The following is a 144,179-nucleotide window of genomic DNA, read 5'->3' on the forward strand; positions in this document are numbered from 1 at the left end:
TTATTTTCAGCTCTTGGCTTGTTTTTTAAGTCCATATTTCATTGAGGTAGAAACTAATCAACCTTGAAACATGCATGAAAGATGGTAAAAATTGTAAAATTTGCTTACGTAGAAGCTCATTTTATCTCTCATGGTTGTTATGTATGCATAAACTTGCTATCAAAGAGCATCATGTACATGACCAAAGTTACTTTTTTCCCTTGGGTTTTTTCCCTTTGGCAAATTCGGGTATGCAAGACCCTAGCTTTAGGTTTTTATTGATGTTTTTTGTGTGCTTTTGGATTTCAATAAAAGGCCTTTGGAGCTTGTGTTTACACTTAGCTTCAAAAAGCTTCTTTTGCCAATAAAAGGACCAAGAGACTTCTCGACACAAAGGGGATGCTTGCTCAAGGATGCACAAAGAGCATGAATAAGTGTAATCCTTCCATGATTTTGCTCTTTTATTCATCTTTCCATTCTCTATGCTTGCTTAAGTAATTTTTGCTTCTAAGCTATGGTTCTTTCATGTTCAAAAGCTAAGCATCCTAAAGTTTTAACGCCTGGCTTTGTGAATATTAACTCATCAAAAAAATAGGTTTTATCATAGGTAATTGGCCTTGACTTTAGGTTAATGTAGGTTCATTTCTCATTAGTCCTAGACTCTTAGTGATAGTCTTAATACTCCATTCATTTTTAATATGACCTAGGGCTATGATTAGGCTTTAGTCCTTTAGTCCAATTGCCATTAGCATCTCATCTTGGAAGAAATAAACAAGTGCTAAAAAAAATGAAACAATTAAGCAAAAAAGTGTCAAGAAAACGTAGCAAAAAAATGCTACTAGACACTTGAAAACAAAATTTATATTGTGTCTATGTGAGGCATAGAGCCTTATTGGCACTTGGCAGGCGAGGAGAATCACCTTCACTCGCTTGGTCAAGGCCCTAAACCGATACCTTGGGCTGATAGGGGTTAGCCGTCACCTTGGTAGGCTAGTAGGCTTTTGGAACACCTTCTTGAGGGTTCGAGGAGCCGAGAGTCGTACCTAGACTTGCCTTGGGGTGGTAGCCTTGTGTTGTGATTTAGTTTTTTTCTATGAATGACAAAAACAAAACTTCCATGAGCTTCAAAAAAGCTTTGACAATGTACTAATAGATTAGGAGCTTTTTTATAGCCCATAGACATGATAGACTTGAATGATTTACTAATATTGGTCACATAGTTTTAAGGCTAGAGGTTAAAGAACTTGCATTAGCTTAGGGTCTTAACTGATTGCTTGTGTTTCATGAATAAAATTGAAATTTCGAGTGGTTTAATCTTCATGATAGTTAGGTGTTTTTTTGATTTATGTTGTCTAGTTTTTTACTATGATTCAGCCATCTTTTAGAAGCAAAAAATTCACATTGCATGATTGTTCAATGTGCTTTATGTTTTATTCATTCTTGGTGGCCTTTTGATGTTCATTACTTGTTCTTATGAATTGCAGCCCAACATTTCTTCCATCGACTTACTTTCTGCCATGTCACCGTGTTTTGCTTCACCGGTACACGAGAATGTGCATCAAATTAGGAAGGGGGGAATGTTAGCAACAGCTAACACACGCTACACTGAATATGCATAAAGCGGGAGATATGCTATGGTTGTGCATAATATTTTCAACACACTTTGTATAGGTCTTGGGCTCACTTGGAGTTCCAAAGTTGTATATGCTAGTTAGAGGGCTCAAACTTAAACCCATAGTAGAAGGGATTGTGGTGAAAACTTTTAAAAGGAAGCTTTTATGCAAGGAGGTTTCATTCTTGAGGATCCACTTTTGAGAGCTCTCTCTCTCTCTCTCTCTCTCTCTCTCTCTCTCTCTCTCTCTCTCTCTCGTGTTCACTCTATGGCCTAGCCTTGAGCTTAACGTTTATGCTTAAGTGGCTAGTGCTAACCATTGTAATTAGAGTAAGCTCCTCTTGATTAATCCAATTCCTATTTTATCATTAGTCTTATCTTTGTTAGGAAATAAGACGTAGCTAAATAGATAATTGAGTAGATTACTTAATGGAGAGAGAGAAATTTACATACACGAGATTATAGAGTAGAGAGAGAGAGAGAGTACACACGATATACGTGGTTCACCCAATGTGGGCTACGTCCACGGGAAAGCAGCCACTCAATGGCTTTAGTACTTCAAAACAAGAAGTAGTTTACAAAGGGATTATACCCTTAATGGAGCTCCCGCCTTGCTTCACTCTCACCACCTCACACTCACCTTGTTGCATCAACTTCACACTATGAAATGTGTGTAGAAATGGCCTCCTTTTATAGGCCAAAAGGGCTGCCCTCTCTCATGAGAGGCAGCCATGTGTAGCCGCCCTTGTGTAGATAAGTCCAAATCGGACCCTTCAATCCGCCGACCATGTGTGGCCGCCCTTGAGAAGACAAGTCTGCTTTTGACTACTGTCCATAATATGCCCCTGATTTTTGGCCTTGAAAATTTTGGTTTTCGGCGAGTGATTTTCCTTCACGCACGATGGATTCTCCTCATAATGGGGGCCGTACAAATGTGCGCTTTTACCACAGAAGATTACAAGGTAAATCAGGCTCCATACTTAACAATCTTCTCTACATTTCATTATGTCATGGAGTAGTATTACACTCTCATTATTCTAGATTTGAGAGAGATATGTACTTCTTGCTATTAACCACTCATATTCTTCTACAAGCGTTCGATTTGTGATATTTAGCATCACTAATTAGGTTGATTAAGTTGGGTCTTAATCTTGTTATTAGTGTGTGCGTCCTATTGCTTGTTTGTGTGTAGATAGGTTTTATGAAACTCTAGCACCATTCACCTCGTGTGTGTAGCTATTGATGAAGTGCCATGATTGACATGTGGTAATTAGTGTGTGCCTTATCATTAGTGTGCTTGGGGTTTCTAGTGTATGGTAAGTCGGACTTCGATGGACTTGATGTGTGAAGGAGTTGATAGATTAGTGATTAAAGAATGACTAGAGTTAGTCTTGCCATGGCTAATCTCTACTTGCATTGGAGAGGTGATCTCTTGAATCCGTTATTTCTATTCATCCGTTATTGCATTGTAGCACGACCTAATCGCAACCAACACAAAATTATCAAATCCGTGGATCGGGAACCCGGCTAGGGCATGGAAGCACAAGCATCGGATGAATAGAAATATAGGATTCAAGAGATCACCTTTCCAATGCAAGTAGGGATTAGCCATGGCAAGACTAACTCTAATCATTCTCTAATCACTAATCTATCAACTCCTTCACACATCAAGTCCACCAAAGTCCGACTTATCATAGACTAGAGACCCCAAGCACACTAATGATAAGCACACACTAACTACCACATGTCAATCATGGTACTTCATCAATAGCTACACACACGAGGTGAATGGTGCTAGAGTTTCATAAAACCTATCTACACACAGACAAACAATAGGACGCACACACTATTTACAAGATTAAGATCCAACTTAATCAACCTAATTAGTGATGCTAAATATCACAAATGGAACGCTTGTAGAAGAATAAAAGTGGTTAATAGCAAGAAGTACATACCTCTCTCAAATCTAGAATAATGAGAGTGTAATACTACTCCATGACATAATGAAATGTAGAGAAGATAAGACTAATGAGAAAATAGGAATTAGATTAATCAAGAAGAGCTTACTCTAATTACAATGGTTAACAATAGGCTCTTAAGCATAAACATTAAGCTCAAGGCTAGGCCATAGAGTGAACACTGAAGAGAGAGAGAGAGCTCTCAAAAGTGGATCCTCAAGAGTGGATACTCAAGAATGAAGCCTCCTTCCATAAAGGATTCCTTTTAAAGGCTTTCACCACAATCCCTTCTACTATGGGTTTAAGTTTGAGCCCTCTAACTAGCATATACAACTTTGGAACTCCAAGTGATCCCAAAACTTATACAAAGTGTGTTGGAAATATTATGCACAACCATAGCATATCTCCCACTTGATGCATATTTAGTGTAGCCTATGTTAGCCGCTGCTAACATTCCCCCCTTCCTAATTTGGTGCACGCCCTCGTGTGTCGGTGAAGCAAAACACGGTGACATGGTAGAAAGAAAGTCCATGGAAGAAATGTTGGGCTGCAATCATAAGAACAAGTGATGAGCATCAAAAACATAAAGCACATTGAGAATTATGCATTATGAATTTTTTGCTTCTAAAAGATGGGTGAATCATAGTCAAAAACTAAAACATAAAGTAAAAAAGACACTCAACTATCATGAAGATTAAACCACTTAACATTTTAGTTCTATGCATGAAACACAAGCAATCAATTAAGACCCTCAGCTAATGCAAGGTCATAAACCTACTAGCCTAAAAACTATGTGACCAATCTTAATAAATCATTCAAGCCTATCATGTCTATGGGCTATAAAAAAGCTCCTAATCTATTAGTACATTGTCACATCTTTTTGAAGCTCATAGAAGTTTGTTTTTTGTCATTCATTGAAAACAGTAAAGCACAATACAAGGCTACCACCCCAAGGCAAGTTTAGGTACGACTCTCGGCTCCTTGAACACTCAAGCAAGTGTTCCAAAAGCTTACTAGCCTACCAAGGCGACGGCTAACCCCTATTAGCCCAGGGCATCAATTTAGGGCCTTGACCAAGCGAGCCAAAGTGATTCCCTTCGCCTGCCAAGTGCCAATAATGCGCTAGGTCTTACATAGACACAACATAACATGGAAATTTTCTTTTCATGTGTCTAGTAGCATTTTTGCTACTTTTTCTTGACACTTTTTTGCTTCATTGATTCATTTTTTAGCACTTTTTGTTTCTTCCAACGTGAGATGCTTATGGCAATTGGACTAAAGGACTAAAGCCTAATCATAGCCCTAGATCATGTTAAAAATGAATGGAGTATGAAGACTATCACTAAGAGTCTAGGACTAATGAGAAATGAACCTACATTAACCAAAGGTCAAGGAAAATTACTTATGATTATCACACATAAAACCTAATTTTTTGATGAGTTAATATTCACAAAGCAAAGTGTTGAAACTTTAGGATGCCTAGCTTTTGAACATGAGAGAACCATAGCATAGAAGCAAGAATTACTTAAGCCAAGCATAGAGAATGGAAAGATGAATAAAAGAGCAAAATCATGGAAGGATTACACCTATTCATGCTCTTTGTGCATCCTTGAGCAAGCATCCCCTTTGTGTAGAGAAGTCTCTTGATCCTTTTATTTGCAAAAGAAGCTTTTTGAAGCTAAGTGTAAACACAAGCTCCAAAGGCCTTTTATTGAAATCCAAAAGCACACAAATGCCGCCAAATGTTGGGAGGCATTGTAGCACGACCTAATCGCAACCCACACAAAATTATCAAATCCGTGGAACGGTAACCCGGAAGCACGAGCATCGGATGAATAGAAATAGGGGATTCAAGAGATCACCTCTCCCATGCAAGTAGAGACTAGCCATGGCAAGATTAACTCTAATTATTCTCTAATCACTAATCTATCAACTCCTACACACATCAAGTCCACCGAAGTCCGACTTACCATAGACTAGAAACCCCAAGGACACTAATGATAAGGCACACACTAATTACCACATGTCAATCACGGCACTTCATCAGTAGCTACACACACGAGGTAAATGGTGCTAGAGTTTCATAAAACCTATCTACACACAAGCAAACAATAGGCCACACACACTAATTACAAGATTAAGACCCACCTTAATCAACCTAATTAGTGCTGCTAAATATCACAAATTGAACGCTTGTAGAAGAATAGAAGTGGTTAATAGCAAGAAGTACAAACCTCTCTCAAATCTAGAATAATGAGAGTGTAATACTACTCCATGACATAATGAAATGTAGAGAAGATAAGACTAATGAGAAAATAGGAATTAGATTAATCAAGAAGAGCTTACTCTAATTACAATGGTTAACACTAGGCTCTTAAGCATAAACATTAAGCTCAAGGCTAGGCCATAGAGTGAACATTGAAGAGAGAGAGAGAGCTCTCAAAAGTGGATCCTCAAGAGTGGATACTCAAGAATGAAGCCTCCTTCCATAAAGGCTTCCTTGTAAAGGCTTTCACCACAATCCCTTCTACTATGGGTTTAAGTTTGAGCCCTCTAACTAGCATATACAACTTTGGAACTCCAAGTGAGCCCAAGACTTATACAAAGCGTGTTGGAAATATTATGCTCAACCATAGCATATCTCCCACTTGATGCATATTCGGTGTAGCCTGTGTTAGCCACTGCTAATACTCTCTCTCTCACACACACACACATGCTGTTGTTAAAACGAGGATTAACTCCCTCTGGTATATTGGAGGGGCTTGTCTTCATTGCCTCAGTATAATTAACTGGGGTTTAGTCTCAATATCTTGTATTGACCTAGGAAATCTCTTGTAAAAAAGAGGGGTGTGTATTAAAGAAGTGAAATTCTTAAATAGGAAAATTGTTGGTGGATTCTTAATATATTACCTAGTGAGTTAAGGAAGGGTTTGGGCGAACTGGATTGACTCTACATACGGTGTCCTCTAAGCTTGATGATGTGGTGGCCCCCTGAAGGCATCTTCCATACAACGCATCTCTCTCTCTCTCTCTCTCTCTCTCTCTCTCTCTCTCTCTCTCTCTCTCTCTCTCTACGAGGCGGCGCTGATGCTTTTCCCCCTCTTGAAGACGGACCCATCTTGCTGCTATGAATGGGCTGTTGCGACTGGCTCCATAGCCTATAAAAGGTGAGCTTCCATGCTCATTTAGCATTGGTACTCGTGTACGTATGTGGTATGTGTGTAATAGTGAAAAATTTTTATACCTTAAGATTGTGAGGATTTAGCCCGAAAGGGGGTGTGTGTTGTTGTCTCTATACCAAAAGGCAAAGACAAACAATCTATTGGAGCTAGCTGCTCCGACTCAATCTCAGGTGACTTTGAAATCAAAATGGACTACTGTCCGAGCTGCTTAGTTGTGGTGTGATTCACCTTTTGATATTATAGTAGAACTCATGCATGTTCTTCACTATACTAAGTCGATGTATGATAGTTAAGAAAATTGTTGGCTTCTTCATCTGACCCTTAGGTATCTATAGCTCTGGTTTTTTTTGTCTCTTTCAAGCTCAATGGAAATTTCCAAATTTTGTCTACTAAACGGTCATAGGGATGTATATTCACAGTAAAATACATTGAAAGATCTTTCTCAATGCAGGTTAATGGTTGCCTTGTGTTTCCTTTAAAAAAAGTAATGTCTGATGGTTCTATGACCCTAATTTATGGTAGGTATTGGCTTACCTTTGCGGTATAAGTCAAACGGCCCAGAATTGTTTATTGGGGCAGCTATTGCGGTTACATTTCTCTGATGTAGTGCTTCTAGGGTTTTGGTATTAAGCTTACCTATCTTACTCAGGTACGGTCTATACTTGTTGATCGTTAATTCACTGGCAAGATACTCATGTGGCCGAATACGGTTGTATGGTTGAAATGGTAAGTGGCTGAATATGGTTTTGAGTATGGTTGTGAAGGATATGAAATGTGGCCAAATATGTTGTGCCTGGTACGCTATGGCTGCCCAGCGGCCAAATATGGGTGCTACATTTGGATATGGCTGCTTATATGGCCGAGTGGTTGTGAATATGTTAAGAGGGGTTGTGGCCAAATATGGTTGTGGATATGGTTGCCAAGTATGGTTGCGCATGGTACACTATGGCTGCTTATATGGCCAAATATGGTGTTTATTGCATCTTATGTAATGGGTATTGATAACATCCCCTGGGCATATGGAACAACTAGGGGACTCTGGAATGTCTCATTGTTATGGGTTTATGGTTAAAGGGATTTGAGCATTCATACTTATTATCTTTTATATGGTTTTTTGGACTCCAACTAGGTAGAGAGTAGTACACACTCACGAACATCTCTTTGTGTGTAATGTCTTATGTTTCTCTTACAAACTGGTAGATGACCCTATTTAAGGTAGGTATTGGCTTACCTTTGTGGTTTAAGTCATGCGACTTGGGAATGCTTTGTTGGGCAGCTACTGCAGTTATATTTTTGATGTAGTGCCTCTAGGGTTTTGGTATTTAAGCTTACCTATCTTACTTAAGTACGATATATAATTGTTGATCGTAGTGTGACAGATCATTGGCAAAACTACTCTTGTGGCAGAATACGGTTAAGATGGTTGTGGCTGAATATGGTTATGATTATGGTTGTGAAAGGTATGAAACGTAGCGAATATGCTATGCATGGTACCTTATGGCTGCCCATGTGACCGAATATGGTTGCTACTTCTGGATATGACTGCTCATATGGCCGAGTGGCTGTGAAAATGGTAAGAAGGGCTGTGGCCAAATATGGTTGCGGATATGGTTACCAAGTATGGTGTGCATGGTAACATATGGCTGATTATACAGCCAAATATGGTTGTTTATTGCATCTTATGTGTTGGACATTGGTAACATACACCCTTGGCTTATGAAACAACTAAGGGACTCTGAAATGTCTCACAGTTTTGTACTTTTATGGTTAAAAGGAGTTGAGCATTCATACCTACTATCTTTTATATGTTTTTTTTTACTCCATCTAGATAGGAGTAGTATACGCTTACTAACATCTCTTCGTGTTTACAGGTGACTCCAAAGGATAGATTGAATGCATGTATGAGCAGTATTACCAACCCAGAAAAAATAACGGCAATTAATGCCAAACTTTCTATAGTTAAGAAATATGTATATGTAGCCCACTTTGGGGCTTAAAAACCTCATAAAACTCGTCTCCGGCCATATCTTATGAGAACTTGTAGAGCAAAAAAGTCCCCATTTGGTTTCCCAACCCCTTGTAAATGAAGCCATCTCTGAATATATGTTATAATTTTTTACTATTTATCTTTGAAAGCAATCTAATTGGGTGACATCTATAACACGTGGGATACCCATACATCACTTGGATAATGTGTCAATGCTAACTAAATGTTGTGTTGTTTCCATTGGTGCATGTGAGGGTTACCTTCTCAACTATGGTTTCAGTTCCTTAGCTTGAAGATGGAAATTTTATATATCTTCAGGCTCTTGATTCTCTTTTACTTGTGTATAAAGTCCGTTCTATACTATGAATGGGAATTATGCCACCTTTTCATTCACATCGTTTCTAGTGTCTTTTGTAATTTGAAAGGATTCTTTAGTGTTTATGTTATATTGTTACTGGAACACACACAAACCTAACACCAAGAGTAGTATTGATACTGTTCAAAGGCCTAGTTACTATATTTAATCCCTTAGTTTATGTCCTAGAAAGAATTACCTCGGACCGATCTCTGTGGGATCGGGCTCTCTTCACAAGGACCTTATAGGTTCTCCTGGTTAGTTGAAGACTGAAGAGGCTACCAATTCTTACCATTAGTCATATATGTCTCTAATTAACACAATTTCTTTTGACCATGCAGAGCTTATCACTATCTCAAGGGTTACAGTTTTCTACTGAGCCTCTTTCTAAAGCCTCGCTTCAAGTACTTAGATGCATTCATGACCCTATGGCATCTAAATTAATAGCATGAGTTTCTATTGATCTAGCCAAATCTTTGGTTCAAACCATGTCATTTGATAAGTGTGTCCATACCCTCGCCCAACTTGTTAACAACTCTAAAGAAGGGGTAGCAGGTTTGTCCAAATTCATAGAGAATATTCCTACTCTAACACATGCTCACAAAGGAGAGTTAGACAAATTCTCTTTTGAAGGTGTTGAACTGACCAATTACTTACGCAAACTATGTGGTCTCACCCCAGGGTTTGTTTCAGCTCCTTCCATTCCGGTACAAACAGTATCCAACAATCAATTTTGCAAGGACCCTTGGTTTCTCGAGTTTTTCCCTCCTTACCATCCAAACAAGTTGAAATCGAATCACTTGGTGTGGACCATCACCTTTGGGCCCTTCCCAACAAAGGCTTTTTAGCTCCTATCTCTATCGAAACCTGGGTTTTTCTAGCCAATCTTCCGACATCTTCAATTGAAGAAGCACAACTCAAGGTATTGAGAGGTGTCCAGTCTCTTGATAAAGGTGACCTTATTAAAGCCCCTTTCATTATGAGGTTTCTTGATACAAAGAAATGTGGCTCAAACATTGGTCTGTATGTGCGTACCAAGGGCTTGATGGAGTCTCCAAAAATAACTCTGAGTACTACGTTGAGTCTATTTGGAACATTTACAAGCCTTATGTCAAATGCGCTTGTCGATTTCTTAACCCTAAGGCCTAGTGTAAATCAAGCATTATCTGGTTTGATCATGCTATATGGTATGCCCTCAACAACTTGGATCTCATGTTTCCTGACACTCCTTCATCTCACTACCTCTCCCTTTTCTACTCTTGGCTTGGAGGCCAAGCCAAGGAACTGGTGTTATCTCAGATGGCTTTTATTCAGTTTTGCTCCCTTATGCTCTCTCTTCTCAAAGGACTGGTTGCAGAAAAACCTGGGCTTCTTTTGACTACCTATAGTAACTATCTTGGTGTTAAAACTCTCCTTGGTTTGCTATAACCCAGTACGGATGCTAAGGATTCCCCTACTCTAAAAAGGACCAACTCTCTTATATCCTTTACTTCTTTGTACACATCTTTTTGGACTCCAGCCTCCTCTTCTGCTAAGTCTTATGGAGGGAGAGGGAAAGCGAGAAGCATCATTAGAGGGAGAGGCAGAGGGTATCCTGTTAAACACTTGTTGGATTTGTAAATGCAGGTATTGTGTAATGGGGTTGGCAAAATGCATCTTATATCTCATGAGGAAAGTGGGCACATAATTTTTCTTCATTACGTCTTTGCCAACAAAATTTTAGAATTCTTTTCTATTTGGCGTTCTTGGAGTACATGTATGTATCACGGATCTCTCTATTCTCGAGAATAGCTCTGTAAGATGCCTCCTTTCCAAAGGCCTTAATCACATACCTCCTCAACCACTTAATCCTCATATTGCTTTAAAAGCACTTTCTGAATGTCTGGCCGACTTGGTCAGAAAACTCCAATTAGAGTTATAATTCAACAAGAATTGAAAAAAACGTTGGTGGATGTCTTTGCCAGACTGGTTTCACAACTCCCACATGAGTGGATACATACTGAGTCTACATGGCTCACTGCTGATCTTTCCTTAGCCTTTTGCAAGCTTAAGTCGAAATGGCTCATTGTGGGTTTAGATACAACATCTAACACGGCATTTGTCGTCTACAAGAAGCTTGCAGCCTTTGAAGCGGCTGAAAATCAACTCAAAAGTGGCGAGTTCTGTTACATTGAAGAAAACTTGGATATTATTATCCAGAGAACATGTAAAAGTATGACTAAGTTAGGATTTTAGGAGGAAACTACTAAACTTCCCATCCTGTTTCCAACTTTTAAAAGTCATAAAAGTAAATTTTGATGGATCTCAAATGCTTCCAATTGCCTTTTTTCTGATATTATGAAACATGTCACCGAAGGACTCAATTTGATATGTGACGAGCTCAAAAACATATGTGCTATCAAAAGAAAAGATGTAAAATGCTTCTCAAGAGTGGACATCCAACCTTTTTGGATAATTGCTAACTCGTCTGATGTACTCTTAAACCTTCCATCTACCATTTATTCAGTATATACAGGTGATATTACCCAATGCTACAAAAATATCCCTCTAGTAGGTGAATATGGTTTCATAAATATATTGAATGATCTCGTAGACCTGGATTTCTCTAATAAAGCCAAAGAAGAGTTCTCTGACATTTCCTTTGTTAAGTCAGCTAGGTGGGTTAAGAAAGTGAGCAAGGCTTCTCCTCTTCACATGAATAATATTCAGTTTTAAATAATCATTCAGTGGGTTCTGAACCACTGCTATGTTGTACTTAATGGTAATAACTGCTTCGTCAAACGAGTGGCATTCCTAAGGGATTCTCGTGCTTCCCTGCTATGACTAACCTTTATTTACTATATTTTGAATATAAATGGATTATTAGGCAAACTTCCCTTACAGAGGGGCTCTCTATGCTTATAAAGTGTAATCACAATTTTAGATTTATGGAATTAAGTATCAATAAGCCCAACTTTGCCCAACATGTGTTGGATATCTATCCTGCTTGTCTAGTAATTGAACCCACTTTTTTATAACAAGAAACTGTCAACGGTATTTCCTTCACTAAACGTACCAAGTATCTGTCCATTGAACTAAATATTGACACTTACTCTGTTGGTAACTTTTTTTTACTAGATTTTTTAAGAAACGGGATCACCTTAAGCTTACTATTGTTGAGTTTGTATTGAAAAAGAGCAACAGACCGTTCAAAATTTCTCTACATACCTGTTTAAGTATTCTTCATTATATTATTTACTCTTCCTCTGATGTGTTTTCAGCCCTAGAAGAAATGGGGGTCCTTATTAGGAAGTTTCAAACTAAAGGCTTCAATAGAAGAGTTTTGATTTCCACCATAACAGTTGCTCTAAGTAAAAAAGAATGGCCAGGTGTCAAGTTTGATGTTACATTACTTATTCTTTTACTAAGGAAGTAGGCCCATATCTAATGAGCCTACTAAACTCATTAGTTATGGTGCTTGGGTTAGGGTGGGCACACACACACACACACATGCTACTGTTAAAACGAGGATTAACTCCCTCTGGTATATTGGAGGGGCCTATCGCCATTGCCTCGATATGATTAACTAGGGTTTAGTCTCAATATCTTGTATTGACCTAGGAAAGCTCTTCTAAAAAAGAGGAGTGTGTATTTAAGAAGTAACATTCTTAAATAGGAAAATGTTGGTGGATTCTTAATTTATTACCTCTAACACCTAATGAGTTAAGGAAGGGTTATGGGTGAACTGGCTTGACTCTGCATACAGTGTCCTCTAAGCTTGATGACGCGGTGGCCCCCCTGACGGCATCTGCCATACAGCGCATATCTTATTCTCTGTGTGTGTGTGTGTGTGTGTGTGTGTGTGTGTGTGTGTGTGTGACGGCCCCCTCTTGAAGACAGACCCGCCTTGCTCCTATGAATGGAATGTAGCTACTGGCTCCGAAGCCTATAAAAGGTGAGCTTCCATGCTCACTTAGCATTGGTACTGGTGTACATATGTGGTATGTGTGTGTACGAGTGAAAGGTGTTTGTATTATGAGATTGTGAGGATTTAGCCCGAAAGGGTGTGTGTGTTGTTGTCTCTATAGCAAAAGGCAAAGACAAACAAGCTATTGTGGAGCTAGCTGCTCTGACTCAATCTTCGGTGACTTTGAAATCAATATGGACTACTGTCCGAGCTGCTTGGTTGTGGTGTGATTCACCTTTTGATATTGTAGTAGAACTCATGCATGTTCTTCACTATACTAAGTCGATGTATGATAGTTAAGAAAATTGTTGGCTACTTTATCTGACCCTTAGGTATCTGCAGCTCTGTTTTTTTTTTTTCTCTTTTAAGCTCAATGGAAATTTCCAAATTTTGTCTACTGAGCTATTGTAGGGATGTATATTCACAGTAAAATACATTGAAAGATCTTTCTCAATGCAGGTCGATGGTTGCCTTGTGTTTCCTTAAAAGAAAGTAATGTCTGATGGTTCTATGACCCTAATTTATGGTAGGTATTGACTTACCTTTGCAGTATAATTCAAACGGCCTGGAAATGTTTGTTGGGGCAGCTACTGCGGTTATAGGTGACGATCAACAAGTATAGACCGTACCTGAGTAAGATAGGTAAGCGTAATACCAAAACCCTAGAAGCACCACATTAGAGATGTTAGTAAGCATGTACTACTCCTACCTAGATGTAGTCAAAAAAAACATATAAAAGACAGTAAGTATGAATGCTCAATTCCCTTTAACCATAAAATTACAAAACTGTGAGACATTTCAGAGTCCCCTAGTCGTTCCACAAGCCAAGGGAGTATGTTACCAATGTCCAACACATAAGATGCAATAAACAACCATATTCAGCCATATAAGCAGACATATGGTATCATGCACACCATACTTGGTAACCATATCCACAACCATATTCGGCCACAACCCTTCTTACTGTATTCACAGCCACTCGGCCATATGAGCAGTCATATCCAGAAAGTAGCAACCATATTCGGCCACGTGGGCAGCCATAAGGTACCACGCATATCATATTCACCACATTTCATACCTTTCACAACCATAATCATAACCATATTTGGCCACAACCATCTTAACCGTATACGGCCACAAGAGTAGTTTTGCCAATGATTTGTCACCCTACGATCAACAAGTATATACCGTACATGAGTAAGATAGGTAAGCTTAATACCAAAACCCTAGAGGCACTACATCAAAAATATAACTGCAGTAGCTGCCCAACAAAGCATTCCCAGGTGGCATGACTTAAACCGCAAAGGTAAGTCAATACCTACCTAAAATAGGGTCATCTACCAGTTTGTAAGAGAAGCATCAGACATTACACACAAAGAGTGTTAGTGACTGTGTACTACTCTCTACCTAGATGGAGTCCAAAAAACCATGTAAAAGATAGTAAGTATGAATGCTCAAATCCCTTTAACCATAAACCCATAACAGTGAGACATTCCAGAGTCCCCTAGTTGTTCCATATGCCCAAGGGGTGTTATCAATACCCATTACATAAGATGCAATAAACACCATATTTGGCCATATAAGTAGCCATAAGGTACCATGCGCAACCATACTTGGCAACCATATCCACAACCATCTTCTACCACAGCCCTTCTTAACATATTCACAACCACTCAACCATATGAGCAGCCATATCTAGATGTAGCACCCATATTCGACCACTGGGCAGCCATAACATACCAGGCACAACATATTTGGCCACATTCCATACCCTTCATAACCATACTCATAACCATATTCGGCCACTTACCATTTTAACCATACAACCGTATTTGGCCACATGCTAAAAAACCTCATAAAACTCGTCTTTGGCCATATCTTATGAGAACTTGTAGAGCAAAAAAGGCCCCATTTGGTTTCCCTGCAAACCCCTTGTAAATGAATCCATCTCTGAATATATGTTATAGGTTTTTACTATTTATCTTTGAAAGAAATCTAGTTGGGTGACATCTATAACACGTGGGATACCCATACACCACCTGGATACTGTGCCAATGCTAACTAAATGTTGTGTTGTTTCCATGGGTGCAGGTGAGGGTTACCTTCTCAACTATGGTTTTCAAAGTTCCTTGGCTTGAAGATGGTGGATTTATATATCTTCAGGCTCTTGATTCTCTTTTACTTGTGTATAAAGTCTGTTCTGTACTATGAATGGGAATTATGCCACCTTTTCATTGACATAGTTTCTAGTGTCTTTTGTAATTTGAAAGAATTCTTTGGTGTTTATGTTATATTGTTACTGGAACACATACACTCAATGTATTCATGCACTAGAGACTTCCTGTTTGCAGCGCTTCCTCATTTGCTTTCTACAGCGCTCTCTCTCTCTCTCTCTGTCTCTCTCTCTCTCTCTCTCTCTCTCTCTCTCTCTCTCTCTCTCTCTCTCTCTTCCCTTCCTACCTCCATATGCAATAGGCTCCAAATAGGTGATCTTGTCTGCCTTCGCACTTCTAAACGCCCTGTAACTTTTCCTTCAATAGGGGGGGTGGAGAGGGGAAAGGGAAGAGAGAGAGAGAGAGAGAGAGAGAGAGAGAGAGAGAGAGAGAGAGAGAGAGATGAAAAAAAAGACTATGTATTAAAGAGAAGAAAAATAAACATACCTTGCAAAATTTGAAGGGTGTTATGTTGTACATGGGCTGAAACTCTATCGGCATTTACTCTCCCTTTCTGCCGAAACCTTTCTATCGAAAGGCAGTGCCAACAAAACTTATGCTATAAAGTTGTAGTGTTCTCTGATTCTTCCTCATCTTGTTAAGGTAGTGGTCATGCAAGGCTTGGTTACTAATAACTAGGTCTCATTCTTGGTCACACGCAAAAAAGAGCATTTAATGAATAGCTATGCCTACCCTTTGGCATAGTTGTGAAGTTCAAGGCATAGTTGGGAGGTTGAATGAATAACTAAGCCTTGTGTGACCATGCAATAGACTTAGTTATGCATTTAATTCTCTATATAGGTATAGTTGGCAGTTATCTATATGTGATAACTAAGCCTCGCGTGACCATAGCTTAATTAGGCACATATAGCACATCATTCAAGCTTGCATTTCCAATAGAGTTTTCTTTCTGGAAAATTTACCAAAACGCCACTAAAATTGGGGAAATACCCAAAATACCACTCAAATTTCAAAATACCCTAGGGCTTATATTTTGTCAAAGATTCCCAAACTGCATCTAAATTTTTCCAGGATATCCATCCAAAATTGATACAAGGGTATTTTTGGGAATTTCCCCAAAAATACCATCCAAAATTGATGCAAGGGTTTTTTGGTAATTTTCTTTTTTTGTTATAATGGAGCCACATGTACCAAGTGATGCAAAATCCTTTGCAAGAGAGGATCGAAGTTCGTGCAAAAGAGATAGGTGGTGGTAGAGTGCCAAGTTTTTTGAGAGGAGTTGCAATCCGCATTGCTTCTCCTTTGCCTTGATTATCTGTACTAGACATAATAAAACAAGGAAGATAGATACAAAAAATCCCGGCGGGTCCACCTTTTAAAAATACCTATAGCACGTGCATTCGAGAGCTATTTTTAAAACCCCTCTACACACACACCATCATGATTTAAAAGATCCCTCTTCCTTCATATACCTGTAACTTTTTTTCAATTTTCCATTTTTAGACCCCTCTTGTACATGTAATTATGTAACCGTTTGGTATATTAAAAACCCCTCTGGGTGAACTCACGTGCTACACTTACATATTTTTAGGTGGACCCCCCGAGCAGATAATGCATGCCTAGATAGAGATGGAGGATAAAGGTACTCATAAAAATACGAGTATGTGTGTGTGTGTGTGTGTGTGTGTGTGTGTGTGTGTGTTGGGAGGGGGGGCTGAAATCCTAGTGTAGCAACGAAACACACAAGCAATCTTGGCCTATAGACTATATACAATATAAGGGTCATTTTGAATAGCTACATGCTACCTCGTGGTACCCCAAGGGCAAACATGCTATCTTATTTTTACAAAAAATGCCAAAAGCTTTTGAGTCCCTTTTGAGCCATATTGTAATTATATACATGTAAACACAATTTTGATTCTGCATTGGGACCCATTGAGCTTTTGGCTTATAAAAAGATGAGTTATTTTTTAACCTAGTAACTTTAGGGTTTAATTTTTTTTCTGAAAGTCCTAGGTATAGTAGTTATTTACTTATATTTTAGGGGTCACTATCAGTCAGTTGATCTCTATAAACCATGATTTGAATCAAGATTTCTTTCATGCACACCTCACCACAAATCTGTTGTATCTCCACCTCTTCTATTCGCTTTAAGTGCTTCCTTTGCGTGATTTGTGTTGTGTTTGTTGAGAATAGCTATCTACAAGCTTCAATCACTTGTTTGGGTATCTTTTCAAGCTAAATTTTGATTGAAAGATGCATGTCGCTCACTTTTGATGACTTGGCAAGCGAAGGTTCTCAAATTTTCACACCCTCAACATTGAGTTTAGGTGGGCTTAGTGTTAAAATCAAAACAACCAGTCAAGTTAGTAGGAAGAGTGGTCAAACTACAAATATCTTTTGATGCAGTTTTAAGATAGGTGGAGGCTTGGAGGGGCCTTCAATTATCTCAAATGGAGACTTGCATACAGAAGTATGCACCATGTTTTTGCATGCAAACTCTTCCAAAGGTAGATATTTCTTTCATAGATTTCCTTGGTCCTTCGCACCAACATAAATTTGAGAAGGTCAAATTTGTGATTTCACTTTGCCCATCCATTTGAGGGTGATATGTTGAAGAGAAATCAAAACATGTGCCCATGTTTTTAAATAGCCCCTCCAAAAGAGACTTGTCATCCATGGATCTCTATCAATGACTATTGAACTTGGCATACCATGGTACTTAAAGATTTAGAAAACAAACAAAGTAGACATATGATGGAATTTAATAGTATTTTAATTAGGAATAAAATGAGTATGTTTACTAGATCGATCAATTGCCCATATTTCCATGTATAGACTTTGGCAAGCCAAAGTAAAGTCTATAGAAATACCCTCCCATGGAGCTTCTACAATTGGCAAAGCCTTTGTAACAATCCAAAGGCCTTCTGCCTATCATACTTCACCTTTTGACACACTATGCATTGCTCTACATAGTCTTGAATGTCATGTTGCATAGTGGATCAATAGAAATAAGCTTTTATTGCTTAGGGTGTGACTTAAATGCCATTGTGCTCTATATAAGGCTGTGTGTGTGATTTGTACATAACCTTCTCACACAAATTATTTGTTATGCATATTTGTGAACCATGCAATAAATTTCCCACCTTTAAGAAAAAAAGTTCATGCATTTTGCCGGTCTACAGGTCACACATAATAGTTACATAGTCTCTATCTTTGGATAATTGCTAATCATGCTAGTAAGGCCATGATGATTGTATGCAAGAGAGACAACATTGAACCTAAGCCATCATGACAGTGCATCTGAAACCACATTTTGCTTTCCCAGAATGTGAACTATACAATTTGCTTTTCAAAAATCTCGGTTTGTGTAAGAAAGTACTTGATACTTTGATGGTCCATTTGTATGATGAAAGGTGCCCCTAACAAGTAGTGCTTCCACACATCTAATGCATAAATAACTACAAGCGGTTGCTTTTTCATAGATCCCAAGCACTTGCTCGTGTGGGCATAAATGGCAACATTCATAAGCAAGGGATGTCCTTTTTGGGAAAGGATTGCCCAATGCTATCACCACATTCATCACAATCAGCTTCAAAAGGCTTGATAAAATCTAATGAATCTCTCAAATAGTCCACTGATATTTAACATTTTTCTTAGTTAAATCATGGAGTGGCCTAGCTATTAAGGAGATTTTCTCTATAAGCTGTATATAATAGGAATGCATGTCTATAGAGATTTTTAGCTCATGTACGTTCTTTGGTTGTGACCACTCATATTACTCTAAGTTTGTCATCAGGAGCCATAGGGATTCTTTCTTTTAAGATAATATGGCCCATGTATCGTATCACATTGAAAAAGGATCCAGTTTTCTTTCCATTTACATAGAACTTGTTAGCATGCAATTCACCTTTAAGTGCTCTTTGTGCTCTTTCAAAGTCTTGGAGTCAATGATTATCATCAAAGAATAACCATTGTATGTGTTGGAATTAGGGTTGCAGAGAAACACACACAGCTTGGAGAAGACGAAGGAAGCTCAAGGCACACAATAGAGAGTGTATTCCTTAGTGTGCAATGGAAAGATAGATACCCCTAGAGTGATGGGCGTATATACAATGCACGGGGGAAAAAACCTCCTAAAGAGGGAAAAAATGCCCCGGCGGTCCTAGTGTGTTCACACACATCACTACCACATGTATATGGTAACAAATCCCCCCTGGAGTGATGCGGTGAACGAGAGCTGGCACATGAGTAAAGGGAAGTGCCATGCCCTGAGGACAGGATCAGTCCACAAAGGGGAGTAAGCCCAAAGCTTTGCGGAAAGCTTCAAGCTTCTCACGAGACAATGCCTTTGTGAAAAGATCTGCAAGGTTGTCCTGTGTTGGCACATAAGCCAAGCTGATCTCTCCTGCTGAGAGCCTCTCCCTGACATAGTGGTAATGCACCTCAATGTGCTTTGTGCGAGCATGAAAAACTGGGTTCCTCGCAACTGCCAATGCGCTCTGACTGTCAGTGTAGATAGTGTTGGCAGTGTCCTGTCCAACACCCAAGTCAGCCATAAGGCGTCTGAGCCATACACACTCAACCGTAGCTGTGAAGACTGCCCTGTACTCAGCCTCACAACTCGAAGTGGCCACAGTAGGTTGCTTCTTGCTCAACCATGATATACATGAACTGCCAAGCATGAAGCAAAAACCACTTGTGGACACTCGCGTGTCAAAACAACCAGCCCAATCTGAGTCCGAAAAAGCATGTAAGTCTGGCGGCAATGATCCCCCCTTGGGATAAAACAAGCCAAGATGTAAAGTGCCACTAAGGTAGCGGAAAATCCTCTTGACAGCCTGCCAATGCTTAGACCCTGGGCTATGCATAAATCTGCTGACCTGCGAGACTGCAAACTGAATATCTGGCCTCGTGTTGCATACATAAATGAGGCAGCCAACAGCAGTTTGGTAAAGAGTGACATCAGCAGGATCGCCAGCATCATGTAGACTCAACTTCAAACCTGTTTCCATGGGAGTGGCAATAGGTTTGCAATCCTCAAGTCCAAACTTACATAGCAATGTCTCTATGTAACTTTTCTGACACAAGGCAATACCACCATCACACTGCTTAAACTGTATACCCAAGTAATGATGCAACAGCCCCAAATCTTTCATCTTGAAAGTAGCATTCAAATCAGCCTTAAATTCAGCAATATGTCTCTCATTTGGTCCAGTGATCAGCAAATCATCAACATAAAGAACCACAATGAGAAATACATCATCCTCACGCTTTACATACAATGTGCTTTCTGTTGGACTGTTACGAAAGCCTCGTTTAACCAAATGAGTGTCAGCTTTCTCATACCAAGCACGAGGAGATTGCTTCAACCCATACAAAGCCTTCTTACATTTACACACTTTGTCCTCTTGTCCTTTTATGACAAAACCGCGAGGCTGCGTTACATAAACTTCCTCAAATATGTCACCATTCAAGAAAGCAGTAACAATGTCTGATTGATGTACATCCCAACCAAAATGAGCTGCCAATGCACATAGCAAACGCACAGTAGTCATACGACAAGTGGGAGCAAAAGTCTCTTCATAATCTATGCCTTTTTGTTGTGCATAACCCTTTGCAACAAGTCGAGCCTTATGGCGATCGATCTCACCATCCGGCTTGTGTTTCAACTTGTAAACCCACTTCGTACCAATGGCCTTTTTGCCAGGAGGCAAATCACATAAAGTCCATGTGTCATTCTCTATAAGTGCATCATATTCTGATTTCATGGCAGCAATCCAATTTTCTGAATTCTGTGCTTCATCAAAAGACAGAGGCTCCTCAACATCATGTAAACTAGACACAGCCAAAGCATAACAATCTGATGCATAAGATGCATGGCGAGAGCCTGAACGAGTACGACTAGATAAAGGTGCATCCAATTTACTGTCACGCAAAGTGTGCACCAGCCATTTTGGCATACCTCTAGCCTGCTCATTTTCAGCCCTTTCCTCATCAAGTACATCATGTACATCTGCATCAGTAATAGGCTGTTCTAAAACATTTTCAGAAACCCCCATAGGCTGTACATTTGCCTCATTGGAACTTACAATCGTATTTCCACCACTGAAAAGAGGCAACAAAGTGTCATAAATGTCCTGTGAGCTTACATTACTGTCTCTAGTACATGACAGCAAGGGTTGAACAGAATCTTCCACAAACACTACATCCCGTGAAACCAAAATACGTTTTGTTTGCGGATGATACAACCTGTAACCTTTGCTTTCAGCACTATAACCAACAAAAATACATTTGACAGCCTTATCATCCAATTTTCTGCGCTGCACTTGTGGCACCAAAGCATATGCCAAACAGCCAAAAACACGCATGTGCTCAATAGAAGGTTTTCTATCATGCCATGCTTCATATGGAGTAATAGACTGCAAAGCTTTCGTAGGACACCTGTTAAGTACATAAGTGGCACACATGATGGCCTCAAGCCAAAAAGAATGCGGCAAAGCTTGACTTTTGACCATACATCGTGCCATTTCCGTTAGTGACCTGTTTTTCCTCTCAGCAACACCATTTTGCTGAGGTGTATAAGGCACTGTACATTGGTGTTTTATCCCACGACTAGCCAGAAATGCATTAAATTCATGAGACATATACTCCCCCCCTCGATCGGAACGGAGGGTGCCCATAGTACATTTTGAGACATTTTCAGCCATAGCCAAAAATTGTTTGAAGCACATAAAAACTTCGGACTTCGCTTTAAGCGGAAATACCCACGCATGCCTAGAGTAATCATCAATGAAAGTCACGAAGTACAGGTAATTGCCCAAGGACGGAGTTTGCATGGGCCCACAAACGTCACTATGCACAAGCTGCAACCTGCATGTGGCCCTAACTGAACCATCCTTTGGAAACTTAGAACGCTGCATTTTACCCAGAATACAGCCTTCACAAACATGTTTGATAGGTGCTTCAAGAGGAGGCAAAGAAGCAACCATATCAGATTTCTGCAAACGCAGCAAACTAGCAAAATTCAGATGACCAAAACGTGCATGCCAAAGTTTTGCATCTGAAATAGCCCTTGAATCTGCAACAGCATTTGCAAAATTTTGTCCACACTTGTCATACAAAGTGAGCTTATACAGCCCACGGCACAAAAGCCCAGATGCAACAATTTCATCACCAAAACTGAGATCATGAACTGTACATCTGTCATCCACAAATTTGACTACAAGTCCAAGTGTAGCAAGTGCGGATACAGACAATAGATTCTTCTTGATCCCAGGTACATAAAGTGCATCAACAAGTGTGAAGGAACTGCCATTAGCAGCAGTGAGCACAATCTTTCCAACTCCCTGAACTGGATAAGAGGCGTTGTTGGCACAAGTGACTGAATTCCCATGAGGGACAGACTCGAGAGAGGTAAACAATTCATGATGTGAGGTAATGTGCTTTGTAGCACCACTGTCGAAATACCACACATGTGAATCTGCAGCAACTGACAAGCATGCATCATGGACAGCAGGATTGTAAGTGCACTCTGCGCTAAAAGCCCATTCTGCATCAACATCAGCATCACAATCTCCTTTCACAGAAGACTCAACAATGGCTGCATTTGTAGTGGAACCAGCATTTGCAGTGGAACCACCCTCTTTCTTCTTAGCCTCTTTGGCCTTCAACTTAGGACACGACTTGATCAAGTGATCATTGGCTTTACAATAATGGCAACGCATCTTCTTTTTGCCCTTATCACCAGAATTGCCAGACGAAGTGCTGCCAGCAGAAGCATTAGGAACATAATTTTTGCCACTCGCAGCAGAACCATAAGAAGTGGCTGCATTACTGTTACCACCCTTTCTTTGAGAAGCAATAAAAGCCTGTTCAACTGCACGCTGCCTAGTCCTGTTTTTTCTAGAAAGTGACTCTTGCAACAGCAATGTGCATAATGCATCAAACTTGACAACTTCAGGATTTCCTTGGGTCATCAGTCTCCAAGTACTAGCAAAAGTCTGGTAGGAATCTGGTAAGGCATCAAGAACAGTCTGCACAAGGGAACTGTCAGAAATGACTTCACCTGCAGAAATGAGTTGCTCATTGATATCCTTGACACTAGCAAGGAAAGTGTCCATATCATCTTCCTCATGCATAATCTTCGACTCTAGCTCTTTACGCAGCAAAGCAATTTTAGCCTCATTGCGGCTTGCATAAAGACCTGCTAGAATATCCCAAGCCTGTTTTGCAGATTTTGCTGAACGGATGTGAGGAATAATGGTGCGCTTCACAGACAACGCAATCAATGCATGAGCCTGCGCATCCTTAACATCCCAACGAGCTTGTTCTGCTGTAGGCAAAACAACTCTAACAGCTGCAATCCTTGCAGCAAGACCTGCAACATCCTCAACATCGCCTACATCTTCAGAACCAGGACGTACATCAATGCCCTGCACAATGTTCCAGACACCTTTTGACACAAGAACATGTTGCATCATATAAGCCCACATAGGGTAGTTGTCCCCATCCAACCTGTCCTCAGCAGCAAACATCTTGAACACATCTGTGTTGTTGTTGTCAGCCATGGTAAATGCTGCACCTGATGTGAAAACTGCCCGAAAATAGGAAAAATGGAGCGGGAACAACTTGTGCTATATAGCACAAACCGTAGAAGACTATAAGGCACCTGTTATGCAGAAAACGGCACTGACAGAAAATCTGCACAAAATGACGAAATAACCTGTGCAATACTGCCCGTAGTGGAAACGGAGGCCGAAATGAGCCCAAATCAAAATTCTGAGCAGACCAAGCTCTTTGAGCTCTCCCAAAATATTTGCCGACCTGCGAACGCTCGCCAAAGCTCACTGAAATCGGAGAAAGTGAGCAGGCGTGTGCTGGAGCAGCTGGCGACTAAGCCCGGGAGGACGTGACCTGCTCTGATACCAATTGTTGGAATTAGGGTTGCAGAGAAACACACACAGCTTGGAGAAGACGAAGGAAGCTCAAGGCACACAATAGAGAGTGTATTCCTTAGTGTGCAATGGAAAGATAGATACCCCTAGAGTGATGGGCGTATATACAATGCACGGGGGAAAAAACCTCCTAAAGAGGGAAAAAATGCCCCGGCGGTCCTAGTGTGTTCACACACATCACTACCACATGTATATGGTAACAGTATGCTCTATGCTTTTGAAATATTCTTTCCATCAACCAATTAAAGGTTGCAAGAGCATTGATAAGGCCAAAAGGCATTACCAAAAGTAATCATACAACCCAAAATGTGATCTCGCTATCACTAGACTCGATCCTTATTTGATGGTAGCCATTTTTAAGATCAATTATATTGAAGTAGGATGAACCTTATGTTGTGTGAGGAGAACATGATAAGGAGGTCTATTAGAAGGAGTACTTCAAGGTCATGGTCATCATCCCCTCTTGAGGGAGGTAGGATAGAGTCAATGAAGCAATCACTATATGATTTGAGGAAAGATGTGTGATTTAAGTAAAGATGTGTGATTCATTTCATCATCAAAGCATGAGTTGATATTAGATTCCAAAGTAGTAGGAGAGGAGTCTTTGACAAAAAATTGTATACGAGAAAAGAGAAGACTTTATTGATTCTTGTATCGATACATGTAATACCACTAAAATGATATTTATTTCCCCCTTAGCACTAAGACTCGTAGCTCTGCCTCTATAATAGAAACTTATGAGTCTAATCAGGAAACTTAAATGGATCTTCTATGCAAGCACTACAGAGAATGAGTTCATGACTTGAGAGATGCAAAGCTAAGCAGCTGATAGCGCTAGGAGTTTTGGATGTGAGAGATTACCCCAATCATGATGTTGATTGAAATTAAGGTAAAGGAGTTGAGGAGGAGCTTGAAATTAAGCCTTAGATTAAACTTACTAGGGATAAGCACAAAGTGAAGTACGTAATTAACAACACAAACCCTAAAAAGTCAACATCCACAAACACAAACCCCGACATCAACGAGTTGAAGGTGAAGATAGAAAGTGTCCTTGAATCTGAGTTGGGCAAAGAAGGCCTAGAGTTGCCGAGGAGAGCTAGGGTCAGAGCTAGGGTCAAGCGGACGTCTAGAGGCAGTACAGGATCTGGCGAGAGGTCCATACCATCAATTAGGTCATTGACTTGATATTATAGCAAGCAACTATAATTAAATGATATCTGGTAGGCGGACATCAATCTCTCTCTCTCTCTCTCTCTCTCTCTCTCTCTCTCTCTCTCTCTCTCTCTCTCTCTCTCTCTCTCTCTCTCCCTCTCTCTCTCTCTCTCTCTCTCTCTCTCTCTCTCTCTCTCTCTCTCTCTCTCTCTCTCTCTCTCTCTCTCTCTCAGAGAGAGAGGGGGAGGGGGAAAGAGTCAGCTATGGCGTCGGCAGTCGCAATCCCTAATCCTTGTAGCGCACCATCTGCGAAGGTAGATGAGCTACGGGGCATTCTAGCCAGCAAAGGATTGGTGGTGAAGGACTCCATTCTTGCTCCCCTTGCCATGTCCAAATCCTTGCTAACCCTTTTGCAAGATGCAGAAAGCCAAGTGAAAATGGCATGCAAGTGCAGTGCAAAATGAAGAGTTAGGTTATGAAACTTCAATCACACATGAGAAGCCCAATGAAGTGGAAGCTTCAAAGGTCGAGGAAAAAGCAATGGACAAGATAACCAAATTTTTTGGCTTCTCAAGCATAGACGTCACAACAATTATCAGTCTCATCAGAAGGTGGAAAGGTTTTGGCATTGAGTGGAGGTCTCTTACATAGTAGCTCTGAGGGGGAGAAACAACGGTGAACCGAGCACTTTGGGACAGTTTCAAATGACAAGACAACAACTAGAGAAGTAGATAGGATGCATGAAAGAGGTTTGGGGGTCGTTCTGCATTAGTACGGCTCCAAGTGTGGACGACATCACAAGAAAAAGTTAGCACAACTGGAGCTGGCACCAGTGATAGCACTAGGCCACCAGAAAAGAAACAAAAGACAATTGCATTTTTGAACCAATTAAAGCTGAAACAAACAATTTTAGCCACTAGCTTCAAACCATGAGAAAATGAAGTGATACAAAAAATAGATAGAAAGAGACAAATTGAAACACACACACACTTTTTTTAAAATAATATTAAACACACACACACACACACGGAGATTGTTGTCTTCTAGGTCAATGAAAAAGGCTTTATATGGAGAGAGAAAAGCAAGACATGATGCAGAGAGGGGATAACTAGGAAACTGAGGATGGTATGTGGAACGAGGGTTGGGAATTTTAAACATGTAAACACATATTTGATTAAGGATTGGGGCCCATTGAGCTTTGAGCTCGTAAGAAGATGAGTTCTTTTTGGGCCTAATAACTCAACTTGAGAGGTGCTACATGACTTTTTCTCTCATAATGAGAGATGTCTTTATGTCACCCCCCGCCCGGAAAACAAAACAAAACCTGATGCCATTCTTGCTGTGCTTCTACATTGCTACTATCATTACTGCCTGCCACATTCTACCTTTACCTTCAAGGGCCAGTGCTTCATGCACCCCTTTCTTGATATTCCTTAGACATAGTCTACCCTCCATAGATGAAGAAGCACATCACCCAAGAGAGAGAGAGAAGTAAGAAGGCCCCTATGGAGCATGTGCTTACCCTCCCTCCATAGGAGAAGTAAGTAAGATCAAGACCATCCTTCCACTATATATCCTCGGGTAAAGCTGGTGGGTTTTAACTACAATTAGTAGGTTTATTTTGGTCCTAGTTTTAAGAGATTGGGGACTTGCACATGCACATCTCCACCCAACCATTCTATATATAGACCCTGGGCCTACTAAATACAGTCCCCCTTAACTGCATGTGAATCCTAGCTCTTGGCCCAGCCTTTTGCTTGGCATTACTTTGCCCTTGGAGAAGCGTTTTTGTCCTCAAAAACACAAGTGGTGATATCTTCGTAAGAACACTAATGTTTTCCACAATGGCATCCCTCACAGATCCAATTGTCCATGTGATTGATACATGGTTTAGTAGGAGGTTCAATGAAACCTAAACATCTGATTTTCCACATTGTTGTCACTTTGCAACCATTTGTGCAACTGCCTTATATCCAAAATAGTGTGCAGACTCATCAATTTATAACTCACTTTTGAGTATTCTAAATGAGTTACCAAAACTACGAGGTGTCTAAATGAACGACTAGGTTTCAGACCTCCTGAAGGTACTGAAACATGCAAGAATACCTCTTCTCAACTTTCCATGAAAGTGGCACGCTGACATAACTCATCAGCACAGACTAAGTCCTTGACTTGCTATCAGTTCTCATCAGTAGCAAACCCCACCATAATTGGTGATCGAGGTTGAGAACCTGGCCCAAACATGAAGGCACTAAACCTAGTCGTAACATGCTTTGCATCTTAGTAAGCAACTCCAAACTAGAGAGACAACCTTTCCAATTGGATTGCTTCTTTGCTAATGTATGCTCTTGGCATATCCTTTAGCACGATATTAACACTTGTAAACTGCTTATCCGTTTGGATGACCGGAAGTATTGATATTGAGTTGTTTTCTCCCAACAGTTTACAAACAATTCTCTAGAAATGAGTGATAAACGTGGGTCGAATATTGCTGAGTAATCTATATAACCAATACAAACTATAAACAACCAACTTGGTTAACTTGACATATTGAATTTTGAATTGAATAAACTCTACAAAGTTTAGTCAAGGTACCTACAAGCACACAAACTGAGCCATGATTTGTTATGGTGATTGGTAGACCCACAATTAATCGCATAGAGATACTCTACATATAGAGTGAAATGCTTCATAAGCTATCAATTTCATGAATTTTCATGCCGCTCCAACTCTGCCTTTGCTAAACACTAGGGCTCATAACACCTAGTGTGCATGCATTTAGCAAAAATTGATCCTACTCATAGCATACATGGAATATGTGGGTGAATAGCTCTATGAAAGAAACTAAATACTTCCCAGTGCAATCACTAAAAAGTATTGCTAAACATTTGAACCATAATAGAATGTGAAAATATATCACATCTAGGGACAAGCAATGAAACATTTTCTTTATCAATACATAGCCTTGCGGTATGCGTCAACAACAATACGTTGTTGTTTAATAGTACTTGTAACCTTAACAAGTATTACTAGGTATTTGACAATTTTTGTTGACTGATATTGTTCATGATATGAAGTGCTCAAAATGGTCTAATAAACGGATTTGGCTAGTACTTAGGGACTCTCTTGCAACACATAATTGGAATAACAAGTGCCAGTGTCAGTCCCATAACACCCATCAAGTACGAGATATACTAGTGTGTGGAGGTAATTGTAAACACTTAGCGACATTGGTGAGAGGGATCGTCATAAACCTTGTTCCACATTGGCTAAACTGAACTCCATGAGTTCCTAGACCATGTTGCACATCTTGTGACTATCATGTGCCAAACAAAACCTGATCGTGTAGGTCTATAACTGCAAGATGCAGAATTGTATCTGGTACACTACTATCCTAGAATTGTTTGCTCCTACATGACCTTGTCATATGTTTGAAGAGCAAAATGAATGAAAGCATTCTAGTATATGCATCCCACTTGGAAAACTCAATCAAAGCATATTCATATATGAAACTAAACCAAGTCATATGCTTACCTAGAGGTGGAAAATAGCTTACACTTACTTGGAGGTCCAATGCACTTTTCAAAGCTAAAAGGTAGATTACCCAAAGTGTAGCCTCAAAAAGTATTCTATGACCTATTAAACTTTAAATGCAAGATTAGTGAAAATAAACCATTATTTCATGGTAACTCTGGGTGTTGCCTTGGAAATCTAAAGCCCTTGGTTAGACTCTCCAATTTCAAACCCCTTGGTTAGATTTTGCAAGAAAATTGCTTGAACTATCAGTTAGTTGTGACCAACATAGGCTATTGTGTCACTAATAGTGCTGTAATCAACTTGGGAAGTTGAACTTATCCACTACCCCTTGGCCGATTGAGGACTTGTTTCCTTGAAAGTACAACTACGAAGAGGTCAATTTGCGACGCTCAACATATGGAGTGATTTTGCATTAGTTGGGTCATACCCCAAAAATTACCACTCTTAGAGACATAATCAGATCCTCTCAAGTCGGAATCTTATGCTTTAAATAATCATATGTCCCCATGAAAATAAGAGAAATATTCCCATTACCCAAAAGAAGGTAGTCATACTAGATTTTCTATGGTGTTTATTTCTTCATAGCCATTATTGTCTTCTCGTCACAATTCTCAAACACATGTTTTACAGTTTTTCAAGTTTTTGGGTTACGATTTCTGCCTTTTCGTGGATTTTGGGAGAATTTTGGAAAAAATTGAGAGTCAACAAAAGAATTATGAAACCAAATCTCTTTCCCTTGTTTTTAGAAAATAGAATTTTATGTTTTGATAAAAGAGCATAGACTTGTATCCAAATGTACATTGACATTTTATCATAAACAAGGCAAAAAATATAAATAAATAAATATATATAATTGAACCCAAACGTACTTTAAAATGATTTTAAACTTCTTGTAAGATTGAAAAACTTACAAAACCTTCATTTTCACTTTAGGCAGCGCCACATCGACAATTTAGTTGATTTGTGCATGTTTTACTTGATAGGGCAATTTTTTGCAAAATAGGCGACACTCTTGTAGTCCATTGTAGGCTTATATGGTGCAACTTGGTTTGTTGCAGAGTTTATGGAATAATGTGAAGGGTCTTGATGTACAACGCTTGTGTGGTTGTAGGATCTTTAGAGAATGGTTTAAGTCCTAGCATTTTAGCACATTGGGATAGTAGAGATGTATTGTCTTATGCACCCCTTATGCATTGATTTTTCTGTGTTAATTTTTCCATTATCCTCACTAAAAACATTCAAAATAGGCATGGGACGTTTTACCTTCTTTGTATGCAAGTCACAATGAGGAAAAATTGCTTACCTATGTGAGAGGAGGATGATATGGATGTTTTCCTTGTGAGGCTTTAAGGTCTCTATTTTAGGATCCTCAATCTAGGAAAAACAAAGCTAAATAGGTTGCACTTGATCAATTCTTTTTGGTTTCTCATAACAGGAATTCTTATGATGCCCCCTTTAATACTCGCCCTACGAGATTGTATCTTCCTCAAACAACAATAAGTCCAATGATAAAAAGAAAAAAAAGCTAAATTACGATTGCTTATATGGAAAATGATAATCTCATCATGAACACCCTAACTAAACACTGAAGAGAATCAAAAGAAAGAGGAAAGATGCAACCATTGCAGTGCACATCACAAAATGGGCATTTCGTGCAAATTATTAGTATAGCCCTTCTATTCATGATGCATGTATGGCAAGGCTACAAATTTACAAGTATGGTACTTTGGTAGTGGTTCTACAACGCACATTATGTCTCATCTTGATATGTTCACTTGTCTTGAGGTTGTCCTTGATGAAACACTTTCACGTGTGCCAACAATGCCTCTCATCCAATTAAGGGACTTGATAAATTTGTGTTTACTACTGCAAGTGGATGCTCTTTCATAGTTGCCGATGCACTTTATGTATGTGGGATCAAGAAAAATTTATTGTCTATCTTTGCCCTTGTGAGACTTAGTATTGTTGAACAATTTGTAGACTGCAAATGGCATGGTTATGATCTCCGTTCAAATGACACGATTATAGCATTTGCCACTTTTTTTGTGGGTTGTATAAACTCAACACATTGTTGTCATGTACACAAGAAACAAACAATTGCTCACAACTCACAAGACATGTGAGATATGGTGTTGCCTCGTTTGATCGGTGGTGGACAATCACACATAGAGCTATATGAGATAGGAAATCAATCTATGCAGGTTGCTAAAGATGTCACCAATGAGCCTACTAGTGAGTAGGCTAGACATATGCCAAAATGGCTAGTGTAGATTTTATGTGACATTCATTGGATGCACTTGTTTCTAGTTGTAGTTGTTACGTTCTCAACATACCTTTTATGCATCAAATTATTTTTACTTTTGTTGCTTTAGGTATGTGTGATGAGGAGTCACCTATTTTGTGTAATGAGGCACACAAGTATAAGAATTGGTTGGCTGCTATGCAAAGTAGTACGATGGTATTATGAAGAATGACACTTGGTCTTCATGTGTTTTGCCTCTTGCCAAAGACTATATGGTACTAAGTGAGTTTACAAGGTGAAACATAAGCTAGACTGCAATGTTGATCACTTTGAGGTGGACATGTGGCAAAAGGTAGAGAGAGAGAGAGAGAGAGAGAGAGAGAGAGAGAGAGAGAGAGAGAGAGAGAGAGAGAGAGAGAGCGCTTAAAGCGCATGAAATAAAATTACCAAAATACTCGTGCATCTTGGAATTTACCAAATACCCATGAAATCTAAAATTTCTCAAATTACCCCAGGTATCGGATTTAACAAATTGCTCAAGTTCACATGGTGACAACATCAAATTTAAACACTCTTTTGAAAATGCCTCAAACCAAACTTCCTACCAATTAGTTTCTCCACGTACCCTAAATCTTAGCCGTCAACAAAGTACCCACATTGTATGTGTTATTTAAACTTAAATCTCTAAATGTAACCAAGTCATATCCTTCCTGGGTCTCCCTTTATTTGTATTTCAAATCTTTATTTATACTAAGAAATTTTATTTCTTGAGTGATAGCAAGGTTACAACATTGATTATACTAATAATAAATATGCTTTTTCAGCCATTAGTTTAACTCTCTCGACCTAAGGCGCGTCGTGAAAAAGTTTTAAGAGTTTTTTCACTCCCCGACGCTGCGACTCCAATCGGCTTCAGGACCTGCAGGCGGCTGTGTTACGTTGCGTTGCGAATAATTTCTGCCCAACCATAACTGCGTCCTATTCCTCCTCTGCGTTTCAAGGGGAAAGCTCTGTCAATTGTCGTGCAAGCAGGATCTCGAGTCGTTGTTTTTACAGCGTTGGGGCGGCCAATTTCACTAGCTTGGTCAAAGCAGAGATCTTCAAGTTTTCGACATGGGAGTACCAGCCTTTTACCGATGGTTAGCAGACAAGTACCCCCTCATCGTCGCTGACGTGATTGAAGATGAAGCTATATGCATAGACGGTGTGACCATCCCCATTGATACGAGCAAACCTAACCCTAATGGCCTCGAATTTGACAACCTTTACCTTGACATGAATGGCATCATCCATCCCTGCTTTCACCCAGAAGATAGGGTACTTTGTTTCTTGAGTTCTAGTTTCTGTTGCTTTATGATGCCATGTTTGCGTGGCTCGAGAAAGTAGGCTTTGAACTGTTTGGATTCTGCGACCTAATCATTGGGATCCCCGCTCCATTTGCAGCCGTCGCCTTCTACTTTCAGTGAAGTCTTTCAGAACATGTTTGATTACATTGATCGAATTTTTGCTATGGTCAGACCCAGGAAGCTGCTTTACATGGCTATTGGTACGCTCAAATTCTCCTCTAAAACAAATTATTGCTAAGCAGAAAGGCACATTTTGAAGTGCTAACAAGGCCTTGCGAGAAGTGAAACAAGACAAAAGCTATGTTAGATGTACTGAAGCCTTAGTCACTTAACTTTGTCTGGTTGTAGCTCTCTTTGTTAATTTTAAACATAAACATTCTTAAGTTGCACCTGTTTTTTCTGGTCATATTGCATCTTAGGAGATAGTTGGGGTAGTGTTTCAAAACCCTCTTTTCCTTTTGATGATTGGCAACATGTCATGCATGCAGGATTCCTTTCATTTGGGCTTTTACATGGCCATCTCCCTTGCACAAGAGAGGAATATTTTTGTTTCAAGTAAAGTACAAGCCATACTATTAGATTGTGTTTACATTAGGCGTGATTGCAGGACTTGCCAGAAAATCATGGAAGTTTTATTGATTGTTTCGTTGCATTCATCTAGACAAAAATAAGCAAAGTGCTGGATGACTATTGACTTGCTCCTGCACATTGTTGGCCAGTGGATGAAGATCGTGTGGAATATAATACCTTGTCTCGGGTGCTGCACCTCAAATAATAGTTAGTGTGTGCTCTGAGTTCATGTATCAATCTATATCTTTGACCTAGGAAAATTGAATATCCTTGATCTTTTATAGACTTCTTTCATTTGCTCCCAAACCTTTTACCGAACTATGTCTATGAGCACTCTAATCAATTTCACTCATTCTCTATTATCTTTAACAAACATAAGTGGCCAACTCAAGATGGAAAATAATTTTAGAAGGTTAGGATTTGAAGCAGAGATAGTAAGAAAGTTGTGCAATTTCTAAGTGTTTGTGTGGATCATGCAAAAAAGGGATAGTCTTTGAGATCATCCTTTGCCGAAATTGTGAAGGAGTTCAAGGAATACAAGGATATTCAGGGAGGTGTTAAGATTGAGAAATGTACGTAGATACAGAAACACATGTACCAGGAGGATGATTTTTGCCACGCACACTTGATAATAGACATGACGACTAACTACTCTCAAGCTCTTATTTCTCTAAGTTCATCACTCTAGTGAATGGAGAGACAGAGACACCGACATACCAATGGGGTCTGTTACGGTCCTTGAGGGCCTCTCTGTCTTGCTCTTGGAGCAGAGTTTACTTTTCTTCCTTCAAAAGCATGAAGCAAAAAGGTGATATCTGATGTTTGTGCAATACTCCTTTGAAGACTTCAACTGATAAGCACTTTGAAGGAGAGTTTGGAGAACTGAGACACACAGATTTGCTATCTGGCCTCCAGCTTGAACTCTTATCTTTTGTCTTCTATATTTACAAGTAACACTGACAGAGTGCGAACCACTTGAGGCTGTTTTGGGTCTAAGCCCTTGTTATTTGGTAGATTCACTGGCTGAATTTGCAACAACTCGTTTACTGGATGTACATTAGATTATGGTCCGACTTATAAACGACTATGGCACATTTGCTGTCATATGTCCAATTCCTCAAATGCACTCCAATCTCCTTCTCCTTCACTGCTTCAGGTCACTGCTCCAATAAGTTGCTTCTGAGTGTAACAGGAGGGTGAAAAGAACAGACTAGATGTAATAGACTTTGACACTCCAAGCCGAGAATCTACCACAACACCATGAAAAAATTGAAAGAACTAAACAAAATTGAGAGAGATGACAGGACACGGCATAGTTCCGCGCCCAGAGAGACTCACCCCAAAGAGTAGTGCCCCTTTCGGTATTTCTTTATTATTGATGCTTCACAAGGTACAATGTCCTAGGGTCCTCTTCTTAGCAACGCTCTCAAGATAATCTGTGTGAGACTGAGGCCCTGGCAATGAATTTATAAGCCATGGGCCTTCTAAAAGCAAAGTACATGAAAAGCTTCAAGTCTAAAAGCATTTGGGTCCTAAAGCTAGCGCTAGAAGCTGTGAGTGTGATTTGCGGAAATCCGTACGGTCTGCCACATCAGCAACGTAAATTGCGGGCGTCCATACACTTGCCACATGATCAGCCTTTCCACACAAGTTTTTTAATCCTTTGTGTCCCTTAGTCCCCATCGTACAGGGTCCCATAAGTTCGTTGGAAATGAATTTAAAAATTGGGCCACTCTGTAAGACTTGAAAGTTGGTAAAACTTCTTTTGCATCTTTCACTATATATTTGATCCCTCTCTGTCCAGAGTTCGTTCTGTAGGTCATGCCACGTCATCACTTTGTGACATACCCCCCTCTTGAAAGAATTGTGATCGCTTGTCACAAAGTGATGACGTGGCAGTGATCGGACATACGTGGTGACGTGGTTGACAATACGGATCTCCGCAAAGTGCGTTGACTGGCTGACGTGGCAGCTGTACGGAATCCCGTAATTTACGTTGGCTTGCTGATGTGGCAGTGCATACAGATTTTAGTTTACGCTGACATGCTGACGTGGGATTTGTACGGAATTTTGCTTTTAGCGCTGGTTGCTTTTGTAGGCAGATTTTGAGCCAGTTAATTTTGGGATAGTTTGCTTTTGAGTTTGAAAGCTTTTGGGGCTATGCTTTTAGCATCCCTTGTAACCTTTATAATGAACCCAAGGGTGCTCACTTTGCAAAGCATCTGGATGCAGAGTCTGAGAGCGAGCACCCGCGGGAGTTATACTTTGCTCAAAGATTAATATAAAAAGAAATACCGAAAGAGGCGCCAGTCTTTGGGGCCAATACCTCTGGGCCACGGGCCGTGTCGACTCTCTCTATTAAAGTTCAATGATTATGAAGTTTTTGTTCATGTGTTGATATTGATTTCTCGCTTGGAGTGTCCAAGCCGGTTACAGTGGGATCAGAGCACAGAAAGATTCTTCTTCTACGAAGGTATATCTGGGCTTATCCTGGATTCATCTAGGTATATCTTCTTCTACGGAGGATTCGATCCTTTTTGTAGCACACACAGACTTCTGTGAAAGAATCTCCATGTCTCGACCACGGACTTATTAGCCACTCCCACCCTTCATCCATCGCGCATCGGGCGCGCTCCCGTCTTCATCGCTTTGTCTTACAGGGCATAAAGCCATAAAGAATCCGAGATTACACATGGGTTCTCGTGAAGAATCTGATAGAGATGACACCTCTAAGTGGGAAGGCAAAGAAAAGTCGAAAATCCGGCCCGAGAACTGAAGAAAGAATGAAGATTTGGGCAATTTTTTTTCGACGGACAAGTTTGCCAGAACGAAGTACAAACATCAATTGCAGATTGGCATGTGTGTGAACAAATTGATTAAGTACTCCAGGGACTCGAGATTGGTGAAACACTAAAAGAATTACTCGATTGATAAGATTTACTCGAGATGGCATGTACCCATTGCTTCTCCTCTCGGGTAGGGAGGAAAGCCGAAAGGACAGACGAGTGCAAAAAAGCGGAACGTGTACTGTCAGAAGACGGGCACCACGTGTCAATAGAAAAGAACAGACTGAACAGATTTTTAGCACTTCAATAAAAAGAGAAGTGAGAGAGAGAGACGACACGCGACTGGAGTGACGGAATTCCATCCCAGAGAGTATTGGCCCCAAACCTTGGCGCCCCTTTCGGTATTTCTTTATATTGCATCAACTCAGTACAAGCCGGTACTCCAGACTCTGCACTTCTCTAGGAAGCATGCCAGAGAATGAGCCCATGACCTCATATTTAAAGGCCCTAGGCCCCAAAAGCAGTTGACATTGAAAGCCTTCAAAACTCAAAAGCTTATGGTCCAAAAGCAATGCCAAAAAGCTACCAGCGCGTTTTGCGGAATTCCATACAACTGCCACGTCAACAGTCAGCGCAAAACGCGGAGCGTCCGTACAACTGCCACATCATCAAGTTTTGCGTGTGTGTGTGGGTCGTGCTTTATTTTAATCCTTAATGTCACTTGGGGCCCCATCGGACGGGGTCCCCATAAGTTGAAAGGAGTTCTTCCTTTTTTACTTGTTCTTTTTAGGGTTTAGGCCCCTCGGCCGGCATCTGTAAGTTGGCTCCATTCTTTAGGGCTTTGACACGTTAGTAGTTTGTGACATCTCCCCTTCTTGAAAGAGAGTAATCGTCCGCGATTGCATCATATCTAGATGCAAAACAACTCAAGTTACCGAGGGTCATTCCAAGGGACAATCAGTTTGCTCTTTTTGTTAAGGAGTTAGCTTCTCCTTTCGGCTCTTTTGATCAAGGAGTTGTCTTCTCCTTTCGTCCATATCGGAACTCTTGATATTTAGGCGTAGTAAAATTAGCCATCACACCCAGACCGCACCGATCTTCCACAGTTGTCTTGATGTACTAAAACTACATACCCAGGCAATCTCATCCAATTAGGAATATTCAGTGGTTGGCACATCACAATGCAACACAAATGCTAACATATGCATGTTACAAAACATAGAAACATAAAGCCGTCGATGAACACTCCTCCCGCATAACCTAACAAGGTCCGGGTTGGGAGGTATTCAACGATTCCCTCGTCACTCCTCTCGCATAACCTAAAAAGGTCCAGGCCGGGAGATATAGAGGCCTGTTACAACCAAACGCCCCCCATACCGCAACCTGCGTCGTTTGGAGGTGCTGAGAGTAACCACTGCTCAGGCTTCTTAATACTCCTTCTGCATGACCATCCAGGTCCCGAGGGCCAGGAGTAACACAACAATATTTTTCAAGCATACAACCAAACGTTCCCCAGACAGCCCGTTTGCGTCGTTCGGAGGTTCAAACAATAGCAAAACAACATTTCTCACTACTACACCCGGGAGTAAAATCACCAATTATTGAAACTAGTATTAAAAGCAGAGTCAAACATTCCACCCGGGAGTAAAATCACCATTCCACCCGGGAGTAAAATCACCAACCATTGAAACTAGTATTAAAAGCAGAGTCAAAACATTTCAAATCGGCACCAAGACAAGTTCAAAATAGAGACCATCCATTTCAAACAAATTACTTTCTAGCTAAAAAAAAAAAAACAAGTAGAGAGTTCATTCGAGGTTTTGTTCGGACAACCGAACTTTGAGGACAAGTGGCTTGTCCTGCTGCATCATGGTGATAATTCGGTTCTGAACCTGGAGAGTCGCATCATTCTTGTCGTGCCAAGGCATGCATAAGAGAACGACGGAATTGCCCAACTTCATGATGTGGAAATCAGCTTTTCCATGATAATCTTGAATAGTCACTGGAAGAGCACCAATGAGCGGTACCACTTTCTGAGTTTGCCCCGTGGCTAGCTCAGCTTTAATTTCTCCACCCTCTACATCATAATCAAAGTGCATCTGCATTAAGAATTCTGGATGGATGAAGTTCTCTGTAGCTCCGGGGTCAAAGAAAATAAGGGCTTTGAAGCCATTGCAGAAACTGCAAATATTCTGTTGAATCTATGAATTCCAAGTCTTGGGTTCTTTATGGCTTATGCCCTGTAAGACAGAGCGATGAAGACGGGAGCGCGCCCGATGCGCGATGAAGTAAGGGTGGGAGTGCCTAAAAACCGGGGTCGGAGGCAAAAGACACCTCAAATAAAATTCCAATAGCTCTATCTGCTCTTTTGTAGGATCGAGTGGCTAATAAGTCCGGGGTTGGAGGCCGAAGATACCTCAAATAAAATTCCAATAGCTTTGTTTGCTCTTTTGTAAGATCGGTATGCTTTTTTGAAAGCATACCTCCCGATGCTCTGATACCAGTGTCAGAAGACGGGCACCACGTGCCAATAGAAAAGAACATACTAAACAGATTTTTAGCACTTCAATAAAAACAGAACTGAGAGAGAGAGAGAGAGAGAGAGAGAGAGAGAGAGAGAGAGAGAGAGAGAGAGAGAGAGAGAGAGAGAGAGAGAGAGAGAGAGAGAGAGAGAGAGAGAGAGAGAGAGAGAGAGAGAGAGACGACACGCGGCACGGAGTGGCGGAATTCCACCCCAGAGAGTATTGGCCCCAAACCTTGGCGCCCCTTTCGGTATTTCTTTATATTGCATCAACTCAGTACAAGCCGGTACTCTAGACTCTGCACCTTCTTCAGGAAGCATGCCAGAGAATAAGCCCATGGCCTTATATTTAAAGGCCCTAGGCCCCAAAAGCAGTTTACATGAAAAGCCTTCAAAACTCAAAAGCTTCTGGTCCAAAAGCAATGCCAAAAAGCTGCCAGCACGTTTTGCGGAATTGTATACAACTGCCACGTCAGTAGTCAGCGCAAAACGCACAACGTGCGTACAATTGCCACGTCATCAAGTTTTGCGTGTGTGTGTGTGGGTCCTGCTTTATTTTAATCCCTTATGTCACTTGGGGCCCCATCGGACGGGGTCCTTATAAGTTGGTAGGACTTCTTCCTTTTTTACTTGTTCTTTTTAGGGTTTAGGTCCCTCGGTCGGCATTTGTAAGTTGGTTCCATTCTTTAGGGCTTTGACACATTAGCAGTTTGTGACACGTACTCGTAGAAAGAGATGGACAAGAACTCTTAAACAGACGCTGAACCAAGGGGACCACCAGAAGATAAACTTGAGCGTTAGAGAGCAGCAGCCGTGTGCAGAAGAAAAGGAAAATGAAAGCAGAACTGGTATCACATTGCGTGGGGCCCGAACCGAATCAGATGAAGGAAAGTACAAAACTTTGCCGCACTTCGTGCAAAGTGAAAGATCAAGAAGCCCTCATTTTCTTTGATGGAGGAGCCAAGGCCAACTTCTTTTCACTTGAATTGGCGGCTCCACTTGGAATTATGCCCGAAAGATTGAGGCCACAGGCAGAGGCAGTTCTAGCGGCACCCGGACGGGTGGTGCCATTACACCCATCATTGGCAAACTTCGTTTGCAATGTTAGGGGTGTTTACGGCATGAGGTTTGTTATATCATGCCTTTGGAAGGGTGTGATGTCCTTCGAGGAATTCCTTGGTACCACAAGAACAACACCGTGGTTGACTATCGGGCAAATGAGAAGGGCAAAGAGATTGTTCTTGATGAAATTCAGTTTCTTTACTCTATTTTTTTGAGAGAACTGAATGATGATTGAAGGTCGAATATGTTTGACCTCGAAACAGAACGACAAGATTTTCTGCAATAAAGGCCGACTGTTTCTTTGAAGGCGTACAAAGCGTGTTGCCTCCTTTACGTCGTGAAGATCACATGATTGATTCTTGTAGTACACCACCGAACCGGCCACCTTACAAAGTTAGCTGAGGCCAAAATAAAGAACCAATGAACCAAAACAGATTTCCACCTTACGAGGATCGATGATATACTTGCCAGACTTCAGAATTCTTCTTGCCGAATTGATATGAAGAGTGATTATTATTAGATCTGTATTGCTCCTCGAGACGTCTACAAGAGAGCTTTCAGGACGACTTTTTGGATTTTCAAAGAGTACCGATCATTTGTGAGTTTTGCAGATACTGAGGAAGCATACATTGCTTATAAATGTGAAAAAGAACGAGTTTTTCTTGCCTAAGCTACATTTCTTGGGACACATCGTCTAAGCAGAAAGGGTACAGATGGATTTGACCAAAAGTGACACTATCTGCGATTGGCCTGACTTGAAGAATGTTCATGAAGCTAGAAGCTTCTTGGGCTTGTGTTCCTACTACTGGTGGCTCAATTGAAAGTTTGCAGAGGTAGCTTCCCCTTTGTACATTTTGACACAGAAAGGAGTCCCTTTCTCGTGGGGATCCACAGAGGCAATTGCCTTTCAGACACTTAAAGAAAAACAGACTACTAGACGAGTTTTGGCTTTGTCGGACTTGCAAAAGCCTTTCAAAGTTTTTTCTTTTTGTGATGCTTGTGGTCGTAGTCTGGGAGCGGTCTTAATGCAAGAAGGTCATGTGATTGCCTATGAAGGCCGATGTTTTCAAGGCGAGAATTGGCAGGAGAAAGAGCTTCTGACAATAATCCATGCTCTTACCCAGTGGCGACATTACCTACTTGGAGCCGATTTCACGGTCTTTACTGATCATCAGAGCTTGCGCTACTGCTTGTCACCCGAAGTAGCTTTCGAAAAAGCAGATGCGATGGGCTAACATCTTGTCACAATTTCACTTCCAGATTGTCCATGTTCAGGGACATAAAAACTTGTTGGCAAATGCATTGTTTCGGAAGCCCCTAGTCTTGGCTATTTCCGCCATTCATCATAGATATGGTTGATTAGTATACCACCGATCCAGATTTTTTTTCCAATGTATTCACGCGGATACAAAATTGGGAGATAGTAGCAGGATATTCCATACGGGATGGCTAATTGATGAAGAAAACCTTTTTTTGAAGGTGTAATCGAGGGCGATTACAATTCTTCCAAGAGGGGGGTATGTCACAAACTGATGATGTGGCAGTGCCCGAACACGTGTTCGGACACACGTGTTCGGGTTCGGGCGTGGCTGACAATACGGATCTCCGCAAAGTGCGTTGACTGGCTGACGTGGCAGCTGTACGGAATCGCGTAATTTACGTTGGCTTGTTGATGTGGTAGTGTGTACGGATTTCTTGATTTTACGCTGACATGTTGACGTGGGAGTTGTACGGAATTCTGCTTTTAGCGTTGGCTGCTTTTACTGGCAGATTTTGAGCCAGTTAATTTTGGGAGAGTTTGCTTTTGAGTTTGAAAGCTTTTGGGGCTTTGCTTTTAGCATCCCTTGTAACCTTTATAATGAACTTAAGGGGGCTCACTCTGCAGAGCATCCGGACGTATAGAGTCTGAGAGCGAGCACCTGCGGGAGTTGCACTTTGCTCAAAGATTAATATAAAAAGAAATACCGAAAGGGGCGTCAGTTTTTGGGGCCAATACCTCTTGGCACGGAACTCTGTCGGGCCGTGTTGACTCTCTCTATTAAGGTTCAATGATTATGAAGTTTCTGTTCGTGTGTTGCTATTGATTTCTCGCTTGCAGTGTCCAAGCCGGTTACATCGCCCTCGATTATGGTTGCTAAATGGACTATTTTCTTATTTTTTGAGTAATTTCTTTTTATTGAAATTAGGATATTTAAATGTGTGCACTTGAACCGAAAGGTGCGGAATTGTAGATCTACTGGAATGATCAAAGGCCATCAAGAATGGTTAACTTTGATGTGTTATATGATGGGTGACATTAAGCATCGCGAAGGGGTTGTATCGTTAGTTCGGTAAGGGAGACGGGAAATGGGTATTCCTAATGCTTCACGCGATGGGTGATTGGAGCATCGGAAAGGGAATATTTCTTTGGTATGGCAGGAAATCCGAACTGGAAAAAGGAATACGCGTAAAGTCGCAAGCACAAGAATAAAGATGGGTTTGGAGAAGCTTTTTCTAAAAAGCGGATTTTTTTTTAGTATTTTTCGGGAAGAGCAAATGCTTTCCCGCGAGGAATCTGTGTTTGCATTGCATCTGTGCTTGAGAACTGCATCTGGGGCCGCCTGGAATGTGAAGAAGAATGTTGTGGTTGATGCGTTATCAAGAAAGCCACAAATTTCAGCTGTGTCAATTCCTTATCATCATGAGCTAGATGACATGAAGGAACAATATACTGTTGATGAAGATTTTGCAAGGATCTTTGAACAGTTACAAGAGGAGCAACATCATGAGCACTACCTCCTCAGAGATGGTTTTATGATGATGCATGACAGACTTTGTGTCACAAGGCCACTGCGACATAAGGTCATGGAAGAGAGTCATGTTCCACTGTATGCAGGGCATCGTGGCATTGATGCGATAGTTAAAGCGGTAGAGAAATTCTTCTATTGGCCTACCTTGAGGAGAGATGTGGATGCCTTTGTGCGAGCATGCATAATTTGCCAAAAGGTCCAGTTTGACACGCAAAAAGCACCAGGGTTGTTACAACCACTGCCGATTCCGGATAAGCCATGGGAAAGCATTGCTATGGACTTTATCTTTGATCTTCCAAGAACGCCAACAGGGAATGATGGTATATGGACCATTATCTGCAGGTTCAGCAGAGCAAGCCCATTTTATCCCTATCAGGAAGATAAAATTTGATCAGATGGCACGCTTGTTCATATACAATGTGTTTAAGTATCATGGTATGCCACAATCGATTATCAGTGATCGTGATCCTCGCATGACTAGTTTGTTCTGGAGAGGATTGTTTGAGAACATGGGCACTACGCTCAAGTTCTCGTTTTCGTTTCATCCACAAATTGATGGACAGTCAGAAGAGGCTAATTCTACTGTCTTAGATCTGCTGAAATGCTATGTGTCAGATAATAAGGGCAAGTGGGAACAGTATTTGCCTATGCTTGAATATGCATACAATAATACGGTGCATTCGTCTACTGGCAAAGCACCTTTTGAGATTGTTGAAGGCGGCAAAAAGGTTCCTCCCATTTTGCATACAAAGGACAAGATCTTTGAGGCAGATCTATATGTTGAGAACATGGATGAAATGTACAAGAAAATTTGATTTGCCTTGGAGAAGACTCAGGCAAAACAGAAAAAGGCTGCTGATCGTCACCGTCGTGAATTGCTGTTATCACTTGGTGATTGGGTATTGTTAAGGTTCGAAAAGGCAAGGTTAAAGAAGATGAAGGGCAAGGAATGGTTGTTTCGTAAGCTCAACATGCGTTAGTATGGACCTTTTCAAGTGCTTGACAAGATCAGCGATGTGGCTTACAGGCTGAAATTGCCTGATGCGTGGAAGGTTCATAATGCGTTTCACGTGAGTCTTCTAAGACCCTTCGTGGGTGATGTGCCATAAGATATGCCATATGAGGATCAGCCAGAAGTTGAGGAACTTGATGAGATCCTGGTACCTGAGCAAGTTTTGGCACATAGGAACAGAAAAGTTAAAGGACAGGTTGCAAGACGTTATTTGGTGAAGTTCAAGAACTATCCGCCTATGGATGCAAAGTGGATGGAAGAGCATGAACTGTCAGAGTCACCAAATGTATTGCAGCTTTACCTTGAAGCCTTTGGATTACAACCTACCTATGCCCCAACCCAACGTGTGCAAAGGAGGGGTAATGATAGAGCTAGTACATCAAATGTACATATGAATTCAGTGTAATAGATGGAAATGACAAAAGTATGAAGGTCTCATTAAGTCATTTGTATCTGTGTTACGACCTTTCTTGCGGATACATGCGATGATAAAAGAGTGTTAATAGCACAAGATCATCAGTGGTGTGTATTTATGGTATGCAATCGAAGACGTTTGCGATTTCAAGAGGGGGGTATGTCAAGGGGACGTGGCAGCTGTGTTTAACTGCTACGAGGGCGTGGCAACTGCTAACTTTAGTAGTTGGTTTCTTTCCAATGATTTTTGTTTTATTTTTGAGACCCTCTTTTTGAAGTAGCAAACAGTCAGACATTGTATGGCCAATGTGAACGGTAGTTTCACCCGCAGACGGGCAGTGGTCGGCATTGGAATTCGTATAGTAAGAGGATGTCTAGGCTCAGAGCAAGATCATATAGGTCCCCCCGTCGGCAGTTAGCAAGTTGGTGGATACTAGGAAGTGAACTCAATAAAGGCATAAAGTCAAGTGGGACTACCTGTCACAAAGTGATGACGTGGCGGACAGCAGAAACCCTAATTTCTGCCAGAAACCCTAAAATTCCTGCAAACCCTAATTTCTGCCAGAAACTCTAATTTCCGGAAATCGCGGAGGCTGAAATTCTTTTTTTCTCTTTTTTTTGGGAAAATGATGAGCGACGCAAATTTCGCTTTTTCTCTACTTAAATGAGAAAGAGAGAGAGAATGCTTTTGCTTTCATGTTTTGACTCTCTGTGAGAGAGAGAGAGCAATTGCTTTTGATTTGAAGCTTTTGGGGCTCTGCTTTTGGGCATCCCTTGTAACCTTTAAATTAGTGGTGAGGGCCTCACTTCTCAGGGCATCTGGACGCAGAGTCTGAGAGTGAAACCCTAACCGTTCTCTTGTACTTTGATGATTGATTAATACAAAAAGAAATACCGAAAGGGGCGCCAGTCTTTAGGGCCAATATCTCGAGGCACGGAACTCCGCCGGGCCAGTGAAAATCTATTGTGATGTGTGAATTGTTTTGAAGTGGTTATTTAGTGCTGTCGCGGTTGATTCTCGACTTGGAGTGTCCAAGTCTGTTACAGTGGTATCAGAGCACGACCGATTTCTCTTCTACGGGAAATCCGATCCCCGATTTTTTTTTTCCGCGGCACCTATGTCTTCACGCAATGATCAGTCGACTTCCTCTGCATCTGGAGATGCGGGTAGGGATCACAACGAAGATTCCGGCAGAGAGTATGGCCCGCCTTGGCCTCCTCAGGCGGAGCGGCGAGAGATGGAGCGTCGCCAGTTGATCGGCGATGCAACAAAGATGATGCTCAATTTTGCCAAGGACCCGAAGATGGCAAAATATATGAACCAGACCTCTTTGGAAGAGGTACAAATGGAGTGGCAGAGAACCACAACACCACTCTCGAAACCCGCTCTCAAGACACCTTCTGCCTCCAAGAAAATATACGGAGCAGGAACTGGAGAACGTGGTTGATGCACGGATTGCTCAGCTTTTCGACGTGCAAAAGAAAGACAAAAAGCACGGCAAAAAGCAGAAGAAAGGCACTGACTTCTCGGGATATTTGGGTCGTCGGTCGACATTTGACAAGGCAAAGAAATTGAAGAAGCGCGTCAAGTTTGAAGACCTACCCAGTTCTTCTTCTTCTTCTTCTGACAGTTCTTCTAGCTCCTCGGATTCGAGCGAAGAAGACAGAAAAGGTAAAAAGCGAAGCAAGAAGCAACGGGGGCAAAGTGAAGGATCAGGAAGCTCTTTTGAAGGAGCCAAGGCCAACTTCTTTTCACTTGGAATTAGCGGCTCGATTTGGAACTACGCCCAACAGACTTACGCCACAGGCAGAGGTAGTTCGACTGGCACCCGGATGGGATGTTGCCATTACACCGAGCATTGGCAAACTTCGTTTGCAATGACAAGGGTGTTCAGGGCACGCGAGTGACGTTCTACTCGGGATCCGTTGGTACCACAAGAACTACGCCGTGGTTGACTACCGGGCCGAGAAAGCGACTTTGATAATGAAGGGCTTAGAGATTGTACTTGATGAACTTCAGTTTTCTTACTCACTCTTTTGGGAGAACTGAACGATGGATAAAGGTTGAATATGTTTTGACCTGAAGAAAAGAACGCCAAGATTTTTTTTCTCCACGCTCATGCCGATTGCTTTTGAGAGGGCCTGAAGATCATACTATTGATCTGATATCTGGAAGCACGCCACCGAATCAGCCACCTTATCGTGTGAGCCGAGTACAGAATGAAAAGATTATGAACTCAGTGAAAGACCTCTTGGAAAAGGGTCTTGTCCAGCCTAGTACTTCACCGTATTGCTCTCCAGTGTTGTTGGTTTTGAAGAAAGACGGATCTTGGAGAATGTGCATCGATTATAGCACTCTCAACGAAATCACCATCAAGAACAGATTTCCGATTCCCAGGATCGATGATATACTCGACAGGTTACAGGGATCCTCGTGCTTTAGTAGGATTGACTTGAAGAGTGGATATCATCAGATCAGGATAGCGCCAGGAGATGTCTACAAGACAGCTTTTCGGACGACTTTTGGGTTATTTGAGTTTTTGGTGATGCCTTTTGGCTTAACCAATGCTCCTGGGACATTTAACCGGATGATGGATAGGATTTTTCGAGAGTACAGGCTATTTGTTGGCACTTTCTTTGACGACATCATTGTTTTCTCCAAGAATGAGGCAGAACACAGAGATCATCTGCTTCAAGTCTTTCAGGCATTACGAGATCACACATTAGTGATTAATGCTAAGAAAAGTGAATTTTTCCTACCAGAGATACACTTTTTGGGACACATTGTGTCAGCAGCACAGCAGGAGTGCAAATGGACCCGGCCAAGATAGAGACTATCTGTGATTGGCCCGATTTGAGGAATGTCCATGAAGCTAGAAGCTTCTTGGGACTGTGTTCGTACTACAGGCGGTTCATACGAAAGTTTGCAGAGGTTGCTTTCTCTTTGCATACCTTGACACAGAAAGGAGTACCTTTTTCGTGGGGACTCACAGAGGTGACTGCCTTTCGGACATTGAAAGAGAAATTCACCACAGGACCAGATTTGACTTTGCCGGACTTGCAGAAGTCATTTGAAGTATTTTGTGATGCTTGTGGTCGTAGTCTGGGTGCGGTCTTGATGCAAGAAGGCCATGTCATAGCTTACGAGAGCCGTTTGTTCTCTAGGCCGGAGATGACAGCACAGATCTATGGGAAAGAGCTTTTGGCGGTTATCCTCGCTCTTACTCAGTGGCAGCATTACCTACTCGGAGCGGATTTTACTGTCTTTACAGACCATCAGAGTTTGCGCTACTTCTTGTCACAGAACCAGCTTTCGAAAAAGCAGATGCGGTGGGTGAACATCTTGTCACAGTTCCACTTCCAGATTGTCCATGTGCAGGGACAAAAGAATGTGGTGGCAGATGCTTTGTCTCGAAAGCCGTTGGTTCTGGCTATTTCCGCGATACATCATAGGAGCTTCGAGGATATGGTCGATCAGTGTGCCACAGATACAGATTTTGCAGATATTTTCACACGGATACGGGATGGGGAAACAGTAGGCCGATACTCCTATCGGGAAGGCTACTTGATGAAAAAGACTATGTTGTGCGTTACACAGCCGTTGACGGAAAAGGTTATGACTGATTGCCACTGTCCACCTTTTACGGGTCACCGCGGCATTGCTACCACTATGAAAGGGGTAGAGAGAGATTTCTTTTGGCGGAGACTGAAGAAGGATGTGGAAGAGTTTGTGCGCAATTGCTTGGTATGCCAGAAGGTCAAGTTTGACAGGCATAAGGCACAGGGATTGTTACAGCCTTTACCCATACCCACCCACCCCTGGGAAAGTATTGCAATGGATTTCATTTTTGATCTCCCAAGAACACAGAATGATCACGATGATTTTCCGATTACATGGCACGTCTGAGACGATTGTCTCCGACAGAGACCCCAGATTTACGAGTTTGTTTTGGAAGGCAATTTGGGAGAACATTGGCACGCGGTTGCAGTTCTCGTCATCGTTCCACCCGCAGACTGATGGGCAATCCGAGATTGCCAATTCAGTGGTTCTAGATTTATTGAAGTCTTATATCTCAGATCAGAAGACTCAATGGGAAAGATATTTACCTTTGGTGGAATTTGCCTACAATAACACGATACACTCGTCGACGGGGAAGGCGCCATTTGAGATTGTTGAAAGTGCTGCAAAGGTTCCACCCTTCCTGAGCACGAAAGATAAGATCTTTGAAGCGGATGAATATACGCGAGATCTGGGTACGGCTTTTGCCAAGGTTCGCGAGACTTTGCAGAAGTCTCAAGAACGACAGAAAAAGGCAGCGGATCGCCATCGTCGCGACATGAAATTGAAGGAGGATGATTGGGTGCTCTTACGTTTTAAGAAGGCACGCCTACGAAAGAACAAGGGAAAGGAGAGGCTTTTTCCAAAGCTTAGTATGTGATACTACGGACCTTTCCAGATTACTGAAAAGATAAATGATGTCTCCTTGCGATTGAAACTGCCAGATACTTGGAGGATTCACAACGCATTGCATGTGAGTCTCTTGAACCCTGTTAAGGGTGATGTGCCTGATGATGGGGAGCCTGATGAGCAACCCGCAGTGGAAGAAAACGAGGAGATCCTTGTTCCTGAACAGATTTTGGCACATAAGGATACGAAGTATAAGGGTAAAGTCCGAAGGCGGTTCTTGGTTAAGTTCAAGAATTATCCTGCACTTGATGCGAAGTGGATGGAGGAGGAGGACCTAGCAGATACTCCTCGGATTGTGAAACTTTACCTCGACGTTTTGGTTTAGCATAGTCTACTCCAAACGGAACCCAGAAACTCAGCTTGACTGAAGATCTGGTGCAGTGGGATGCACAAGAGGGGAGTTACTCCGCTCCTTTGTCAACAGATGCCTCGATTTTGATACTAAAGTCACTGATGTCTCTTTGATCTTCAGGGATACTGAGAGCTGACAGTATTCTGCTGGATGACTTTATGAAATGGAATTCCTGATTATGATATTGATTTGTTCTTGACTTCTTGTGAGTGCAGGAACTGATAGACGAAATGACTGCAGCATTTTGGTCTACTTGATCTTGAATAGACATGGTTGCAATAGGGGTTAGTCAATCGGACATCGTTGAGGTCCCGATTGGACCTAGATGTGATTACTAGCTACATTTCCGATAAATCACGGTCTAAGATCCGAATGAATGTTGAATGTCCTGTGATGTCCTGTGATGTCGTGTGATGTGACTGTCGATTTTGTACATGTGTTAGATGTGTGTTCCTAGTACTAGGTACTAACAGTCAGTGTCTGCTAAGACGGTTTATGGCTTTTGTCGGTTTTGCAGGCGTAATTGCGGTCGATTACAATGCTCTCAAGAGGGGGGTATGTCCCAAAGTGATGACGTGGCGGACAGCAGAAACCCTAAAATTCCTGCAAACCCTAATTTCTGCCAAAAACCCTAATTTCCGGAAATCGTGGAGGCTGAAATTCAATTTTTTTTTTTTGGAAAATGATGAGCGACGCAAATTTCGCTTTTTCTCTACTTAAATGAGAAAGAGAGAGAGAATGCTTTTGCTTTCATGTTTTGACTCTCTGTGAGAGAGAGAGGGCAATTGCTTTTGATTTGAAGCTTTTGGGGCTCTGCTTTTGGGCATCCCTTGTAACCTTTAAATTAGTGGTGAGGGCCTCACTTCTCAGGGCATCTGGACGCAGAGTCTGAGAGTGAAACCCTAACCGCTCTCTTGTACTTTGATGATTGATTAATACAAAAAGAAATACCGAAAGGGGCGCCAGTCTTTGGGGCCAATATCTCTAGGCACGGAACTCTGTCGGGTCAGTGCAAATCTATTGTGATCTGTGAATTGTTTTGAAGTGGTTATTTGGTGCTGTCGCGGTTGATTCTTGACTTGGAGTGTCCAAGTCTGTTACACTACCAATAGAAAGTATCCTACAGTTGGGCCACATTGCACTTTTGGATGCGGTCCCAATGAGGATAGATGGCCAGATGACCAGTGGGAGCCCAATGGAATCATTCCCTAAAATTTAGGGAATTGCTATTTTGGGCCGTGAAATGTGTTCGCGTCATTACCTCCCGTATGACTAGGGGAACATTTTACAACTCTACCGCGAAGTCAACTGGGAACGAGTCGGGAGATTTTTAAGCGGCAAACCCGAAACAAGAAAATGCTTGTAAATGCGCCAAGTGGGAGATTTTCATGGACTTGCCTCCTACAGAAAAATGGGCGTTGAATTTTAAGCTGAGAGGAGCCTCATTTTGGTTTCTGCCACAGGTTAAGAGCTATGGAGTGCTTCCTTTCCCTCTATGTATAGTGTGGTGCTAGGAGTGATGCCCTGCACGCTACACACTGCTCTCTCTCCCCTTATGTGCAGTTATGTGATGCCCCACAAGAGGGCTTTTCATTTGACTGATGTACAGTTGGGGTTCATGCGCGATTGCCGAGGTAAGAGCCTCTTGCACAGGTACTCGGTTAGCTAGTGGCTAATCCCCCGTAGGTACAGGTGAATTCGGAGAGGTTTCACGTGAGAAATCTCGTCTGATTCAAAGGGCAGGTAGCCCTACAGATGCGGGAGCTCGAGGTCTTGCTACAGATGCGACCGGCGCGCGAAACGGAGCCCAAAACAGGGAATTACAGCCTGCTGTGCATTTTTGCAGGTTTAGGGTTTTGGCCCTAAACGGTCCCTAATACCCCCAGGAGGTTCGGGGACGCGAGGGGACCGTTGTAGAGGTGATCTGGCGCATTTTCGGGGCAGAAAACATAGAATTCAGCGTGCTGCAGATTCTCGCCAGGTTTTGCAAAGTGTCCGTATGTGTCAGGAAAGTCATCGATTGCGTGGGGATACTGTAACAGACTTAGACACTCCAAGTCAAGAATCAATCACAACAGCACCACATAACCACTTCAAAACAGTTCACAGTTCACAATAGATTTGCACTGGCCCGGCGGAGTTCCGTGCCTAGAGGTATTGGCCCCAAAGACTGGCGCCCCATTCGGTATTTCTTTATGTATTAATCAGTTCAAAGTACAAGAGAGCGGTTAGGGTTTCACTCTCAGACTCTGCGTCCAGATGCTCTGCAGAGTGTGTGCCCAAACCGCTTAGTGTTCTCTCTCTATCTCACACGAGAGCTTTAGTAAAATAAAAGCAATGGAATCTTCTCTCTCTCTCTCTCTCTCTCTCTCTCTCTCTCTCTCTCTCTCTCTCTCTCTCTCTCTCTCTCTCCTTGTATTTGCATAGAGAAAAGCAGTTCTCCGGCTGTGGTAAAACGCGCGGCAAAAGGCGGGCTCATCCGTAAGGTGCCACGTAATCATGCTCAACGCTTTATTCGAAAATCAGTCCTGCTGCTAGGGTTAGGTTTTATGGCAGATTTTAGGGTTAGGGTTTGTAGAATTAGGGTTTTCAGCAGCTCGGCTCCCGGGCAGACACGTCATCACTTTGTGACATACCCCTCTTGAAAGATCGCCGTCGATTACGCCTACAAATAAACCGTCTTAGCAGACACTGACTGTTAGTACCTACGCACTAGGAACACACATCTAGCACATGTACCAATCGACAGTCACATCAGAGGACATCACTAGACATCAGAGGACATCACGTTCATTCGGATCTTAGACCATGATTTATCGGCAATGTAGCTAGCAATTGCATCTAGATCCAATTGGGACCTCATCGATGTCCGATTGACTAACCCCTATTGCACCCATGTCTATTCGAGATGAATCAGACCAAAATGTTGCAGCCATTTTGTCTATCGGTTCCTGCATTTAAAAGAAGTCAAGAACAAATCAGTATCATAATCAGAAATTCCATTTCATAAAGTTATACAGCAGAATACTGTCAGCTTTCAGTATCCCTGAAGCTCAAAGAGACATCAGTGACTCTGGTATCTAAATCAAGGCATTTGTTGACAAAGGAGGGGAGTGACTCCCCTCTTGTGCATCCCACTGTACCAGATCTCTGGCCAAGCTGAATTCTGGGTTCCATTTGGAGTAGACTATGCTAAACCAAAAGCATCGAGGTAAAGTTTCACAATCTGAGGAGTATTTGCCAAGTCCTCCTCCATCCACTTTGCATCCAATGCACGATAGTTCTTGAAGTTAACCAAGAACCGCCTTCGGACTTTACCTTTATTCTTCGTATCCTTATGTGCTTAAATCTGTTTAGGAACAAGGATCTCCTCGTTTTCTTCCACTTCGGGTTGCTCATCAGGCTCCCCATCATCAGGCACATCACCTTTAAAAGGCTTCAAGAGACTCACATGGAATGCATTGTGAATCCTCCAAGTATCAGGCAGTTTCAGTCGAAGGAGACATCATTTATCTTTTCAGTGATCTGGAAAAGTCCGTAGTATCGCATATTAAGCTTTGGAAAAAGCTTCTCCTTTCCCTTTTTCTTTCTCAGGCGTGCCTTTTCAAAACGTAAGAGCACCTAATCATCCTCCTTCAATTTCAAGTCATGACGATGGCGATCCGCTGTCTTTTTGTGTCGTCTTGAGACTTCTGCAAAGTCTTGCGAACCTTGGCAAAAGCGTATCTAAGTATCGCGTATATTCAACTGCTTCAAAAATCTTATCTTTCGTGCTTAGGAAGGGTGGAACCTTTGCAGCACCTTCAACAATCTCAAATGGCGCCTTCCCCGTCGAAGAGTGTATCGTGTTTTTGTAGGCAAATTCCACCAAAGGTAGGTACTTTTCCCATTGAGTCTTCTGATCCGAGATATAAGACTTCAATAAATCTAGAACCACTAAATTGGCAATCTCAAATTGCCCGTCAGTTTGCGGGTGGAACGATGACGAGAACTGCAACCACGTGCCAATGTTCTTCCAAATTGCCTTCCAAAACAAACTCGTAAATCTGGGGTCCCTGTCGGAGACAATCGTCTCAGGCATGCCATGTAATCTGAAGATCTGGGCCACAAACAGTCTCGCTAAGTGATTCGGCTTGACTATTTTCTTCACTGGAAGGAAATGAGTCTGTTTGCTAAATCTGTCATAACAGTCCAGATACCATCGTGACCACTCTGTGTTCTCGGGAGATCAAAAATGAAATCCATTGCAATACTTTCCCAGGGGCGGGTGGGTATGGGTAAAGGCTGTAACAATCCCTGTGCTTTATGCCTGTCAAACTTGACCTTCTGGCATACTAAGCAACTGCGCACAAACTCTTCCACATCCTTCTTGAGTCTCGGCCAAAAGAAGTATCTCTCTACCCCTTTCATGGTGGTAGCAATGCCGCAGTGACCCGTAAAAGGTGGACAATGGCATTCAGTCATAACCTTTTCCCTCAACGGCTGTGTAACGCACAACATAGTTTTTCTCATCAAGTAGCCATCCCAAATGGAATATCCCGCTACTGTCTCGCCATCCCATATCCGTGTGAAAACGTCTGCAAAATTTGTATCTGTGGCATACTGGTCGACCATATCCTCGAAGCTCCTATGATGTATCGCGGAAATAGCCAAAACCAACGGCTTCCGAGACAAAGCATCTGCCACCACATTCTTCTGTCCCTGCACATGGACAATCTGGAAGTGAAACTGTGACAAGATGTTCGCCCACCGCATCTGCTTTTCCGAAAGTTGCTTCTGTGACAAGAAGTAGCGCAAACTCTGATGGTCTGTAAAGACAGTAAAAATCCGCTCCGAGTAGGTAATGCCGCCACTGAGTAAGCATGGATAACTGCCAAAAGCTCTTTCTCATAAATCTGTGCTGTCATCTCCGGCCTTGAGAACAATCGGCTCTCGTAAGCAATGACATCGCCTTCTTGCATTAAGACCGCACCCAGACTATGACCACAAGCATCACAATATACTTCAAATGACTTCTGCAAGTCCGACAAAGTCAAAACTGGTCCTGTAGTCAATTTCTCTTTCAAAAGGCAGTCACCTTTGTGGATCCCCACGAGAAAGGGACTCCTTTCTGTGTCAAGATATGCAAAGGGGAAGCAACCTCTGCAAACTTTCGAATGAATTGCCTGTAGTACAAACACAATCCCAAGAAGCTTCTAACTTCATGGACATTCTTCAAATTGGGCCAATCACGGATAGTCTCTATCCACTTTTCTTTGCATTAATCACTAACTTGTGATCTCGTAATGCTTGAAAGACTTGAAGCAGATGATCTCCGTGTTCTGCCTCATTCTTGGAGAAAACAATGATGTCGTCAAAGAAAGAGCCAACAAATAGCCTGTACTCTCTAAAAATCCTGTCCATCATCCGATTAAATGTCGCAGGAGCATTGGTTAAGCCAAAAGGCATCACCAAAAACTCAAATAACCCAAAAGTCGTCCGTAAAGCTGTCTTGTAGAGGTCTCCCGGCGCGATTCTGATCTGATGATATCCACTCTTCAGATCAATCCTGCTAAAGCACGAGGATCCCTGTAACCTGTTGAGTATGTCATCGATCCTAGGAATCAGAAATCTGTTCTTGTTGGTGATTTTGTTGAGAGCTCTATAATCGATGCACATTCTCCAAGATCCATCTTTCTTCAAAACCAACAACACTGGAGAGCAATACGGTGAAGTACTAGGTTGGACAAGATGTTGCTAAATTGGCTTTATCTGACACAAAAATAATTCTAAATGAATTATTGGAATTATAAGTGAGAGGGTATTCTCGCTTGGAACACCAAGAAACTAATTCTAAATGAATTATTGGAATTTTAAGTGAGAGGGTTTTTCTTACTGGAGACATCCGAGTAAAGAGTATTCCTAGTGCGTCATTCAAAGTAATGACGGGAGCACTGTGAACGGGAATATCTGTAAGGCCACCAAGAACGGGTACTTCTGATGTGTCACATCGGATGGGTGACAGGGAGCATCGGGAAGAAGTATCCGACCATCCGGGAACGGACATCTCTGATGCGTCATAGGATGGGTGACATAGAGCGTCGTGAAGGAGATTGTACCGTAAGTTCGGTAGGAAAGGACTAGGTGATGGGTATTCTTGATGCGTCACAAGGTGGGTGACGGGTGCATCGGAAAGGGGATATCCATAGTCGAGAGGAAATCCGAATTGGAAAAGAGGAATACGCGTAAAGACGCAAGCACAAGAATAAAGATGGGTTCTGAGAAGCTTTTCTTAAAAAGCGCAGTATTTTAACGAGTATTTCGGGAAGAGCAGACGCTTTCCCGCAAGGAATCTATGTTTGCATTGCATTCTTGCATGTGGTTGCATCCAGTGACGCCTGGGAAGTGTTGTGAAAGCATTGTTTTTAACTTATAAGGTTTTATTGAGTTTTTGGGCAGGTTCAGACCAATTTTAAAAATATGCCGGCCGTCCACTTAATAAGTGGGCAGCCACTTAGAAAATAAAGCAACAAAACCAGCTAGTGAATTCTCTCTCCCTATTTCGGGTCGAACAGAAAATTTTTTTTTTTTTTTTTTTTTGAAAAAATAACAAAAAAACGGCCGCGATCTCTCCGCGAGCAGCTATTCGTGCCGTGGTGAAGGAGCTATAAAAGCACCACATGCCCTCACTGAAGGGGGTTACCAACGCCAGCAAGAGAAGACTCTGCTGCCAGAAGACGCGAGAGATTGCCCGAGACTACGAAGCACGGAAGTCGCTTTTCCCGCGCAAGAGCGACATGTATCTATTGTGGATTTGCCATATGAATTGTTTTCGCGTGTTTGCGTGTGTGTTTGCAGGTACTTCATCGCGAAGGAGAAGCGAGAAGGCTTCGGCCTATGCTTGGGAATTCCAGAAACGGAATTCGGAAATTGTCTGCGGAGTCTCAACTCCGAGTACATACGGAAAAAGGATTGAGAGCTTGTCTCTCGGATTTCCCTTACGGGAAGGAACGACCATCGAGTCAGAGATTTAGAACGGAGGGGTTTTCTCCGGTTCTTGTGCTTGTAAAAAGATTCTCCCTAATAAAGAATTCTCTTTAAGGGGGGGGACCAGCCCATCTTCTGGTCCCCAATACTGTGTCGATCTTCTCACACTCTCTCTCACACTATCTATTTCTCTCTATATCCTTTGGCTTCAGTATTAAGTGATAAATTCTATTTATCCGAGTATATTTTATATTGTTAAGCGCTCCCGTTTGTGACAGTGGTATCAGAGCATGGTCTCCTCTCTTTCTCTATAAAGGAGGACGACTCTGGGAAGATACGGGAAGAAGCCATAACAAGCCAAGAGAGAGGTAAGCAGGCGGAAACCTAAGTCTCGAGGAAAAGCTCACAGAGTTGGAAATTTTTTTCTCTATGCAAGAAGGCAACACAAGACTTGGGATTCTCTGAGAAGGCGACAAGAGCATGATGCTCAAGAACCTAGAGAATCTCAGGAGCGGAATGGTCAAGATACTTCAGAATCTAGAAAATATCCATGAATGTCAATCCAGAATTATAGCCATGAAATCCCGTCATTTCGGGAAGGATATGAAGAAGGTCTCTAGACCTAGGAACACTCCAGTGACTAGTCAAGTTTGATACTTTTGACGGAAGGGAAGATGTCCTGAAAGCTACTTCTTTCATTCGACAGTTTGAAGTTGCCTTTGCAAACGGCAATTTCTGAGAAGCGTCGAAGGTGAGGCATGTGACCAAACACCTCAAGGGGATTGCAAGTACTTGGTGGTATACCAAAGCTCTGCAAGGAACTTACAACAAGACTTGGATTCAATTCAAGGCTGAATTTTCGGACAAATTTTTTTTTCTCTACACTTTGTGGAAGGCATCTAAGAAGATTGGGATCGGTTTGCCCAATAGGAACACGAGCGAGTCAAAGCAAGCAGTGGTTCACTCTTGCCAAGGTAGCTCCATTCTTGATCCTCTCTAAGGAAGGAAAGATGAACATATTCAACAAAGGACTTTTGGGCTTATCCTGGATTCATCTAGGTATATTCAACAAAGGACTTTTGGCTGAATTGTGTAAACACATCTGCAAGATACTTTGCAGCAGATAGTGGAGTCAGCAATAAAAGCTGAAAGTGTACACCTTAGTGTACATAGAATACAATCCCCGCAGTGGGACGAGAACCATTGAACGCAGAGACAACGAATTTTTGTTACCTCTCCTCAAAGGATACATTGCTATTCGGAGAAAGTTTGGAGTAAGGGAATTCAATTGAATTCTTGAATAGAAGACCCTCAAACTCTAAGTGAGAGGGCAGGTCTTTGATCAAAGTTACATCTTTGAGGAAATCATAAAGTGCATGGTGCTTGTTTGCTCTTTTGCACGAGGTATGGTTATGTCTGACCAGGACTACTCACTCTCGAGTGTTTATGAGAGTAGGATCAATTTGAAACATTGTTTTCTAAGATGAATTGGTTTGCTCAACTAGCCGGAAGGTCAACTACTGATTTGGTATCCGGTAACTCTCGAATAGATTACCTGCTACCGTGGTTAGGAAAATTATGAAGGAACCATTCTGAGCTTTTTCAGCAGAGAAAAGCTTTCATTAAGGTTGAATACTCTTGAAGCTCACACCCTCTACCCGGTAAGGGAAGATATGGTAGTGCTTTTCGCACAAGTGAATGAACACTCTCTTTACGAGGGGAGGAAGAAGCGACGACTACGACCTGTGCTCGAGGAATCCAAGGGTTGAAATCCTAGATTATTTGATGAGCGGGTTTTGCTCTAAGATCGAGCCAAGGGATCGTCAAGTTGAGCGTCTTCGCTCTAAGGATCTTACGAAGGGAAGGTAATTTCCCAGGCTCATTGAAACTTATGTACACCTTTGGGTACATGGATAACACACGAAGATGCAGACCTATGCTAAGGTGGGTCATCTACCAATCGAATTTCTCTCTGCTGGACGGAATGAAATGAACCAACTTCTTTTTCATGAACTGGACGGGAGTTTGTTATACTCTCTTGAGCGCCTTTTTGCGCACAAGGATATTCTAACACTAGAATCTCTATTTGAGATGTGTTCGGTAGAAGGAATTTGAGTTTCTCTACGGGGAAGAGGTTTTCTGATGGTCGTTGATCATTAAGTACGCCATGTGCTTTTACCATTACAGTAGCAACTTTTGGTTGCGGTATATGTTTCTCCATGAGCAGGTAAAGTAGCATTTACACGCTGTTGGAATAAATTCGAACTATTCTGTTCGTAAGAATATAATCCGCCAACCGTTTCAAAATGGTAAGAATTACATATGGGAGAACATCCTTGAGAATCAAAGAGGGATCGCTCTATTGTGAATCGGGTTTGAACGTACGTTTAGAAAATGCTATGGCTATAATCCTATCTGCCTGAGATTTTGCAAGGCGGCATTGATGCTCGCAAGGTGAATCATTTTTTTATGATTCTGTAAGGAAGAGACGCTAATGGGCGTCGGGAAGACACTGCTGGTGATAATAACTCGCAGGAGGAAAAGATTGGAAGGAAGTGCCGCCGTGCACAAAGAATCTTCGGATTGAAACCCTGTCCGCCGACGTTGAGCGACGGCCCGGAACAAGAACCTTCTTTAATGTGATCGCAAACTTTGTTTGTGAAAGAAAGACATCGGGCTTAATGCTCTATGACTTGGACATTCTCTATGTGGGAGGACACAAGAGGTTTAATATCCTCTGGACTAACATCGCAGGATTATGGGCAAAGACAGATACCTAGATTGATTTCTAGGAAGATTATTCTTCTCGAATTTGAGAAGACGGAATCAAGTTAACAGAGTCTCGGATAAGGAAACTTTGGATCAGAACAATTGGCCTACCCAAAGCAAAGGCTCCGCTATAAGAACTTACTTTGGTAAAATGGCACACTTTGTCTGCCACAGGAAGATTCACATGAGCTTAATGCTCTCGACATGCCCTATGCGGGAGGACAGAAGAGGTTTAATATCCTCAGGACTAATAGCGCAAGGTTATGCGCAAGGACATAGACCTAAATTTATTTTTAGGAAGATGATTCTTCTCGGGATTGAGAAGGTGGAATTGAGTTAACAGATTCTCGAAAAGACGCGAATGACAAGTTCTTACATGGCTCGTAAGTTTAATGAATGGTGAAGGATATCCTCGAGGTACTAGAGGAAGGACATGAACCGGTAACGTAAGTATTGAATTATTGAATTTCTGTTCAGTTTAATTTTTAAGTTCTCTTTTGAGAAAGGACCAGCTCAACTCACCATTGAGCAAGATTTGAAATTTTCCGGTTTCTCCCCGACAGTTCAGTTGGACCTCTACAGTTGAGGACAACTGTTTATAAGTGAGAGGGATGTTGCTAAATTGGCTTTATCTGACACAAAAATAATTCTAAATGAATTATTGGATTTATAAGAGTGAGGGTTTTCTCGTTTGGAACACCAAGAAACTAATTCTAAATGAATTATTGGAATTCTCATTGGAGACATCCGAGTACAGAGTATTCCTAGTGCGTCATTCAAAGTAATGACGGGAGCACTGTGAACGGGAATATCTGTAAGGCCACCAAGAACGGGTACTTCTGATGCGTCACATCGGATGGGTGACAGGGAGCATCGGGAAGAAGTATCCGACCATCCGGGAACGGACATCTCTGATGCGTCATAGGATGGGTGACATAGAGCATCGTGAAGGAGATTGTACCGTAAGTTCGGTAGGAAAGGACTAGTTGATGGGTATTCCTGATGCGTCACAAGGTGGGTGACGGGTGCATCGGAAAGGGGATATCCATAGTCGAGAGGAAATCCGAATTGGAAAAGAGGAATACGCGTAAAGACGCAAGCACAAGAATAAAGATGGGTTCTGAGAAGCTTTTCTTGAAAAGCGCAATATTTTAATGAGTTTTTCGGGAAGAGCAGACACTTTCCCACGAGGAATCTATGTTTGCATTGCATTCGTGCATGTGGTTGCATCCAGTGACGCCTGGGAAGTGTTGTGAAAGCATTGTTTTTAACTTATAAGGTTTTATTGAGTTTTTGGGCAGGTTCAGACCAATTTTAAAAATATGCCGGCCGTCCACTTAATAAGTGGGCAGCCACTTAGAAAATAAAGCAACAAAACCAGCCAGTGAATTCTCTCTCCCTATTTCGGGTCGAACAGAAAAAAAAAAAACGATTTTTTTTTGAAAAAAAAACAAAAAAACGGCCGCGATCTCTCCGCGAGCAGCTATTCGTGCCGTGGTGAAGGAGCTATAAAAGCACCACATGCCCTCACTGAAGGGGGTTACCAACGCCAGCAAGAGAAGACTCTGCCGCCAGAAGACGCGAGAGATCGCGTGAGACTACGAAGCACGGAAGTCGCTTTTCCCGCGCAAGAGCGACAGGTATCTATTGTGGATTCGCCATATGAATTGCTGTCGCGTGTTTGCGTGTGTGTTTGCAGGTACTTCATCGCGAAGGAGAAGCGAGAAGGCTTCGTCCTACGCTTGGGAATTCCGGAAACGGAATTTGGAAATTGTCTGCGGAGTCTCAACTCCGAGTACATATGGAAAAAGGATTGAGAGCTTGTCTCTCGGATTTCCCTTACGGGAAGGAACGACCATTGAGTCAGAGATTTAGAACGGAGGGGTTTTCTTCGGATCTTGTGCTTGTAAAAAGATTCTCCCTAATAAAGAATCCTCTTTAAGGGGGGGGACCAGCCCATCTTCTGGTCCCTAGTACTGTGTCGATCTTCTCACTCTCTCTCTCACACTATCTATTTCTCTCTATATCCTTTGGCTTCAGTATTAAGTGATAAATTCTATTTATCCGAGTATATTTCATATTGTTATGCGCTCCCGTTTGTGACACAAGACCCTTTTCCAAGGGTCTTTCACTTGGTTCATAATCTCTTCATTCTGTGCTCGGCTCACACGATAAGGTGGCCGGTTCGGTGGTGTGCTTCCAGGTATCAGATCAATGGTATGATCTTCAAGACGAGCAGGTGGTAACTCGCATGGTAGGCACTCTGAGAAGCGATCGGCATGAGAGTGGAGAAAATCTTGGCGTTCTTTATCAAGTTTAGACATACTTGTGCTATCCTTATCGCGCAATTGTTTCATAAAGATCGAGTAACCAAACAGATTGGATTTCATTAAGTTAGAAATGGCCGAAGCCGATACAATAGGGACAGACTCGCCCTTCAGTTTAATATCAAGTATAATCGTTCTGCCCTTCTCTGTAGTCAATGTCCCTTTCCTCGCCCGATAATCGACCACGGCGTTGTTCTTGTGGTACCGGGGAATCTCTAAGAGAACATCACAACCCTCCAAAGGCATTATGAAAAAGTCCTCATGCCCCAAATACCCCTGACAATGCAACCGAAGTTTGCCAATGACAGGTGTAATGGCTACGTCCCTGCCGGGTGCCGCTAGAACTGCCTCCGCAAGTGGTCCCATCCGATCGGGAGTGATCTTGAGCCGCGCCGCCAATTCCGGTGAAATGAAGTTGGCCTTGGCTCCTCCATCAAAGAAGATCAGGGCCTCTTGGTCTTTCACTTTGCCCCAAGGTCGACAAAGTTCTGTACTCTCGTCCATGGTGTTGGGATCGGTACCCACACAATCTTGAACCAGTCTTGTTTTCATCTTGCCTTTTCTGCCACGTTCCTCAGCTACTCTTGAACTCTCAGGCGTGTCGTCGTCCTTATCATTCTGTTCTTTCTGTGCCTTTTTAGGGCACTTCGCGGAGATATGTCCACGGTCCCCGCATCCAAAGCAATTCCTCTCCCTGATGAAGCGAGCTTGCTCTTGAGGAGTAAGCTTGGGTTGTGTATCCTTCTTCTCTGGGTTGCTTTTTCTCTTTCTACTTTCATTCCAGAAGTCTGTTCGGCTCGTTGTGTCATGACCTCATCGGTGGGGTAGGTCAGATTGCCAGAGTGAATGGCAAAGCCCCTCTTTTCATGACTCATCAACTCCTGAATAGAAGCTGACTTCTGTTCCAAGCAGTGATCTCGGATCTCTGTAGGTAGACCCAAGGTGAACCGCTCAATCTGTTCTCTGAACGAGATCTTCTTGAATGAAGAGGCGGGTAGAAAAGAGCTCCAGAATCTCTCACAGTAAGCATCCACTGGACTCTCTTGGTCATCCGAAGATGGTTCCAAGTAGCTCGTATATCGCTTTCATACTCTTGCGTCAACCAAGAAGAAATAAAAAGCTTTTTTAATTTCAGCCATTTAACTGGCGCAATCTTGTTTAAAAGAAGCGTGGATCACCAAGTTCGAGCATTTCCCTTAAAATAAGAGGTAGCTCTCCGAATCTTGGAGTGCTCTGAGTAGCGTCCTCCCGCGAAAGCGATGTCAAACTGTTGAATAAAAGACAAAGCCTTCGAAGCATCTTTGTATCCAAAAAATTGTCAAATTTGATCGATTGTCCACCTTCCTTAAACTCTCGGACTTTCTTGCTTTTATCTTCCAGAAAGTCATAGTGGTTGTCTTTATAAAAATTCTTCTTGTTCGCATAAAATTTTCCGTCATCGGAGTTTGAATTGTTTGTAGACGAGTCCTCTATAGAACTGTCACTCACCGGGCGAGATTTATACTTCTTTGCCTTTTTCTTGCCCTTTCCGAAGCGTTGTTTCTTGCTTCGCTTTTTGCCTTTTCTGTCTTCTTCGCTCGAATCTGAAGAGCTAGAAGAACTGTTAGAAGAAGAAGAAGAACTTGGTACTTCTTCAAATCGAACACGCTTCTTCTATTTCTTTGCTTTATCAAATGTCGACTGACGACCCAAATAACTCGGGAAGTCAGTGCCTTTCTTCTGCTTTTTGCCGTACTTTTTAGCTTTCTTCTGTGCGTCAAAAAGCTGAGCAATTCGTGCATCAACCACCTCTTCTAATTCCTTCTTTTAATATTGCTTATGATCAGAAGGTTTCTTGAGAGCGGATTTCGGGGGTGGTGTTGTGGTTTTTTGCAATTGCACATGCACTTCCTGAAAAGAAATCTCGCTCATATATTTTGCCAATTTCGGGTCCTTCGTAAAACTGAGCATCATCTTTGTTGCATCACCGATCAATTGACGACGCTTCATCTCTCTTTGCTCTGCCTGAGGAGGCCGAGGCGGGCCATACTCTCTGCCGGAATCTTCGTTGTGATCCCTTCTCGCATCTCCGGATGCAGAGGGAGTCGACTGATCCTTGTGTGAAGACATAGGTGCCGTGGAAAAAAAAATTCGGGATCGGATTTCTCGTAGAAGAGAAATTGGTCGTGCTCTGATATCACTGTAACAGACTTGGACACTCCAAGTGAAGAATCAATCACAACAGCACCAAATCACCACTTCAAAACAGTTCATAGTTCACAATAGATTTGCATTGGCCCGCGGAGTTCCGTGCCTAGAGATATTGGCCCTAAAGACTGGCGCCCCTTTCGGCATTTCTTTATGTATTAATCAATTCAAAGTACAAGAGAGTGATTAGGGTTTCACTCTCAGACTTTGCGTCCAAAAGCTCTGCAGAGTGTGTGCCCAAATTGCTTATTTAAAGTTTACAAGGGATGCCAAAAGCAGAGCCCCAAAACCTTCCAATCAAAAGCAAAGTGTTCTCTCTCTATCTCACACAAGAGAGCTTTAATAAAATAAAAGAAATGGAATCCTCTCTCTCTCTCTCTCTCTCTCTCTCTCTCTCTTTTTGTATTTGCGTAGAGAAAAGCAGTTCTCTCGCTGTCGTAAAACGCGTCGCAGCTCATCCGTACGGTGCCACGTCAACATGCTCAACGCTTTATCCATATATCAGTCTTGTTGCTAGGGTTAGGGTTTATGGCAGATTTTAGCGTTAGGGTTTGCAGAATTAGGGTTTTTAGTAGCTCGGCTCCCGGGTAGACACGTCATCACTTTGTGACAGATACTGACTGTGAAGTGTCCTAGTACAGTTGTGTTGCCGAAATCGGGCCAGAACAAGTGTTTCTCAACCTGGATTATGCGGGATAGCTCGTAGGAGATCACAGGTTTTATTCCCTCTGTTAAAGAATAAAGAAATACCGAAAGGGGCGCCAATTTTGGGGCCTACAGGTTGTCGGTGTCAGCTCGGGGCATTCTAGCTTCCGAGCCGTGTGTGTATTCAAGTGTTAATTCTTGTTGCAGGTTCTCTTTGCAAAGTGCTCTGTGTGTGTGTCTAAAGTAAAGAATTTCGGGTGAAAGCCAATGCCTACCGCCCTACGGGCCGGTTTCAAACTGTCTGAGCTGTCAGAAGAGGATGAGATGAATTAGAAACACCCTCAAAGCTCACACTTCTTTGTCTTTTGTGCATTCTCAAAAGTAGATTTCCGGCCAAGTAGTTAGGATAGTCTATTGCTCGATTCCGTCTCCTCGACTTCTTCTTGGTCTTCAAGAGTCGACTGCACAAACTGCTGACGTGTCAAAGCCCTGAAGAAGGGAGCCAACTTACAGATGTCGGCCGAGGGGCCTAAACCCTAAGAAGAACTAGTAACAGAAGAAGAAGTCCTACCAACTTATGGGGACCCCGTCCGATGGGGCCCCAAGTGACATAAAGGATTACAATAAAGCAGGACCCACACACACACAGAAAAGGCTGGTGTTGACATGATGACGTGGCAGGCTGTACGGATTGCCGCGTTTTGCACTGACTACTGTACGGAAATTCTGTGATTTACGTTGGCAGCTTTTTGGCATTGCTTTTGCACCATATGCTGTTGAGTTTGAAGGCGTTTCACTGTAAATTGCTTGTGGGGCCTTTGGGCCTTATAATACGAGGCTAGGGCTCATTCTTTAGCATGCTTCCTGGAGAAGGTGCAGAGTCTGGAGTACCGGTTTGTACAGTGTTGATGCAATATAAAGAAATACCGAAAGGGGCGCCAAGGTTTGGGGCCAATACTCTCTGGAGTAGAATTCCGCCACTTCGTGTCACGTGTTGTCTCTCTCTCACTTCAGTTGTTATTGAAGTGCTAAAAGTCTGTTCAGTGTGTTCTTTGCTATTGGCACGTGGTGCCCGTCTTGTGACAGTGGTATCAGAGCATCAGGCGTGTGCTTTTCTGAAAGCATACCGGTCCTACCAAGGAGCAGACAGAGCAAGATTTTACTTTCAAAAGTTCATTGGAAATTTTAGCTTCGTGCTCCGACCCCAGACTTATTAGCCACTCCCACCTTTACTTCATCGCGCATCGGGCGCGCTCCAAACTTCACCGCTCACTTACAAGAGAAGGATCGAAGATTTGTTTCGAGCTGCTGTTTTTCTCAGAGGCAGTGCCATGCAGATGTTGATAGCTACCAAGCAGCATACTCCAAGTACTTGGCAAGCTTTCAAGAAAATTTTTGCCCGAAGTTATATGGTTTCTAACATCTTCCTTCGGACTGAACTTCTAGCAGAGGGGGATATCTTGAAATGCTTCCCATGGAAACCCTAGTAGATTATAACTTGAAATTTCTTTACACTCTCAGCAGGTGCCTCTTGTTGATAACCTTGGAGATCCGGTGTGGCGGCTATGACTTGGGACTACCGGCGCGGCCAGAGGAACATTGTTTGTCTAAGAGCTGATGGACCATGTTGTGCTCGGCTACGACCTTATGGAAGGAAATTAACCCTAATTTTTAATGCAGGTTTCAGGATGGAAAGTCAATCGACTTTTCGAGCTCGGCTGATGTCGAGATTGCTTTTTAAGTTTGAATTTTGTTTGAGTTCTCTTTGAGAACTTGTTTGGTGATCCTGTTTGAAATTTGTTTGAAATGGATGTTATCTGTTTTGAACCTGTCTTGGTGCCGATTTGAAATGTTTGACTCTGGTTTTAATATTGGTTTCGATGATTGGTGATTTTACTCCCGGGTGGAGAAGTGAGAAATACTGTTTTGGTATTGTTTGAACCTCAGAACGATGCAGGCCGAGGCCTGGGAAGCGTTTCGTTGTATGTTTGAAAACTTCGGAATGACGCAGGCCGATGTTTCGGAAGCGTCTGTTGTATGCTAGAAAACCTCCGAACGACGCAGGCCGATGCTTGGGGAGCGTTTGGTTGTATGCTTGAACCTCCAAGCGACGTTGACTGCGGTCTGGGGACCGTTTGGTTGTACAATCCTCTGAGCTCATGGCCCGGACCTTTTTAGGTTATTTGTGGGGGGAGTGACGAGGTAGTTGCTAAGTAGCTTCATACCGCAGACCGTTTGTCTCGGGGGAGTGCTTAATGGCGCCTGTTTGTTGTGTCTTGTAACATGTATATGTAAGCATTTGTGCTGCATTGTGATGTGCCAACTACTGAATGTTCCTAATTGGATGAGATTGCCTAGGTATGTAATTTTAGGGCATCAAGACACCCGTGGAAGATCAGTACAGTCTGGGTGTGATGGCTAATTTTACTACGCCGGAATATCAAGAGTTCCGATCTAGATAAAAGGAGAAGCTAACTCCTTGATCAAAAGAGCCGAAAAGAGAAGCTAACTCCTTGATCAAAAGAGCCGAAAGGAGAAGCTAACTCCTTAACAAAAAGAGCAAACTGATTGTCCCTCGGAAATTTTTGAGCTAACTTGAGTTGTTTTGCAGATATGCTGTAATCGCGGACGGTTACTCTCTTTCAAGAAGGGGAGATGTCACAAATTGCTGACGTGTCTAAGCCCTGAAGAAGGGAGCCAACTTGGAGATGTTGGCCGAGGGGCCTAAACCCTAAGAAGAACAAGTAACAAAAGAAGAAGTCCTACCAACTTGTGGGAACCTCGTCCGATGGGGCCCCAAGTGACATAAAGGATTAAAATAAAGCAGGACCCACACACACACAGAAAAGGCTGGTGCTGACATGATGACATGGCAGGTTGTATGGATTTTCGTGTTTTGCGTTGACTGCTGTACGGAAATTCCGTGATTTATGCTGGTAGCTTTTTGGCATTGCTTTTGCACCAGATGCTTTTGAGTTTGAAGGCTTTTGACTGTAAACTGCTTTTGGGGTCTAGGGCCTTTAAATATGAGGCTAGGGCTCTGCTTCTTGGAGAAGGTGCAGAGTTTGGAGTACCGGCTTGTACAGTGTTGATGCAATATAAAGAAATATCGAAAGGGGCGCCAAGGTTTGGGGCCAATACTCTCTGGGGTGAATTCCGCCACTCCGTGTCGCGTGTTGTCTCTCTCTCTCTCTCTCTCTCTCTCTCTCTCACTTCAGTTGTTATTGAAGTGCTAAAAGTTTGTTCAGTCAATTCTTTTCTATTGGCACGTGGTGTCCGTCTTGTGACATCAATTGACCCGTCTTTCTACTACTTCATCGAATTCGTCCTCTGAATACACACTTTGAGCAGTGGTGGCCGTCATAGGCGTCTTTTTCAAAGCTGACTTCAGAGGTGAACGGATGGCTGTGCGCCATTGGGAATGCATCTCGTCAATCAGGTGCTTGGTCAAAAATTTCACATATTGAGGATCTTTTGAATCTTATTCTTCTTGTTTGGACAAGTAGCGAAGTTGAGGTCACATATTGTCAAGTTTGGATCTTTGTTCTTGGTAGGTTTTTAGTAGTATTCATTTTTCGATTTCGTATTTAGCTTACGTTAGGACTTAAGAATTTGTTCCTTTTGAAGTTGTTGTGTGAAGTTTGATTTCTAGGATTATGTTTTTAAAATGTGTTATCCTTTTTTGTTTAAAGTTGAGCACTTGTTTTAAGTTTTAAGCAAGTAAGCCGCGTCAACTTATTTTGCGTATGCCTTTTCTAAAAACATTTGTAAGTTAATAATGTTTTGTTTTATCTAGTTTTGTTTCGTAGCGAATAAGTGATTTTTTCTTTCTTTTCTTTTCTTGTGTGCCTTGCTTTTATAGTTTTATGAGTGCTTTATTCCCTCTTGTAATTCGTGAGTTCAGACTATTTTGAACTTATGAAGGTATATCTTTTGATTACTGGAGCATCTGTTGAGCACATGCATCAACTTGTTGTTGGCGCTGCATCTCCATTCGTTCATACTCCGTGGGCGGAAGTGGCCCTTACTCTCCTTCCGAATCAACAGAAGGTGGTTGTTGTCCGTTTAAGTTTTCCGTGTTTTCACGTGAACCTGAGTGGTCAGGTGCAACAGTTTCCTGATGCCAAGATTCGTCAATTGAACACATGTATGTCGTGATAAAAGGGATCAGATCCTCTGTAGAAGGAAAAATCGACTGAGCTGTGATACCAATGTAATCGACTGAGCTCTGATACCAAGGTCAAGGGCAAGAGTTTCCTGATGCCAGGATTTGTCAATTGAATCCATGTGTGTCATGATAGAAGGGATCAAATCCTTTGTAGAAGGAAAAATTGACTGAGCTATGATATGAATGTAATCGACTTGGACACCCCAAGCCGAGAATCTTATGCAACACACGTGAGAGAAATTGAAAGTAAATGAACAAACTTGAACAAAACACACTTCAAGACGAAGTTCCCCGCCCTGAGAGATTGGCCCGAAAGACTGCCCCCCCTCTCGGTATTTCTTTATTATTAATGCTTGGCAAAGTACAATGTCCGAGGGTCCTCAACTCTATTGAGCTCTCACAGCTTTCTATGGCCAGAGTGAGGCCCTGGCAATTAATTTTTGGAAGAAGTGGAGAAAAGTCCAGGAAAAGCAGATTTTTGAAAAAGTCTAAAAGGCATGGGAGGCCAACTAGCAGTTGAGAGAAGGAGAGCTCGTTCTCTTCTGACAATGAGAAAAAGAACAAGAAGACCAAGGAGTTCAAGGATGGGGGTCTAGCAGTTAGGTCTGACACATATTTTGGCTATCAAGACACCCATCGAGCCCTTGAGTTTTACAGCAGTTTGATGTCGCCTTCTCTAGAGGTTGGTTCTCGGAACGCTCCAATGTGCAAAGGGTGGCATCTTACTTGAAAGGAAATACACAGACATGGTGCATTTACAAGAATGTATCTTGGAAAATCTCTGCTGAGATTGAAGAAGTGGGTAAAATTCAAGAGGATTTTCACTTCTGCTTGGATATCAAAAGAATATGAAGAAGATGTCATAACGGTTTGGCATCATCTGAGAATGACTAAGAAAGACATGTTGGATGACTACTACCAGAGGTTTTGGGACACCTTTTTGTCAGTGTCCTCGTTTGGGAGGGTCACTTTGAGGGACCATATTGAGCGGTTTTGCCAAAAGATGACACTATTGTTGCAATTGAAGTCGGATTCTATTCAGACTTATGAGACATGCCAAGCAATGTTTTGGAATGCGTGCCGGCTCATTGACTTATCTTACGGACAAGCCAATGTCCACCTCAACAGAGCAAGAGTCTTCCAGTGAAGAGAATGAACCAGGGGAACCGAATGAAAGTTCATTAGAAGATTCCAGAGAAGTAAGGGAATCAAATGATAGTGCATTCGAGGATTCCAACGAACCAAGGGAACCAAATACAAGTTTATGAGAGGATTCCAGGGAAGAAAGGGAATTCGATGATAGTGCATCTGAGGTTTTTGACGAAGCAAGGGAATCAATTGATGGCTCCTCAGAGGATTCCAACAATTCAGATTGAGGTGCGAGTGGACAGGGGAGGCAAACAGGGCTACCAACAGGTCACAGGGCACAAGAAAAGAACAGAAGGTAAGCTAGGTCCACCGGATAATCTGGTCAAGGGTACTTTTTGGCCCTGGATGCAAAGTGGATGGAGGACAAGAACATTGCAAATTCTCTTCAGAGGGAGCTGTACCTTGAAGCTCTTTGGAATTTTAGCAGTGCCTATGCCAAAGGTTACTAATCAGCAGGTTGAATCTGGTGCAATGTGCATTGCTCAAGAGGGGAGCCACCCCACTCCTTAGTCATAGATTTCCTAGATTGAATAAAGTCACTAATTTCTCTTTGAGATTTTAGGTATATAGATTGGCTGACAATATTTTGTGGAATGAATTTTTGAAAATATGTACATTGAGTTGGAAATTTCCTTAATTGAATTGGAGACATGTGCTCCTTCATGTGTGCATTGTTAGAGACATGTAAAGAAAGTTGAAATGTCTGTAGTGTTTTTTCACATGAATGATTTGAACTTAGTGCATCTAGACATATGTTAGAGATCAACGAGATCTAGGTGTGATGGCTAAGTGAATGAGAACTAAATGAGATTCTAGACATCTGTTAGAGATCGACGAGATCTAGGTGTGATGGCTAAGTGACCGAGAATCGAATGAGATTCTAGTGCATCAAGATGTCTATTTGGATGAGATGATTGGATACTTGTGTGAGTGCATCAAGAGTTCCAGAAGGATGAGATGAATGCACGCATCAACAGTTCTCGATGTAATGAGATGGCTGGATTGAATGATCGAAACTTGGTGTTCAATGTGAACTAAGTGTGTGATTTTCTGAATTGCACGCTATGTCAATGTACTGTCTTGTGGGGTTGGTCATGGGCATGGTTTGAACAGAAAGGATAAGAATATGATAGTAACAAGATTTAGTAGATCAAAACAACTGTGTGAAAAGATAAGCGTGGTTTGGATGTGATTGCTAAATAGTTACAATGATTAGAATTTGTATTCGCGACCCTCGACAGAAATGTGATTGATCAGTGACTGATCTCTTTGTAGAAGTGTTGGATTGGTGGAGTCCGATGCATGAGTACATAGAGTGAGTGTCTACTGAAAAAAGTTTCCATCCTTTGGCTGTTTTGCAGGTGTAATCGAGGGCGACTACAATTCTTTTAAGAGGGGGAATGTCACAAAGTGATGATGTGGCATGCCCACGTGACGTGCGCACTTCACTTGCGCTACTTGGAATGTCACAAAGTGATGATGTGGCATGCCCATGTCACGTGCGCACTTCACTTGCGCACATGACATGGACATGCTTCTGCTACTGTCTAGCATGAGTCTTAGCTGAGGACCTAGCTTGGCACTTTGTGAGCCTCTAGCAAGACATGCATGTCCAAGCCGGTCAATAGATTGCATACCCTCTCTTGCAAATAACAATATAATACATGCATTTTGACTGCGTGAACCACCTCTTATTTCGACACTTAATTAATCACTGACTTTTAGCATTTTATGAAATCGTGGGGCTGTCCTTGTGGCTTCTCGACCCAGTGATTTCAACCTATAAAGGCAGCCTATGGGCAGCGCTAGAGGGCAGAAGAGGCAGCGCCAGCAGAGCGTTGTAGACCTAGCGTTTTCAAGCCAAAGCAGCAGCGTTTTCAGCCCTCCTCCTCACCACCGTTTTCAGCCCTGTTGACCAGCGTTTTTAGCCTATGAAAAGCAGCGTTTTCAGCCCCTTGATCATTGCAGATCTCAGTCCGTAGCCTGGTGGTGGTTGCAGACCCAAGCCATCGACAGTGCTAGCAGATCCGGCATTCAGCCATAGACCCGTCGTCGTCATTATCGTCGATATAGTATCCCAACACCTAGTACCCCTTCTACCTTGGATCGGCATAAGGATCCACAAAACCTCGTTGTTGACTTCACCGCCTTTGAAATGGACCCATCAAGAATCTTGTCGTCGTCGTCGTCGACGACATAGATCCACAGAACCTCGTAGTCGACATCATTGTTGTCGACATAGACTCGATCAGTACCTCGTCGTCTTCTTCACCGTCGTCGACATAAGACCATCAATACCTCGTTGCCATCGTCACCGTCGTTGACATAGACCATCAGTACCTCGTCGTCGTTGTTGTCATCGCCGTCGACATAGACCCATCAGTATCTCGCCGTTGTCATCGTCGTCGTCGACATAGACCCATCACTATCTCGCCGTTGTCATCATCATCATCGTCGACATAGACCCCATCGGTACCTCGTCGTCGTCCTCATCGTCGTGGACATACACTCCATCAGAGCCTCGTCATCGACATTGTCGTCTTCGACCTAGAATCTCTCAATACCTCAGTATCCAACATCAGTAGCATCAGCACTTGTACCCAGTAATCAGTAGCATCAGTACCCATTAGCATCATCATCTCAGCATTTAGACATTGTATCAGCATTGTGCAAGAATACAGAAAGTACTTGCTTTGGCAATAGAGCAATGGGCCTTGTGGGTTTGGGACCCGAGATACTCTCTCTCTCTCTCTCTCTCTCTCTCTCTCTCTCGTGTGTGTCTTTTTCATTCAATTCAGTTCAGTTCTTTCAAGTGAAGTAAAGTGTCCTTGTGTTTGTGCGAGTACTAGATCCGAGCTGAATCCATAAACACTTTCGTTGCACCCGACAGCCCAACCGGATTTGAAATGGCAGAGTGGACAAGAGAAATTGAACCCTGAAGAAGTTGGGGCCAAAGGCCTAGGGGCCTAAAAAGGGGTTAGAGATTTAAAAAGTCTATAACCCACAAACTTAAAGAACTTATGGAGCACCGGCCGAGGGGCCTAAAACCCTAAAAATCAAAAGCTTGATCTCTGGCTGAGGTTCCACAAATCGCGCTATGGTAGGCTGTACGGATTTTGGCGTTTTGCGTTGCTGGCTGTTTTTGGGCAATTTATGTAAAGCTTTTGAGGGCAGTTTTTTTGGTTGCTGTTGCTCTTGGATTAAGTGCTTTTGGGGCTTCGCTTTTGGGCATCCCTTGTACTGTTTATAAGTGCCCTTAAGGTCACTCTTCAAGAGAGCATCTGGACGCGAAGTCTCGGAGAGAATTGGACCCTTGGGAGTTTTACCTCGCGAAGTAAAATAATAAAGAAGTACCGAAAGGGGCGCTAGTCTTTGGGCTAGTGCGTCTTGGCTTGAAATTCCGCCGTGCCGTGCTGACTGTGTGTGTGTGTTTAAGTTCAGTGATTTTACAGTTTCTGTTTGTGTGTTGCTATTGATTTCTCGCTTGGAATGTCCATGCTTGTAACAAAATCTCATTTCAATATATAACCTATCTCAAGAATAACTATCTGCTCTTTTGTCTTATGTCTGTGTTGCGTGCGTTTGAAGTTTAGGAAATATGTTTTTGCATAATCTTGTGCTCAATATGAATGCGTATAAGTAAAAGCTTCCCTCGCTTACTTTTCCTTTTCTTTTGTCAAAGTCCCTTTCAAGTTTTTTTATTATATTTACTTTTAAAGCAAAAATGGTATTTAAATTTTTCTTAGTTGTTTATTTTTGTGTGACCGATTTGTGTGTTTGCGATCCCCTTTCCATAAGGTCAGATTTTTCTAACCTTTGAAGGTATATTCAGCTGCACTGCATGTTTTTGGCTGGTTTCACAGCTGGCACAAGTGTTATTATTTTTTTCTTGCTGTTTTTTCTAGTTTGCTCTGATGTATTTTCTGTTGCAGATGGTGTGGCTCCCAGGGCAAAAATGAACCAACAGCGATCTCGACGTTTCCGGGCTGCCAAAGATGCTGCAGATGCGGCATGTATCATAACCTCTTTGCTTTATAAGTTTGTTGCTATGATACTCTACCGTACACTCAAAAGATTCATCATAGCACATTAGGCATATGAACAAGCTGGCTATTAATTCATTGGTGGTTCATGATCAGGCTGCTGAAGAAGAGAGATTACGTAAAGAATTTGAAGCAGAAGGGCATATTATTGCTCCCAAAGAGAAGTCTGAAGCATGTGATTCTAATGTTATTACACCAGGAACACCTTTTATGGGAACTTTGGCTATTGCTCTACAGTACTACGTCCATCTACGTTTGAATAATGATGCTGGGTGGAGAAATATCAAAGTAATCTATCTTGCAAGTAGCTTTTTTGGTATTCACTAGATTGCTCTTTAAGTAACGAATAACAGGGTTGGTTTGTTTCTCCGTAAAATTTTGCGGTTAATTAATAGGTGATTTTGTCCGACTCAAATGCTCCGGGAGAAGGAGAACACAAAATAATGTCCTATATTCGACTTCAACGAAACCTTCCTGGGTTTGACCCAAATACACGTCATTGCTTGTATGGGCTGGTATGAGCTTTGCACATATCTTGTTAGGTAGTGGTTCACTTGGTTTCTGCATGTGAGATGTATAAGGATCTCATTTTTTCCTTTCTTGTTTAGGATGCAGACTTAATCATGCTTGCACTCGCTACCCATGAAGTGCATTTTTCCATTCTACGTGAGGTAAAAAGATGATCTGGTGTATACCCTCTAGAGTAGAATTTATGAGGCTTGAGGTCTCTTCCAAGTGACTTGTGGTAGTAAGCCTGTATATGGTTTGGCAGGTCGTGTTTATGCCTGGACAACAGGATAAGTGCTTTCTTTGTGGACAAATGGGTCATTTGGCAGCTGCTTGTGAAGGTAAAGCCAAGAGGAAATCTGGAGAATTTGACGAGAAGGGAGAAGATACGGGGGTTGGTAAGAAGCCATTCCAGGTACAGATCGTTCTGAAAACTAGTGAAATGATAATAGCACTTCCCACAGCGAGTTCCAATCATGTTTTGTATATGCAGTTCCTCCAAGTTTGGACGCTGAGAGAATACTTGGAGTATGATATGAGAATACCTAATCCTCCATTTGAAATTGATTTCGAACGGTTGATTGATGATTTTGTGTTCATGTGCTTCTTTGTTGGGAATGATTTCCTTCCTCACATGCCAACCTTGGAGATCCGTGAGGTGAGCATGCGCATGCACACATTACTGAAAATTTCAGGGGTTTTATCTTTAAGTTTTATGTTGCAATCTGCCTTTAGGCTTTATAATGTATGAAGTTTGGTGTGCGCGTGCTTGTGCTTGTCAACACGTACGTGTGAATGTATGTAATGTAATGTGCGTGTCTGTAAAATTGTACCTATGTATTATGCAATATACAAGCGAATGCATGCATATATACATGTGTGTGTGTATTACGGAATAGAAGAGGGGATATGGCGACTCCTGTGTCGTGATAGTATGGTGTGGATCTTCTATCATATATATATATATATATATATATATATATATATATATATATATATATAGAGAGAGAGAGAGAGAGAGAGAGAGAGAGAGAGAGAGAGAGAGAGAGAGAGAGAGAGAGAGTTCAATTGTTATTGAAGTGCAAAAAGTCTGTTTAGTCTGTTCTTTTCTGTTGGCACATGGTGCCCGTCTTGTGACAGTATCTAGGACACGAGGACTTTTATATGATGCCTTTGGAGGGGTGTGACGTCCTTTTGGGAATCCCTTGGTTCCACAAGAACAATGCAGTGGCGACTACAGGGCGAGAAAAGCAACTTTGAAGGATGAAAAGGGTTGGTCATTCTCAAGTCATACCAAGCTGTATTTACATCACGTTCATATTCTTGGGTGAGCCATGAGGAAGTAAAGATTCTCTTGAACTGAAGCCACTTTGTTGGTGCCTCCCCCTCCCTCCGTAGAAGCAGGGTAGACCACGAAGTCGGTGCGTTCCCCTTGAGGTAGGATGCCCCTCACCAGACTTTGAAATGTTTTGAATGCCGGCCTCCAACGTACGCAATGTCAAACTATTGAATAAAATCGAGGGCCTTGTGGGTATCGTTGAAACCAAAAAAGGTATCAAACTTGATTGATTGCTTGCTTGCCCTCCTTGTAAAAGGGCTTCCTCTTTGTAAACATCGGCTCATTAGAATGTGAACTGTTTGAGGAAGACGAATCCTTGTGTGAACCGTCAAAATAATTCCAAGATCTTCTATGGGACGAACTCTTCTTTGTCTTCTTCTTGCCTTTCTGTGTGTCTGAATCTTTCTCCTTTTCTTGCTCTTTCTTCCCTCGTCACTGGACTCGGAGGTTGAAGAACTGTCAGAGCTGTCATAAGAAGATGAGGACGAAATGGAAACATCCTCGAATCTCACTTGTCTCTTTGCCTTCTTGGCATTTTCAAGAGTAGCTGCTCGACTTTGCTTTCTTGGTGACTTCTTGGTCTTCATGAGTTTATTGACTCACTTCCTCGAAATTATCTTTGAGTACACCTTCTGAGCAGGAGTCCCGAGTGTAGTTGGCTTCTTCAGGTTGACTTGAGAGGTGATCTGATGGCGGAGCGCCATCTAGAATGGATTTCGTCAAGTGGGTGCTTGGCCAAAAATTTCGCAAGCTGAGGATCCTTGGAGTACTGAAGCATTTGTTGGGCGGAAGCGTCGACCTGCTATTGCCGCCTCATCTCCATCCTTTCGTATTGAGTAGGTGGAGACGGCCCGAACTGTTGCGAATCTTTCGAAGATGGACGATGTCTGTGGGAATCTTCATTAATTCCTCTTGTCGGGATTCGTTGATTGAATCCATGTGTGCCCTGAAAAAAGGGATCGAATTCTTCCTGGAAGAAGAATCAACTGAGCTTTGATACCACTATAACAGACTTGGAACACCAAGGCGAGAATGTACCACAACACAAGAGAGCAAAGTGAAAGAATTGAAAAAAACTGAGAGAGAGACGACACGGCACGACGTAGTTCCGTGCCCAGAGAGATTGGTCCCAAAGACTGTTGCCCCTTTCAGTATTCTTTATTATTTATGCTTCTCAAAGTACCATGTTCGAGGGTCCTCGTCTCAACAGTGCTTCCAAGCATATTTGCTTGAAACCTAGGCCTTGGCACTTTATTTATAGGCCCTTGGCCTTCCAAAAGCAGTATACATGACAAGCTTCAAGTCTAAAAGCATCTAGGTCCCAAAAGCTAGCGCTAGGGCTCCCAACGCGTTTTGTTGAAATTCGTACAGGTGCCACGTTAGTAGCGCAAATCGCAGAGGTCCGTATGGTCTACCACGTCAGCAACGCAAATCGCGAGTTTCGGATAGCTTCCACGACATCTACACTTCCACGGTTCATTAAGCCTTTTGTCCCTTGGGACCCATCGAACAGGACCCCATAAGTTGGTACAACTTATAAAATTTGGTGTCCTTTCATTTTTGGCCTCTCGAATTGGTTTTGCAAGTTGATACAACTCCTATTGCATCTTTCAATAGGGCTCTGATCCCTCTCTGTTCGGAGTCTAGGTCATGCCTTGTCATCACTTTGTGACACAATCTCAATGAGAGATGTTTCGACTTCGTGTGTTTTCGCAAGTAGAGTTTGGCTTTGCGTTGCCTTTGTATCCTCAAGCTTACTGTAGTGTTGTTTGAGTTTAGCATTCTTTGAAATAAGCTCTTGGATCTAAGCCTCTAGATGGGATCCTTCCTAGGCGCAACAGCCACCGCAAGAAAACTCTTGCGTGCCTTGGAAATTGGTGTGTTGAAGGAAGACATTGGAGCTTTGTTCCAAAACTCGATTCTGTAGGAATCCAGTCTCTGCTATGTGGGCAAAAACCCGCTCAAAGCCAGGGCAAGGCTGCCTTAACTTTGTGTTTGTTATCTACTGTGTTTTGAGGCCCTTTGGGGTAGAGCTACAGCTCTGGGAACAAGTTCGAGGACGGAAGGTCAAGCTTAGTGCTTTGCTCGTTAAAACTCCTTGAAGCTTCAATTTTTGTAGCTTGAAGTGTGGAGACATAAGCGGTCTCCAGCTCGTCAAAAACATGCTTTGTGGGTTGTAGCTCTCGCATTTTGGCCATCAGGGGGTGTCGGTTGCTCGTCTGGGCGTTGAGTTGTTAATGTGCAATGGTTTCTTCGGCTTGGGCAAGGTAGGGTTCCTCGGCTTGGGTGGGGCAGGGTTGAAAGACTCTAATGCCCCCCCCCCCCCACAGGGCTACCTCTCACCCCAAGGGGAGATTGTGGAGGCAAGGGAAGGCCTAGGGCTCAGGCTCGTGCATTTATATATATGTAGAGAGAGAGAGAGAGAGAGAGAGAGAGAGAGAGAGAGAGAGAGAGGGAGAGAGAGATGTATTGGTGCTATGGAATGGAGTGATGTTTATGCTTGCTATTCATTGCCTATGATCATTCATGTATCCTCAGATGTGGTGCTTCCTATGTCTATGCGCATTTGGGGTGTCAAAGATGCAGCATCGGTAATGCAATGTAAACAAGCTGAGGTCCGCAGTTGGTGCAATGAGACACCATATTTTAGAGAGGGCTTGCGGGTTGCTTTCCTCCCGCCCGAAGCTCACCCCTTGGATGGCCCAGCTGCCTCCAAGAAGATGCGCAATTAGTCAGATGCTTTACCAATTCTTTCATGCAGACTATGGATTTACATGTAGTTTCTTGGAATGCTAATGGTTTACAGACTTCTCGGATAAGAGGTTCACGTAAGCTTTTACTTCGCAGAGATTTACACGCTCATGTAGTAGGCACTGTGGATATATTACTAGTACATGAGCATAAGATTGCCACTCCCTTTGGTAATCTCATGCCCTGGGGCGCTCACACTTTTTGGGAGCCTGCTCTGGGTGTCACAAAACGGGAGCGTACACGAGCACTTAGAAAACCTGAAAATTATAATTCTTTGAAAACATGAGAGAAGGGAGAAGATCGACACAGTATTGGGGACCAGAAGATGGGCTGGTCCCCCCCCCCCCGTTAAGAGTATTGTTTTATTCAGGGAGAATTCTTAATACAAGCACGAGAACCCGAGGAAACCCCTCCGTTCTGTAGTCTTAGACCTGAAGGTCGTGCTTTCTCGTAAAGGGCTTGGGCACAAGGCCGTTCCTTCCCGTGAGGGACTTAGGCGCGAAGCCGTACTTTCCCGTAAGGGACTTAGGCGTGAAGCCGTACTTCCCGTAAAGGGCCTTCCCGTGAGACGGGAGATTCCTGCAAAACAAACCACACAAAGCAGCAATTCTCAATGCGTATCAACACCTTACACCTGGTGCTCCTTGCTCGGAGAATCAACCTCCGTACTCAATCGTCACGCGAGCACTTGCAAATTCCGTCGCCAGTCTCTGCTCCAAAATCCCAACGCTTGCACTTCCTGCTGCTTCCGGCTCCTCCCAAACTGAAACGTTGGCTACCCTTTTATAGGGTCTAACACTCGGCAGGAACAGGGGTCCAAAAGCAGAGCTTGGCGCTCCTAGAGAGAGGAGAGAGAAAATCGCGTTTTCTAGAGAGAGGAGAGAGAGAGATCGCAATTCAGCCCCTTGCCTTAGTTTTAGCGCTGGCTTTTTTTATTAGGAGCCTTGCTTGCTTTATTTTATTAATAAAGGGGCCGGTCACTTAAAAGTGACCGATCACTTTATAAAATAAAGTGTGAACCTGTTCAAACTTTAAAACTCACTCAGTTAGTGAAAACAATGCTACACGGACACATTCCAGGCGTCCCCGGGTGCAGGACACGACACAGATGCAATGTAGACACAGACTCCTCGCGGGAAAACGTTTGTCCTCCTGCGACTGTTCCTGCTTTTCGTAAAAAGCGTCATTGAACCCATCTTTATTCTTGTGCTTGCGTTGTTACGCGTACTTTCTTACTCAGTTCGGATTTCCTCCTTAGCCTACGGGATGCCCCCTTACTGATGCACCTGTCACCCATCATGTGACGCATTAGAGGGACTCGTAACCCGGCCCTTTCCACCGAACTTACGGAAACTCCTTCGCGATGTTTACCGTTACCCATCAAATGACACATCAGAGTTGTCCGTTCCTGATGGTAGCTCCTGTAGCTACAATCTTTTAAGAGTTCTTAGTGCACATAATAAAATATCCTAAAAAAGAGATTTAATCATTAAAAATAAGAAAATAGTCCAATTAGCAACATCCCTCTGGCTTCTAAACAGTTGACCTCAACTGTAGTGCTTGGACATATACCTCCAGTATCTCGGGATAAGCTGCTAATTCCTCCTGCGTCATCCACTGAGCATCTAGATTCGAATAGTTCTTAAACTTAACCAAATACTTCCGTGTTATCTTTCCGGATTTGAGAGACCGCTCCTGATGACTTACTGTCTGCTTCGGTTGGAGTATTTCTTTTGTTTCCTCAACCTTAGGAGGTTCCTCAGCGCTAGGCTGGCTCGGAGGCGGTCCCACATACTGCCGGAGTAAACTGACATGGAAAGCATTATGGATCTTCCAATTAGGCGGTAGCTCTAAACGGAAGGTGACATCATTCACTCGCTCAGTGATCTTAAACGGCCCATAATAACGGGTAGAAAGTTTTACCACCTTCCCCTTATGAGACGCTTGTTTCTTAAGTCTTGCCTTCTCAAACTTGAGTAAGACTAACTGTCCGACTGTTAAGTCTAGATTCCTCCTGTGCTTGACTGCAGCTTTCTTATGCTTTTCCTGAGAGCGTAGAATAGCTCTCCTAACTTGCCCGTAGGCTGTGTCCAAATCCCGGACAAATTCATCTGCTGCAAAGATCTTATCCTTAGTTAAAAGGATCGGTGGAAGCAAAGGCTTACCATAGAGAATCTCAAAAGGTGCTTTCCCCGTCGATGAGTGTATGGTATTGTTATACGCATACCCGACAAGAGGCAAATATTTCTCCCAGTTAGATTGCCGGTCTGACACCTAAGCTTTTAACATATCCAATACTGTGGAGTTGGCTATCTCACTTTGCCCGTCCGTTTGAGGATGGTAGGCAGATGAAAAATTCAGCTTTGTACCAAGATTATCCATCAAGGCACGCCAAAAATTTCCTGTCATGCGAGGATCTCGATCACTCACAATTGACTCGGGCATTCCATGATACTTAAAGATCTGTGCCAGGAAGACCCTAGCCATATGATCTGCTTTGATTGTTTTCTTGACTGGTATAAAGTGTGCTTGCTTGCTAAGCCTGTCCACAATGGTCCAGATCGTGTCATTTCCAGTCTGAGTTCTAGGGAGGTCCATGATGAAGTCCATGGCAATACTTTCCCAAGGTTCATTAGGCACAGGCAAAGGTTGTAGCAACCCAGGCGTCTTATGCCAATCATACTTCACTTTTTGGCAAACCAAACATTCCCTGACATACTTATCAATGTCTGCTTTAAGGCTAGGCCAAAAGAAATATCTTTCCATTGCTAAGGTCGTAGGGAGAATACCCCGATGACCCGCATAAGGCGAAGCGTGTGCTTCATCCATGATCTTCTTTCTTAATGGTTCCGCCACACATATAGCCTGATGGTGGTAGAGATAACCGTCCCGAATGGAATAGGGAAACTCATTCTCTCCACGATGTAGCTTTCCCCAAATGGTGGAGAAGTCTGGATCATTCGGATACAAATCCGGTAGTGCTTCTAATTCTTGGTGATACACCGAAGTGATAGCATTCACCCTTGGCCGCCTAGACAATGCGTCTGTGACCACATTCTTACTCCCAGCCGTGTGTAGTGTGTAGGATCTGGAAGTGAAACATAGACAAAAAGTTTGCCCACCTCAGCTGCTTCTCAGATAGTTTCCTTTGCGTAAGAAAATACCGCAAACTCTGGTGATCAGTCTTGATCACAAAATCCGCTCCTAGAAGATAGTGCTTCTAGTTGGATAAGGCGTGAATCACAGCCATGAGTTCCTTTTCGTAGATTGATGCATGTAACTCTGCATCCTTAAGCCGTCTGCTTTCATAAGCCACTGCATGGCCTTCTTGGTTTAACACTGCTCCGATGCAATCGCCTGAAGCATCGCAGTGAACCTCAAATGGTTTCCTCAAGTCAGGCACTATCAAAATAGGTCCATGGCTTAGCAAGTACTTGAGCCGATCAAAAGCTCCATGTTGTCTCGATCCCCATCTGAAAGGAATCTTCTTCTTTGTCAAATCATGAAGTGGTCCTGCTACATGAGCAAATCCTCGGACAAACCTTCGATAATATGAACATAATCCCAGAAAGCTACGTACATCATGTACCGTAGTGGGAATAGGCCAATCTTCTACCACTCGGATCTTGGCAGAATCCATACTCACTTTATTGTGGGAGACTATATGGCCGAGATAGTGTATCTCATAGAGAAAGAACTCGCTCTTCTTTGCATTCACATGCAACTCATGCTTTCGCAATTCTTGAAACACTAAGTCCAAGTGCTTCCGATGTTCCTCTTTTGACTTAGAGAAGATGAGTATGTCGTCAAAGAATACTCCCGTAAAAGCTGGATACGGGCTGAAAATGCGGTCCATCATGCGATTGAACGTCGCAGGAGCATTGGTCAAGCCGAAAGGCATTACGAAGAATTCATATAGTCCAAAGGTTGTGCGGAAAGCAGTCTTATGGACATCCTCAGGGGCGATCCGTATCTGATGATACCCACTCTTTAAGTCTATGCGACTAAAGACACTTGCACCCTGCAACTTATCAAGTATATCATCAATCCGAGGGATCGGAAAGCGATACTTGATTGTGATCTTGTTAAAGGACCGATAGTCTATGCACATTCGAAACGTGCCATCTTTCTTCTGCACCAGTAGAACTGGAGAGCAGTAGGGTGAAGCACTTGGCCGTACTAACCCTTTCTCTAGAAGCTCCTTGACTTGCTTCAAAATTTCCTCTTGCTGAGCAAGACTCACCCGATAAGGGGGTTGATTGGGAGGCGAGCTACCCGGTATGAGATCTATGCGGTGATCTTCTGGGCGTACCGGAGGGAGTTCATCAGGAAGTGTTTCCGTGAAACAATCCTTGTACTTTTCAATAAATTGAAGACGCTTAATTTCCAGACTAGAGAGAGAGTCCCTACTAGTTTTATCCTTTGCAAAAATCAAGTAAGCAGAAACACACTTCTTCATTTCTTTCTTAATGGAGATATGGCTTACAATTGGGAACTGCCAATCTCCTGCATCAGCTTGAATCTTTATTTTCTTACCCCCATGATCAAAAGTGAGGGTCTTTTCTACATAATCGGGAATAGGTGTCATGTGAAAGTGCCATGGCATACCCAAGATGATATCACATCCCTCGATGGGTGCCATCAAAAATGATTCGCGGTCCTTGTACTCGCCAATCCGAAGATTGAGCTGTCCTTGCACGGGAGTTGCATTGGTTGTCAACCCCTCGAATGCCGATCCGGATGTAACCGGTGTGCCAAGCTGAGCCGGTGTAAGGCATACCCAAGATGATATCACATCCCTCGATGGGTGCCATCAAAAATGATTCGCGGTCCTTGTACTCGCCAATCCGAAGATTGAGTTGTTCTTGCACGGGAGTTGCATTGGTTGTCAACCCCTCGAATGCCGATCCGGATGTAACCGGTGTGCCAAGCTAAGCCGGTGTAAGGCACAAACGTTCTGCAGTATCCAGGGAGATGAAGTTATCCGTGGATCCTGGATCATAAAGAATTAGTACTCGCTGGTTGTTCAAAGACCCCCAGCCCTTCAGAAGTTGACGCTTCCCTTTCTCTGTTTCTGTGTTTCCTTGACAATTTGGAATTGAGTTCGAGCTTGGTGGTGCGGGTTCCTTCCTTGCTTTCTCTTGCCTCGTGGAGGCTTGTTCTTGCCGTTGCTGCTTTAGCGGGCAGTCCGGTTTCATGTCCTTTCTCACCACAGTAGAAGCATCTTCCTTCCTCTCTGAAAGTTTGAAGTTGAGTAGGAGAAAGATACTTAGTTCGCTTACCAGTGCCCTCTGGCTTCTTAGAATGATCATCGTCTGTAGATGGAGGACGTTTTCTTCCTTGGCTCCCATGGTCATCGTAGACCCCTCTTTGTCTTGCACGGTAAGTGCTATGCTCCATCTTTCTGGGCGTCCCTAGTTGAGTGCAAATCCTCAGCAATGATTGCCGACTCCATCATCCTCTGAAGAGTATCATGCGGATACACCTTCATACTCTTTCGAAGCTGCGGTTGGAGACCCGCTTCGAACTTTCTTTTCTTTTCCTCGTCGGCAATCTTCATGAAGGGAGTGACCTTCAGAAGAACCGACCAATACTTGTCCACATAAGTCGTTACTCTTTCATGTTCCTTCTGGGCAAGCCAGTCCCATTCCTTCCGTATGTCCTGTTCGAAGGCAGGTGGAAGAAATTGTTCATAAAATTCAGATTTGAAGCTCTCCCAAATTCTGGCCTGAGAACCTTCCAGAATCTTGGCTAACCACCAATTACTTGCCGTTTCCTTGAGGTGCATCCCCACATGGCGTAATTTGGATTTTTTTGTGAAGTGCCCATTGGTAAAGGCAACTTTAAATTGTCTGATGAAGGACAGTGCTTTGGAGATGTCTCTCCGTCCGTGTTCGAGAAGTAGAAGTATAATCAGGAGAGTAAGATGGAGATGAGATAGAGATGTCCTTGCTCTCGTCTAGCAGAGAGAGCGCTTTTTCCTGGCCTTTCCTTGAAGTAGGCCGTTCATTCCGATCCGAAGATCCTTTGTGCACCTCGGCACGTGCTTCTTCTCTTGCCTCTTGTGGTCTCATGCCAACTGTGTGGTCTGGATGCTTGGCTGCATCAGTTCCATTCGTTTTCTTCATTCCGCCCAAAAGCTTTTGGACGTCGGGCAACAGTAAAATTTGTTGCAACTCTTCAAGCTGAGCTTGCACTTGTTGAAGTTCCTCTTCAACGCTTCTCCCTTGGCTCGACATGGTTCTTCCCGTTCTTCCCGGAATCGTCCTTCTTTGCAGAGAAAGAGAGGAGTCCGAGCTCTGATACCACTGTCACAAAACGGGAGCGTACACGAGCACTTAGAAAATCTGAAAATTATAATTCTTTGAAAACATGAGAGAAGGGAGAAGATCGACACAGTATTGGGGACCAGAAGATGCGTTGGTCCCCCCCCCCCCCCCCCCGTTAAGAGTATTCTTTTATTCAGGGAGAATTCTTATACAAGCACAAGAACCCGAGGAAACCCCTCCGTCCTGTAGTCTTAGACCCGAAGGTCGTGCTTTCCCGTAAAGGGCTTGGACACAAGGCCGTTCCTTCCCGTGAGGGACTTAGGCGCGAAGCCGTACTTTCCCGTAAGGGACTTAAGCGTGAAGCCGTACTTCCTGTGAAGGGCCTTCCTGTGAGACGGGAGATTCCTGCAAAACAAACCACACAAAGCAGCAATTCTCAATGCGTATCAACACCTTATACCTGTCGCTCCTTGCTCGGAGAATCAACCTCCGTCACGCGAGCACTTGCAAATTCCGTCGCCAGTCTCTCCTCCAGAATCCCAGCGCTTGCACTTCCTGCTGGTTCCGGCTCCTCCCAAACTGAAACGCTGGCTACCCTTTTATAGGGTCTGACACCCGGCAGGAATAGGGGTCCAAAAGCAGAGCTTGGCGCTTCTAGAGAGAGGAGAGAGAAAATCGCGTTTTCTAGAGAGAGGAGAGAGAGAGAGATTGCAATTCAGCCCCCCTGCCTTAGTTTTAGCGCTGGCTTTTTTTATTAGGCGCCTTGCTTGTTTTATTTTATTAATAAAGGGGTCGGTTACTTAAAATTGACCGGTCACTTTTTAAAATAAAGTGTGAACCTGTTCAAACTTTAAAACTCACTCAGTTAGTGAAAACAATGCTACACGGACACATTCCAGGCGTCCCCGGGTGCAGGACGCGACACAGATGCAATGCAGACGCAGACTCCTCGCGGAAAAACGTCTGTCCTCCCGTGACTGTTCATGCTTTTCGTAAAAAGCGTCATTGAACCCATCTTCATTCTTGTGCTTGCGTTCTTACGCGTACTTTCTTACTCAGTTCGGATTTCCTCCTTAGCCTACGGGATGCCCCCTTATTGATGCACCCGTCACCCATCATGTGACGCATCAGAGGCACTCGTAACCCATCCCTTTCCACCGAACTTACGGAAACTCCTTCGCGATGTTTACTGTCACCCATCAAATGACACATCAGAGTTGTCCGTTCTTGATGGCAGTTCGTGTAGCTACAATCTTTTAACAGTTCTTAGTGCACATAATAAAATATCCTAAAAAAGAGATTTAATCATTAAAAATAAGAAAATAGTCCAATTAGCAACACAGGGCATTCATGGACAGAGTTACGGTGTATGCATTTCAGTGGGGCCTCGTTACTTGGCATCAGTTCAGCAGCATGGCACCCTTGTCGCTGGCAGAGCAGTCTATGTTTCTATCCGGATTTGGGACTCTTATCATTGGTTTTATGTCAGTCTATGCACCCACTACTCCTCGGGAGAGAGCTACTTTTTGGTCCTCCTTGGTTGCTGCTCTACCTGCTGTAGACTCTTGGGTTGTTGGAGGCGACTTCAACAACGTCGAGAGCGACTGTGACTGGCGATCGATCACTCCTCCAGTTCTATCATCCATTTCTCCCGATGAGCAGCCAGCTTGGGATCGATTTCTACTAGCTATCAAGGTGTTGACTCCTGGCACATACCTTCTTTTGGTCACCACCTTGCTATACTTCATTACTCGTGGGGGTTTTAGAGACAGCAGGGAAGATTATTAGAGCGACTTGATCATTTTTACATTGGCGCTTGGGCAGCATCTCTAGGTGGATTTACTACTATTTGGCGAGGGACCAGCCTCTCAGATCATTTACCCATCTCATTGTTTATCTCTTTCACTAGATCCTTTGCACAGAGACAAGGCTGCCGCATCCCTGACAGTGTTCTCACCACTGAAGTTTTGCAGCAGCAGATTCGTGACTTGTGGTCCACGAGTGCTTCTTATTGTGGTCCCCCTGGAGAGTTCCTTGCCCATTGCATTACTCAGTCTAGTATTTACTGCCGTGATCAAACTGTTACTATTCATCGTCAGTTGAGAGTACGCGAGTCTGACCTCCACATTCCTGTTGGTTCCACACAGCGCTTGCTTGAGGAGTGGCCTCAGGATGCTTATCTCGCTGCTAGACAGACAGAGCTCACAGAGGAAATTCATCGCGTACAGGAGGCTAGGTCTGAGTTCACTATCTCATTGGATAGCTAAAGCTGATCGAATGAATAAGGACTTCTTCGCTGCGCATAAAGAGCGCCCTCCTGGCACCACCCTTCGGACTTTGTGCGATACTCAGGGAACACTTCATATGGATCCTGATGTTATTCTTGATATGTCTGCAGATTATTTTGAGGCATTGTTCACTGCTGATGTATGCACTACTGAGGTTTTACTTGCTCGTGAGCAGATCTGGCATCACACCCGATGTCGTTGTACAGACACTATGGCAAAGATCTTGTTGGCTCCATTCACACTTGCAGAGCTTTATGCTGCTATCGAGAGTCTAGATCCATCTTCCTGTCCAGGCGAGGATGGCCTCACTAGAGCTTTCTTTTTGACTTATTGGGATGTATTGCATATACCACTGCTTCGTGGTTGTCAGGGTATCTTTGCATCAGGATATATGCATCCGGATCTTTGTTCAGGTCTCATATCTCTTATTCCGAAAGGGGGTGACACCACTCAGCTCCGCCAGTGGAGACCTATTACCCTACTCCCTTCGGTCTATAAGATATTAGCGTTATTGATCAGCCATCGCTTGCGACCGTTCTTACCAGATATTATTCACACTTCTCAGACAGGCTTTGTCATGGATCGATGCATACTGGATAATATCTTCACTTTTTATGAGGCAGTAGAGTGGGCCAGATCATCTTCTGAACCTCTCGCTTTTTTCATCCTTGACTTCGAGAAAGCATACGATCGTGTTGAGTGGGAGTTTCTCGAAGGATCATTAGCCAGGATGGATTTCCCTTCGAGATGGATCTCAGGTATTTCCGCCCTCTTCAGGTCTGCCATCAGTGCTATTACTATTGGTGGTCGTGTCAGTCGCAGTTTTGAGCTCTCTCGATCTGTCCATTAGGGATGCCCTTTAGCAGCATATTTGTATCTGTTTGTGGGAGAGACTATGTCCGACTTTCTTCGTGCTCAGAGTCATGCATTTCGTGGCTTGACAATGCCCGTACCTTCAGCTCCGGACCTTATCGATCAGGAGTTTGCTGATGACACTATGCTGATGTTGCGCTATTTGCTAGCAGCTCTTGATGCCATGCGGGAGGCCCTGGAGGTTTTTTGCATTGCCAGTGGTGCACGCATTAACTGGCATAAATGCTATGGGTTACTGGTGGGCAGTGATGACATACCTACTTGGGGGGTAACTGATGGTTCCACATGGCTGCAGCCGGGTCAGACATGCAGATATCTGGGCTTTCAGGTTGGATTTGACGTTTCCTCACAGCAGCAGTTTGCACCCGTACTACAGTCTATTCGCAGGAAGCTATGTCATTGGTCTTCACGTCATCTGTCGTTGGCTGGCCGTGCATTGGTCGCCAACCAGGTCATTCTGGCTTCAGTATGGTATACGGCCTTCTGTTGGATGCTACATTCTGGTGTGTGAGCTCAGCTCCGCAGACTCGTGCGGAACTTTTTATGGAGTGGCACAGATGGGACTACTGATACTCGTGCTCGAGTTCGTTGGTCCACGATTATTCGTCCTAGGTCAGCGGGCGGCCTTGGCATTATTGATCCAGAATTACAGAGCCGCGCCCTTCTTACCAAGCTTATTGTTCGGGGTCTTTTTCCCGGCCAAGAACCTTGGAAGATGCTTCTTCAGGCCTCTCTTTCCACAGCGACTCCACGCCTCGGCACTAGAGATGGCCATACTTGGCAAACAGGATATCGTTTTCTCTTTACGGATGCCCCCTTGTGCACCACCACTCTCTCACCCTTCATCCGATTGCTCCTTCAGATTTGGGTATCCATGCGACGAGCTATCATACGCTCACCTCCCTCATGTCGTGAAGAGATTGAGCGCTAGCCTCTCATTTGGAATGATGCAGTTCTTGTTCCTTCGGTTAATCCACCCTCTCAGCTTGGAGAGAGGACTCACATTCTTTGGGCTGCTTGGGAAACTGGCCCTGCTGCCTCTATGCGGTTGTTTCATGAGACACGTATGCTGGATGTCGATTTTGTCAGAACATTATGACATTGGTCGCGGGGTAACCGACAGACTGCTTGAGATTGACTCCGCCATTCCTTCACACTGGGACGCAGTCATGCGAGGCACGGTCCACATTGTGGCTGGGAAGGCCTCTTTGCTCAGAGCACTCTCTTATTAGTTCGTTTTGACACCATGCTGTTCACAGTTGAGACTGACTACTCTCCGGGGATGCATGCTAGATTGACATATGCTACCACCTCTCCGCACCTTGTCTCCCGCGGCGCTCGATGGGAGGCCATACGAGTAGTCGGCTCCCGTGGGAAGCGTCGTTGTGTTGACCCCTGTTTCGCTTCCGCTGATGCTGCACTTTGGAGGCTGTGGGTGTGGGAGGGTCGTGCCCTATCTCAGCTTTATTGGGACCCAGGAGAGTGGCATTGGCCTCACTCTAACCCCAGCGGTGCACATGTATCATTCTTTGAGTACAGTGTCAGAAGTGGAAGATTCGCATTGATGAGACAGCACCCAGAGCAACCCACTCGTATGCGTTTCTGGTTACATTCAGGTCTCTCCCATGCCTATCTACAGCAGTTTTGGTCAGCCATCTGGGATGTACATGTGGCTCGTCGTATTTCTTTTTTCATGTGGATGATTGCACATGCAGGACTTCCAGTTGGGACTTGGCTAGCTTCTATGGGTCATGATCCGTTATGTACTCGCTGTCCTTTGCGACTACCTGAGTCACCTGCACACTGTCTTTGGTCATGCTCGTCTTCTCATGTAGTGTGGCTAGCAGTTTGCTCTTTACTTAGCAGAGCTGGTGTTCAGCATGGGTTTCTCACTTGGGGATCTGTCTCCTAGTTGATGCCGATGCCCGGACCGCATCTTTTCTACGAGGGCTCAGACACAGATCCAGCTCTTATGCTTACCTCGACTGGTTATCGGCGAGGGACTTTGGCTATGTTACCACAGATTGCTTGGCAAGGGGATCCTCAGAAACGTGATGAAATCTTCTCAGTCATCACTAGCATTGCACTATGGAATGTTTGGAGAGCTCGTTGTCTTCACATTCTCAGTGCGGCTCCACAGCTCCTTCCGGATACCCTCACTGCCATTTGGCTGGACATCATTCACACCCTCATTTGGCAGTGGAATTCTTCCTCAGGTACATCTAGAGCAGCCGAGGCTCGTCGATTTGACTTCCTTCGGCGTTGGGCTCGATCTCCACTCTTCTTCACACTTACAGGTGGACAGATTACATGGCATTATGCACCTCCTCAGTGGTTTCTCCTCCACTCATCATACAGACCACCATGAGATTGTTCTAGTCGAGTTGTCACTATAGTGGCTCTCACCCTTACATTCAGCTTGTACACCCCACGTGATAGGCTATTTTGGCATCCGTTGGGGATTATATTGTACTGAGTAATATGCAGCCCTGATTTTTCCAAAAAAAAAAAAAAAAAAGAGAGAGAGAAAGAAAGAAAGAAAGAAAGCTTTATTAACGTCTTCGAAAGGCCGAACTCGACCTATGAGATAGTATCATATACATGTGTTGATGCTCTAGGCATCGGAAAATAAAAAAAGGGTACAAACTGAAATGAGCCTATACTATGCAAGAGGGTGTGGTAGGGTGGTGCATGTGGTGTACAATGTATAGTGTGGGTCCTCGTGTCGAGGTGTGCTCACGCATCATCAGGCTCAACTAGGGGCTGCAAGGTGATACCACCATGAGATGATAGGGAGGGTATCTAAAAACAAGCAACATATGTAGGGTAGAGAATGTGGTACATCGGTGGTGGCCTGCTCAGGTATCTCTGGAATGCTGGATCTCCTGGTGCTGGTACATGACTCTGCTCTAGATACTGATGGTGTAAGGTTAGTATCCTCGAGATCTCCCTCTGGTGACACCCATGTGTCTTGTATCCTGGGAGCCTCGGTCTCCGACGTGCCCTCTGAGACTCTGCCTGCAGAAGGGTGGATATTGCAGGGACTACTGTACACATACTCTTATATGCAGATGATATTGTCCTGATGTCAGAGACGGCAGAGGGACTACAACTACATTTGCAGGCCCTGGATGATTTCTGCTCGCAGAGAGGACTCACGGTGAACCTTGGCAAGACCAAGGTTCTCATATTTCATACATCGGCTCAGATTCGCCGACAGAGTAGATTTACAGTAGCTGGAGGGGATATAGAAGTGACAGGCTCATATGTATATCTGGGGGTTACATTCAGCGCAGCATCAGGGACCTTCTCCATGACACAGGCAGCCAGAGATAGACTTACCAGAGGATACGCATCACTAGCTCTGATGGAGAGACAGTGCCACCAGGCCCACTTCGAGAAGCCCCGGACGAAGGGGTGGCTCTTTGACACACTGGTCACACCTGCACTCATGTATGCCTCGGCCATTTGGGGACCGGGACTGGCAGACTCAGTATGGACACAGATAGAGAGGCCACAGATTATTATGATCTCCAGGATGATTCGCAGCAAGCCATCAGTTCCACACGACATTATTAGAGCTGAGCTAGCTGCACCACCGATGTTGGTAGAGGCACTCTTTCAGACTGTTTGCCTTCTTCGCAGATTCAAAGATATGGATCCAGATAGGATCTCTCATAGAGCCTTCATTGCATCTAGAGAGATGGCACAGGCAGGGGACACTAGCTCATGGTATGCCCAGACAAGAGATTGGCTAGCTCAGCACGGTTTTGATATTGATAGACTACCACCACTCCAGTATGACACCCAGGCCCCGACCTATACCCTCTCACGCTCTGAGCGGAATAGGGTCATCAGACAGGAGATATGGCTAGAGAGAGAGAGAGAGAGAGAGAGAGAGAGAGAGAGAGAGAGAGAGAGAGAGAGAGAGAGAGAGAGAGAGAGAGAGAGAGAGAGAGAGAGAGAGAGAGAGAGAGAGAGAGAGAGAGATGAAATGAAATAAAATGTTATATTAACGTCTTCAAAAGGCCATAATGACCTATGAGACCCGAAAGTTACAAAGTGGTGGATCTGATACAAAGTCAGAGTAACAAAATAACCTAACAACAGTACAAAACAAAGATATATACTATGGGGTCCTAAGTTGATCGATGTGAACCAAGAAAAAGACCAAGCAAAAAATGGGTGGCTTGTTGGGATAGCTGAATCACAAGAGATCTAGCATCGGTCGTTGGCGAATCTCATCAATTTCCTCCATGGTTAGTAGTCTGACCGGGCGTCGTGCATGTCTGGCCAGCGTGCTCCGAATTTTTTGTCGTAGCCTCCGTCGATGCTGTGTAGTTCTTCGTAGTCGCGGGCGCCTGGATTGCCCCAGTTCAATCGCTCGGTCAATCAGTGTACCTCTGGTATGAGACGAGGGGGAGCTCTGCTGTGGGAGTGGCTCTCGCGGCTGTCCCGTGTCTGCTCTGAAGAAGTCTGTGATCCGTCTTTGAGACTGGCTAGCCTCGCCATTCATCAGGCTATCTCTGTGTCTGCGCAGCTCGAGCAAGAACAAACCCAGACATCTCTGATCTTCGTATCCCATGACTCTTGAGAGTGGTCCAAAACCTTCTCTGAACAAGCAATGGAAGCGGCCTCGTATCTTGTAGTAGACGAGGCAGCGACATGTATAGTGTAGCTCTGTCTCAGGTTCCATGTTACACAAGGGGCATGTCCTGTCCTCTGCTGGCACTCCGCTGTATCTCCTTGTCTCAATCCGCAACTGGTGAGAAGATGTGCGTAACTGGCCAATAGCACATCGTATCCCATGAGACAAGTGGGTATCCATGTATCTGGGTCTTGCCACAAAACCATCTTCCGTAAGTTGGAGAAGGTGGTCTTTGTAAAAAGCCATCTTCGTGCCCAATTCCTGTGCTGGTTGTATCCATGTCCTTCTAGTGTCTAGCTGGGTCAGGTCTTGGCGTATGAGCTTGGTGATCTCTGACTGTGTAAGGGTGAGAGATGGTGCATCCAATGAGTAATGGAATGGTGGCAGCCGGTCTATGCTGAACCCATGCGACGGAAACCATGATGTGATCTCCCCATGCCAGCATGTTGTATCTCCTTGTATGGCTAACTGTCGAGAGGCTTCAAGTGCTATGCGAGCATATTTGTCTCGAGGAAGTGCCCATGTGCGGTTTATGAAGGAGACTGATCTGGTGAGCGCCTCCACCACAAGTGGGGGGGCCGCTAGCTATGCTCGGATAATGGCCCGTGGTACTGATGCCTTGGCTCTAATGAGCCGCGAGATCATAGAGACGAGAGGTTTCTCCATGTTCCCCCATCCGTCTGAGCGACCCGTCCTCCCGTGGTGATCCAATGAAGGTCCCCATATCTCGGTTCCATAGAGCAATGCTGAAGCCACCAAGGTGTCAAAGAGCCAGAGCTTCGTCCGGGGCTCCTGAAACTGAACCTGCGAACACATCCTCTCCAATCTACCCAATGCTGCGTGGGCTCTAGTAAGTCTGGTTTCTGCTGCTCTTCTGAGTGAGAATGTAGGTCCGCTAAAAACCACTCCAAGGTAAGTGTAAGCGTCTGTGTACTCCACAGTATCCTGGCCGTATGTGAGTGTGGGTGCTGACCTCCTGATCCACTATGGGGTGGTATTAAACACCATAACCTTGGTTTTACCCAGGTTGACAGACAAACCACTTTCGTGGGCAAACGTATGCAGAGTATCCAATTGACGTTGCATTCCCTCTGGGGATTCGGAGATCAACACTATGTCATCAGCATATAACAAAAGTGGAATCCATGTCCCTGCCAACTGAGCACCTTTATCCCCATCGCTGTCAATGTAGTCAGAAATCTCATCCACATACATACTGAAAAGAGTGGGAGAAAGCGGGTAGCCCTGCTTCACCCCAATAGTGGAGTGAACTGGTGTAGAAAGTCCATCAGGGGTGCGTACATGCCCTACTACTGATCTGTACAATGCCATGATCCCCCAAATGAGTTCTGTCGGTACTCCCATTTCTTGTAATCTGCGCATCAGTCTAGCTCTGGGTACCGTGTCGAAAGCTTTGCGGAAGTCCACAAAGCTACAATAGATCCGTGTCCCATGAGATCTGCCTTCCTCGATGATGGCCCTGAGTGTTAGGATATGGTCAAGAGTAGAGAAGCCTCTCCTGAATCCTGCCTGCCCACTTGCACGTATTCCTTCCCTCTCTGCCCATCTACTCAGCTGTTGCTCAAGAATGGATGCATACAACCGTGCCAGTGTGTGCCCAATCATAATAGTGCGATAATTCCTAGGCTCCATGGGGTCTCCTGATTTAAAGATAGGTACGATTGTAGATAGGCTCCAAGTGTCCGGTAGGCCCTCACACATGGCACGGTTAAACATAACTGCTAGAAGCTCTGCTAGTAGGTCTTTGGCATGCATGATATGCTCAGCTACTAGGCCCTCATGATCATATGCTCTCCCAGTCTTCATCCTGTCAATGGATTTCTTCACCATCTCAGCAGTGAAAAAGACACATGTATGTGGGCATGGGTCGGGGGGGTTGGGGAGGGGCGGCTGTCCAGGTACTGTGTACAAAGATGATGCGTACTGACCCCAGGTCTCTGTGGAGGAAATAGCAGGGGGGGTGGACTGCTCATGAAAGAGCCGCCACGGCTCACGCGAGTCTTGACTCAAGAATAGCTGATATAGATCCTGCTCGAGTCTAGCCAAAAAAGCCCTCTTCTTCCGCCGCACCAGGCGTCGGAAGTCCATCTGTGACTGTCTGTGAGTGACGTCCCCCAACAACACCTCCCTCTGATGTCTGGCTCTAGTCTGGCGGCACTCCTCATCGTACCAGCTGTTCTGAGGCATGCTCGCAAATCGGCGGCTCTGCTCAGGCTGGGTGTGTGGGTACGCTTGAGCTGCTGCCTCATGTAATGTATGTGTCAGTATAGTAATTAGCTCCTCCAGAGGTCGCCCCGGGTCCTCAGTGCATAGGCGTCTGTAGATTCCGTCCATGTATACAGAGTCCGTCTCCCTTGTGAATGTGTAGTGAGTAGGGATTGCTACTCGTGGCCTGTGTGCTGCACTGAAATGGAAGGAGATGGTCATTGACACCAGAGCATGATCCACCGCCACTCCGACCGGTCTAGGCCCCAGTGTGAGATCCTCGATAGTAGAGATGAGATTCGGTTGTGCCATGACATAGTCCACCGTGCTGGCTCCATGTCTGTGTGGGAAGCATGTAAAGCCTCTCGCAGCAGGAAATCTGTGTAGGCCGTTCAAGATGGCCAATTCATGTGCAGTGCCCATGTCTATCAGGTGTCGCCCATACTCAGTATATTCCATATCATGTGATAGTCTGGAAAGGCCCGTCTCTACCACATCTATCTCTCTTAGCATCTCCTCTGAAGTATCATAAAACACTGCCTTGTGATGGGCAGTCCTAGCATTGAAGTCCCCGAGGATGATAATGTCACCGTCCCTAGAGAACTCCCATATGTCATCATCCAAAATAGAGAAAGGGGACTGTCCTTTGGGTGGTGCATACACTGATGTACTCGGGGGAAAGTAACAAATAGCTAGATAGAGGTATCTGCTTGTCTCTGCTTTCAGTCTCACCCACATGTACCTAGCCTGCTCGTCCCTGCGGGCTATATGTATCAGTGGCTGCAGATCCTCTCTAAATAACACTGCCACTCCTCCCGAGACCCGCCCTCTGTGCTTTGAGCGTGTCTCCTGTCTGTAGGCTGTCTCCCACCTATATCCACTGATGTGAGGCATGGATTGCCCAGGGGCCTGGTGTGTCTCAGAGTAGAAGATGATGTCTCTTCCAGTAAAGCTATCCTCAAAAGCACCCACATCAAGACGCATAGATCCATTGCAGTTCCAGGCAGCTACTTTGAGTGTGGTCCCATAAGTCTCGCATTGTCATGTGGAGCGTTGCTCAAGTATTACCACTTTTCCGTCTCGGTAAAAAGCGATCTTGCCTTTTCCCCTTGCCGCTCTAATCTCCGGCATTACTTTCTGCATATGAGCGATCTACAAGAGGGTGAGATCGTCCCCAAGAAAGATTCCAGTCTCTTTAAGAGTTGGTCTTTCTTCAAGAATGACTTCTTTGCTTCCATGGAGGGAAAACGGAGGATGAGTGCTCTTTCTTTTGAGGTTTCTCCACTGCCTTCATTTTTCTTTATGTTGCCCACTCTCCATGCCCTTGTGTGTGTCGGCTCATGAATCCCCATCAAGGCTGTGAGTTCTTTTACTTCTTCGTCCACATTGCCTTTGTCTGTAAGACCGCATATTCTCACATGTAAAGCACGCACCCTTCTCCTCTGCTCCTCCTCTAGTGTCTGGTTAATGATGTTGTTAGGTGTGGACGTGGGCGTTATCTCCTTGTCTTTTCCTTTCTTGGCCACCTTGATCCATTTCTCGGCTTCGTCTGCCTTCTGTTGGGTTTTGGTAAGAACATCCACCCAAGAAGTCGTCATTTCTTTGTGCTGTTCTTCTCCCTCTTTGATGGCCCGTACTTGTTCCTTGATCGTGTTGATTTCTTCAATTTCTGAGGGTTGCAATTCGCCCTCTTCCAGTGTGTTTCTCGATCGGGCTTCGGCGAGTTCTTTCTTGAGTGACGTGATCTCTTCCTCTTGGGTCGTCACTCGGTCTTCCAGCGTGCTTATCTTACTCTCTTGGATCAGCACACGTCCTTCGAGAATGTTTATTGTGCCCCAGAGATTGCGGTTGATCTTGGTGATGTTCTCCGTCATTTCCTCTTTGCATTTTCGAATAGCATCCTCTAGGGGGTCGGCTTTTTCGTTCGTCTTCCTCATGTTTGATCGCCGTCCGCAAGGGGGTTAGATGCGCGTGTGCACCCACTCTAGCAGCGGGCGCGGCACTGGATGTACGTGTGCACCCACACTGGCGGCGATCGCGATGAGCGGCGGAGCGCGAGGTGGTGTGGCCCGATGCCCTCAATATGTTCAGCTCTCTGTGTGTGTGCGCGCGCCTCGAAAACAAAAGTGAAGGAGAGGGAGGGGGGGGGGGGTTAGAAATGAAATGAAATGTTATACTAAAGTCCTCAAAAGGCCATAATGACCTATGGGGCCCAAAAGTTAAAAAGTGGAGAGAGAGAGAGAGAGAGAGAGAGAGAGAGAGAGAGAGAGAGAGAGAGAGAGAGAGAGAGAGAGAGAGAGAGAGAGAGAGAGAGAGAGAGAGAGAGAGAGAGAGAGAGAGTAAAACGCAGGGGGTGGGGGGTGGGGAGAGAGAGAGAGAGAGAGAGAGAGAGAGAGAGAGAGAGAGAGAGAGAGAGAGAGAGAGAGAGAGTAAAACGCAGGGGGTGGGGGGTGGGGAGAGAGAGAGAGAGAGAGAGAGAGAGAGAGAGAGAGAGAGAGAGAGAGAGAGAGGCAGTACAATAGAGTTAATAAGGGGGTTAAAAAGTTCGTACATTAAAAAATTAAAAGCTTAAAAAGTTAAAAGGTTAAGGGGTTGAAAGGTTAAAAGCTTTAAAGGTTAAAGAGAGAGAGAGAGAGAGAGAGAGAGAGAGAGAGAGAGAGAGAGAGAGAGAGAGAGAGAGAGAGAGAGAGAGAGAGAGAGAGAGAGAGAGATTTTATTATCATCCTCGGAGGTCAAATATGACGTATGGGACCAAAGTTACATGTGATGTAGTATGTGTATGGCTGATGAGTGACTCTCGATGCTCCAAAATTGTGGTGACGAGAGTCGCAATGGAGAGCCCACACTTTGGCTGGGAGAGGAAAGTGTGTAGGTCTAAGTTATGGCTGAAAATGTGAGAGAAGCAAGTTCGGATGTGATCAAAAGCTGAGCACTCTAGTAGTGTGTGGTACTCAGACTCTCGAACTTGTAGTGAGCATAATGTGCACAATCGATTTGACTCTTCTCCATTGCCCCAACGCCCTATCTCGCATCGAAGGAAATGGGAGCTAAGCCGAATTGCTGCGATAGTGCGTATCGCGGACAAGGGAATCGGCTCAAGCATGTAAGTGTGAGTACGGTTTCCTTTCTCAGCGAAGAACATGGTTTTGTAGTTGGGGGCAATATAGGTGGTGTAGTGTATGAAGCGTGACCCACCGGACTTCTCCCAAGCCGTAATACATTGGCGTTGTAGAAAAGCTTCATTCACTTGAGAGTCAATTGAAGCATCATGTAGCAAGTGTAATGCATCCCATCTCCCAAACCACTTCTTTATGTCTTGCATCCATCCCGTGCTCAAGATCCACAAGTGGTTTTTGTTTCATGCTTGGCAGTTCATGTATATCACGGTTGAGCAAGAAGCAACCTACTGTGGCCACTTCGAAGTGTGAGGCTGAGTACAGGGCAGTCTTCACAGCTACGGTTGAGGGTTTATGGCTCAGACGCCTTATGGATTATTTGGGTGTTGGACAGGACACTGCCAACACTATCTACACTGACAGTCAGAGCGCATTGGCAGTTGCGAGGAACCCAGTTTTTCATGCTCGCACAAAGCACATTGAGGTGCTTTTGAACTTTTTTGCTTGCTTCCCATGCAATTGCAGGAAGTCGATGTGAGGGGTTTTGACGCATCTTTATCATGTACTCCACAACCCTTTCCATGCCCATAACCTCAATTGGAAGAGATCCTGACTCAAGAAGTAGGAGCATATATGGTGTTTGTGTCTTAACTTGGAGAAAGTTTATAAGAAAACGCTTTTGGACATTTTCAAACTCTTTCCAAGTAGACTTTGAGATGCTCCCGTCCCACACTTCAACTCCATAAAGAAGAACCGGTGTCACCAATGCATCAAAAAGATACTTCTTGAGAACCCAACACTTGATGTTTCCCGCATTACACATGTTCTCAAATGCATAATATGCTCTCTTTCCCGCTTCCAAACGACGCATAGCACATTCATGCCACTTGTGATTGGATGGAACCTCAAGGCCAAGGTACTTAAAGCTCTCAACAACTTCAAGTGTCTCGTTGTTGTACACAATGCATGGCTTCTCCTTATGGTTGGTTTTCACAAGCATAACCTTTGTTTTGGATTCATTTACAATCAGCCCACTATGCAAGCAAAAGTTCTCAAGGACAACCATAAGCTTTTGTGCATCTTCTAAAGTGTGTGCTAGAAGCACTACATCATCCGCATACAACAAAAGCATGATTACCGCATTGCAAATAGTGACCTCTTCAATGCCTTCTTCTTGCATAAAGTCAAGTACCATTTGTTCCAATTGATCGATGCATAGACCAAAGAGAGCCGGTGACAATGGAGATCCTTGTTTAACCCCAATAGTGCTTACAAAAATTTCTGAAATTTCTCTTCCCATGCGCAATTGACAAATCACCTTCTCATAGATTCGAGAAACCGCAAGCATAAACTCACTTGGCACTTGGAGTTCTTCCATCCTTCTCCACAAATTGTTACGTGGAATCATATGAAAGGCTTTCTTAAAGTCCACAAAACAACAATACAATCACTTGCCTTTCAACCGACTTTCCTCCATGAGAACACGAAGAGTGACAAGATGATCAATGGTGCTATGGCATCGACGAAAACCCGCTTATCCCTTTGCACGCTTGTCATTCTCTTCAGCCCAATCACTCAATTTCATCTCCATTATGCACCCAAACAACTTTGCCATAAGAGACGCAATCATTATAGTCCGGTAGTTGCTTACATTCTTTACATCCCTTCCTTTATGCAAAGGCTTAACCCAATTAGTACTCCAATCATAAGGCATACCATGTTGAAGTGCAAGGTTGAACATATCACACATCCACTCATGGGTAAAATCTCCGGTCCATTTGATCATCTCCGGCTTGATACCTTGAAGATCTCCCGCTTTGCGAGTGGCCAACTTTTCAAGCCCACCGCATACATCCTCAATAGTAAAAAAAGACGGCATACATGGGAGTGAACCATAAAATGACATTTTTTCAGTATTTGTTTGCTCATATAATTGCCTACAATGTGTGTACATATCCACTAAACTCAAGTTACCAAAATTCTCAACCCGCTTGCCTCTCAAGTTTCTCCAAAATCTTCCACATGCATGTGCCTTTTTTTGGACTTGAAATTCTTGTTGCTTTACTTCCCATCTTCTTCTCTTCTTTTGAATCAATGCCTTGTATGTATGCAAATGACTTTGATAGTTGTCTTTGTCCATAGTTGCATCAAGCTTTATCAAGGACTTTCGAGCATCTTGACATTCTTTATCAAACCACCTTTTGCGTGATCTATCTTTGTTGATACCATGGAGATGCTTTATGGCAAAGCATTCTTCCGCACAAGAACAAATAGCTTTCTTGAAAGCTTCCCATTTAGTTTCCAATGGTGCATCACATTGAAGCTTTGTCATCCATAATTTTTGCTCAACCATTTCAATGTACATTGGTGTCCATTTGAAATCCATACATAGTGATAACTTCTCTTTCCTTTGGCTGAGATTATCATGCTTAGTTGCTTCTCCACATGAAAGGTCAATACATAAGGTGCGATGGTCGGATTCCGGGGTCCATTGACCAAACATAAAACTCTTTATGCGATACATGATGGCTTCAGAGAGTAGCATATAGTCAATCACACTATTTCCATTATGTCTCCTACATGTAAATCCATTGGTTCCACTCCACAAAGATACACCATTGGCAATGAGCATACTCGTGCTATTACACATGTGTAAAAGTAACTTTCCATAGTGATCCGACTCTTTCTCATCCATTGAAGTACGATCATACAAGTGAACTTCCTCCAACTCCCTTGAAATGTATGGCATATCAAATTGTTGAGTATCATGTTGCAATGTTTTTGTGCGAGCATTCATATCCCCAAATACAAGAACATCATTTTCACCTTTGAAATAAGCAATGTCCTCTTCCAAATCAGAAAATGGTTGATCTCTATCCATGCAAGCATAAAAGGGAGAATCATGATAAGGAATGTAGCAACCGGCTACAAAAATGGGTGCTCTTTTTGGTGTCATAATTTTCAGCCATACATAACGTTTGTACTTGTCATCTTTCACAATTGATACAAAATCTTCCAATCCTTTCTTAACCATACATGCTGACCCTCCTTGTCCTCTTCGTTGCTTGAGATTCTTTGACCACATCAATGAATGTACATTGTAATCCTCCAAGCCGTTAATCCTTTGTGTATCATGCTCCCAAGTTTCAACAAGAAGTACAACATCGGCTTTGCTTGTTAGTTCATCAATGCCAACCCCCGTATTCCATGGGTATCCATTACAATTCCAAAAGCATATTTTCAATTGTAACTCGGTCTCATAGGTCACGCATCTCTATTTGCTTGAGAGACTTGCCTTCTCCTTGGGCACATTTTCTTCATGAGAGATCTCCTTGTTTTTATTATTCTTTTCCTCATATGCCTTGCGACGCATATTTTGTTGCTTAATAGTGCGATCTTCACATAAAAAAAAATTTGTATCCCTCAAATAGATCCAACTATTATCAAGGATAATCTTTCGCTTGGTCTCATCCGGCATGGTGCATACAATTGGCCGTTCTCCCGAGCGAGGAGCTCCTTGCTTCCCCACTCTATGTGCTTCATAGACCATAACTCCGGACATGCCAAAGTGGGTTTTGAAGAAATCTTCAATAACAATGGCAAGAGAAGGAGGTGTCTCTAACTTCTCTTCGGGAATTCCACGAATAACAATGTTCTTGGAACGTCCCTCTCGTTCCTTCAACTCCTCCACATCCACATTCTCAACATTCTTTGTTTGAACCATAGCTTGCATGAGTGAGGAATTAGAAACCACATTGCTACCACATACATCAACCCAAGACTTGTTTGTGCATACATTTTTCATGTCGCATACATCCCGGCTCATAGTGTCAAATTTCTCCTCTTTCAATACATGGTCATGCTCTACTTTGCTCATCCGCTCCTTCAAAGCATTCAAGTCCACAAGAGAGCGTTTACATTCCTTGACTTCCTCTTCAAGTTGCATCAAACGTGTTGTTTGCATCTCAAGTGTCCTCTTGAGATTCTCATTCTCAACCACAAGTACCCTTAGTGTGCCATTCTCCATTGCAAGTGCTTGTAGGTCTTCGCCTTGTTTGTTTACGGTCTCTTGCAATGATACCAAGTACGCCATGATCATGGTTTCCGATGTCGTTGGTTGGGTGGTTGTGTTGCTATCTCCACACTTAGGAGATTTTGGATCATTTTCCACAATGGTTGTGGACCTTGTTGAAGAAGAAGAACCCTTGCGAGTGCCGGAAGACATTGTATGTAAAATAGGAGATGAGAATCAATTTTGTTGAACCTGTTCACTTCGGAAATGCTGCTACAAAAACGCCTTCCATAACTCTGAAAATTTCTGTCTTTACATCAATGCGTAGAGGACTTCGTGCTCTTTGATTGAGGCTATAGATCACCCAAATCGGAGTTCGGATGAAGAAGTTATGATCAAAAGAGTGGATTGCTGTCTACTAGGTAAAAAAACGGCTGCGTTTTTTTTAGAGAGAGAGAGAGAGAGAGAGAGAGAGAGAGAGAGAGAGAGAGAGAGAGAGAGAGAGCGGGAAGGGGGGCGGGGGGGACAGCGAGTGTGGTAGGGACGCAGGGGCAGGGCAGGGGGGTGTGGTTGCGGGGCGGGAGAGAGAAAAGACTAGGGGGGTGCGGGTGCGGGGCGGGAGAGGGGGGGAGATTTACCTGCGTAGGGGCAGCAGCGGGGGGCTAGGGGAAGCGGGAGCGCAGTGGGGGGCGAGGGGAAGCAGAGAGAGAGAGAGAGAGAGAGAGAGAGAGAGAGAGAGAGAGAGAGAGAGAGAGAGAGAGAGAGAGAGAGAGAGAGAGAGAGAGAGAAAATGAAATGAAATGAAATGAAATGCTATATTAACGTCTTCAAAAGGCCAAAATGACCTATGAGACCAATCAGTTACAAAATAGTGAATCTAATACCATGTCTGGGTACAAAAGAACTAGAAAAGAACTAGAAGTGGAACAAAATACTACTACTACTACTACAATCTAAAACTACGCGGGTGTAGCAGCTGATACAATAGGTACCCGGTAAACTGGATGTAACAGTGTGTGAAACAAAGATGGAAGAAATGGTGATGAGAGAGAGAGAGAGAGAGAGAGAGAGAGAGAGAGAGAGAGAGAGAGAGAGAGAATGAAATGAAATGTTATATTAACGTCTTTAAAAGGCCAAAATGACCTATGAGACCAGAGGGTTACAATGTGGTGAATCTGATACAAAGCCAGAATAACAAAATGAAATGACAAAATGATAAAATAAAAATACTATGGAATCCTACATTGGTAGGTGTGAACAAAAACTGGGATAGCTAAATCAAAAGCCATAAGAGATCCAACATCGGTCGCTGGCGGATCTCATCAATCTCCTCCATGGTCAACAGTCTGACCGGGCGTCGTGCATGTCGGGCCGAAGTGATCGGAATCCTCTGATGTCCGCAGTCACGGGCGTCTGGATCTCCCCAGCTCAGTCGCTCGATCGATCACTGTGCCTCTGGTGTGAGGCGACACGATCTGCTATGGTAGTAGCTCCTCCGGGTGTCCAGTCTCTGCTCTAAAGAAGTCTGTGATGTGTCTCTGAGTCTGGCTGGCCTCTCCTCTCATCAGGCTCACATAGAGAGAGAGAGAGAGAGAGAGAGAGAGAGAGAGAGAGAGAGAGAGAGAGAGAGAGAGATGATTCTTCTGCAGGGTGGAATAAATCTACTCATGGCGATCTACAAGAACGAGTTTCGAAAAATGGGTGGCTATTTAAGTAATGGTGGTGAGGTATGTGAAGCCGCAGTCGATCTATAGTTTGATTGGATATGCCACTTTTGTATATGTATATTCTTAAAGCAGTAGACAGCTAACATTTTGAACTTCAGGTTGATTTGAAGCGTGTTAAACATTTTATTCAAGCAGTAGGTGCAAACGAAGAAAGAATTTTCCAAAAACGGGCTCGGTTACACCAGGTAATGATTTAGTCTGCATTTGATTCGTTTGCAACAGTCGCAAATGCTGGTTTTTAAAATTTTTGTCTGCCATTCTCATTTAAATGTTTGATTTTTTGCCATAGCGCCAAATGGAAAGGAGGCAGCGTGAAAAGGGAAGACAATCAAAGGATGGGAATGTTGCTCCAAATCTTAACCCATCTTACATAGTTCCAATCATGCAAAATAGGGATGCACGCCTTGCTAACGCATCACGTCCTTCTCCATTTTCTAAGAAGCATATGGGCTCTACAACTACAAGAAAGATAGAGACAAATGTACACTTGACAGCTTCAATATCACATTCAGCAAAGCTGTTAAGGATAAATGGTGATGTTACTTCTGGAGTGGTTTCAGTGGATAATTCAACGGTAAAAGGCTCCTGAAGTTGCACATATGATTAACAGTATCATCTTTAGCACCAAAAAATTCGGATCGTTTGTGTTAGTTTTTAATTTGGGTGAAAAGCAGGGTGATGCTGCAGTTGAGTTGAAGCAGCGTTTGAAGACAGCACTGAAGGAAAAATCTGATCTTTTTAATGCGGAGAAACCTCCTGAAGACAAGGTTGGGTTGCCTTCTTATTCAGGCGTTCTGTACAGTCTGATTTTTGGGGTTATTATGAGGAGAGAAAACAATTGAGAATAACTTGTTTGCGTAGCTGCACTCGTGTGTGTGTGTGATGTATTTTTCAGACATTTGCAGACATTTGAAATATTCACGTGTTATAATGGTTTCGAACGTGGAGTTCTTCTCTTTGTCTTATGTGCATTGCGCAGTGTGAACCTTACTTTTATTCCTCATGATTCAGGACTCATGATGTACGTTATGGCATATGTTATGTGTTAAATGTATCTTATGAGTATTGCATAATGTTATGATTATTTATGAAGGCTGTGGTGAAATTGTTTTGAAATATCAGGGTTGTGCATGATTCAACTTAAGGGTTTAAATTATTGTTGAATTGTGCTTTCATACTTGGATCTGTCTGAATTTTGTTTGACATATGGATAAACTATGCTTGTTTGTAGGTGAAACTTGGAGAACGTGGTTGGAAAGAACGATATTATGCCGAAAAGTTCGAGGCACACACTCCTGAAGATGTCAAGGCCATCTCAATGGATGTTGTGAGTTCCTAGTGGCTACTATTTGTTTTTGGTAGGTATGAGGGTGTATCCTTTTTGTTGACTCTGATTAGGAGTACTGTGTTTGTGCAGGCTGCCAAGTACACGGAGGGACTTTGCTGGGTAATGCGCTACTACTATGAAGGGGTTTGCTCTTGGCAATGGTAATCAATGACTTTCTTCTTGTTCATTTCTTTTTCTCGACGCATGTACTTAACCTGCATTTTTTTTCAAAGATAATACTGAAGTCTGAAGGAGAATTTCTGCATTGTTAAATGACCCCCCCCCCCCCCCCCCTCCCTCTTCGTCTTACACGTGCGTGCCAACTGGCACTAGTTAGTAGATGTCGACTCTTTACTCTTGACCCTTAAGAGAGGGAGCTTAAAAGTTGAGTGCTTTTCGGTAGATACGAGAAAAAAGCTTGAAGTTGGGGCTTGAAGGGCTCCTTACGCTTCTTGTAAGGAGATGCTCGTAATTAGTTCTCAAATTGCTCCAAAAGGTCCTGAAATTATCTAGAAAAATGTTTTTGTGACAATCGGCGCTGTCTCCTGCTTCTGTCCTCAACAAGTTGTTCCTGCGATGCCAGTTTTACAAAAGCCTCAAGGACTCACACCTCAGCTCGTAGACAGCTAGATTCTCCCAATGCTATCCTCATTCCTCCCCTTCAAGGAGCGGAGCAATGGTGGAGTTTGTTCTTTTGTTTGTACATCACCACACACTATCACACATGGGGCAGTGGCTGTCACGACAGGGCTGCTGCCATGGACTGCATTGTATAAACAGTTGCTATTATCTTCCAATGATTCTGTTCCTGCGCACAAAATTTTTCATTCCCACTTTTGTGAGACCTTGGAGGGGCAAGGAGGCCTCCAAGATGCTTTCTGGCACTTAGACAGAGCTCAAAGCTTGGTTTGGGGAGGTGCTATATTTTGCACAAGGCAAACAAGAGGCCCCTCTTCCTCCTGACGGATTCCATATAGAGTAGAAAGCCTCTTCGAAGAGGCTTCGCCATGAGAGGCGATACACGTTAAAGATGTATAATTGTTATTAATTAAAGATGTATGCCACTGTGGGTTAGGTATGTACGGTTTTAGATCTGTCTTGCATTGCAGTGACTGAGTCATCTATAAAGATGTTCTTCAGATGTATGCCTCTGGGGATCGCATGTATGACATTGTGGATTGGATGCATCATGACATGGACATTTTATCATCAGATTATATGTCTCTTCCATTACATGCTTGTGCAACTCCTTCACAAGCAGAAGCTAACTCGAGCCCTACACTCTTGAGGATTGTAATCCATCAGAGTTCCAAGTCGGTACATGAAGCTCTCCATGATACTCAAGAAAGAAGAATCCACTGACTCCATCAAAAGCGTAAGCAAAAGACTTCACTAGTTGGAGATGTGGACTTTTTATTGAGGTGTACAAGATGGCTAAACCATTTGACAATCTTATGTACACGGCGCATCTTCTCGGCGCCTGCCATAGGGGACTTGTCTCACATTTGTGGTGTATGCATCTTTGTGCATGATATGTTGAATCTTTCCAGCTATTTATGTGGCCATACAGATAGGTAATACTTTGGCTGGTTTTATTTCTGTCTATGCCTCTATTCATCCACGGAAACGAGCTACTTTTTAGACAGAGTTGACACAAGTTTGTGACATGGTATGCCTAACTTAAAAGTTTGGCCGAGAGGACCAAGGGGTTAGAGTTAAAAACTCTAACCTAAACCAACTTGAAGAATTTATGGACACCAGCCCTGGGGTCTAAACCCTAAAAGACAAAAGCGTAAAGGCTACCTACAGAGTTCTATTTTTTGCGTTGACTGCCATGTGGCATTGCTGTATGAATTTCGGTGTTTTACGCTGGTTGAAGTGCTGTCAGATTTTTGCATGGTTTTAGAGAGTAGAGCTTTACGCGCTCTACTTTTGGTCATCCATGTATTGTTATAAGGATTCTCTGGGCCACTCTTTCGGAGAGCATTTGGACGCAGTGTCTCGAAGAATTGGACCCTCGAGGAGTTGTGATTAGCAATCAATAAAGAAATATTGGAAGGGGCGCTGACTGTGGTGTGTCCACTTTCCTCTTCTCTCTATTCAGGTTGAGTCCAGCTATTTGCAGTATTTGTTTATGTGTTGCTATTGATTTCTCGCTTGGAGTGTCCAAGCCTGTTGCTAAATGGACTATTTTCTTATTCTTTTGAGTAATTTCTTTTTATTGAAATTAGAATATTTAAATGTGTGCACTTGAACCGTAAGGTCAGGAACTGTAGACCTATGGGAATTATCAAAAGCCATAAAAGAGGGACAGCCTTGATGTGTCATATGATGGGTACATTAAGTAGAAGAGACCGGGAAACGAATATTCTTGATGCGTCATGTGATGGGTGACGAAAGCATCGGAAAGGGAATATTCCGTTGGTCTGGGAGGAAACCCGAACCTGGAAAAAGGAATACTCGTAAAGACGCAAGCACAAGAATAAAGATGGGTTCGAAGAAGCTTTTGCTAAAAAGTGGAATACTATTTTCGGGGAAAAGCAGATGCTTTCCTGCGAGGAATTTGTGTTTGCATTGCATCCGTGCCTCAGGATTGCATGTGGGGACGCGTTGACTGTGATTGCATAACATCAATTTTCAGCTCACTCAGTTTTATTGAGTTTTGTCCATGTTCATACTTTTTTTTAAAAAAGTGACCGGCCGTCCACTTAAAATAAACTAAACTCCAATTAAAAAAAACCAGTGCTGAAGCTGTAAGGCTGAGAATAACGTCATGCAATCCCTTTATCCGCTCGCCAAATTCAGCCGCAAGGCTCCCTATGACTTGCGCTACTTGGTTGCCCTATTCCCGCCAGCTCCGCACTGGCTATTCTTGACGGGTGCGGGAGCCTATAAAAGCAACCTGCTCTCTCTCAGTTGGTAGATGTGCGAGTGCTAGTAGCAAGAGTCTACCCGGCGGAGAATCTGCTAGTGAACGAGCGAAGTCAGTACATAGGAGTTCTCTTTCTCGTACCCGGAGCGACAAGTATGAATAGTGAATTCGCCATACGAGTCGTTGTTTCGTGTTTGTGTGTTTCTAGGGACTCCATCATGGAGGAGCACAAAGGCCTTGGCCTATGCTCAGGGATTCCGGGAAGAGTCCATAGAGCTTCACGCTCGGGAATAGACGGAAATCGAATTGAGAGCTCGTCTCTTGGAAATTTCCCGCAAGGGAAGAAATTGACCATCGAGTTTGAAGAAATAGAACGGAGGGGACACTCCGGTTCTTGTGCTTGTAAAAAAGATTCTCCCTAATAAAGATTCTCTTCGAGGGGGGGGACCAGCCTATCTTCTGGTCCCAAATACTGCGTCGATCTTCTCCCTCAACTCTTTTTAGTTGAAAGTTTATTTATTTTCAGCTTGTTGATTAATCTTGTGCGCTCCCGTTTGTGACAAAGCCTGTATCGATGGTATCTGTCACAAGATGGGCACCACGTGCTAATAGAAAAGAACAGACTGTACAGACTTTTAGCACTTCAATAACAACTGAACTGAAAGAGAGAGATGACACACGACATGGAGTGGCGGGATTCCACCCCAGAGAGTATTGGCCCCAAACCTTGGTGCCCCTTTTGGTATTTCTTTATATTGCATCAACGCAGTACAAGCCGGTACTCGAGACTTTACTCCTTCTCCAGGAAGCATGCCAGAGAATGAGCCCTTAGCACATATTTAAAGACCCTTGGCACATGCAAAGCAGTTTACATGAAAAGTCTTTAAGCTCAAAAGCTTCTTGTCCCAAAAGCAATGCCAAAAAGCTGCCAGCGTAATTTATGGAAATCCGTACAGCTTGCCACTTCATCAGCCAGCGTAATTTTTAAAAATTTGCCACGTCATCAGCAGCTACGCAATTTCTTTTGTGTGTGTGTGTGTGTGTGTGTGTGTGTGTGTGTGTGTGTGTGTCTTGCTTTATTTCCTTTATGTCACTTGGGGCTCCATCGGACGGGGTCCCCATAAGTTGGTAGGACTTCTTCTTGTGTTACTTGTTCTTCTTAGGGTTTAGGCCCCTCGACCGACATCTGCAAGTTGGCTCCCTTCTTCAAGGCTTTGACACGTTAGCAGTTTGTGACATCTCCCCTTCTTGAAAGAGAGTAATCGTCCGTGATTACAGCATATCTGCAAAACAACTCAAGTCAGCTCAAAAATTTCCGAGGGTCATTCTGAGGGACATTCCGAGGGACAATCAATTTGCTCTTTTTGTTAAGGAGTTAGCTTCTCCTTTCGGCTCTTTTGATCGAGGAGTTAGCTTCTCCTTTCATCTAGATCAGAACTCTTGATATTCCGACGTAGTAAAAATTACCCGTCATAGCCAGTACTGATCTTCCATGGTTGTCTTGATGCACTAAAATCACATACCCAGACAATCTCATCCAATTAGGAATATTTAGTAGTTGGCACATCACAATGCAACACAAATGCTCATATATGCATGTTACAAGACATAGAAACATAAAGCCGCCGATGAACACCCCCCCCCCCCGCAAATAACCATGCCATGAGCTGTTCAACGACTCCCTCATCACTCCTCCTGCAAATAACCTAAAAAGGTCCGGGCCATGAGATATAGAGGCCTTTTACAACCAAACGCCCCCCAGACCGCAGCCTGCGTCATTTGGAGGTGCTGAGAGTAACCACTATTCAGACTTCGTAATACTCCCCTCGTAAATAGAGGTCCGGGCCATGAGTAACAACAACAATACTCCCCCCGTAAATAACCACAAGGGTCCGGGTCATCACTTTTCAATCATTCAACACTCCCCCCGCACATAACCACAGGGGTACGGGCCATGAGTATGAACAAGCATTCTCAAACATCATTTCTCACCCTCCACCCGGGAGTAAAATCACGAATCATCGAAACCATTATTAAAACCAGAGTCAAACATTTCAAATCGGCACCAACACAGATTCAAAACAAATACCATCCATTTCAAACAAATTTCAAACCATACTTTCTCAAACAAAGTTTAAAAGTATCTAACTATAAAACAACTAGAGAGTTCATTCATAGCTTTGTTCAAACAACCGAACTTTGAGGACGACTGGCTTGCCCTTCTGCATCACAGTGATGGCTCGGTTCCGAACCTGGAGAGTTGCATCATTCTTGTCATGCCAAGGCATCCCTAATAGAACGTCACAATTGCCCAACTTCATAATGTGGAAATCGGCTTTTCCATGATAATCTTGGATAGTCACTGGAAGAGCACCAATGAGTGGTACCACTTTCTGAGTTTGCCCTGTGGCTAGCTCAACTTCAATTTCTCCACCCTCTGCATCATAATCAAAGTTCATCTGCTTCAAAAATAATGGATGGATGAAGTTCTCTGTAGCTCCTGGGTCAAAGAAAATTAGGGCTTTCAAACCGTTGACTTTGCCATATGCTCGACACTATTCATTTGTACTTTCAAGGTGTATGCCATAGATATCAGGTACTAATCCAATGTCTGGTTAGCTCGTTTGGTTGGAGATGGTGCTGGATTTCTGTTGATCGTCGATGCGGGAGTCAGCTCCGCAAGTCTGCCAGTGCGTTGGGGACAACCAAAATAGTTATGTCTTGTTTGAAAGCATCCAAAACATCGGCCTTCTTGTAGTAAGGTGTCTCGTTGTTGAGGTGTCAAACGAGGCCTTGGTGGTTGACTTTCTCGAGACTCTCGAGAATTTGTTCTTTGTTGGCGAGAGTTGTCATTAGTGGCCGAAGATTCTTTTGTGGTAAACTCTAGCTTTCTCTTCATCAGTTTTGTCGCCGATTGCGGCATGGTCCATAAGTTCTTGCATGGTGGAGACTCGCTTGGATAGACAATATTCTTGCAATGGTGATAATAGTCCAATGGTGTATCACTCGCATTGGGCCTCCAAGGGAACAAATCTAAAGAAGGACACCGGAAGGTACACGTCGAGGAACCTTTGGTTATATTCGTCCATGGTTTCGATGGCACTGCCAAAATCCGGACTTCAAACATCGAAGTCAACTACGTGCAAAAACTGTCTTGAAAGCTTGCCCGAGGTCCTTGGAGCATGTGGTTGTGTCGCAATTGAACTCCACCATTGCATAGCATTATCTTTAAGAAATCCTGCTGCTCGAGAAATCTTGGATTCTTCTGTATAGTTTCCTAAAGCATAGATGTTGTCGAAATGCTGTAGAAATTGCAATGCTTTCTTGCGATCTTTCACCCCGAAAAAAGTGAAAAATTTGACTGGCGTGCGGCCATCTTTGAAATCTTGGGTTGGTTAGGCGCATATCCCAAGTATGGATAATAAGGGTATCCATATGGGCTCCAACCATTGTAGCCTGGTGGCAAAGGCGGTTGCACTGGATCAAGGTCAGATGGTTGCACCATATTCCTGAAGACTCCCTCGATCGAAAAAGACGGTTGAGAAGTTTGCCGATTGGAAGCTCTCATAATTTGTGATGCCGGAGGAGGAGGTACCACCTGGGGCATCAGAGGGGGTAACATGTAGTTCAAAATTGTTGAAAACTTTGTAGCATCGGAAGATTCTGCTAAGGATGCCGCGAAAGAATGTCGTGGAGTTCGTTGAGCAGAAACTGTAAATATTTTGTTGAATCCATGTCTTGGGTTCTTTATGGCTTATGCCCTGTGAGAGAGCGATGAAGACGGGAGCGCGCCCGATGCGCGATGAAGTAAGGGTGGGAGTGGCTAATAAGTCGGGCGTCGATCTGTGTGCTCTTTTGTAGGACCGGTATGCTTTCAGAAAAGCACACGCCTGATGCTCTGATACCGGAGTCGGTTTGTCTGCTCTTTTGTAGGACCGGTATGCTTTCAGAAAAGCACACGCCTGATGCTCTGATACCACTGTCACAAGACGAGCACCACGTGCCAATAGAAAAGAACAGATCGAACTGACCTTTAGCACTTCAATAACAACTGAACTGAAAGAGAGAGACGACACGCGACACGGAGTGGCGGAATTCCACCCTAGAGAGTATTGGCACCTAACCTTGGCGCCCCTTTCAGTATTTGTTTATATGGCATCAACACAGTACAAGCCGATACTTGAGACTCTGCACCTTCTCCAGGAAGCATGCAAGAGAATGAGCCCTTAGCACATTTTGAAGGCCCTTGGCCTATGAAAGCAGTTCACATGAAAAGCCTTTAAACTCAAAAGCTTCTGGTCCCAAAAGCAATGCCAAAAAGCTGCCAGTGTAATTTACGAAAATCCATACAGCCTGCCACGTCATCACCCAACGCAATTTTTGGAAATCTACCACGTCATGAGCAGCTACGCAATTTCTTTTGTGTGTGTGTGCGCCCACGCGTGCTTTATTTCCTTTATGTCACTTAGGGCTCCATCGGACGGGGTCCCCATAAGTTGGTAGGACTTCTTCTTCTGTTACTTGTTCTTCCTAGGGTTTAGGCCCCTCGGCCGACATCTGCAAGTTGGCTCCATTCTTCAAGGCTTTGACACGCCAGCAGTTTGTGACAGTATTAGAGCTCAGACAATTCTTCTTCTATAGAGAATCCGATCTTTTATGTAGTACACATGGGTTCTAGAGGTGAAGTGATAGAGAGGACACCCTTCTAACTACCCGTCTGTGATGAGACGAAGAAAACCCTAATCCCAAACGGGAAATCAGTGGAAATTCCAACGGACCGTGTTGGCAAGAGCATCTAGAGCAGTGTGGGTGATGGTGTCACAAGATGGGCACCACGTGTCAATAGAAAAGAACAGACTGAACAAACTTTTAGCACTTCAATAACAACTAATTGAGAGAGAGAGAGAGAGACGACACGCGACACGGAGTGACAGAATTCCACCCTAGAGAGTATTGGCCCCAAATCTTGGCGCCCCTTTCGGTGTTTCTTTATATTGCATCAACACAGTACAAGCCGGTACTCCAGATTCTGCACCTTCTCAGGAAGCATGCCAGAGAATGAGCCCATGGCCTCATATTTAAAGGCCCTAGGTCCCAAAAGCAATTTACATGAAAAGCCTTCAAACTCAAAAGCTTCTAGTCGAAAAGCAATACCAAAAAGCTGCCAACGTAATTCATGGAATTCCGTACAACTGCCACGCCAGTAGTCAACGCAAAACACGGAAATCCGTACAATGCCCCGTCATCATGTCAACGGAAAATCCGGAGCGTCCGTACAATTGCCACGTCATCAGTCCACGCGTAATTCTTGTTGTGTATGTGTGGATCCTGCTTTTTAATTCCTTTGTCACTTGTGCCCCATCGGACCGGGTCCGCATAAGTTGGTAGGACTTCTTCTTCTGTTACTTGTTCTTCTTAGGGTTTAGGCCCCTCGGCCGTGATTGATAGTGAGCTCTGCTCTTCAGTGTCTGGACACGTCAGCAGTTTGTGACAGATGGCAGGAACGCGTAGCTAGTTGGGAGAGAGAGGAGGCTTTGTCACAAATTGCTAACTTGTCAATCAATGAACACCAAGAGGGTTAGGACTCCCTGGTCCTAACCTTGGCCAATGTGCAGATCGGTGCCGAATCCCTAGTAGAAGAAGGAGAAGAAGAAGTGTTACCAACTTATTGAAGCCGGCTGAGTGGCACAAAAATTTATTGGGTTAGGATTTTTAATCCTAACCCCTAACAATTTACAGTACCCTATCGGATGGGGCCTCAATAAAATAAAGCACAGACACAATTAAATTTGTCTTAGGTATGTCACAAAGTGATGAAGTGGCAACATTGCCTGGAGACACACACACATACACACACACACACACAAAGCAGATGATGTGGCATGACAATACGACATGCTGTCGTGGCATAAAGTACGGACAGACTGTACGGCATACTGACGTGGCAGCATGTACGGATTTCCTCAAATTGTGCTCTTGGCTTTGGGAAACCAATTGCTTTTGGGACTTCTTGATTTTGAGTTTAGAAGGTTTTGGGTCTCTGTTTTTGGGGCATCCCTAGTAAGAATAAATAAGCCTAAGGGGTGGTCCCCTCCCATAAAGAGAATATCTTTAATACTAAGGGAGATTCTTTTCAAGCACAGGATTGTGGCATCGCCTGTCCTCTATTCTTCTTTGTTTTGTTCTTACTACTGATTGAGAGAGTGTTTCCACTCTCCTTGTGTTGCTAAATTGGCTTTATTTGATAGAAAAATAATTGTAAATGAATTATTGGATTTATAAGTGAGAGGGTTTTCTCGCTTGGAACTCCAAGAAAAATGATGTCAAATGAATTATTGGCATTTTAAGTGAGGGTTTTTCTTACTGGAGACACTAGGTACATATATTTCTAGTGTGTCATTCAGAGTAATGATGGGAGCACTGTGAACAAGAATATTTGTAAGGCCACTAGGAACGGGTACTTCTGATGCGTCACATTGAATGGGTGACATGGAGCATCGGGAAGAAGTATTCGACCATCCGCGAACAGACGTCTCTGATGCATCATAGAATGGATGACATAGAGCATCGCGAAGGAGATTGTACCGTGAGTTTAGTAGGAAAGGATTGGTGCGTCGGAAAGGGAATATTCATAGTCAGGAGGAAATTCCGATTTTGGTTAGAATTGTGCACAAGGAAGAGCAAGCACTTGGATGAAGATGGGTTCAAAGAAACTTTGAGGAAATACAATTGCTTTCTGAGAAAGCAGGTTGCTTTTCAGGAAAGCAGATGCTTTCCCGCGAGGTAGTCTATGTCTGCATTGCATTTGTGCATGTGGTTGCATCCACGGACGCCTTGGAAGTGCTGTGTAAGCATTGTTTTTAACTTATAAGGTTTTATTGAGTTTTTGGGCAAATTCAGACCATTTTTAAAATATGCCGGTCGCCCACTTAATAAGTAGGCAGCCACCTTAAAAACCAGCCAGTGATCTCTCTCTCTCTCTCTCTCTCTCTCTCTCTCTCTCTCTCTCTCTCTCGCTAGCAGAAGAGCAAACACCCCCCCCCCCCCCCCCGAGAGTAGACCAACGCTTGCAAGGAGAAGAAGATGCTGCAGATTTCAGCCGCAAAGAAGACGTTACCGGTGATGCCCATGGCTGCCCCAAGTTTACCAGATGTCGCCAGGACCCAGTGCACGAGTTCCCTCGCGAAGAAGTGCCTACGGAGCGTGTTTCCATCGTGACAAGCTACTGTTTTTCTCTTTTTTCAGCCCATAACATCGTAGATGGGGCTGATTTACGAGAAGGAATCCAAGAAAACACCTTCTTTTGTGTGTAGGATTGGAAGAGAGGATTTATTATGTAGAGATCTCTTCCAGGTTTTGCTTTTCAAGAACTGAGTTGCCAGCGTGAGCAAGAGAAGAGTGTGCTGCCAGAAGACTCATCGCGAGACTACGAAGCACGGAGGTCATTTTTCCCATGCAAAGAGTGAGAGGTATAAATTGTGGATTGGCCATACGGATTGTTGTCCCGTGTTTGTGTGTGTTTGCAGGTGTAGTTCCTCTTCACGAGGAAGGAGCAGAGGAAGGCATAAGTCTCTACAGGAGAAAGCGCTCTGAGGAACTAGAGCTAGATCAGCCCAAGGGTTTCGTACCCGAGTTTGGGAAGTAGATCCACGGATCCTAGAGTGGTAGACTCTCAAGATGTGATCCGGAAGTTGAAATTACCAAGGGAAGGACTTCGTGTCTGGGAAAGCAGAGTTGTTCTGCAAGAAGAGGACTCTAGGAACAGAATTGGAAAAGAGTCGCAGGGATGCCATGCTCTGAGTCTGGAAGGTGAGATCGAGAGGCGAGAACCTTGATTCTCGAGGATTCAGAATATGGAACGAAAGTTCCTTGGAATAGGGTTTGCCCTAGGAATAGGAAGCCGAGGCTTCCAGGAACCATCAAGTCTTATTCTAGAACGAACGTGGTAATACGTTCGGTTCAAGTGCTTCTCCTAGTAAATAAAGATACTATTAGGGGGGGGGGGGGGGGGGGGGGGGGGGGGGGGGGGGGGGACCAACACATCTTTTGTCCCGAGTATTGTGTCGATCTTTGTCTCTTCTCTCTCTCTCTCTCTCTCTCTCTCTCTCTATATATATATATATATATATATATATATATATATATATATATATATATATATATATATATATATATATATATATATATATATATATATTATATATATATATATATATATATATATATATATATGTATGTATGTATGTATGTATGTATGTATATATCTATTTCTCTCTATATCCTCTGGCTTCAATATTAAGTGATAAATTCTATTTATCCAAGTATATTCTATATTGCTATGCTCTCCCGTTTGTGACACCTTTTGCTAAGAGGACTTCTTCTGTTCTGCAGGTCTTGTTGGAAGGTCTCATTAAGAGAGTCTATCCTCCAAATAGCTTGTAGGCAGCTCTCACAACGGAGAGTCTATCTTCCGCTATGTGTTACCCTTCATGCGCGATCATTCATGCATCGAACTCAAGAGAGAAACAAGCAAAATGCACGCACATCTGCTTGTTGTAATTTTCTGCACATAACCTGAAATTCTTACTTCTGCACGCTCCTACGCCGAAACGGAGACCTTCTTTGCGATGGAATTGCACCAAACCTTGCGTAGGTGTAGGATAAGTAGAGAGGAGTGAAATTCTATGAGTGCTCCACTGAAAACAGCCCTGATGAGGTGATTAGGGATTGAAAACAGAGAATTTACAGCCACCGCACTCTTTGGAGAGAGTGCCTGCTGCAACTTCTCGCGACGAATCTTCACCAAAAGGTGGCTATGACTGTGAGAGCCCTTGTTCTAGACAATGGGAGCATGAGGCTACCACATATGTCGCAAGGGGCTGGTTTGAAGCTTCAATGGAGGGCTCCATTGCGTAGAGCACGCTCACATTGGGGGGGGGGGGGGGGGGGGGTTTGCATTGCCAACCTCAGAAGAGGGGGAGAGACTGCTCTCATATAGCCAGCCAGAGAGGGGGCGCTAGAGGATGAGGGGGGGTGAGGGAGCAAGAGAGAGAGTCACTTGCATTGGTGAGTGTGCCAAGTGGCACACTTAATAACTTAAAACCACTCAACTTTAACTTTTAGAACTTCCTAGGCTAATAATGAAATGTGCAAATTAACACACAATTGCATACATGAATGCTACTTATGAAAACGTTAGTTGCTTCCCGGTGCAATGCTATACCGGCACTACTCTTGCATCACCTGCTCACACTTGTCCGACCACTTGGCCCGGATGCAAAAGAGTTAAAATTAGTTTAAATGACTTATCCTAAGGCCTTATTAAAAATAATCAAGGCCTTAGGATCGCTGTTCTAAGGACCCCATCTCATTCTTGTGCTCGCACTCGCACTTGCCCGCGTAATTTTTTGAGCCTGAAATTCTGAAGCTATTGTTTACTCCTTATTGAAGACCTGATTTTCCAATCGCTAGGGCTTAAGGGTATTTTTTGCTAGGGTCCCTCTTTGGCCCGCATTTAGGCACACCTCAGGCTCTAGAACTGCTAGTTCTATTCTAATATGCACAAGTAATCAAATAATTATTTTCTCGTAAATTAATTAATTATTTACAAAGACTAACATTGTTACATTGGATCTCCTGTGATTTAACTCTTTCTGAGGATACACCCACACTGAGTTGTCTTAGCCCCCTACTCACTTCACCCCCTATCCATATCCTACACAAGCCCAGCTAGCTGCTTAGATCACATCTAGCAGCTTAGGATTCTATAGTATTTTTATATTGTTATTCAGACTTTGTATCAGATCCACCACATTGTAACTTTCTGGTCTCATAGGTCACTTTGGCCTTTTGAAGACGTTAGTATAACATTTTAATTTCTCTCTCTGCGTCAATAGAAGAGGATTCTCTCTTGTTGAGTACTGTATACAGAGTGACTGTGTTTTCTCTTTAATCAAAGAGAAATTTGCTAAGGTCATAAGTAAAGAGTTCAATAATTAATCCCCAATCATTCAATTTTGAAAAGTGCTTTCTGATTTTATAAATACAATCAAGTTATTTTTTCTTGTAACATTAGGAAATTCAGCAGCAACACACATCATCAAATGTGTAGAATAATCTGATCACTCAATTACAGTAAAATAAACAGAGAAATTGCTTATTTTAAGCAATTATCATCTTCCATTCAAGCATTTCAAAAAAAAAAAGAGAAGAATAATAGTCTGACTCTAAACTAATTCTTAAGTGTGCACAAGTCCCACAATAGCCAAGCCAGTTTTGACACCACAAAACAAATAAAAGGGAGGCTCTCCCGGCTACAAGGACCGCCTGTACACACACGGACAAACCACTCGATTGTAGTTACGGGATCCGCTAGATGGGGTGCATCCAAGGATGTAGGCGTGGACGTGTAAGACCGAGCGTCCAATACCACCCGGCCTCACCTCCTTGAGGTGACCTCACGCACGCCTAGCCTCGCAGGTTGACCATTGGCACTCCGCCAATGGAGGTCGTCCCTTACAAATGAGGGCTTGGCCTCCTCTTACAAGTGACCGGCCACATTGGCCAGGCGCGCCGCTCGGACACCGACACCGATCAGGGCGATGTTATAAACTAGGGCACCTCTCCTGTGACATAACAATATCTATACATGCATGCACACACCTGTATATGTGTGTGTGTGCACTGTGCGCACACACAGACATACACCCAGACACATACATACATGCATATATGCATGTGTTTCACACACACACACACACACACACACACACACACACACACAATCATGAAATTGGTTTCTCTTTTTTCTTGCCCCGACACGAAACATTGCAAAACCCAAAACCCCAGAACGGACGAAACCACAAAACGAATCATGTCACATGTCATTCTAGCTTAAAAGTTTTAAACGTCCTTTAACAGTATTTGGGAAACGTTGTAGTGTCCAGAATATCATTGACTGTTTGATCTTTGCAGGTTTTATCCCTATCATTATGCGCCATTTGCGTCTGATTTGAAAGACATGGACAAAGTTGATGTTAATTTCTCTTTAGGAAAACCATTCAAACCTTTTGATCAGCTAATGGGAGTGTTGCCAGCTGCAAGGTAGTTTTTTGATCCGTAAAATTTATGGTGGTTGTTTTGATCTTAAAATGTATGGGTGTTTTAAATCAAGTTGTAGCAGACTCTAAATGTGGATATATACCTGTGTACAGCTGTTTGGCACTGCCTTTACATTATAGGCCTCTCATGACCAACCCGAACTCTCCCATCATTGATTTTTATCCAGAGGGTATTCCTTTCTCTGGAATTTTCACTTCTATAGAATTGTTTTTGTTGATTGGACCTCAAAATGCTGGAGCTGAAATTGTGGCCTCTTCCCCCTTGCAGACTTTGAAGTTGATATGAATGGGAAGCGCTATGCCTGGCAGGTAAATTATCTTTGCAAGACATTCAGTTTTTAGCCTCTTCTTGTTTCTGAAAGAGTCCATATGATGCTCTGTAGGAGATAAGAGCATCTAATTTTTACCCATTCTCAATAGTCACAAAAAGGCTCAGTGAACTCCCCTTATATGGAACAAGGTAGGATTCCACAGGCTATGCCCAATGGTTTCTTTTTTGTTCTGGAAATACCATAGACAAGATGAACTGATGCTAGCAGCACACAGAGGCCTCACTATTGAAGAGCGATGTCACATCCCTGAAAAGACACTTTTATGTCCTGTTAGGTTACCAACCTAGTGTTAATGCATCGCCGGTCACCTCTGGGGCATATTTATGATTAGGATGATAAATTTGTGGGTCTTGGAGACTAAGTTGAAATGCTGTTTTGAGAGCTGGTGTCCTCGAGTGATTCATGCTGGTGGCCTTTCAATGTCTTTATCATCTGCTTGACTACTTGTATCGGGTCTATAATTTTTTTCAGGGTGTTGCAAAGTTGCCCTTTATTGAAGAGATACGACTTTTACGGGAAATCAAGAAAGTTGAAGGGACGTTAACAGTATGTTTCTAAACTTCTATAAGTTGCTCTGTGCGCTTGCAATGGTACACAGCGTGGAATGGTCCACTTGGCAGTGCTTCTTGATTCACTAAAGTTTGTTTGGCCTAGTACTAAGCATTGGGGTTGTTTCGTTGCAGCCTCAGGAAGTGCAAAGGAACAGCATTATGGAAGAAATGCTGTTTGTCACTTGCAGTCATCCGCTTGCGCCTTTCATATTCTCGTTTTATGATTCCCAAGGTCACCTGAAGGGCCAGCAACGAGCTATAGCCTCAGAAAAGCTGGATCCAATAGCAAGGTTGGTGAACAGGCATCTGTATCGAACAATTTAGGGTCAAGCTTTGCCCTTTCATAGTTTCAGAGGCTGACATTGTTTTTGTTTCAGTGGAGGTATGAATGGTTTTATTGGACTGTGTAATGGCGAGGCTTGTCCTCCTGTTTTCACATCCCCTGTAGAAGGAATGCCAACCATACTTGACAACAAAGTTCTGTAAGTCTTCAACAGAAAAATAACAATCCCCGGGGCCCCCCTTTCCTCCTCTTTCCCTGCAAAACCAAAAAGTTCAAAAAGCAGATGCCCACAAAAATCAAAATCCATTGCTCCCTGTTTTAACTAAAATCTCTGTGCGTGTAATAGGTCTGTGAAGTATAGACTACCTCCTGTACACAGACACATCTCTAGACTTCCCATTGGTGTGCGATTACCAACGAAGGTGAATTTTGGTTGTGGAAATTCTTTCTTGAAATTTTACTCTTTTATTGATTTATCACCGGTCAGTTGACTTTGATTAGATTTAATCAATTTTGTAGACTGTTACTGAGGAAGATGTGAAGCTGCAGCAATTATGGCATGAAGAGGATGGAAGAAGGAATAACTCTGTACAAGAGAGGTGAATGATTGCTTTTTTGGTTTGTTTGCTTTATAAACTCTTGTTTGGTTTCTGTGGCGACTTGCGTTTTTAGATGATATAAGCTTTTATCTGCAAACTTTTGTGTAGGGCTCCTGTTGCTGGTGCTATATCGGGTCCACGATTAAGTGCGGTGGCGCATCGTTTGATACGCCACACGATTCCTTCAGGTCAGAATGAAAGAGTAAATCATGCTGCAGGCTTTAGGCCTGGAATCTTAACTACAGCAGACCAGCAGCATGGCTTGTCTCGACCAGCGGGCCCTCCCGGCTATGAACAAGGCTTTTATATTGATCCGTCAATGGGATCCGGAATGAGCAATGGTCATGGTTACAATACCTATTCCACACCTATGCAGTCTGTGCCTCCACGTAAAGGAGGTCAAGGTTCTTTTTCAAGAGAGAGTTCTTCAAATCAGTCTCATACCACTCACCGTAATCACAATATTGCAGAGCGCAGTGGTGGTAACCGCCAAGGCGCATCACAACATCACCATGTCTCTCCCTTTGTCGGTCCTGCAGTGCAAGAGCCACTTTATCCTCCTCAAAGATATTCACAGCATTCACCTTATGCCATGGGCAGACAGGGGCCTAACATTTATGCTCACAGCTCATATCAAGCCACTCAAGGAGGCCATGTAAAGCAAGCTCCAGATGTGCCACTGCACACAGCTTCTTATCCTCATCGGCCTCCTCCACCTTACATATCTGGACATGGTTCGAACCATGCCTATTTGCCTGCTGATCAATTTACTGTCTCCAATAGCTTCTCTGTGCTTGGGAGCAGAAGAGCTCCTGCTGGACGAGGAAGGGGTAATGACCCAAGATCCCGGTATTATCACTAAGACAAAGCTAGCAAGGGTAACATGATTTTCACTGGCTACTAATTTTAAGACATTAGTAGCACAGGTGTAGGCCTTTACAGAGGCTTGAGTTCAGGAGGTATCGGGCCATGAGGTAGCCCACTCGTCGAAGCTCGCTGACGAGATGCTGTTCAAAAGCAGTTATGGATTGGATCATACAGAGCATGTCTCCTGAATCATGGAGAGAGCGCCCTTTTAGCCGAGATGCGTGACTCGGCCTTCCGAGCATGATCAGGTGGGGGACAGAGCGTATGTATTTGCCAGCCTTGTATGTGTATAGTGAGCCTGGTGAAAAGAAAAGTCTCACCAGACCTAAAGAAGGATAATTGCAGGTTAGCCCCACTGCTGCAAACCTACTTAAGGATTTGCTCATGCATGCATTTTCCAATGTGTGAGTGTGCCGGTCTAACTTACACAGTGCGCTGCTTGGAATGCTGCAATATCAGCCCAAAAAACGAATCTTATACCTTCATTCTTTTTCTTTGGGTTTCCAAAGAAATGCTGAGCGTTGTATTTTATGGCACATATGTGCTTACTAGTTCAAAAGAATGAGTTTATTTTTATGAGGTCAGAAGAAACGCAGTTTAGATGCGGTTTTTTGCACCCTAGTATAGCTTCTCTGCAGCTTTCGGGCCTAGTTTTTCTGCAATTGTCTGAGGTTGTTGGACAGTAAGCTCCCTCCTTATGTCCAGCTGCCAATTTATTAGTTTGCTGGTGGTGCAGTGGCTTCAATGAACGTGTGCCCTCACCGTCGAGGGTTTAGTCAGTTGCCTTTGTTTCCAAGTTGCCATTGATCATTTACAACCATCTAAACGGTTTCAATATCGTGAGTAAGGTTGGTAGGCAGTGTATCTTTGACTAAACATCATGCTACTGTACTTTCTCTGAACCACAAGACCCCATGATGATGGTTATGTTACCAACACAAGCAGCAATGATAAATAATATTAACATGTGATGGGATTTCTGTTATATACTGCAATGTATCGAAAGCACTTATTTGTAATCACCTTTTTTAAAAGGAACTCCTTGAGGCAATGTATTAGATTGTTCTTTCTTGCAGTCAATTGCATGCATGCTTACTAGTGGTTTGCCGCAGTCACCTTTTTCCCAAGGCACAAGCGCTTTTATAGCAAAAAGACTTCTCCTCGCCTCTCTTGCAGTCACTTGTGTTCAGGCTTACGTCAGTCCCATCATGGTTACATCTGTTGTGCATTGATGAGGTTGAACACAGTTCTTATGCTCTGGGATTCTTTTTGTTGAAATGTTTTACATGGTACAGCTTGAGATTTGCTGCTTGAGGTTGATAATATGGGAGTTTCTTTTTGGTTACTTTGTCTACATTTTAGTGCCATCAAGGGTTGATAACCCCCTTTCTATGAAAAGATCCTTATATTAAGTTTTATGGAACTGCCCAATGGGCGCTAGCACCCCTAGCAATATATACAAGAGGAAAAGGTACACTTGTGTGCTGAAAAAAATAAACACGATGGCTAAATCTCAAGATAAGAAGGAAGAGCCCCTCAAGTGGCCTCTGACGCCACTGGATACAGTTCCTAACCGTAAAGAAAGACAGGCACATCTAGCTGTAAAAAGGCATGCCTCATTTCTTTCTCCATTGTCGGAGCTACCCTTCTTGCTGTTGAATTGGTCATGAAGTGTTTTTACCATGAAGGGTTATAGTTGGACGCTTAGGTCTACCCTCAAAAATCTGTAGGAGCGGGGCTGCCATACAAAGCATAGGCCCTGGCGACTGGCCCACTGTATAAACATAGACTTAGGCTACTACAATTTTGGAGAGTCTGTCGTCTCCAAGTTGCTGCCGAGAAATTAGGCACTAGGTCATCCTGCTTGGAGCCTCTGATCCCTAAGGTTAAGTTGACACTGCTCATGCTGAGTTTATGTGGACCAACCGAGTGAGCTGCTGGAGGGATTACAGTTCACACTGCTCAGGGTCGAAGCAATGGAAGGATTTTGTGGCATGCTGACACGTTGACCACATAGCGAGTTTCTTGTTCTGGCCTGGTTGAGCCCACCTAAGGGTGTGTACATCTGCACCGGCAACCAATTAGCTTCCTACTATGGCCTGTACAGACACCTTTTGCAGGCATTGTGATGCGCATTGTGAACAAGACTGGAGCTAACAGAAGGGGCACTCAAACGCTTTGGTGGAAAAGCCTCGAATAGCTGATGTGCAGTCTGAATTAGCCTTAAGTTGTTCTACTCTCTCTCATATCCAAGTGCTGACCGTGAATTGGTGGACTCCCCAGGAACTCAAACCAAATCCATTGGCCTGGGCTTAAGTGCTGCTGGGTCTTCAAATGATGCCATCAAGTAGGGCTAACCGAGGGTTGTCCACTGCGGAGACTAAACACTGGTGCAGTCCCTATATGTGCGATTTGGCACTGAAAGACAGCCATGGTCCTAATTGGGCTCTAAAATTTGTCAGAAACTTATTCTTAATTCCTTAGTGGTGCCAAAGCTATTGGAATTAGCTACCATGTGGCCATCAAAATGTACCTGCCAAGCTGGTGCTACGCTGAGCGGTGTACTAGAAGAAAGGATCCTGGGGTGGTCGGAGAGGCTTATGAATATTATCACCGCCACTCACCAGTGTCCACAGCTGCCAGAATGACCCCACTTGGCCATCACGGAGCCGTGTTCTAGGAGAGGGATCTTGGGGTGGTTGGGAGTGGCTAAGAGATCTTGTCACCACCACTCACCAGAGTCCCATAACGGGTAGCCCCCCTTGACTGCCTCCTCTAGATCTCTGTTTGTCGGCTTACACATTATCTTCATGCTTTCTCTCGACTCCTTTTGGAGATGAAGATGCATGTTGATTACATGAGGTGATCGAAATGGGGGTAATTTTGGGCACGTTGGAAGAGGAAAGATTGAATGCAAGGAAATCTGATTAGAGAAGAATTTGTATCTACAGGAGCAAAGGGGCAGTTTTTTGCAAAAATGGGGAGCAACATGGATTTGGAAGAAAGCCAATGTAGATAGTTTTCTTCTAGAAAAACCCAAGCTGGATCCAGTCGATAGTGCTAGGTGAAAAAGACAATCCAAAATTTGACCGAGTTTGCTGAGGGTTTTTTAGTCATGTGGTACATTATTATTCCTGCTGTAATTCACGAAAGGGGGAAAAAAATGTGAAGGCGATTGCTTCGGCTCGACATATTTGTTGCTACCTCGACATAAATGTGGCGTCACCTTGTGGGGTATGCATATGCTAATAAAGAGATTATTGTATTAAGCCCTCTCTGAGTCTCATAATTCTCATCCTGAAAATTTTCAAAGCAAGCAGATTCTTTGTGCAATCAATCTCAAAATGCATTAGAGCATTATCTAAGAGCAGATTTGTGCGAGTGGGGGTGCTATGCCTGCGCTGCATAAGCAACTTGAACGTTTACCCAATAAAAGCGCCAGTCGTTTTGTACGCAAGAATTCGCGTGGAGCAGTAGGCGGGGGTAGAACATGCCATTTCCAACTCTGCCAAAATCGGCAGAGTTGGGCAAGGGTGGCATAATTGGGTTGCATCAACAGGCGGGGGGTTAAACCCTGCCTAGTGATTTGGGAGCATGTGAAGGGTTGATTAGACTGTAGATTTTTTGCTAACAGGAGGGTGACATGGCTGCATTTTCATCGCAAAGACCTGTAAGTCTGCGTTTTAGCTTTGGGAGGGGCTGACCTTGCTCTACTTCGATTTCTTCGTGAAGAAGCCCTGAGGACTTCATTAGACGCTGGTCCGGTGTCAGCGTTTTTCAGTGAGGGCTAGCTGACACCAGGCATCAACGGTTGGTTGCACACAAGTCCTTTTACCTTCAAAACGTGTCCCCAATCACGTTCAACTAAGAGAGTTGTGCGGCTGCCGGCAGAGGATCTATTTTATTTGGTATCCCTTTCCTTATTGAGGAGTTTGGAGTCCCTTTCCATGGGGGGTTGCTCACACCTTGAAAACCTGTCTACACAGGATTTCCTTGCGACCTTGGAGTGTCTTGACCATGCCATCAGTGAAGGATGTTCCAAGAACTCATGACGTAGATGACACATTCAATAATACATATGAAGACAAAGGGGATGATTGTTTAGAGTGGTTTTAGCAGGAGCTTCTTGCAAGAAAGGTTTTGATGTTGCCAGTGTTTCCACACGATCAAAATTTCGATGCTACTAGCTACCAAGTCTGGAAAGTGTTTATGGAGCAAGTATTGGAGAACTACGGCCTTATCTTGATGGTGTACAATGAGTTTAAGTGGCCAAAGGATCTTGCGAACCGCACCCTTTCTTCCAAGGCCAATTGTTTCAAAACAAGCGCATGGGTGAAGTGGTTCGGCAATCAGGGGCGATCTCTTAGGTCTAAGTCGCAGAGGGTTGAGAGGTGGGTGCTATGGTTCGGCAATCAGTCTCCTATAGGTGATCTTCAAGTTCTAAGTCGCAGAAGGTTAAGAGGTGGGTGCTGTCAAAATTTACTCTGTCACTCGAATTTGTACATCTGCCCTAAATATACACAATTGCATCGATTGGCCCTTACTGTTGATCCCCTCCCACCATGCCCCTGTGAGTTAGGACGTTTACCCATTTCCTCTCCATGGGTAACCCATCATAGCTTCATCTAGTACATGGCTAGGCCAGCTCATATTCTAGGAGCCATGGTAAGGTAACTGGCACTAGCCACCCATGGACAAGGCTGATCCTCTCTCTCTCTCTCTGCCCTTCCTTATTACTCCCATCTCTCAATGCGTACTTTGACATGGTAATAACACCTCAAAGTGGAAAGTATAGCGTTGATGGAAGCTTGTGGTTGATTTGGTTGTTTTTAGAGTTGCCTTCTCCCATCTTTCGAGGAACAAAGCTTTCGTCATTTGCCGTCTCCTTTGTTTCAAGAATTAGTACTTCAAAAGCTTTGTCGCACTTGTTTCTAGTCTAAAGATTGAAGACTTCTCATTGTCACATAAGACATTGATTCAACACAACATGCATTCACCATGACAATGGAAAATTTGCAAGCAATCTCAATTTGGCAATACTTGAAGCTCTGTAGAGACAAGGAAGGTTGACCAAAATACCCTTGAACTTCTTGGAAACTCCCAAAACTCTCAAATAGTGATAAAAAAAACTCGAAACATCGTTGTACCAATTTTAGATGGATCATTCCACTTTTGGAAGGGTTGTGTGCTTGAAGAAAAGCTATGGCATTTGTATCTGCAAATACAAATGCGCAGACATTTCATCTTGACTGTCCACAATACCATCTAAAATCCTAGTTCTGTCATCTTCTATTGATGGGGGATCAACCTTCCTATGAAGAGTTGCAACGAAAAACTTCTTTGGAGATGTTTGGAAGATGTACAAAATTTAGGGGAATTTTTTGGAAATTTTAGAAGAAATGCAAGCCCACGTTTTGACTTCTTGTGGCTAGAACTCCTTCTGCACCTTGCCAGAGGCGTGAAATCATATGTTTTTTCTTGTAAAACAGGCAATGGTAGAAGACAAGCACCGATATAAAAAGTAAAACATTGGATTTATATTGCACATCTTTTATTGACCTCAAAATGCTTAAATGCGTGATTAAAATGCGCTTGTTATTGAATTTCGATAAGAAAATAAATTGTGTGTGTGTGTGTGTGTGTGTGTGAGAGAGAGAGAGAGAGAGAGAGAGAGAGAGAGAGAGAGAGAGAGAGATGTGGGTGGAGCTCCATTCAATTATTGCATTCTATAGGTACAAATAATAAACAATTATTTATAGTGGGGGCTTGCCATGTTAAGCTTGGGCGCTATGGCCCTTTACCCATCACTTTCAAACCCTAGCTACGGTCTAGGCTCTCTTTTGCCCTCTGCACTCATCGTCTCTTCAACTAGGGGAGGACATAAAATAACAACAAAGTAGGATCTTGTATTGAACAAAAGTAGAGAAACAATAAAAATTACACAATGGACAGAATGGTAAATCATGATTGCCAACTTGAAATGATGTGATGGTGTTGCCCACCCAGGTGCTTTCATGTATTTATAATTATAATTATAATGTTGAACAAGGGTGGTAGATTAGTAATGTATAAACATAGGCGTTTTGGGTGGCACTGACTTGACTACAGACCACCCTCATATAGAACCATTAGTGTGTCCACATTAACCACCGACTAGTAATTGATTGGCCACACCGACAAATCGGTCATCGATCATCAACCTATCGGCCATCAACCTGTGCCCAAGTGTTCGCTATATAGCATAAACACATACTATAGTATCAAAGGGCATCATATTAGGAATTAGCTTAGTACCATGAACGATAACAACCACCACTTTGACGTTTAAGCCAAAATCCCACCAAAGATATACACATTGATGGCTTCTCCTCATAATGGGGGTGTCATAAATGTGCAAAATACATCTAAACGAGGGACATGTTGAGATGTAGGGATTGAGTATGTTCTAACCCCCCCCCCTCGAAAAAATAAAGGCCCAGCCAAAGTTGAACTAAGTTGACTGAGGGTCAAGTCCAAATCAATGAAGATGTCAAAGTAGTCGGTCCTTCCCAAGAGTTGTGAAGATCCGCAAAGTTTTCTTTGGTAGGTAGACTCCCAAATATGAATCCTTTTGATCTATCTACAGTATAATAATGACATACATTTCATCTTTTCTTAGCACAAACAAATATGCATTAGAAGCGCTATTGCTTAACACTAGTTTGGTACCACAATCGGACATTATAGTGTCCTTTTCCTTTTTGGATCATTTTGTAGAAAATACCATTGCAAAATCATAATAAATTTCCACCAACTTACACAGTGTGTGACTTGCTCTATGGGTAGACTACATAAGAAAACCTTTACAAAGTTGTTTTGAGAATTACTATTTAACTAAAAGAAGGTTCTTGAATAGCATGTCTACAAAAGTGTGTGGATTTTAGTATTTGATGCATAAATCATATTAAAAAAAAAGTCATTTGCTCTAAACTACATGAATATATGGTGTTTGTAAGTCTATAGAGTGGCACATAAAGTATTATGACAAACAAAATTCATTTGGCCTTGGAAAAAAATCATTCAATATGAGTGGGTAGGACAAAAACTGGCAAAAATTAAGGGACACTAATGTGTTCATTTAAATTGCAAAAACTTTTCTATATATCAAAAATTCCTTTTTCTTGCATATTTAAGTTTTCTCCATTGGTAGCGGTCCAAAAAATTCCATTTGACATTGTTTGGATCATAGAAATGACCTATGATTTTTTCCAAGTTTCAAGACATTATAATGTCCACATGACATGTCAGTGTCCAAGATCCAAACTAAGGTTAAACCAAGCTTTTTCAAAAAACAATCTATTCTCTTATACTATGCTCTTGGTGCCTCATTTAGGCCATACCAAGCCTTTTACAACCTACAAATCCAATTTCCTGAATGAGCAATTTAAATCTTGATGGTTGGGCTAGATATACCATACCAACAAAGAAAGTGGATTTCTTTGTTGGTAATGCCTAAATATAAACCCCCCCCCCCCCCCCCCCCCCCCCCCCCCCCCCCCCCAACACACACACACACACACACCTTTTCCTGTTCGCAACAAAGATAGGTAGCTTTGTCTCCTTTCTTTTGTCGAATGCAACCCTCTTTTGGCATCTCGACTTTTGAACTGCTCCACCCTCACCACTCACTATCCTCTCGCAGCATGTGCCCCATCCCAACTCCTCTCTCTTTGCGCGTTCTCGCCACCATCATACCCACCACAGAATTTGCACACATTCTCCCTTTTGTGGATTTATTCAAAATTGACCAGACATACCTCCTCCTTGATATATTTATTGAGAAAAGCTAGATCGATGGTTTAAGGAGGCCTCAGAATTCTCAACCTTGCTCTTCAAGTTGAGGCCCTTTGTGCCAAGTTTATGGTTTCAATCACAAAAAAAGACCAGTCTTGGTCTATCATGACCAAGGAGATGATAGACAAGGCAAAATTTTTCTCTAAAGGTGGGCAGTGGAAAGGAATCGATATGCATGACAAACTCTTAGCCCCGAGATGGTCTAGCTTGAGGTTAGGTGGCATCACGAGTGAGCTGGTGCAAAAGTGCAATCGAGCGACATGGATACTTGAATGGGGTGGATTAACCAGACACTTCGTGAAATCTATCTCACACTAGTCCCCTTGGTTTTCTAAAGCTATTGGTGTAATTGTGAACTCGTGTTGGAGAGAAATTGCAAGAAGGATGAACAAGAAAGGACTCCAGTGGTTGATCCACTTCTGGGATGGAAACAGTAACTGTTGGAAACCCTCTAATCTGTTGGCTGCCCAATTTCAACTCAATGGCACTGAGAAGCTACTAGTCAATAGAGTGTGTTGAAGGCTTGCACAACATTCCCATGTCGATTTGGGAATCCACTTTTGAGTGGAAAGCTTGGAAATGGCCCATGAGTAGCCAATCCTCTAAAACTCATACCAAGGGCATTTACCCAGCATTAATACACAAGGACGATTGGTTTGCCCCTTTGAACAAACAATGGTCGAAAGCTCGATGGGTCGAGGTCACGAAGAACATTTGGAATCCAGGGTGGCCTCATTTTATAAACATATTTTTGTGGAAGGTGTTGTGGGGAGCTTTGTCAACATGTTCAAGATTTAGGTACGTGGTATCGAGTCTGATAGATATTTAGGGTGCAGATTGGCTAGGGAAGACTTTGTCCACCTCTTCATGGAATGCCCAATTATTAAAGGCTTGGCAGGAAAGGTGTGCAAATGGAGACAGAGAATGTGGAAGGTCGGATTTTTCAAGAAGGATCTATGCGTTGGAGGAAAACAGTTTTGTAGTCGTGCACTTCTAATTTGTAAAGTTGTTAGATATTGTTTTTTCAGCAATATATGGAAAGCGAGGAACTGTCGTGTCATTGATAGTGACCTTTTGGGGCAAACTTCTCAAAGACTGTACAAGAAAGTAAGGAGTTAATATTGGTGATAGGTAAAAGGCAAATCCTAGATGATTGGCTTAGGGCGACTGCTGCCATTTGATGGAGCCTTGCTGTGTAAAGGATTGGGCTTTTGGTAATAGTATGTTGTTAGGTACTTCTAACTAAGCTCTGATGTATTCATTTGGCCCCCAAGGCTCGGCATGAGCTTGAGGCTGATTTGTATATTTCTTGGTGGCATTTTAATACAATCACTCACAATTGTGAGTTTTGCAAAAAGAAAAGAAAAAAAAGAAAAGCTGATTTCATGTCTATTTGAAAAATAGGCCAAGTCTGAGGAGTACCTAATGCAAGTAGTGTATGAATAGTGATCATATGAGCTCTTGGAGCAAAGGTTTTATAACATCAAAACCTTGAACTTGCGAAAAACCTGGTTATTCTAATCTTGCTTCGACCTTTTTCTGCAGGCCATGAGCTTTGCATTGCTTTTTAAATCTACTTTGTATCGACGATCCCCTTCTTTCTTGGCCAATTCACTAGCTCCCAAGTGTTGTTTTTTCATAATGCTGTCATACTCGGTCTGCATTACTTCTATCCACTTTGGATTAACCACGGCTTTCCTTAAAGATGTTAGACCGTACTCCTCTTTATAAAGACCACGATCTCGACTATGAGAGCCATGATGATAATGTGTTCAAAGGCCCTTTTGTGCTCACCTTTTGTACTCCTCTTCAACAAATAGTTGCTCCTCGAATTTTACTTGATAAAGGGAATGATCGAGTTGTACATAGAGGATTGTTCAATAAGAATCCCCAAACCACTTTTTATGTTCCGTATTTTTTTAAAAAAAAAAGTGAAAGGAAAAAGTTATCTGCTTATAAAGCTTGGCTCTTGTATACAAGATAGTGTTCCGATTACAAAGCTTATATGGTCTTGTAAATAGAGCAAAATTCTAAGGTCTCGTGTAAATAGCACAGACTTCCGGCAACAGGTTTAATGAGCTATTGCAGGAAAGGAGATATGCTACCCATAGTATAGGAAGGGGCTTCACTATATAGACAGGGTACAACATGATAGCGCTAATGTACAAGAAGGAAATGTGGAAGGTTCATCTAGAAAATGGAAGGGGCCAATCCAAACTCATCGTCCCACATCCAAAAAGGAGTGTGTGAGGGCACTATAAGGCTATGCTTATGGGGAGTAAGGTCTGAAGGCTTAACGGACAGCGACCAATCCACCATGTCGGTAAGGGTAAGGGCCTTAAACTTTGGAGTAGAGCGGAGGGGTGTGAATTCGCTCTCTACTGAGGAGTCGCCTCAAGGAAGTGAAGGTGGAGGACGATCCTGACGCTGACGCTGGCGCTGATGCTGATGCTGATGCTGATGCTGATGCTGATGCTGCGGCCTCTGTACCGTCGCGATGGGGCACAGTGCTGATCTGAATGGGAGCAGCAGCAGAGGTAACTGCCAGCACTGACACATTGCTGCCCCAGAACAGGACATTGGTGGGGTACTGCACGCCCACGACGCCCACCGACACCTGCCCCTGCCCCTGCCCCTGCGCCACCTGCACCGCCACGTCCGCCGCACAGCTGGCCCTGCATACAGGGCACGTGCCATTCGCCAGCAGCCACGTGTCGATGCAGTCCACGTGAAAGCGGTGCCTGCAATTGGGCAGCAGGCGGCCTCTCTCCGCCTCCTGAAACTCGCTCAAGCACACAGGGCACTCCACCATTTGCTTGCGCTCTGTGCTGCCATCCTGACGTTGCTGAGAATGAGAATGAGAATGATGAATAGGATCTATGTCGACGCTGCTGTACACAAACGTGGGAAGCGCCTCCAACGCTGCCTTATCTAGCCCCTTTCTTGTTATTGGTGCAGCTCCCTCTTGGTCGTCTAATTCCTCTGCGCGCCTCTGCTTCCATCTCCCACAAGCGTGTAGCCAAAACATGAATAGAATAACAGCCAATACGAGGACTACGGCCGCACTCAACACAGACTCTCTATCCATCATAACCTTTGTAAAATTTCTGAGCGGAGGGATGCGTGCGTATGTGTGCGCGCGCTTTGTAATTTTTCTGTGTGAGAGAGAGGAGACAGACAGCGAGAGAGAGATAGAGCAGGTGCCGTTCGCTAATTTTGAGTGTTTTGGAGAAGAGATATTCTGATGAGAGTCCGTCGCATCGAGTGCCGTGGCGCCGTGGCCTTATCTATAAGCTGTTTGTTCCTTCTCCGGCCCGCGTGCCTTGGGGCGGGCCGGGCCAGCACTTTTCATGTTTTTAAATTAGAGCATATCCAACTGCAGCCTCCTGCTCTCTACACGGAAGAATCAGCGCCTGCCACGTGCACAAATTTGACCTCACCATGCGATACTGCCGCCGCCCGTTATTAGACACGTCCTGAATATTGACCTTATCAGAATTTCCCACGTGTCAAATCCTCCCCATGGACGCTGATCGCAAAAGAGATTTGTAGTATTCATAAATTTAAGGTGTAGGAAATGGTCACCATTCCCACTAATTAGGGCGATTAGGGCGACAAACAGAGGTCAGGAGTGCTGATTATGGGAATGGTCACTAAGCAACCATTCCCCGGTCTTCAAAAGGGTCGAGGTGAGGAGAACCAATAAACGCTTGGCAATTGTGTAGGTTCAGAAACGCAACAAGTACAACACTTGCCTGATGTAAGTACACTCCAAGAATCACAAGTTGAGGTGGCATGCAGTTGTTGGTGGGTTTGTCTTCTGCAATGATTATGATGATAGAATTCCACCATTCATAGATTCGAGTAGTATGTGACCCGCGCGTTGCTGCCACCAAAGAAACATGGCCACTATTCTCATAGGGCTATCTTTTCCTTCGAGTGGAACACCATCAATACTCTATTCTACATGTATAGTCTGTTGTATTTCTAAAAGTGATGCATGACACAACCTCTTGACAAATTCTAACAAATATGAATATGTAGCTGCAAATTATTTTTTAATACCAAGCTTGGGAGCTAGGCTCAAAGAAATTATCTTTTGTGAGTTGTTAGCCCTTGTTCAATAAACTTCTATTAGGTTGGACAGATAAAGAGAGAGAGAGAGAGTCCTCCTTTTTGTGTTTCTGGGTCTAGCAATGCTACGAAGCTTGATTATATAGCTTAGATAAGTTAGCATGGTGTGAAATATTTGAAAGGTAAGAGAATTCAATGTGATCATAAAACTTTGTTTGAAAATGGATTGGATTCTGTAGAATTGGTTTCAACAATGGAAACAAAATTGGTTTCAACAATGGAGTGGGTTCAATAGAATTGGTTTCAACAACGGGAACACAATTGGATTCAATGTTTTGACTCCACTCTCTTACTTGCTTCTATCCTTGCTTCTTTCTTGTGAGAGCAAGGCATGGCAATAGTGCACATCATAACCTACTATATAGTAGGAAGGACGTTTTCCCCTTGGTCTACCTAGGGTTGATAGAAGTGCTACCAAATGCAAAAGTACAAACTGAGTAAGTAAACAAGTTTTTAAATATGAGTTCCCATAACTGGTACAATGTGTAATCATAAAACTTTTCATGTCTAAGAGTGGAGTTGTGAAAACATTATTAGGGCTCATAGTTTCCAATGTAGCAAGAGAGCTTCAAGTTTCAAAGAGATGAGTTGACTTTCTTTTAATATCCAGAATGTGATTGGCCCTTCTGTCTATGTTTCTCTACAGATGCCACACTTGCTTGCATCTCTATCTATGTTTTGTGCACAAGTATGGTAATAGTGTTCATTATATCATAACGATGCATAAGTAGGTTAGTACGTGTACACTATTTGTTCATGTACACTTATGCACCATCGGCACCTTCAAATGTTATAGAAATGAAAGCAAAATAAGGTCACCTAATAGTTTATGTGGATGCTCTGGGCCTTCCTAAAAAATTTTAAGCTCCACTATATATAGTATAGAAGTTGTATGTGAATGCTCAAAGAAAATCTAGATTTAGTGTAATCCTACGTACAAATTTTGAGATTTACCTGATTGAAGGTGAGAAGAAACCCTGATTTTACCAGAATTCCACATATAAATTTTGAGATTCACATCTAAATCTTCCCTCCCACCTCGGATTCCTCATGCTGCTTTGGATTCGGTCACGCTGCCTTGGGTTAACTCACCTTCTGCCTCGGATTTGCTTGTGTTCAATTAAACCTCTAATTTGTTTTCAAATACAAAGCTTCCAATGCTCCTATAGTAGAAGTAGATTGCGCTAAAATTTTTCATATGCATGTTTACCAAGTGTCTCAGCAGAAGCATTGTGTATATGAGTGGCTATGAGATTGCTTGAAAGAAAAACACAAGTTTTGTGTATTCTCACATATGAAAATTTGAAATCCACCTCTAAATTCTAGTTTTGAAGATGAGAAAACCTACAAATTTTAGGAAAAAATCATTGATGAAACATATCAAAATTGCCTTTAATTTTTCAATCAGTCGGTTTTTAAACTTTTTTGAAAAAACATTGTATTGTGTGCAAATGCTCAAAGTAAACTTAGGTTTACCTATAAATTTTGAGATTTAGCCATAAATTCTCTTTTCTTTTTGCTATACTCACAATTTTGAGTGAGAGAATTTATATTAACGTGACGGGATTGTATTCTTTTGAAGCTAATATGGATTTAGCAACAAAATTCTAACTTGAAGGCAAGAAAAAAAACCAAGTTTAACACAAAGCCTAAAGAAATTTAGTGTAAATTTTCTCTGCCTCTTGCCTTTGCCACCTCGGTTTTGTTACCATATACATGTGGTAGTGATGTGTGTGAACACATTAGGACCGCCGGGGCATTTTTTCCCTCTTCAGCAGGTTTTTTTCCCCGTGCATTATATATACGCCCATCACTCTAGGGCTATCAATCTTTCCATAGCACACTAAGTAACACACTCTCTATTGTGTGCCTTGAGCTTCCTTCGTCTTCTCCAAGCTGTGTGTGTTTCTCTGCAACCCTAATTCCAACAATTGGTATCAGAGCAGGTCACGTCCTCCCGGGCTTAGTCGCCAGCTGCTCCAGCACACGCCTGCTCATTTTCTCCGATTTCAGTGAGCTTTGGCGAGCGTTCGCAGGTCGACAAAATTTTTGGGAAAGCTGGAAGAGCTTGGTCTGCTCAGAATTTTGATTTGGGCTCATTTCGGCCTCCGTTTCCACTACAGGCAGTATTGCACAGGCTATTTCGTCATTTTGTGCAGAATTTCTGTCAGTGCGGTTTTCTGCATAACAGGTGCCTTATAGTCTTTTACGGTTTGTGCTATATAGCACAAGTTGTTCCCGCTCCGTTTCTCCTATTTTCGGGCAGTTTTCACATCAGGTGCAGCATTTACCATGGCTGACAACAACAACACAGATGTGTTGAGGACAGGTCGGATGGGGACAACTACCCTATGTGGGCTTATATGATGCAACATGTTCTTGTGTCAAAGGGTGTCTGGAACATTGTGCAGGGCAGTGATGTACGTCCTGGTTCTGAGGATGTAGGCGATGTTGAGGATGTTGAAGGTCTAGCTGCAAGGATTGCAGCAGTTAGAGTTGTTTTGCCTACGGCAGAACAAGCTCGTTGGGATGCTAAGGATGCGCAGACTCATGCATTGATTGCGTTGTCTATGAAGCGCACCATTGTTCCTCACATCCGTTCAGCAAAATCTACAAAACAGGCTTGGGCTTCCCCGTTTGGCTCACGTAGCTTAAGGGATAGAGCATTCCTATGTACCAGGAAAGGAAACGGCACCGGTTCAAGTCCGGTCGCTTTCCTGGATCGGAAAGGTCGCGGTAGTATCTATTATTTAGTTGAGCACTGCTTTGTTGATCTGAGATTATGCTTAACCCCCGCTCGGCCCCAATCCCGGGACGTAAGATGATTCGCCTTGCCGATGGCCGTTCCGCTTACGGTTATTGGCAAGACGTATCCTTTAGCAGTAAAGGCCTGACACTGCCGCCAGCAGGTCTTTATGCAAGCCGCAATGAGGCTAAACTTGCTTTGCTGCGTAAAGAGCTGGAGTCGAAGATTATGCATGAGGAAGATGATATGGACACTTTCCTTGCTAGTGTCAAGGATATCAATGAGCAGCTTATTTCTGCAGGTGAAGTCATTTCAGACAGTTCCCTTGTGCAAACTGTTCTTGATGCCTTACCAGATTCCTACCAGACTTTTGCTAGTACTTGGAGACTGATGACCCAAGGAAATCCTGAAGTTGTCAAGTTTGATGCATTATGCACATTGCTGTTGCAAGAGTCACTTTCTAGAAAAAACAGGACTAGGCAGCGTGCAGTTGAATAGGCTTTTATTGCTTCTCAAAGAAAGGGTGGTTACAACAATGCAACCACTTCTTATGGTTCTGCTGCGAGTGGCAAAAATTCTGTTCCTAATGCTTCTGCTGGCAGTACTTCGTCTGGCAATTCTAGTGATAAGGGCAAAAAGAAGATGCGTTGCCATTATTGTAAAGCCAATGATCACTTGATCAAGTCGTGTCCTAAGTTGAAGGCCAAAGATGCTAAGAAGAAAGAGGGTGGTTCCACTGCAAATGCTGGTTCCACTACAAATGCAGCCATTGTTGAGTCTTTTGTGAAAGGAGACTGTAATGCTGATGTTGATGCAGAATAGCTTTTAGCACAGAGTGCACTTACAATCCTGCTGTCCATGATGCATGCTTGTCAGTTGCTGCAGATTCACATGTGTGGTATTTTGAAAGTGGTGCTACAAAGCACATTACCTCACATCGTGAATTGTTTACCTCACGCGAGTCAGTCCCTCATGGGAATTGAGTCACTTGTGCCAACAACGCCTCTTATCTAGTTCATGGAGTTGGAAAGATTGTGCTCACTGCTGCTAATGGCAGTTCCTTCACACTTGTTGATGCACTTTATGTACCTGGGATCAAGAAGAATCTCTTGTCTGTATCCGCACTTGCTAGACTTGGACTTGTAGTCAAATTTGTGGATGAGAGATGTACAGTTCATGATCTCAGTTTTGGTTATGAAATTGTTGCATCCGGGCTTTTGTGCCGTGGGCTGTATAAGATCACTTTGTATGACAAGTGTGGACAAAATTTTGCAAATGCTGTTGCAGATTCAAGGGCTATTTCAGATGCAAAACTTTGGCATGCACGTTTTGGTCATCTGAATTTTGCTAGTTTGCTGCGTTTGCAGAAATCTGATATGGTTGCTTCTTTGCCACCTCTTGAAGCACCTGTCAAACATGTTTGTGAAGGCTGTATTTTGGGTAAGATGTAGCGTTCTAAATTTCCAAAGGATGGTTCAGTTCAGGCCACATGCAGGTTGCAGCTTGTGCATAGTGATGTTTGTGGGCCCATGCAAACTCCGTCCTTGGGCAATTACCTGTACTTCGTGACTTTCATTGATGATTACTACAGGCATGCATGGGTATTTCCGCTTAAAGCGAAGTCCGAAGTTTTTATGTGCTTCAAACAATTTTGGCTATGGCTGAAAATGTCTCGAAATGTACTATGGGCACCCTCCGTTCTGATCGAGGGGGGGAGTATATGTCTCATGAATTTAATGCATTTCTGGCTAGTCGTGGGATAAAACACCAATGTACAGTGCCTTATACACCTCAGCAAAATGGTGTTGCTGGGAGGAAAAACAGGTCACTGACGGAAATGGCACGATGTATGGTCAAAAGTCAAGCTTTGCCGCATTCTTTTTGGCTTGAGGCCATTATGTGTGCCACTTATGTACTTAACAGGTGTCCTATGAAAGCTTTGCAGTCTATTACTCCATATGAAGCATGGCATGATAGAAAGCCTTCTATTGAGCACATGCGTGTTTTTGGCTGTTTGGCATATGCTTTGGTGCCACAAGTGCAGCGCAGAAAATTGGATGATAAGGCTGTCAAATGTATTTTTTTTGGTTATAGTGCTGAAAGCAAAGGTTACAGGTTGTATCATCCGCAAACAAAACGTATTCTGGTTTCACGGGATGTAGTGTTTGTGGAAGATTCTGTTCAGCCCTTGCTGTCATGTACTAGACACAGTAATGTAAGCTCACGGGACATTTATGACACTTTGTTGCCTCTTTTCAGTGGTGGAAATACGAATGTAAGTTCCAATGAGGCAAATGTACAGCCTATGGGGGTTTTTGAAAATGTTCTAGATCAGCCTATTACTGATGCAGATGTACATGATGTACTTGATGAGGAAAGGGCTGAAAATGAGCAGGCTAGAGGTATGCCATAATGGCTGGTGCACACTTTGCGTGACAGTAAATTGGATGCACCTTTGTCTAGTCGTACTCGTTCAGGCTCTCGCCATGCATCTTATGCATTAGATTGTTATGCTTTGGCTGTGTCTAGCTTACATGATGTTGAGGAGCCTCTGACTTTTGATGAAGCACAAAATTCAGAAAATTGGATGGCTGTCATGCAATCAAAATATGATGCACTTATAGAAAATGACACATGGACTTTATGTGATTTGCCTCCTGGCAAAAAGGCCATTGGTACGAAGTGGGTTTACAAGTTGAAACGCAAGCCGGATGGTGAGATCAATCGCCATAAGGCTTGACTTGTTGCAAAGGGTTATGCACAGCAAAAAGACATAGATTATGAAGAGACTTTTGCTCCCACTTGTCGTATGGCTACTGTGAGTTTTCTATGTGCATTGGCAGCTCATTTTGGTTGGGATGTACATCAATCAGACATTGTTACTGCTTTCTTGAATGGTGACATATTTGAGGAAGTTTATGTAACGCAGCCTCGCGGTTTTGTCATAAAAGGACAAGAGGACAAAGTGTGCAAATGTAACAAGGCTTTGTATGGGTTGAAGCAATCTCCTCGTGCTTGGTATGAGAAAGCTGACACTCATTTGGTCAAACAAGGCTTTCATAACAGTCCAACAGAAAGCACATTGTATGTAAAGAGTGAGGGTGATGTACTTCTCACTGTGGTTCTTTATGTTGATGATTTGCTGATCACTGGACCAAATGAGAGACATATTGCTGAATTTAAGGCTCATTTGAATGCTACTTTCAAGATGAAAGATTTGGGGCTGTTGCATCATTATTTGGGTATACAGTTTAAGCAGTGTGATGGTGGTATTGCCTTGTGTCAGAAAAGTTACATAGAGACATTGCTCTGTAAGTTTGGACTTGAGGATTGCAAACCTATTGCCACTCCCATGGAAACAGGTTTGAAGTTGAGTCTACATGATGCTGGTGATCCTGCTGATGTCACTCTTTACCAAACTGCTGTTGGCTGCCTCATTTATGTATGCAACACGAGGCCAGATATTCAGTTTGCAGTCTCACAGGTCAGCAGATTTATGCATAGCCCAGGGTCTAAGCATTGGCAGACTGTCAAGAGGATTTTCCGCTACCTTAGTGGCACTTTACATCTTGGCTTGTTTTATCCCAAGGGGGGATCATTTCCGCCAGACTTACATGCTTTTTCGGACTCAGATTGGGCTGGTTGTTTTGACACGCGAGTGTCCACAAGTGGTTTTTGTTTCATGCTTGGCAGTTCACGTATATCATGGTTGAGCAAGAAGCAACCTACTGTGGCCACTTCAAGTTGTGAGGCTGAGTACAGGGCAGTCTTCACAACTACGGTTGAGTGTGTATGGCTCAGACGCCTTATGGATGATTTGGGTGTTGGACAGGACACTGCCAACACTATCTACACTGACAGTCAGAGCGCATTGGCAGTTGCGAGGAACCCAATTTTTCATGCTCGCACAAAGCACATTGAGGTGCTTTACCACTATGTGAGGGAGAGGCTCTCAGCAGGAGAGATCAGCTTGGCTTATGTGCCAACACAGGAGAACCTTGCAGATCTTTTCACAAAGGCATTGTCTCGTGAGAAGCTTGAAGCTTTCCGCAAAGCTTTGGGCTTACTCCCCTTTGTGGACTGATCCTGTCCTCAGGCATGGCACTTCCCTTTACTCATGTGCCAGCTCTCGTTCACCGCATCACTCCATGGGGGAGTTGTTACCATATACATGTGGTAGTGATGTGTGTGAACACACTAGGACCGCTGGGGCATTTTTTCCCTCTTTAGGAGGTTTTTTCCCCCGTGCATTATATATACGCCCATCACTCTATGGCTATCAATCTTTCCATAGCACACTAAGTAACACACTCTCTATTGTGTGCCTTGAGCTTCCTTCGTCTTCTCCAAGCTGTGTGTGTTTCTCTGCAACCCTAATTCCAACAGGTTTTGCTCGTGCCACTTCAGATTCGTGCATGCTGCCTTGGGTTCGCTCCCCCTTTTTGCCATCTCGAATTTTCTCGTCACATCGGATTCGTGCATGCGGCCTTGGGTTCCCTAGCAAAAACACTTGTCTTTCACATTGATTTTGCTCGTCTGATTTGCTGCAAATTTTTCTATATGTCGGTTTTTAAACTTTTGTGTGAAAAGCATTGTATTGTATGCGAATGCTCAAAGTAAAGTTAGGTTTAGTGTAATCCTACCAATCAATTTCGAAACTTAGCCATAAATTATACCTGGAAGGCGAGAAAAAAACCCAAGCTTAGCACAAATCCTAGAGAAATTCAGGGTAAAAACCTTCAAATATCATCAAGATTTTTCTCCTCGTTCTGCCTTTGCTATCTCGGATTTGCTTGTTCCACTTTGGATTTGTGCACACACCGACGTGGGTTTGCTTGCCTTTTTTCCACCTATTCCCTCGCTTTGGATTCTTCGGATTGGCACACCCCACCTTGGGTTCGCTTGTCTTCCGCTTTGATTTTTCTCGCCTTCAACGGTTTCCTCCACCCCTCGTCTTGGAATCAACCTCTTATTCTCTCTCTCTCTCTCTCTCTCTCTCTCTCTCTCTCTCTCTCTCTCTCTCTCTCTCTCTCTCTCTCAAACACCACTGCTGGCTCGAAGGATGAAAATACACCCACACGCGATCCTTCTTGCGTCAATTTTTGTAGAGCTCTCTCTCTCTCTCTCTCTCTCTCACTCACACACACACACACACACACACACACAATAACTCATAACTTTAGAAGTTGGCACTGGGTAGTGAGTCTCTCTCTCTCTCTCTCATATATATATATATATATATATATATATATATATATATATATATACTTAGGCTTGTCATAATTGAGAGAATTTATGAATTTTAAAGGGTGGCACATAGTTTAACTCCTAAAAATAGAAGGGGATAAAATATATTAGAACAGGTAAAAGGCCTGTCAGCTAGGCAATCTCTCTTCTCATTTGGGATGCTAGTGTCACGGCTGATTTTTTACGTACATTTTACCCATTTTAAGGTATTTTTTTGTTTTCTATGGGAGAAAATGTTAGCCAGTCTCTCAAAAATACACTATAATTCCAAGAAAATAATAATTTCTTGGAAATTGGCAAGGGTCCCCTTGGTGAATAGGAGTCCCCATGAACTTGATGGAACACTCTCTCTCTCTCTCTCTCTCTCTCTCTCTCTCTCTCTCTCTCTCATGATCAATGACATGTGTAACAACCCCATCATTTGCATGCATGTCCCTAAAGCGATACAGAATGAAGTCGACTCACAAACAGACCAATCTTCTCCTTTTTTTCTAGGGATAGATGTTTGACATTAGTTAGTGTATATATACATATGTGTGTGTGTGTGTGTGTGTGTGAAAATTTATAGATTTTTTAGGGTGGCACATGGTTTAACTCTCAAAAATAAAAAGGACTCAAATAACTCTCAACTGATAAAAAGCCCGTCAATTGGGAATCTCTCTCCCCATTTGAGATGCCAATGTTAGGGTTGGTTTTTTGTTAGACATTTGACCCATTTTAAGGCATTTTTCTTGTTTTGTGTGGGAAAAAATGTTAGCTACTCTTTTAAAAGTACATGATAATATTAAGAGAATAATAATTTCTTGGAAATTTGAAAGGCAGGGGTGTCTTTGGTGAGTAGGAGTCCCCATGAGCTCAATTGTAAAATATATATATCTCTCTCTCTTTCTGTGTGTGTGTGTGTGTCTCTCTCTCTCTCTCTCTCTCTCTCTCTCTCTCATGGCCAATGACATGTAAAACAACCTATAATTTGCATGCATGTCCCCAAAGCTATACAAAATGAAGTCGACTCACAAACAATCAAACCTTCTTCTTTGTTGCTAGGGATAGATGTTGGACATTAGTTAGTGTGTGTATATGTGTGTGTGTGTGTGTGTGTGTCCATCATAATATAGAAATTTTATAGATTTTTTAGGGTGGCACATGGTTTAACTCTCAAAAATAAAAAGGATTTAATAACTCTGACTTGATAAAAGACCCGTCAATTGGGAAGTATCCCCATTTGAGATTCCAATGTTAGGGTTGTTTTTTTTCAAACATTTTACCCATTTCAATACATTTTTCTTGTTTTATATGGAAAAAATATCAGCTACTCTTTTGAAAATACATGATAATATTAAGAAAATAACAATGTCTTAAGGGCAAGGGTGTCCCTAGTGAGTAGGAGTCCCCATGAGCTCAATCGTAAAATCTTTCTCTCTCTCTCTCTCTCTCAATAATGTAGATAACAACCCCTACCTTTGAATGCATGCCCTCAAAGCGAGACCGACCTAAATTGATGGGCGGACATGTGAACCTTCTCCTTTTTCTCAACCGCTTTTTAAAATAAAAACTTACACAAATTTATAAAAGGTATCGATATTGGTCTTGAAAAATGCCCCTTGATAAAACAAAGCCAGATATATCATTAAAAATCAAATTCTTATTAAATAACAAAATCTCCACCAAAATTATGTTTACTTGTTTAGGTGGAGTGAAACTAAATTTATACATTTATTCTATGTATAGTTGAAAGTCTTTTGTCTTTACATTGTACATTTTGAAAGGCTTTTCATTTCCCTATGCATGTCAAATCTGACCCTTCACTTTTGCATTTTACATTAGATGTTTGGTCTAAACTTTTGTGAAGTGAACCAATGCATGACACGTGGATGTCTTCTTCTTGCTTGAAAATTTTAAGCTGCATAAGTATAGTATAGATGCTGCTGTGTCGGTGCTCAATTGTCAAGCATCCATGACTACCCCTAAAAGAATTCCAATGAGGAATGCATGGGGAATGGAGGGTGCCCCAATCTTGAAGGGTTAATATTACTACACACAAGTCACACTAGCTTCTAAAAGTTGGAATGTGAGTGGCTGCACGATGTTATGCAAAAGTTTATTGCCTTGTTTAGATAACCTCACAACCTAAGAACCTCGTGGTGAACGTAGGGCCGGTCTGAAGGTTATCCAATTGAACTTTGGTACTTTTTTTGGTGCATGCTTCAAATGCAATAGATTTGGGCATTTTACGAGGACCTACCCGATGGTTTCGGCTGGGACAACAAGTCCCAATTAGAGGGAAGGAGTTCCATCAGGGCCTCAAGGATTGATCGATGTAGGGATGACACCACAAAAGGTTGATGAACAAATAGAAAATAACATGCAATCTGGAAAAAAATACAGCTACCCAAGAGAAAAGCCACCTAAAGCACAGAATTGCACTAGGAAGGCCCAACAGTATCGGTTCACGTCATTAGCCCAATTAAGAACGACATCCGCTGTGGTTCAAAAGATTGGGTTGTCACCCGAGAGGATGGAAACAAGTGTCCCACATTTCTTGTAAACATTTCAAATCTCAAGCTAGAGAGGTTGGGCTTCTGAAAGAAGCCCTGCCAGATCGTCCAAAAACCCCTATCATGTACGACAATTTCTTTGAGGTGTTGCGGGATGCCAACCCCGAGGGCTTCATGTTAACGGAGCTATCGAGCTCTCAAATTATGATTGGGAATGGTTAAATAGAGAATGACAACATGAACGAGGGCATAGAGGAGGATTTCCTCGAGGTTAAGGATTCTGTACCCCTCTCTCAATAATGGAAGAGCTCACTATCCATCCATGGACGGTGAAAGGTATCAAGAGCAGGCAGAACAACCCCTTTTCTAGGAGGAGGTTAAGAAAAGTAACAATATCCATTGCTGGGCCATATAGCAGCACCACCTGGAGGCCTCTAGCAAAAGAAGGCAAGCACCAGGGGGGAAGGATTTGATGGGTTCAATGGCGTTCTTACAATTGTGGATAGGGACCTGGAGCCTAAGGTGGTTTTCAATCATCCTTCTGGAAGAGCTCTAGGATTGCAAATCTAGTGGTCTAACCAATCTTTCACCATATATGGTCTTGCACTACGAAGGATAGAGCTAAGTTGTGGGAGCTCCTGAAGGATACTCCTTGCACAGGGGAATGGCTACTCATTGGAGACTTCAATACGGTGGAGAAGAGTAAGGAAAGAATCGGGACCTCTAGTATGCTGGCTCAGTCTGAAAAATCCAAATGGCAAAGCCTCTGTGAGAAGTGGGCATTGGTGGATGTGTGGGAGATCGGTCCTTGGAATAGCATGCTAGGCTTCACATATACCGGCCTACAATTTGCTAACGAATATGAAGGTGGTTACCTCACAAGCCTTATCAGATCATATGCCTCTTTACATCAATTTGAGGAAAGTTAAAGGGGATGTTTAGCATCCCAAAGAGCCTAAGAAGCTTCTCCCCTCCGAGATGCACCTTTTCAAAGATCCCCTTTTCAGGCGGCTGACCAAGAAAGCTCTAGCCAAGCTCAAAAAAGATACCTTTGGAAATAACACCAAAGTTTGAGACTCATTCACCCAGGGCATACAAAAAGCGATTAAAACCGCAAGCCCTAGATTGAAGCAGACTCGAGAGGAGCGCCCGAGGCATCTTGGAGATGTAGTAGAGCAATTTCCAACTAGAAAAAGTGAAGGGACTACGTTTGAAGCTGAGCACATCAGGTGGCTTAAAGGTAAAACCAACTTGGCCGACCTTCAAATGAATGAAATAAAAAATGCCAGGTGGTTGTCTAGGGAAACCTACCTTCAGCCTGGGGTAGCCAATCAAAATCATTTTTGCAGAGCATTGAAAGTC

General features: G+C 43.3%; 3 protein-coding genes across 3 annotated transcripts; 1 reads left to right on the top strand and 2 right to left on the bottom strand.

The window, feature by feature from the left end:
- Positions 1-31,936: 31,936 nt before the first annotated feature.
- Positions 31,937-120,953, top strand: LOC147423012 (5'-3' exoribonuclease 3-like). Its single transcript, XM_086500911.1, has 23 exons — positions 31,937-32,398; positions 32,525-32,627; positions 72,545-72,621; positions 72,752-72,943; positions 73,051-73,170; positions 73,264-73,326; positions 73,428-73,577; positions 73,656-73,820; positions 102,334-102,411; positions 102,510-102,596; positions 102,701-102,985; positions 103,086-103,178; positions 103,643-103,738; positions 103,829-103,899; positions 117,585-117,713; positions 117,824-117,900; positions 117,999-118,039; positions 118,534-118,608; positions 118,746-118,903; positions 118,991-119,095; positions 119,243-119,318; positions 119,416-119,495; positions 119,604-120,953. Exons 1-23 carry the CDS (start codon positions 32,195-32,197, stop codon positions 120,355-120,357), a joined length of 3,279 nt encoding a protein of 1,092 aa, XP_086357037.1. The 5' UTR covers positions 31,937-32,194; the 3' UTR covers positions 120,358-120,953.
- On the bottom strand, positions 90,702-94,561 carry LOC147423013 (uncharacterized). The gene has a single exon (XM_086501650.1). It carries the CDS (start codon positions 94,538-94,540, stop codon positions 92,315-92,317), a length of 2,226 nt encoding a protein of 741 aa, XP_086357776.1. The 5' UTR covers positions 94,541-94,561; the 3' UTR covers positions 90,702-92,314.
- Positions 120,954-130,127: 9,174 nt separating the features above from the next.
- Positions 130,128-131,459, bottom strand: LOC147423014 (putative E3 ubiquitin-protein ligase ATL45). Its single transcript, XM_086502108.1, has one exon. It carries the CDS (start codon positions 131,284-131,286, stop codon positions 130,534-130,536), a length of 753 nt encoding a protein of 250 aa, XP_086358234.1. The 5' UTR covers positions 131,287-131,459; the 3' UTR covers positions 130,128-130,533.
- Between the last annotated feature and the right edge of the window lie 12,720 nt (positions 131,460-144,179).

The sequence above is a fragment of the Adiantum capillus-veneris genome, chromosome 26, assembly GCF_014529385.1.
Source record: "Adiantum capillus-veneris isolate H3 chromosome 26, ASM1452938v2, whole genome shotgun sequence".
Lineage (NCBI taxonomy): Eukaryota > Viridiplantae > Streptophyta > Polypodiopsida > Polypodiales > Pteridaceae > Adiantum > Adiantum capillus-veneris.

What these genes read in the sequence shown, in the direction of transcription:
- LOC147423012 (XM_086500911.1), top strand. Translation starts at nt 32,195, where the DNA reads ATGGGAGTACCAGCCTTTTACCGATGGTTAGCAGACAAGTACCCCCTC. An exon ending in ATTTTTCCATTCTACGTGAG is followed by an intron (nt 73,327 to 73,427) that starts GTAAAAAGATGA and finishes ATGGTTTGGCAG; the next exon opens with GTCGTGTTTATGCCTGGACA. An exon ending in GGGGTTTGCTCTTGGCAATG is followed by an intron (nt 103,900 to 117,584) that starts GTAATCAATGAC and finishes TGATCTTTGCAG; the next exon opens with GTTTTATCCCTATCATTATG.
- LOC147423013 (XM_086501650.1), bottom strand. Translation starts at nt 94,540, where the DNA reads ATGCGTCTTGATGTGGGTGCTTTTGAGGATAGCTTTACTGGAAGAGAC.
- LOC147423014 (XM_086502108.1), bottom strand. Translation starts at nt 131,286, where the DNA reads ATGATGGATAGAGAGTCTGTGTTGAGTGCGGCCGTAGTCCTCGTATTG.